At 38.3% G+C, this 144,179-nt stretch overlaps 1 protein-coding gene and 1 long non-coding RNA gene across 11 annotated transcripts; both read right to left on the bottom strand.

Moving 5' to 3' along the window:
• Nucleotides 1-47,948: 47,948 nt before the first annotated feature.
• Nucleotides 47,949-109,496, bottom strand: FLRT2 (fibronectin leucine rich transmembrane protein 2). Of its 10 annotated transcripts, none has more exons than XM_068946728.1 (5): nucleotides 106,124-106,554; nucleotides 102,551-102,616; nucleotides 96,095-96,220; nucleotides 94,056-94,167; nucleotides 47,949-52,494 (listed from the first exon to the last, which is right to left on the bottom strand). In XM_068946728.1, exon 5 carries the CDS (start codon nucleotides 52,072-52,074, stop codon nucleotides 50,086-50,088), a length of 1,989 nt encoding a protein of 662 aa, XP_068802829.1. In that variant the 5' UTR covers nucleotides 52,075-52,494; nucleotides 94,056-94,167; nucleotides 96,095-96,220; nucleotides 102,551-102,616; nucleotides 106,124-106,554; the 3' UTR covers nucleotides 47,949-50,085. The 10 variants fall into 10 exon arrangements, 8 of the variants coding, with proteins under 8 accessions (XP_068802829.1, XP_068802828.1, XP_068802830.1 ...); XR_011141601.1 differs by lacking the exon at nucleotides 47,949-52,494 and adding an exon at nucleotides 92,717-93,103 and having other exon boundaries at nucleotides 106,124-106,485; XM_068946727.1 differs by lacking the exons at nucleotides 102,551-102,616; nucleotides 106,124-106,554 and adding an exon at nucleotides 109,039-109,496.
• A 2,928-nt stretch (nucleotides 109,497-112,424) lies between these two features.
• On the bottom strand, nucleotides 112,425-142,743 carry LOC138067508 (uncharacterized). Its single transcript, XR_011141602.1, has 4 exons — nucleotides 142,397-142,743; nucleotides 138,942-139,044; nucleotides 114,281-114,399; nucleotides 112,425-112,630 (listed from the first exon to the last, which is right to left on the bottom strand). It is a non-coding gene; the product is annotated as an uncharacterized lncRNA (long non-coding RNA).
• Nucleotides 142,744-144,179: the final 1,436 nt, after the last annotated feature.

Raw genomic sequence — 144,179 nt, 5'->3', positions numbered from 1 at the left:
CTCCAATCAGTGTTTAACAAGGCTACTTGCGTCTAAATTAATTTCCATGCACCCTATAATCAATTATTTTGTTTTTCTATAGAATCATACAAACATCTTTATGTCAAGGGGAGCTGTACTTTATATATATTTATTTAACTATCTATCCATCTATTTACCTAATTCATTAGTTCTCACTGTTTACTAGTGCTAAACTGTGAATATCTCTCTGTCATGGTAATACTGTGGTTCCAGTTTCATCGCATTAGATACGTATGCTATTGTTTTAGGGCTTTGACAGTCAGACACAACTTTATGATTGCTATTCAGAAGTGCTTTTCCAGGTGTCATTTTTTATTAATAGAGTGACATTATTCTTACAAAATATTGTAGGAGGGTCTACAACATATTATCTCTCTGGAAGAAGTTCTAGGTTTCCAATTTTATTTGGCCTCCACATAATGTTAGAAGATAGTACTAATCTGTAGTCCTGTCTCCATTACCTAGATCTCTTTAGGCTTTGCTGCTTGCCAAATTTCACTCCTATATTGAATATTTAAGTTTTATCTCATTTCTCTGTAAGTGTATTACACTGCATTTTTCCAGGGTGAGTTAAGTAGTCCCACTGAGGTCAATGATCATATTTTCAAAAGAGCTCAGGTGGCACATAGGTATCAATACAAATTGTCTTGATTTTCCAAAGTACTCCTTGTGCCAATGTCTACAAAGATCTTAATGGAACTCGAGGCTTTTTGATAACCAAGTCTCTTCTCTGCCCTGACCAACTTTATTCCAGAGATCTTTCTGTCCCCTAAATTCTGACTTAATATGTATGTGCAATGCCACAAAATTAGTTTTGAATCATGTGCTTTGCCATATAATTTACTCCCTTTTCAAATATGAAATTAATGTACTAAATAATTCTGACTCCAAATTAGTGCTTTAGTCTCTCTTTTTAGCTTGATGCTCTACCACTCGCTCTCTATTTCTGTCCATGGAGTTGTGGCTCATTTTCAGTCCAAGGCTAGAGCTGCTCTATCAAGGTGGCTGTAAGCCCTTTTTAACTTCAGTCCTTCTAATGTCAACTGCTGCTACGGTTTCCTAAATATCCCAGTCTTTCCTTAATGCTGAGCATATCTTAAATTAGTATTTATACCAGTCACCCAAATGTAAGCATTGAGAACTAGCAGAGACAGAACCCATCTCAGTCTGCACCTGCTCCTAATGATGTTATTTTATATCAAATAAAGGAATTTGATAAGACTAGATCCAGACCCTGGAATATGTCACTTGATTCACATGATTATTTGCAAAACATTTCTTTCTCCATTTTAAAAATCAGGTAGGGCCAGTTACAGTTAAGGAAGCAGAAGCAGTTGCTTTTAGGTTGTTAAGAAATAAAGCACTCAGAAGGCTGTAAAATTTCAGTGACTGCTCACTGCGAACCTTGTGTTGTTCTGCCAATATATTATTCCGGGGGCTGTTCCTTAAGTCATATCAAAGAAGTTTTATGTGACAGTAAACCAAAAATCTAAACAGCTCTGGAAAAGTGTGGGTCATCGAAAACCTTGGGTTCAGCTAGTTCTGCCTCAGCTAAGCCAAATATTTTCTGTCATGTTACACTGCCACAAAGCACAGAAAATTCATGACACAGATGGCACTAAGTAGCTACAAGGAATGTCAGTTGCTTTCCTGAAGCTGAAATCAAAATGCCCTTTGACCCTAGAGACAAAGGACTTAGTATTCATGTATTGCCAGATCTTCTCTGGAGCATGGAAGCCAAAACAGGGGTGTATTGGGCAAAATGCCGGGGAGAAAGAAGTTTGCAGGTTTACAGATCCAGAATCTTCAGAACTATGTTCATCCAAAATTTTCAGGACAGATTCTGTAAGCCACTGTATTTGGGAGAGAGAAGATCAGTGTAATTTACCACGGTTCACTTCATCCAAAGTCCTTTCACTTTCAAACTGGGAAAAATAATTATACTAGCATCTTGTATAACACTGTAGTGGAATATCAACTTGTATTACAGCTCAGGTGACTTAAATTACCTTTTTACAGCCTGGTCATGTGAGAACAGCCGTTCACTTGAGCTTAAGCCTTGGTCTATACCTTATTACAACCCATGTCCAGTTTACTCGGCTATAAATAGATTTCTTGTTATTTGGGCTGGAGAGTCAAAGATGGTCAGAATATGAAGTAAGCCACAACGCTCCCTTGGGTTCTGTTGTTACAGAACCTGGGATGCTTTATGGCTTTCTAAACACAAATGAACTTTGACCGTATGCATTGTAGCCATCAGTATCTTCAAAGGACTGAAGGTGTATTAGCTGTCATTCCTATCCTATGAACTAATTAAGGAACACTATCCTCAATTTTTTTAACTGAGGAAACCGAGAGAGAGATAAGGAGTGTATAGGTTCATGGTTTTCTGTAAAAAGTCATGGAGTTCAAATTGTGGAGAAGCTGGATCTTGTACCCACCTTCATGTTTAGCAGATGGGGGATAGGTTCTTCCATCATTTATAGCTTCTCCCTACTTTGCTGTGTGTGAAACCAAACAAGGTCTCAAAAATTAGTATTCCAAAGTGCCTGCGAGAGGCAGAAAGCATCTGACAACTGAATTCTACTTCAATACTTATTTGACGTTGGTAAGAACTCTTGCCATTACAACGGCTGAAACTTCAAGACAATAGTAATATGCTTTGATTGGTTTCAGCTGTGGACATATAAAGGGTTAACTTAGAAATGCAGTAAATGGTATCAATCCTTCATTATACAGTGGACAAGAATCAATACATATCAATACATTCTAATGCATTTTTATAGTGAAATCATTTATTTTATTTCTAACAGGGGAAATTTCATTTTGGCAAGACAGCCAAGAATCTTCAGAAGAATACCTGCAGAGGATAACCAGTCGAGGCAATGACACTTTATTATCCACCCTCTTCATCTAACCCACAGTGTATCTGAATGCAAGATGTATCTATATCATTTAGGATTGCTCAAAGCCCTGGAAATTGTGTGTGGTGACTCTGAATGGAGATACCCTCTAGCGGTTATATTTTCAACATAGAATGGAAATCATTTGCTCCTCAGAATGGAGTATTTACCTAAGAAATAGAGAGACAAAAAAGAGCATTCCCTCTTTTGCTTTGCCTCTGTATCATCAAAGGGAAATAACCTTGGGTTTCTCTGATATCTCACAAGTTAATTGCATTCCTTCCTTTATCACTTCAAGTACAACACTTGGAGGCTTTCTAGTCTCTTGGCCCTGTTCTGGATAGATATGACAAAATTTAATCTCCTGAAATAGATACAAAATCATCTTTTGGCCTGTTTTCTGTGAAAGTATTTTTGACTTCATTTTCTTTGATGTCAATGCAGAGTGGATTTGATATAAATTATTGCAGAAATGTTTTCCATAGCTGGAGCAAAAGGCTCACATATGGGGCAATGGATCTTACTCTTGGGTCTATCACTGAATTTAGTCTTTGACTAGACATTTAAACATGCCATGCCTCAGTTTGCAAGTAAAAATACTTGCTTCATTCATAGCATTTTGACGAACATTACTTACGTAGTTGTTAAATCTGTTAGGCTTCAGTAGAATGTCAATTTCGTAAGTAATGTTCATCAAATGCTGTGAATGAATCAAGCCTTATTGCACTTATTTAAAAATACAAATATAAAAAAAAAGAAAAAAGAAAAAGAAAACAGCAGTTGACACTGTTGCCTGTTCAGAGATGAGGCTCTGTGATAAAATGTAGCCAAGGATCTTCCTTGCCTTTTTCAGAATGTGCATGTTCCTGAGATTGTCAGAGGATGTAATCTATCTCTATCACATACACAGGCAACTTGTTCCTTTTTTACCTTGAGCTACCAGAAGTTATTTCAGCTTCCAGCAACTACTGAGAGAGAGAAAAAAGTAGCCACAATCCTCTATCTTTCAATACAACATTAAAAAGTTATCACAGGATAGCAAATATCCACAGGTCATTGGAGTGGTCTATGCACCACTTCAGTGCCCTGTAGGCACTGAAGGTAGCGTAGGGTAATGAAACAATTTTCATTTACTTCAGTGTGCTACAAGTTCTGTAGACACGTTTCATTTACATGTAACAACTACTGCCAGTTGCTTCTTGTTCATGTGCGAAAATCATGCAAAACTCCTAACCTACTCTTATGGGTGATTCAGAGATATCATCAGGGGAGACTTCTACAGGGACAGGCTGCAGCCCCCAGTGTAAAGACAGCTTTGGGAGAGTGTCTACAGCAGCCCTCACTTTGCTTTGGCAACCTCTTCTCAGCCCTGCTCTTCCTGGGGGTTTCAAGTCTCTTACTCTCCTAATTCAAATCTAACCTTTTTGTCTGGGTAAATTTTGGGGGACCATGTTTAAGGCTCAGTCTTCAGTTAGGTGTAGGCTTAGGGTTAGTGTTTAGGTAAGGGTTAAGAGACGGAAAGTGATGATCTCCATCTGGAATAGGTCTTGAGATGGGTTGCCAAAGGATAGGTCACTTTGCAGCCTACCTTTCCTTTCACAGAATCACAGAATGGCTAAGGTTGGAAGGGGCTTCTGGAGATCATCTAGTCCAACCACCCTGCTCAAGCAGGATAATCTAGAGCACATTGCACAGGATCATGTTCAGGCTGGTTTTGAATATCTCCGGGGAAGAAGACTTTGGTATACCCTTTGCAGCTCCAATCCAGCTGGAGCTCTTTCTATTGCTCTCAGCCTTAACCCTACCATAAACCCTAACTCTAACCTCAGCTTCGAGGACACTGAATTTCGCTGCAGTCCTTGGGCAAAAATTACTCATTAAGCTATGCTGTGTATTGTGATAGTATCAGCTGCCTCTGCTTTGATAGCTCTGTTTTTATGTTGAGATCCACAATCAATCCTCTCAGAGAGAGAGATGTTGATACCTGTTCTAGGGCAAAAATCTGTGTTCTGGGTCTTATGAAAACAGAGGTTTCCTGTTGCTCCTGGACTAGATCTAGCATTTTTTATTGACTATCTTTAGGCTTTTCCCATGTTGTGCATGTGAAGGGAGAAGGTGACTGAGGAGGGCAGTTTGCACTGTGACTCAAAGGTAAATGTCTCCCTGCAGGCACTATAAAGAAAGCCAAGGTCCGTCATTTGGGATTTGGGATTGTGTTCCAGGTTCTGTACAGCCAGGGATTTGATTGTGTAGTTTGCAGGTGGATAAGTGCAAACGTCATTGGAACGTGGTTATCCAGGGCCTTTGTGAATTCATTCCTTGACGAGACTGCACAATTCATTTCAGACAGGTGATCTGAATCACCTTCTGGTAATCGCTGCTGGCACTACTGTAACTGAAAATCATGGCTGAGAGTCAGCAGTGTGACTTTAGCGATGAAAGATTCCCGGCCTCATTATGTAATCCCAAGTACCCAGTCACTAATAACTTATTTAATATATTAAGACTGTCACTCTGCCATGCATTATTCTGAGCTACGTTTCCCCATTTTTGGTCTACTTTTTCATATAAGAGCAATATATTTGTCTAATATCATAATTAATCCAAATTTTTGACAAAATTGTCCCTTGAAAAAAGTTAATACGTTCTTACATTAGCCTTTTAAGCATGATTCATTTAACAACTGTGGTATTAAAGCTCTGATGGCATAGTTCAGTGTTTCTGTTGCGTAAGAAACATGCACACTCATTTTATTACTAAGACGTGCCTGGAAAAGAAAACTTTATAAAAATGTAATTAATTGCACACTTTAAAGGTCACGATTAATAAAAATGAACATGTAGATTATTAAACCCATAGAGAGAATCATTAGTGATAGTTTTGGGTATTGTTAAAATCAAATATCCTAAAATCCAAGTATAATGCCTTTTATCTGAAAGATACAGCAGATTTCTTGTCCCCTGTTACAGAGGAAAGACCTTCATAACTTAATGTGGCTACCTCACTATTTGAATTATGAGGTGTTAGAGAGAAGTTGCTTCATAAATTTTAGTCATTTTAGTTGCTCATAATGTATCTTTCAATGTTTCATCAAAATAGTCCATTTTCCATGGTTATTATGAAGCTTCTTTTATTCCCAGAAAGAATTATGTCTTTTGGGAAATTTTTCAGTTTTTTCCATGTCTCTTTTTTCATCATGAAAGTGTCACCAAAGAACATTAATATGGTAATAGTGCAAGAAATGACAGAAACATCATTAAGAAGGAACTCAGAATCACTAATTATTCCCAATCAAAATTGTTAATAAAATTAATCTACTTGGTTTCCCACTGTCTTGAAAATTTCAGTTCCACCCACCCAGTCTTTCTCCTTTTCTTTTATTCCATAATGGAAATAAGCTGTTGGATATGTATGGCTGATTTCATTTATTGTTGATTCAGAGTAAGAATCTGGTACACTTAATTTGTAAGTAGTCCCAGAAGTCAAAATATAGGGAGTTAATGTATAGTAAAGATTTCCAAAGAAACATAATCCCAAAATACATTGGCCCTGATTCTTATTTACATAAAGGCCCCTTTACACATTCTGGCAGCAAAAAGGAACCCTAAAGTGTTTTTAAATGTAATTTATGCCCACTCTAAGACTTTTTATGCTGCCAGAACTGTGTAAACGAAAATCAGGTCCATTATGTCTAAGGTTTTTTTTTTTTTTCTTTCAACTGTTGCACGGTATATATCTACAAAAGCATTTCTTTATATCTCTGTGACTCCTACACTATCCTTTCCAAAGTCATTAATCAATGCCAACAAAATAAATCTAGGGTTTAAAAGCCAAATAATTTTTGGAGTTAAAATAGGGAAGAAAAGATTATTGTGTCTTGTGTATAATAAAAACTCGGTACATTTTATGAAATACAATCAATTTAAAATGCCGCCTTTAATTTTTCTTATAGTCTTCTGAGAAGCTATGATGGGGCATGTTAAATATCAAGGAGATTGCTTTTGGGCGGGGAGAAAAGAGAGACTGGCTGAAAGATGGCTGGCAAAAAACCAAACTTGTGACTATTCTTAACTGCAGAGCAGTTATGGCTGTTTCACAATGAAAAATGAAAATCATAGAATAAGTCATGCTAAGTAACATGTAGGATGGGTATTCATTTCTCTTGAAGAAGAGAAATTTATGGGGGTAAATTTTTAAGGACTCTTAGATTTGCTTTAGATAGCACACGCTTTGAGCTGCTGAACAGAGAATCCAGAGAATTGCTTCCAAAATGTAATACCTTTGGCCATTAGAGTTAATTGCAGATAAATAGTGACATTTCTATTTGACTACAGCCCAGTTTTTGGGCAAGCTGCACATAGCTTGAGTTCAAGGATATGTCCTGTCTCCCCGAAAGTCCTTTCTCCAGACCCTCACTTACCTGCAGTTCTGGGCCTTGGCCTTACCCCATTTTTAATTTGTTTTTCCTTACTTTTATGCCAAGATTCCAATGGATTCCAGCCTTTCCCTCTGCAGTAAAATCCTCTTGTTTTCATTCCGAGTGGAATCTAAAGCCATAGAAAACAGAAGAGAGTTTAATTATTTAAAGAGAAACTTTTTTTTTTAAATTAATTTGTCACTGAATATATTAGGTTCCAAGCCTGTGATGTCCTGAAATTCCTCTGTTACTATCTGAAACCTATAGAAACTGAAAGCATTCAGCACTCTTTGGCAGTGTGCTCATGCTTTGAGACCACTTCCAACAACTCCGTAAGTGCTGAAAGTAAAGCAGTGTGTCCTGTTGGTAACCTTGATTTGTATCCCTGTTGCAAAGAGCACAAAATTCTGGCTCCGCTTCCTCTTCTTCTTTTATCCACTATTCCTGTCTTAACTTTTGCTTACCCCCTAATTGCCCATTATTGCTAAGATGCCTATGGATGTACTACATAGCTAATGAACTCTCTGTTCTGGCAAGGACTCTTTCGGAATGGCTAACTGCCACCAGCCAGATTTGAACAAAAAGGAAAATTTTTTGCAGCCACTGAAGTGGACAATAAAGTTTCCTGGACTCAAGTATAAGGAAAATAAGCACCTTGGCTGTTTAAACTGCTGGTGGTTTGTGCTCATGTGTTTGACCAGCAAAGGATAAAGTAAAACTTAGATTCTTAATGCCATTATCCTACTTGGATTTTCTTCTGACATTGTTAGAGATCTCAGAGCAGTGAGTCAAAAATTGATGCTGTCAACTATCACGAAAAGAATGGAAACTTTGCCTCTAAATACAAATGATTTGTATCTTCACAAAGTCTTACAGAAAAAAAATGTTGAAATGCCTTGCAGAAAATCCAAATGGGAGTGTAAAGCAGAGGAGAATGGTAAACCGTCAGCCCAAGAATAAAATATTCAGACATAGTTTTGAAAAAAAAGTAGTTTCATTTGTAAATCAGAAACATCTAAAATATAGGTTCTTCTTCTTCTATCACATGAAGACTTTAGTATGTTTTATGTAATATGAGTCCATTCTTTTTTCTTTTCTCTCCATCTCTCTCTGATCATTTACCCAAAAGTGTTCTTTACTGCTTTCGAAATTTCTATTTCAATCGCATTTTAAGTATGTGGATTCCAAAAGTATTTGGCTATCAGTAATGGTTGCTATCACTACTGGTCTTTAATCCTCAGAGATAAGCATATAAACATGACTGGACATGAATTATTTTTTTCAGTATGGACCCAGCATTCAGCTGACTGGTTTCAGTAATACTTTCAGTTAAGCTTGCAAGACACTGACTTTCAAACAAAGTGATTTATTTATCTATATTTCAACCTTATAATAGTTTGTATAAGGTTTATGTTATTTAAGTACAATACATTACAAGTACTTAAATACGGACTTTTAAGACTTAAGTGTAGTTGGCTTGAACGTTATTCCATTTCAATTACGAAGTTGATTCAGATCCACAATGAAAGCTATTTAACATGTGATACAGTTGTCAGAACAGTTCTCAGTTGTTTTGAATGGCCAACAGTTCACAATCCCTAATCACCATTACAGTTCTTACTTTATCTGACAGTATTAGTTCTATATGACAATGAATGGCTGAGGAGACTAGATTTCTATGCTGCTTTAAGATGGCTCACAAAGTTTCTGAAACTTAGATAGTGAAGTGGTTTAGATAAGCTGATACTGCTCTTATTGTATTGTTTCCACCAAGAAAAACGTCCCAGATAGATTTCCTTATACTTTATTTTTGGTCTTTCTGGAAAGCATTCAGCAAAATATTTGTCCGGTTTATTAAATATTACATAAGTAGGGTCTATGTACATAAGAATTTTGACTGACTAATGGAAATAGGATTGTTCTCATGGATCAGGTCAAGAATTGTCCCTAAGGATACCTGACTCTTTTATCAGTGAACCTTATAAAGCTTTTAGAATGATATTGCAATTATCCTCATTTTTGCATGGCAAAACTGAAGTACAAATAAGGTACTGCTATCTGAGAGTTTCAAATTTCTGCTCATAGATATGCTGTTGTGCTAAACACAGCACACCACAACCGAGAGACCCAGCCACAGAGGCAATTAATAGATTCAGCCAGACTAAGGAGCAAAAAGAAACAGTGAAATTATTGATTAACATAATGGTGGATGCTACCATCCCAGCAGCCTGAGCTTTAACGGTTCCTTGTAGGTGCCACAGTGCAAAAGGTTTTCAAGTGGAGTATAGGTGGGAGAAAAAACATTGATTTTGTGAATCTTTATAGAGAACGCTTCCTAAATATGAAGATTGAGCAAGGACAAAAGAAGAAAGCACCTAGCTGAAATCTGAGAAGTGGACACTAAGTGTCACCCAGAGGAACAGAAGCAAATCCAGAAGCTGTCAGGTCTTTAGATCTCATCCTTGCTTCAAATCCATTAAGGCACATTGCAGAACAATCTCTGGACCTTCACACAGGAAAAACAGAAATAACCAACAGACCTACCAGGGCAATGCCTTTGCTGATGAAGGATTTCTTCTGTTTCAGTGACGTAATATACATCACAGCTAATACAGAAGGAACTACGAAAGGCTGGAAATATCATCAGAGTGAGAATCAGGATGTTTAAGACCGAGGGTGAACCCAAAACAGCCTGTTTATTGCTCAGTATTACTTATTATCAGTAACTTTCTAGACACATATTCACAAACAGATAACATTGTACTGCACCTAGTGTAGAATTACAGGACTGCAAGCACAGATAATATGATCTTACGAAAAAATAAATAAACAAAAACGACAAAACCGAACAATATCTTCTTTCCCAGGCACAAAAGTAATTGATACAGCAGTTCTAGTGCTTTAAAAGGGAACTTACCTTCTTAGCAGGACAGGTGAACTCAGCCCAAACCGTACTACAGTTTTGTCAGATTACACTGTTCACAGTGTGTTTGTTCTGATGCTAAAACTGAATGTTGTCACTTTACGCCAGTAGATAATATTCCTTTGAAGCACGCATACGTTCCAGGAGAACAAGGTTTCTTCCTCACCGTTAAGAGAAAAATAAAGATAGGATCTAAATATTTAAGAGCACAACCTTTTACAAGTCAAGCTAAGATAATACAGATCTTATTTAAACGAAACCGAAGCAGGTAGGTTACCTAACAGTTTAGACCCTAAGTCCCTCTCTGCTCTGGCAACTGTACCTGGCTAGCTTTCTGCAAGCCAGACCCATGCAAAGAGGGAGCCGTTGCAGAGAGGAGGGTCTGTGAACCAGTACTGCGGCCAGGAGGCGGACAGGGGAAACTGCTGCGTGGAGGAGCAAGTCCGCTAATCTTTTGGCTCGCTGTTCCAAGCCAATGAAAGGCTTTGAAGGATCTGAGTTCACTCAGCATTGCTTTGGAGAGCTGAAGACTCATTACCTCCAACTACAAATGCATCTTTTTATCAGGGCAAAGATCCTTTGCGATATTGAAAAGAACCAGAAATCAGGTCTGTTAAAATAATGTTTATATATTTCCTACAAGACTCATTTGCCCTTGTAAAATGCATATCTCATTTTCCCTGACGCATGACATCATGGACCTTCACAAACATCTTTATTTTACTATCATCCAGGTGTCAGTGTTCTCTTGAGTCAATGTATCTAACACAATTAATTGAAATAAATCTATAAATTTTGAACAGCTGCAGTTTTTTGGAAAAAAAATGCTTTATGGATTCAGATCTATTGTCACCCCCCCACCCTTGCACAGTCACATTTTCACCTGCACACATAAACACACAGGCACTCATCATACACAGCTCTGTAGCCTTTCTCGATAGCCTTCATTCCACTTTAAACCACCTGTCAAAACAGTCATTTAATTAGGTTAAGCTGTCTGGCTTTGTGAAAAGGTTTTGCTATGCTATGTTGTCCTTGCTCTAAAATTAATAGTTTGACCAGCTTCTAAGGGGGATATTTTTTTTTTGCACTTGTGAAAGTCAAATTAAAGCCACCTTTGCCAAACAGGATTAAAAAAAAAAAAGAAAATAAGATCTTGATGTTTGAAACTTTCAAAGCAGCACTTCATTTATTATAATCTTTTTCTAGTGCCAAAATACAAATTATGTAAAGAAATGAAACTGCAGCTGCAAGGAAGCCAACACTGTAACATGTAGCACATGTCACTTTTACAGTTGGTAGGGCAGTTGCAAGATAATGAAGAGATCAAAGGACTCACACTTTACTCTGCACAACCTATTTAGTGGCCACCTCATTAAGAAGGACAGGGAGCCTCTGTGCTTTACTGTGATCTCATTCAAACTTAGGCAAAATGAGAGACCTGATTCCTGTGACTGTCAGGGTAACTTTGTGCTGGCCTTGTGAGTCACAAGCTCCCCGAATACTAGCTTAGCTGGAAATTGAAAATACTCTAGCGATACAGAACCATCAGGGCAGCCCTTTCGTCAAGAAACAGCACTCACAACGAGGCTACCTGGGAAGAAGGGAGTGGTGTTAGGCTGTGATTACATCCTGGTAACTTCTAAGGAATATAGAGTACCACCTCCACAGATAGGCTTATCTCAGTGGGAGCAAAAATGCCAAACTTCCCACTTTATTGATTCTAGCTTGATCTATGTGGATTTCCTCCAGGTTTGTGAGGATTTTTAGCAGAATTGCAGAAAAGCTTCCATTTATTATGGTAGTTAATACCGATGTCACTTGCTAATATTTTTATTACAGTACTATGCTGAAGGTCTACTTAGAATGTGGGCCAGAATCTACGAGATCATTAAAAAATTAACATGATCACTGAGGATCCTACAATCTAATTAAGAAATAAGTGGGAAAGGAAGGGAAAGAGACAATCAAGTAAAGCTTAACTAACTATGCACATGCATGTTTTAAAATTTTATTTTAGTTTTGCACTAACTGATTACTTATATGCACTGACTGGTCAGATTTTGGCTATTTTATTTAATTTTATAGTAACTCTGTGGTCATAAATTTGTTTTATATGAATGATAGCACCTACAGTGCCTTGGTGGTTAGGCTCGTCTAAACTTATCTTCAAAAAAAAAAAAAAAAATTGCCTATCAATTCATTTTCTATTAGTTACCCATGTTTTTTTCTTGAAAAAAATCCTATTTTTATAATTCTACTTAGCTGATATCGCTTTTCTGAATTCAAGTGGACTTTTATTGCAGCTAAGTTGACCTCACTGCTACTAGGCATTTACTTGCTTGTTTTTTTTGTTTGGAGAATGGCTGAATCCTTTCTGCTTTGCAAAGGATTGTTTACAGACAACTATGCTAGGACTTCTTGATTTTTTTTTTGTTTTATCTGATCTTATTAACATGATAAAACACTACACTTTGATACAATATCTAAGAATGGCCTTGTAGAAAGAGAATTTCATACACACACACTATGCTCCTAGGCATATGCTACTGCACTTTGTTTTAGGTCTGGTATTTGAGTCAGGCCTGATGACAGCACAGCTACCGGGTAAGTTGGTCTAGAGCGCTGATTTGATGGACAGACACATCCCAAAAATGAATAATTCTGGTGTGGCCGTGGAGAAGAGTGCCCTCAAATTTGACTTTGATTCCTGCAAATCTTTCTAAAATTGCGGAAAAATGCGTATGATATCTCTTGCGCGGAAGACATAGGCCTTTCCCTGCAGCATCATTTCCTAAAGGGACAGTGAAAGTACCAACCGTTGCTCTCCTTGACCTGACCTGCCAGCATGTTGTACATCGAACACACTAGCCACAGAGGAGAGGTCCTTCAGCTGGCCACAATCCTGCCCTGTACTTTTATATCCATGTGCACAACATCCAAGGTCAGCAAGTTTAAATTCCAGAGCCTCAAGCTGCTATCCTGAATTCTGCAGGCAGTCAGCTTTTTGTCCTTTTTTCTCTGGTCATGTACCTGGCTTTACTGTTATATGTCAGGAAGTATAGTGACACCAGCTCTGTTATTTCCTCACTACTGCATTGCAGCACTCTGATATCAAAGTAAGCAGCATATTTCTAACATTATCTTACATGAGAGGCTTAATAAGTTCATCTTACTTTCAGACAGAGGTTGGATTTTGGTTTAGTTTCCCTTCAGAAATTGAGAACTGTGCTGGAGAGAATAAATAAGACAGGGATTTGTTAAAATGCTTTTCTAGTGTTCTCCATTCTCAGCAGCTCAGCTCATCACACTGAGAGTGACCGAGAACCTGTGCCCTAGAGGTATTTTCTTTTCTGGATTCTGATAGGAACAATGCACTACTTACCTAACGGTGCATGAATATAAAATAGCAATTAGATTTAATATAGCTGAATTTATAAGAGCAAGCAATCCAGTCTGTGCCTGAGCTGCAGATTGAACCTCAATTTTCTTGTATCCCCCCTTCACTTGCCCAAACAATCAGCCCAGTGGTGCATAACCTCATTCATTTAGTAAAAATTCTGTGCCGTGTGGTATGATGACTCAATATCTTATTCTTGCTATTTTCTTATATCCTGGCAGCTGTTGCACTACTGCTAAAGTTTTAATTTTGTACTCTTCATGGTGTGATTGTTAATGCTTGTTCTTCATCAAAGGCGTAATGGATGATGTGAACAATAATTGCAGAGAGTTAAAATGGGTTAATTGGGTACACAGGCTTCTCTGCAGGTCATCTACTTGGCTACAAAATCCAGTGACATTGCAAAAAGCATCTTCCCAGTAAAAATACAAAGCCTTTATATAACATACAAAGCATATTGACATCATTGTGAGAGACAGAGTACAATGCTCAGCCATTATTATTGCCATGCAGAATTTTTTATAAATATCTATAGAGCACTCAATTCACTTTGTTAGTGGTCATTTTTATGACAGTGAAAGATAGAGGGAGAAAAATTTCTCCCCATAAACTCCTCACTTTTACGTATGGTATGCATTTTGTAATTCAGTGAATGTAATGCAAACAGACTGTGTGCTTGCATGTGCATGTGACAAAAAGAAATAGGGGAAAGACAGAGAGAAAAAGAAGTTTCTATGGATTTGTTGGATTATCTTAGATTCTTTTCTGTGTCACACTTCATCCATCTCATTTTCACCTCATAGCTTTGCAGGAAAACAGTGATCAGTGCCTGAAAATCATAATGCGCTGAACAAGTGCTTGGACAGTGCTCTATATATTGCACCTGTAGCTGCTGCTACATGAGAAGTTGCCTGGGCATTCAGTCTATAAAGGCTCCGTGTCTTGACAACCTTCAACTACTGTGACTGATGGCAAAGGGGCAGGTGCCGACACTCCTCCTCTGAGTGTGAAAGGCCTCATGCTACACGTAGGACTGACATTAATGAACTTTCAGTGGCACCCCTGTGAGTAAAGTACAAAGGAACGAGAGTCGAATATTCAGATTCTGGTCCATGTTATAAACTAAAATGAAGTTCCACCCTTTAGCCTTCTGCAGATCTCCGAAAAAAAGGGTATAGTATGTAACAATACTTAAGAGTTGGAGTGACTTTGCACAATACAAACATGGCTGCAGGGATCTCCACGTTAAAGGCATAATAATACTTGCACTCCTTAGTTGTACAAGAAATATCTCTAAATTATTATGTTTATAAATAATGCAACTTATGATTCTTGCGGGGGGAGGGAGCTGATTTCTGAATGCATATGGGTAAATAGCTGCAGTGTGTTTGTTTAGTCACACTTTCATTTTCCCACCTGACAGCCAACCAGATGAAGAAGGTACAAACCACATCCACATCCACAATATCTGAAGATAAAATGTGAGTGAAGTCAGTGGATATAAGTATAAACATAGGAGTCAGGACCACACTCTATAACTCTATATACACACTGGAAAGGATTGTAATACAGTTATAGGAGCTCTGCCTTTATTAAAGAATTTCACACTAGAGTAATTACCTGCTGCAAACTTCTGCCATTAGTGCACTTCAGCAGGATGAAACAAGTTGATGCTGCTGCTTTTAATACATTTTCTCATGTATTCTCATTCAAGCACCCCTCTCTGTTTTGATACAAAACATCTGGAGTAGGGATTTGAACCAGAATATTGACATTGACAAAGTTTTGTTGATACAAATTTTCTTAACATACACAAGGCCTTAGTAACTTAGAACATTTAGTTCCATCCAAGGTAAAATCAGTCAATGTGCTCTTCACGAAATAATGTAAAATATTATGAAACAAAAAAATTGCCAGGCATTTTAACATTATCCACTTGTACGCTGTATATATTTTTTGCTAGAGTAAATCATGGAATAAATAGTAAGTCACTGGAGGAAGCCCTGCTTGTTTTACCGTATGCTAGAATTTATGTTGGCAGGATTTGGTATATGCCTCAGCAGGGAGATACAACTCATAGTCGCAGCCACTGTCATTTTACTCGCTTTCTTTAAGCCAGCACTCCCTGAGTATTTTACAAATGATGATTAAAGCTCACATCCTCATTGGGCTAATAATAAAGTATTACCTACCTATCACACAGATGAAGAGAATTTACATTTAAGATAAAAGTGCAGTCCGGTCCTCTCAGTTCCCTGCTGTAAAAAAGGTATGCCAAAATAGCTATGAATGAATGTTTTAATAACGCTCCTGGGTATAGCTCCTATTGTATTAGAAGTGCAAGCCAATGGTTAATAAAGTAGTTCATGAATGTGCAATGTCTTATTTGGCTGTAAAAATGATGCAGGTCCTTAAATGTACATAGACTGTGATTGTACTGAAATGAAAGTAAAGGGACGCGGTCAACCTGACATCTAACCAATTACTAAATATGATCTAAAACTGTTTCCACAGACATTTACAGGAGGCTGACTGCTTCTTCAAAATTGTGTGGAGACTGCTTATAGCTAAATCAGATATTTCTTAATATCTGATTTATATGATTTATATGATAAATTTATATTTTTTATTTCATTTTATATGAAATAAATTTCATAAATCAGATAAATCAGGCATATACCTGGTAGACCGCAATCCCCAATTTTTTTATGCTCTGACCATTTTGAGGTTCAAAGAGTTTAGATACAGAATCATTCTTTCCCTACAGAGAATAGCTGTTCTATCTGGATTTGTACATGCATTAAAAAGGTACAAAAATCCTTCTGTTCTCATCCCATACACCATGCCCACACAAAGAACAAACCCTGTCTGACTGCAGGTAAATATTGTGCCTGGAAGAATAGGGAACGACCAGAGGGAAAGTAAAAAAATATATATTTTTTCTGTTCTGTTCACCTGTTGGAAAAAACGTTAGGCCTCTGTGGATCTGATCCCCTGACACTGTAAATAGGTAGGATTGTGCATATATAGACACGTTACATCCATCTGATTGTGGAGGCTGAACTTGTACTGTGCATGCAAAGCATGTTTCTTAGCAACTTCTGAATAACAGATATTTGTTGGGTGGTACTGTGAGAAAAATAAAAGATTCTAGGACTCTCCCCTTGAAGTAAAGTTATTTTTATGAATATGATAACTACCTTGCATTGTTTTCTAATGTTTTTAATGCTCAAGACATAACAACAGAGAAAATTTAATTCTCTCTAGTGTCTGCAATATGCTGGACTTCCTCTGGCACCTTCAGTTCAAGTCCTTAAAAGGTCTGTCCTACATAAATGGAAAATTGTAACAAACACTGTTATTCAGTGTAACAGTCCTAGAGGTAAGCATGGATTAACTGTTAAGATATTCTGGAGACTAAATCTTGGAGATTGTTTTTATTTATTTATTTTTTTTTTGGTACCAGGTACAAATTCAGAAAAAAATATGGAGAGAGGCTGAAATAAGTAAATAGAGAAGATGGAGTTTCTTTTTAGATACAGTCATCTTTAAGCAAGTATGGCCGGAGTGACTGCGTCATGCCAAGCAGTCAGAGAGGCCTCCCAGGGTATCCAGAGCAGAATAACACAGAAAAGCCTGCCCTAACATATGCTGAGACAAATCACTCTTTCCTTGGGCAGTGCTATGATGAGTAGGGGTGAGGAAGTGGAGCTACTGCTCCCTTAAAATCTCTGGAACATCCGTACCTGAATATATATTTTTAAATGGTGAACTCCCAGTGGATTTACATAGTCCTGTCTGAGTTATCTGTGCAGTGATGTTGACTCGGGCTGCTGACACAGTTAGGTATACAGTGAAACTTATCTGGAGTTCTGCCCTGGAGCACGGGAAGATGCGCTGCTTTGCAGAGATGGTCTTTAGGTAAAGGTCAGATAAAACCGTACAAGAAACCTTGGGGATGCTTTAAAGTAGTTCCTTAAGAGAGGGAACTGTTTACTGGACATGAGATTCTTCATGAAACTTTCACTGCTTTTCATAAAAGTCAGGGTTTAGGTGAGGTGAGCTTCCAGCTGAGGGAACGCAGACTTCTCCGAGTGGTTATTCCACCTCCACAGGTGCCTTGAGCCAGTGAGTCCTCAGTGTTATGGGCCAGGGAAGAAAAGGCATTACGCTCCAACACAAGATTACTTGCAGATTTAAATAAGCAGAAGGTCTGTACAAAAGTAAAATTAAAGCTCTTGTCATCAATACAAGAGCAGGGGCATAAGATAATAATATGACAATCCCTCTAGCTATTTCCTTTGTAATATGCAGAAATAATTGGTGTCAGCAGAAGAATGCTGTCACCAGTGCATAAAGGTCCACCTCATGCTCTTCCTGAGCTTCTGGCTGCACGGTGTCTCAGCTGGCAGTGTGTCTGTGCGACATCCTCCTGTAAAGCAGGAATAGCATCCTAATAAATGTTCTCATCTGGCCTTAAATGTGAGCATCTTCCTTTGTATCTTATGTGAGCCTTACTTCCAAGCTCCAGTGGAGTTACAGAGCTCTTCAGAACCAGAGATAACAACTCAGTGTGACATTTAAGCAAATTCTGTACTGTGCTTGCTTGTACCCTGAGTGGCCAGAGACTAGCCTTTATGCCATTTGTACATTCTGAGTCACTTTCGTCTGCCTTTGAAACTAGTGTCCATAAAATGAAAGATTAATGATATCGTCTGCAGCCATCCATTGCACAAATAACATTCATCCCCTCATCATGCTGCCTCTACAGCAGTGACATTTAGCCCGCTTCACACAATGCTGTCTGATATTAGAAATTGTGCAGGGTCACTTCTCCCAGGCTCCCTCTCCTAAAACTCTTGCGCCTGCACAAAAGTAAGTGTGATTCAGAACTAGCAGAGATTTTTGAAAATTCATCCCACTGCATAAAGTACTGAGGCCAAATGCTTACTCAGCGGAAAAGTCGGAAACAATTGTTCTGCTAAAGCTCAGCTCTTACCCCTGAAAGAGTTAATTTCTTCTTGGCTGATAATGAAGCTATTAGAACACTCTTTAACAAGCCACAGCAGACCAACAAAATAATTATTCTAAATAGACTAACTTTCCAAAATTATTTCCTGATTTTTTTACTCCTTATTTTGAATTTTTTTCCTGAAAACTGATACTAAATATAACTTCTGCACCTGGCATAGAGGGAGGTTTTGTAGAAGAAAGAGAGAGAAAGGGAGAAATGGAGAAAGAGAGAAAGAGAGAAAGAAAAAGAAAGAAAAGAAAGAGACAGAGATAGAGAAAGGAAGAAAGGAAGAAAGAAAGAAAAGGAAAGAAAAAGAGAGAGAAGGTAAAGGCAGGAAGAAGGAAGAAAGGAGGCGGGGTGGGGAGAAGAGAAACTGCACCACTCTACTTACCCAGCAAACTCTTGTATTAAGAGATTTATAGTAAAGATAAAGTTGCAACCAGCTAAATGTCCACAAAGAGTTGTCTGTTTTGATTACGAAGGAAATTACAACTCTGCAACTCATAACTCATATAGTTCCTTTTTTCTTAATTAACTATTTACCTAAAAAATATCTGGTAACCTGCCATATGCAGTCAGCTCACTCTTCAGTTGTCCACTGCAAATACCTTGTCATTGTGTTATCCAAAAGGCCCTTGTTAAAGGAGGAAGGAAGTTAATCTGTGTCCCATTGCTCCTCCTTGCATAAAACTCTAAGTCCTATGCTTCTTCATCCCTCATCTGGGAATTTCTGTGGTGCAAGACAGAACATGCATTAAAGCAGAGATTTTTTAATGGATCATTAGCTTTCTTACTGGAGGCTTCAGTAAAGGAAATATTTTGCTGTGGTCACTAGTGAACATGATATGTATTAACGGATATGACACAGATGTTTTTACATCCAAGTTATTCTGTGCTCCTACAAAATCCAGTGCTTTAACTGAGAAGCTGAGAAGAGACTAATTTTAGGGCCTACTATTTAGGGCATTTGCTTTGGTTAAAGAACAACAGGAAGTTCAAATTCTAGCCTTAATTCAGATTGTGAAAGGGAATTAGGGTCTCCATATGCTCTCTAGTTGCCAGTAGTTTTTCTATGGTAACTGTCCTCAGTTTTGGGGGATGTGCACACTTTCTCTCTCTCTCTCTCCCTCTCTCTCTCTCTCTCTGTCTTTCCATTTGGAAACAAAGCAAATAAAAAAGTGTTTGTCCCAAAGAAGAATAGGAAGTATTCCAAAACAATTATCATCACACAACAGTAAAACCATATCTCACCCACCACTACTTATATTACTCATACCAGCAGAAGGACTGAGGTAGGAAAATACCATTGTTAACGCTAGAGATAAGGATAGATGATGCAACTTGTCTTTAAGTATTTAGGAAGCCTGCCATTCCAGTAGAAATCAAAAGTACCTTGAATCAATAGCTGGAGAACTAATCAGCAGGGATGTTCTTGGCAAGTGATAACTCTCGTTAAAACAAAGTAGAGGATGAAAATAATCCTATATTTTGTTTCCAAAGGGAACTTTTACCTGTTTTTTACACTGAATGCATGGACTGAATGCTCTGTGGCTCCTGGTGAATCTGAAAAGCTGTGTTTTCACTCTTCCACATTTATGTACCTACGTTTATTTATGTTATGTGAAGGAAGCAGTTTGACACACTAAATTAAATAAGAAATCCATAGATAGCCATTCTGGGCAAAATAGGTCAATAAGAGAAGGGATGAAGGGAAACCAAAATAGACAAAAACAACATAAATCCAAGACTATCTGGATCTGAAATGCTATTTCTTTCTGCACGTGTGTGTAACAGACAATAAAGCAAATGTAAAGGAGGGACAGTAGCAAGAAAATAAACTGCAAATCTGAAAATCAGAAGACTGGATATTAGGGTAAATAGAAAACAATGATAAAGCTTTGGGTGGGGATAGTCTCATGATTAGAGACTCCTTTCTCTTTGATCTCAGCTCTTGTTATAAAATACAGTGAAATGGATCTTTGTAATTGTAAAGCTGACTGCTGCATTGGTTTGGGGAAAATGAATACTATTATTACTGCTGCTCACTCTCTCTCTCTCATACTCTGTCTTGCTCACTCACTAAGTCCACGGATGGAATGCAGGAAAAATATTTCTTAGCTAGCATGAGATTATATTTTTTATTAGTTTTTGACATTTCCGTGGCCTTTGGTCACGGTGGAATTTTCCTCATAAGTGGTACTATCTCCACATGAAAAAAGCAGAACTGAAAATCAGGCTCAGCAAGAAAACATGCTAAACGTTGCTGACCACAAACCTTACACCAGGAGGGGAGGTGAATTAAGACAGCCAAACAAGGGGAACAGGTGGAAGGCGAAGAGACCCTAACCAGAGTATAAATGGTCTGGTTCGTATTCTTGTAAATAGCTTGTGTAACCTCTAGTGGCCTTTGCTCCCTCCTGGGTCCCTGTGTCGTCATCACCTGAATCTGTGGATGAAGCATCTTATTTACATGGATGTTAGCTTTTTTGTTGCAGAACTCCAGTTCAGCCAGAAGTTTGGGGTAGATCTGACTATATTTCTTTTCTTAAGACAAACACAGTAAAAGCATATTTTTATTAAAATAAACATAATAGCCTCAACCACAAGACAGAATCACAGAATAGTTGAGGTTCGCAGGGATCCCTGGGGTCCAGCCCCCTGCTCAGGTTGCTCAGGGTTGTGTCCAGTTAGGTTTTGAATATTTTCTGGGATGAAGACACGGCAACCTCTCCAGGAAACCTGTTCCAATGTTTGACCACCCTCATAGTATTTTTTTTTAATGTTTAAACAGAATTTCTTGTATTTCAGTTTGCCCCCATTGCCCCCATTCATTTGCCCCTGGCTACTACTGACAACATCTAATGAAAGCTTTTATTAGTAGATAGAAGATAACATGCACAGTAGAGACACACCAAAATAAAAGGTTTAAAAATTCACCTCCCCAACATATTTTTGCAAGGTAAATCTTTCCTCTGCTCTTTCTCTCAATCCAGCAGCTTTCAGGGCCTCTTTGAGCTGTAACGAACTCTACACAGCCCTCACTCTGTGTTTGCTTGACTTGGCTATGTGTTTGCTTCCTACTCCTCTCAGGAGCTTCCTCATCTCTGCTTCTCTTGGATGCTCCCAGCTCGCCCCTTCTCTCAATCTCTGCTGACCCTTCATGCCCTCTGTAGCCTTCCTCACTTCCACATGTACCATTGCTCTCAAAGAGGCATAATCTTACCCTCCATCTCCAAGGGGATCCAAAATTTAGCAGCTTGAAAGGTCAGACATGTGGTCATCTTCCCTGCTGTTCAGCTACAAGTTTTTTAATGGAACATAATATCCATAACATACTGCAGAAAATGGACAAACAAACCAGACACTATCCATTACAACTGTATGTGGTGAATACTAGGTAAGGTTGATAAACATTACTGCTAGGTTTTCAGTATACTGATGTGCTTAGATTAGGCTGGGAAATTTTCCAAAACTCCCTGTGAAAAAGTTGTATTAATCCAAACCAGAATGGTTTCTGTTATGAAGTTAGTATTGCATTACACTGCAAGCAGAGAGTGGGACTACTGTACAGAGAGATATACCCTGACAACTGACATATAGAAGGTATAACCCTCTATTGCTTTTATTAGAATAGTTGTATATATTCAAATGGTCTATCAAAAAAAAATCAGATGTTCAGACTTAGCTTTATAGCTCTTTTACACTGGATATTACTCTATCGTCCTATTTTACATAGACAGGGAATTTAAGTCAAAGATAATGATAATCATTACAGAGCTATCATATGCACTAATCCTAGAGTTAAAGTTACAGTGAAAGTTTGAGTGACTTGCTAAAGCAACACAGGAAACATGTAAGAGAAACAGGATGATATTCCAGCATTATTATATTCCAGCACTATTTTTTTTTTTACTTTTCATATTTTTTTTAACTACAAGGTTTCCCTCTGCTAATGAAAAAATGAAAGATTTAATTCCATCGGTACATCCCTATGTCACCAACTTTGGTTAGTTTTAAACAACAAGGATGAGCAAAGGATCTGATTGAAATACCATCAGAAAAGCTTAGGTGAAACTGGTCTTCCTGTATGTATGAGCAGCAGCATTTCCTATACATGATAGTATTTCTGAAAGTAGGAACTCTTTTGCCATCACAGAAAAGTTACATTAAAAGAAAAAAAAAAAGAAAAACCCACCCAAAATTCATCCCAATCATTAAAATATATTTCAAACCGCCAGCGACTGAGCTAGTATGGATGGTTTTCAGCCTCAAGGGATATTAGCTTTGACCCTTTGGGCCTTTTGATTTAATAATTTTGCAGTGTGATTGAATTCCAATATTCAGGTGTCTGGGAAGACATGGCTGATGCTGAGCTGGTAGTGCTCAGGCTTGTTAGATATCTTTACACTGTGTTGCAATTAAATAAGTGCAGTAAAAATATACACCTCATCTTTTGTTTGTTTGGTTTTTTTTAAGAAAGAGTAGATTCCTCATCTGTTTGTGAGAGATAAGCTATAATGTATTTTCAAAGTACAGTTTTTATCTCTGCTCAGTAATAAAGATGGTTTATAAACGATATCCCTACCATAAGGTAAGTAAATATAATAGACCTGATTTGTAGGCAGCATATGGGCCCTTGCATTCAATTTATTTCCTTTTTTATTTCTTAAGGCCTCTGTTCTGTTTGTTTGGGGTTTATTCCAAAAATGAATCTTAAAGACACCTCTTCAGATTGTGTATTGCTTCTACTATAAACAAAATGTGATTCAGACATCAGTTAAATTGTTCCCAACACAGTCTTAAGAGAGGTGAAACTAACATAGCTCTAGCCAATTATTGTGTTAATTCTACAATCATTAATGGAAGTATCACACGGTTGAAAAATAGCTTCTGAAATTTAATCATTTATCTAGAGGAGTAGCAGGTTTTTTTTTTTTTTTTTAGTTGATGTATAAGCATTAAGCATACCTTTTGGATCATGTCTCTTTTTCACACAGCATTATTCTTTAAGACAGAAGAATAAAGCTAAGTTACTACAGTTCAAAGAAATCTACAAAACAGCTTTGTGGGTCTACTTTCTGCCTGATTGCTGTGAGAGACGCCAGCCTCCAAACCTGTGATTCTGAGATCTTCACTAAGCTGTTTCTAGACCAAAACTAAGCTGTTTCTAGAACCAAAATTCTCTCTCGGTGAGGACCACTACCTGTTTACAAGTTTTGTCTGCTTATCAGATAGCGGTTCTTTAAAGAAATGAATTAGCGCTTTCTTAGCTTTTATAACAAAGAACTTTGCCACTTTGATCCACATTTGCTAATGGATTCAGTGGTCTCTTAGATGTAATTTAAGTCTTAATCCTAACACAATCAGCAAAAGCTCAGTCTTCTCTCTTATATGCCATTGCATCCATCATCACCAGAACATTTTTAGATGTCACAGTCGCTGCCCTGAGTTGTTGCCTGATATTAAGTCTCCAATGGAAGTTAAAACTGAATCACGGTAACAGATGACGTGTTCGCTTGAATCTGTTCTTAGATTAAAACAGGTTAAATTAGCTTATACTACTTTCAATGATTATTTTGATTAAAGTAGCTTTGCTCTGAAATGGACAAAATAAATTCATACAGTCTATGAGAGCAGCTCAGTTCCAGAAAAAAATAACTGCATTTTTGCTTTTCTTATGAAATCTTAGTTCCACTCAAGTCCATTAGGACTTCATAGAAAATCTCTTTGTATGAAATTCTCTCTGATTTCCAAGGTACGAGAATTTCATCCCATCTTTTTACATTGTCAGATTTTACCAGACAAACAAAAAATTATATTATTTTCCTTTTTCCTCAGTGCAAAATAAACCAATAATCTGCTTGCACACATCCTATCTGGAAATTTCCCAGTAACTGAAGCCTGACTGCAGACTATGATTCATAGCGCTCGCCGCAAACAAGGCAAAAAATTCCCCAAACTGTGATTTTTCCCCCTCAGATTAGCAGATCCTGAATATAGAAATGCTAAACGTCCATAGCTTCCAGGTCTTTAGAATAATCAGACAGGCCTTACCTAATACACCAAGGAGGTTAGGGACCTGTTTTGGTACTTTGCCTAAGGGAGAGGTTTTGTACTTCCATTTTTATGTACCAGGTGACTGAATGAAATAAGAACCAGAGCTGGACTCTGCAGGAAAAGAAATCTATACCCAGAGGCTTTTAAATTTTCATTGATCCTACTTCAGGAGAACAGTGACCAAACAACAGGTCATTGTCTCACAAGTCCATTGCTAATGAGTGTTATGATGACGCTAAGTTCTGCTAGTCAGTAGAAGATTTACTGCTGAAGGTTCGATGGAGAATTAAGTGCCTACATCCCATCTGGGTCTCTAGAAAGTTTCCTTTGTGAAGAAGGATTCCCCTCTAAATGAAAATTGGCACTGATAACTGTAAAGCAAGATATGAGGAAAAAAAAATCAAGTAATTAAGCACAATGAAAAATTCAACTACTAAGTACTCATGGCAGAGCTCTTATGGTCATTACGAATTTTGCTCTGAGGACTTCAGTTCAATATTCACTCATAGTCCAATGCAAGTTTGGGAACTAACACAAGGAGAACTGAGAAATGATCAGTGCACAATTTTTTGAAGCTAAAGTGCTCCAGCATTCTGAGTAAGCTTCAAAAATTACATCATAAAATACTTGAAAAGCATCAAGAATGATAACAAATATAGTTAGAGAAAAAAAGCATCTAAGGAGTGCCCTAAGTCGATTAGTTCTCTTTAATGTAAAAAGAGAAGGTGGGGATGGGAGACAAGGAATATAATAATGGCTTGTATTATCATGAATAACAACATAGTTCAATAGGAACTGATTACTTGCTGTTTTCCTAACATAATAAGAAAGGGACACCCAAATAACTTATCAGATAGTAGGTTAACAAATAAACAAATAAAAGAAAATATTTCTTTCACAGAATGAACAATTAATTTACAGAACTTGTTGTTACAAGCAGCTGCAGACGCCAAAACAAGAAGCAGGTTCCAAAAAGAACGGGACAAATTTGTAGACAGTAAGTCGGTCAAGGATAGCTAAATACAGTAGTTTACATGTAACCTTCAGTGCAGAAAGTTTCTGAACTGCTGATTGCTGAAAGCTAGGCAGCATAGAAAGGAAAGAACATGCTATAGTTTCCTTGTTTCTTATACCCCAAGCATCTGCTATTAGATGCTATTTGAGAAAGGATACATGTCTTCATATGGTGACAGCTATAAGAAGTAGTATGTAAAACATAGATGCAGTTCCAAACAGGCAAGTGCAAGTTGACCAAGAATAAATCTTTGCTAAAATTTAGAGAACAGAAGAAGGTTTCATTCTGGAGGAGAGGATGTGATCATAAGCGGAACATGAATCAACAGTGTAATGCTGCTGTGAAAAGAAAAATGCCAAGCTGGAGCAACACCTATAAAAATGATATAATTTTATGATTTCCTTAGCATTGCTAGTATTTCAATAAATATTTTATGTCATTTTATTGTGATGCACTTGAAGAAATAAATGAACTACTGGGGCAGAGTCACAAGGAAAGAAAAGAATGATTAAAGATATTAGAAATATGAACTACAAGAAATGATTGAAAGATCTGGCCTTGCTTAGTCATGACAGAGGCTAAATATACTAATAATTTTTAAAATGTAAGAGGTCTTGCAGAGCAAATAATAAATTTTGTTTTGTTCTCCAGGTCCAGAGCGAGTAGGATAAGAAACAGTGAACTTAAGTTTCAGCAAGAATTTAGATTGGGTGTTGGAAAGTTTAAATAGCAGTAGATGCTTTTCCTTGGGACATTACATGTTGTACTAAGGATCAAACAGACTTCTATCTGGAATGTTATGAAAGTAAGGGAGAGGGAAGAATTACAGGGCTTAGAGCATCCTCTCCAGCCTTATTTTCAATAATTACATCTGTATATGTTTCAAGTTCTGTTTCAGGAATTTTAATCTCAGCACCAAATCTCAGTAGTTGTGCAATGGTTCAGTTATGACTTTAATTATAACATTTCAACAAAATAGCTTTGTTTGTTTTCTCATTGGAAAGTGTCAGTTCAAGGCTTGTTGGGAATTGTTCCAGTATTCCTCAAAGACTAGTTTGGGGAACATTTATCCCAGGCCATTATCATTCCAAAGAGCTGATTAATGTCATGTCTGGTCTCAGTTAAGAGCTGGTAATGAATGGCAGGCATTTTTTCCATCTATAGGCTCGAATTAAGTATGTTTATTGGTTTACAGGTTGATATCATATATGAGGTTTTGTACCTGGACACACTTTACTTTGGCATGTACACCTTTAGTCATCAAATGAGAAGAAAGCACCTTACTCCTTTAAGAATTCAAGAGATGTTAATACACAAATCAAGTAGAGGTAATTTGCATTTCCAAAGAATTGAAAAACTAGTCTATAGTTTAATAGTAATAATGTCAAAAATACATCCTAGATCATTACAGATGAAAAAGCTTTAGAGTGGAGAAAATTATTCTGGAGGTGAAGCATTCCAAGAAATGGCTAGCTTGAAAAGCTTCCAGGAAAATATTCACACTGACAAAAACAAAACAAACAAGAAAACTTCAGCATTCCTTAGAAAGAACTTTTGATTGTGTGGTAGAAAGCTCTCAGAAAGTAGCTATGCAGAAAGACAAAGACCCATTTGGGTGAGAGAGGACCTCCAGGGAAATATAGGAAATGGATAGAAAAGATATTAATGTAACTAAATTAACTGTATTTTCTTTTTGTCTCCTGGCTTTTATAAAAATCTATGACATTGTTGTACATTTTAGAGGTTTAAATGCCTTTTCTTTGCATTGTGCCGTAATCTGGTTCAGATTGTGGCCATTAAAATACACATGGTTAACAGCAAGCCATTCGATATTAACAGATGGAGTAATCCTTAAAACCGGGGTCCTAGCAAGTTCGTAGCTCCCTTAAATAATGATGCAAGAAATTCAAAAGGAAAAAAGAGTTCTTCCGTGTAATCTGCATGGATAAGAGACTATATCACAAGAATGAGAGAGAAGAAAAAACATTTTTCAGCAATAACTGTGTGGCAATGTAGTAAGGAGGACACCTGAAACCTGAAGATCCCGAGGGAATTGTGCAAGAGTGCTATAGTCAAGGCAGTTTGTGTTCCTATTGCCCAGCCTCTTGAATCACAGTCTATTAAACATGCAATAAAAAGTGTTTTGAAGGTATAGCCAGGGAGACGCATTCGGGCATTACTGAATGCATAAGAGAAAAAAAGAAAGTGTTAGCAGAAGGTTTCTATTGGAGAATAAAAAATTGGATGTCACAAGGAATTTGCAAAATAAAACGATTATTTACCTGACTAAGGACGTCTTCACCTAAGACAACAGTTACAGCTCTGGCTGTAACTGCAGAGAAACAACCTGTTGCTCTTGAGAACAGTTAAGTTTACAGTCCTGGAAAAGGCCTTGAAGAATGAGAATGCTGTTAAGATAGTATGCTTGGAGGAATCTGGTGGGGCAGAGTAGAATGTATCCTTCAGTGCAAAGGTGTAGAGGGCCTCTCGCTGGTGGGAATTCTGCACTATTTATTTACAAGCATGCTGCCTGGAAATGATGACTCTTCTGCCGTCATTAGCATAGAATGGCTAAAAACAGACAAGTTGCAGACATAGCTGCCGCTGTCAGCAGGCCGAAGGTACCTAAGGACTAGGATCTGCTCACTGGCACAAATATTGGGAAGTGTGAGGAGGTACGGCATGAGGATCAGCCCTGCTGAATGAGACCTCCCTCAAAATAGAAATTACACAGTGATTTTAAATGCCAGGAAATGAACTTTTCTGTGTAGAAAACTTTACTAATGCACCATTGCAGGCAGAAAATCAGAGAAATTCCTCCTGGAAAGTTGTATCTATGCAGAGAAGTACCACAGTGATGTGGGGGATCATCAGGGAGAAACCTGTAGTCCTTTATAAGTACACACTACTTATACAGCCACCACATTACTGTTCTCATTTAAAAACAAGAGTGCTTCTGAAATGTTCAAGAAATGATTCTTCTTCATCCTAGCTGGCCGGGTAAAGTACAGACTGCTGCAGTTCTTGGGACCAGACCACAAAAGCTGATAAGGATATTAGCTTCCTGGGAACCCCCACTAACTTTCTCTGTCAGATGGTCAAAAAGCCACTTTAAATGGTCCTCATGGTCATTGTGAGTGCACTTCCAAATCAGACTAGATAGAGAAAAATACCCTGCCTGTAATCCTAGCAAGAAATTCTGCTACCTAACGTCTAAAAGCAACTGCTTTTTGTAGTATGGAACCTGAATTCTTAACACAAGGCCTTTTGGATCAATCTCCCAAAAGAAACCTTTTCAAATGCACTGACAACTTTTATGATCCGTATTTTTAAGTTAAATTGCAAATATATATATAAAACCAAAAAGATTGTGATGGCAGCATAGTGTTGCTTTTTTTATTGTCTGCCTACCACAAGTTGCTTTAGGACTTTACATTGTTTATCAGTTTAAGCACCTTTACAAAAAGAAATATCAGAAGTCTTCAGAACTCAGTGGAGCTTTTTTTTGTGAAAATAACACTAGATTGAAAGAAGAAATTCATAAATTCAGAGGATTATGCGGTGATTTAAAATCCACACTAGACCTGATGCAACAAAATATGATCCAAGTCTGAAGGAGTGGTACGGGCAGAATAGTTGCAAGAATTCTTTTGAAGTGGAAGACTTGCTGTTAGTCTTAATCCTTGCAAACTTCTTTAAGATGTAAAATTCTTGGGAGGGGAGGGAGCCTTTAAGGAAATGAGCGGGTTAATGAATAGACCTATAATGTCAGGAAATGACACAGTCAGCCTGTACCACAAACTGTGCACATTAATAGTTGAAAACCTATTACAGATGGAAAGAGGTTATAAACATGGCATGCAGGAAAGAGTAGGGGTCCCAAACTCCTCTTCTGCCAGATTTACTCACCAGTAAAAGAGAAACTCATTTTAGAACATAAATCTGTTCTGGCGGCTGAACATTCAATAGAAAGAAATAGTTTTGATAAAATATCAGGCTTTAATGAAGATATCCTATCAGACAAAGTTGCAGCCAGGAATAAGAGAGCATGGAAGTTTGGAAAGCAGCTCTTTGAGCATTGCAGTTAAAGATAGGCACAATATTAAACAGCCTTGGTAATACTGTAAGAACAATTTGGAAAATTGGTTTTCATATGATTTGCCAAAGGCTCAACACAATAACAATTTTTGATTTATTTCTTTTTTTCAGGGTAGTTAATTTACGAGAAATTTAGAACAGCTTCAGCCATCTCAGCCAAATTTCTACTGGATTTGACCAGCTTAAATCAGCACATTCTGCTCAAACTATTCAAATCTGTGTCCATCATAGATAATTTGGGAGATCAAGAGAGTGCCTCCTGGACTGATCCATGCAGAATTTACATTTCAGAAACTAATCAAACAAGAATTGGAAGGACTACATTATTCTACCTGTAATTATTTTGGTGACAATTGTTCACAGAAGCAGCTGCAAAGAACACACACAACACGCTGGATTTGTCTTTGAAAAATTATGTTCTGGTTATTAGAAGAACATCTGAAGCAGACACAGTTAGGCGCTTGGGCCAACAGCCTGAGGAAAGGAAAAGGGAAGGGAATTATTCCCTTGTGCCAGATACTGTGGATTGGCTTAGTGAAAGCCAAAAATCAATGACAAAGAAAATTCTTTGGATAGTGGAACCGTGGTGAGGAGTGTGAATCTCAGAGGTGTCAAATAGGAACCAATTATTCTTATCCAGTTTTTACAGAAAGTTATCTCAGCTATATTTTCAGCAGAAATAAATGTGGAATTCACTTCATTAACTGTAAGAGTGAATGAATCTTTGAAAGTAGGACACTGCAATAAGGTCAAATTGAAAATGTGTTGTTGCTTTGGGTTATTTTTTTTTTTTTATTATTTTCCTTTCTTGGATATTTGTTGGAAAGTGCTGGAAAATATGAAGATAACAGCTTCTCCTCTTCATTTAAGATGCAGCAAAATTTTGAAATTTAACTACGTCCTTTGAGACTAGAGTTTATTTTTTCTTCACAGTTCTAGGCTTGACTTCAATGGAATGACTTCCGATTTAGCAATATAGCAATGAAATCAGTATTATATTATCCTTTTGGAAATTATTTGTTTTGATATCTCTTATGATTTCTTCATCAGGGGCACAACTAATAGTTTTGGCATTTTTTCATTTTTTTAAAATAGAATCAAACAAAAATATGTAAACGAGAGTTTATTTTTTTGTTTCACATTTTGAAAGTATATATGTAAAAAGGCTTGAAAATTGTTCCTGATTACCCTCCCGAACGTTCAGTAGCAAAAGTAAAACAAAGACCTGACAGAATACTTTTCAAAAAATCATAATCTTTATACTTAATTTGAATACTTGATGGCTTAGCTCATAGTTTTGCAACCTACGGACTTGGTAGCATTTTCATTAAATCAGTTCATTCCATCCTGGATCAAGACATTTCCTTCCCCAGTTTCCTGATCCAGTAGGGCAGAGTTAAACTGCATTTTTGTTTCTTAGATGATATGTGAAGTTTTAAAAATTATTTAACATAATGATCTGTTTGTGTTTCTCTAGAAGTATTGTTATTAGTTTGAAGTTTAAATAAATTCAAAACCAGAAGTGTAAACATATTCCGAAATACTGGAAATGGCCTTGTGTTCAAGACTGTATTATACAATATTAGGTAGTACATAGCTTTCAACAAAGCTTCTGCTGAGAGGCCCTTCAAACCGTGGGTTAATTACAAACTACATTTAAACCTTAACATCTTGGCCCTGCTGCTTTTGCTTAACTTATGTCAGATTATAATGTTTCTTTGTGCAGAAATGTCTCTAAATGCTAAAAGGCTGTCATAAATGTTATCCAGCCCTTAATATTTTAATAAGAGAAGCACGTGATGAGCCATGGAGTGAACTACATCCCCTATTACTATTTCCTCCTTTTTATTTCTCTTATTCCCTTCTGGTTTTACAATTTTCAGTCTTCATGCCTAAGTGAGGCTTATGCAATCACTCTACTTTTATAATACGCAGCACTGCTGTTAATATAACTCCAAGTGGAATTCGTTTGGTTTTCTTGCTGCTTTCTTATGGCAATGTACTAAGTAATTCTGCATGGTCTACCATTATTTCTCAGATGGTTTTCTTGCAGCATCACTTCACCATTTTCTTTAGAAAATGAATATTTTATGTCATCTATCTGCCTGTTTGATCGTCACCTGTAATTTTTTTTTGGATTCATTGGTCATTTTAAAAAAGTGTGAGATTATAAGGTCTCAGAGACAAACAGAAGCTCGTGTGTGTATCAATTGATGACCAGGTAGAGTATAAAGACTCGGTAAAGGGATATCCTGGAAATGGGAGGGAAAAAGGGGGGGAGAGAAGAATGGAGAAAGATGTGGGTGTATAAAACAAAATCATAGAATTTCAGGTTCATTAATTGTCCATAAAACACTTTTTTATGGAGGGAGAAGCCTGGATGGGAATTTGGACTTTACAACAGCTTGGAGTACCTTTAGGGGAATAATTCTGTGATATCGTCACTTAAAGATTCTACAAAATTAGAGTTAAATCAAGGAAGTAACAGGGAACGAGGAGGAAGAAGAAAGAACAGGAAGATGCATGAAGAGAAACCGATACAGACTTGCAATACTTCTTTATACTTGGAATACCACATCTTCTGCATTCCAACTGCGTGAACACCAGGCAGAAGGAAAATTACTGAAGTATCAAAACTAAAAAGTTGCTAATAAATAAAAATTTTCTTTGACAAAGGTAAAACATTTAAAATAGCTAACATTTAGATTGAGTAGCATAGTAGAGAGATATTCTAAGTCAAACTGAGCACAGCTTTGGAGAATAAACTTTAAAGAACCCTTACCAGATTAATTGACAAAATGATCTAATGAGGTTTATAGACATATGTACACAGATCAGAAGGTCACAGAGGTGTGACTAGAATATACTCTTCCACTAGCTAAAAACCTAATTGCCTAAGCTTAAAAAAAAGTGATTTTGCTTCATTTCTGAACTACAAAAAAACCTCATGTTCAAGAATAAAAATGAAAAGGAATATGGGGGATATCTAAATGAGCAGTCATCAGAAGCAAAGCAGCATCTTCTGGAGTTTATTTTTGCTGTGTTAAAAGTCTATTTTGAAAACAAATTCAAATCATTTCAACTTCAAATCATTTGATCATTGAACAAATGAAAGCAACAGTGGTAGGCTTTTCTATCGAATTCTATTGACATTTTCTTCAAGTTTTTAAAACTCCAATTTCTGGAATTTTAGAGGTGAGGTATATATAACTAGTCAAATATATTAGCTATTTGAAAATTCAACAGAATTAGATTTCAATAATTTAAAATATTTATTATGAAGGTTTACTTATTTCAGTACTATCTATTGAGGAATATGTTTTCTTTAAAAGTAGAAAGCCTGTGAACTGTAAATAGAAGTAATAATATAAAGAAATGCTTTCTTTTTGTCTATGGGTTTTTCTCCCTTAAAAGAGGAAACATTTTCTTTGCTGTGAAAGCTAGTTGCTTTTAATAACCTAAAGTCACTTAATTAGATGAAAATAAAGCCCATTAACCCACTATAATTCTACAAATACACCAAGTGGCCATACCTAATACTGCGAGTGAGACAAGATATAACTAGACATCCACACCAAAAAAGAAAAGAGAGAGAAAGAGAGGGGAAAGACTGCCTTTCAAAAAAAGAAAAATAAAAAAAAAAGGAGCAAACTTTTTGTCTTTGAGGATGTCCTTGATTTAATTAATGAGCGCTAGGCTATAGCATTTTAGCAAACCCAATAAGGATTCTATTTAAGTAATAAAAATGTGGAAGGTGCCCTATGGAATAAAGATGCACTAAAGCATCACATTTAAATATGATTCAACTTCCTTTAATATGTATTTTCTATTACATTTGCCCTTCAGCTGGATTTAAGATTCCTATGCCTTTAATGTGATTGATGAATTGGCATATAAAATATACCTACATGAGACAACATGCTTCTTAGAGAAGTATTGAGTTATCTAGAGTATCTACCATCTTAAGAATGAGCAATGGTTCGCCAAATTTTTCACTTAGAGGGCAACATCTCAATACAAGACTTAATTAGTCAATTACTTCAAATGTTGGTAAAGTTAACGATTCAGAACCTGTTCAGAAAAAAATAAGCCAGAGCATAAGAACAAGACTTCAGCAAAGTCTTATGAGAAATGCAATCTCTTTAGGGAAGCCAGTCACCACACCAATAAGGATAGTATCTTCTAAAGTGGAATTGACCAGATGTAAACATTTCTCAAAAACAGATTTTCCCTATCTGAGTTAAGGTTGCTGAATCACTGTAGAAGCTATTACCTACTTCAGCCTTGATTTCCACCACACACTTCTCTTTCAGGAGGCTTTATTTAGACTAAATCATATATTCCTTTAATTGGAGAGCGGTAGTAATAGAAAACTAAAATAATAAATTTTAAAATACATTTTTAATTGCATTTAGGAAGCATGTATAGGAAGTCTTTTATAGCATTTTGAATACACATACACTATCTGTTCCAGCCCCATAGCCCAGTTATACAGTATTATCATTGCTAGTAACAGACCACAGAGTTTGTACTGAGTTTGTGAGGCCTCAGGTCTGAGGCTTGTCAGTCTTACTAGCTCTGCACTTACTTACCTGCAGCTTTGCTTTCACTTGGTTTATCTGTAGCAATATTATTTTTAATGACCAAGTAACCATGTCTAATTTGTTTTATTTTTGATTATCCTCCCATGGTATAGTTGAAGTTTAATATGTACAGTTGTAACAAGAAGTTATTCTGAAAAGAATGAGATATTTGTGACTCTAATGCAATGAAACAGCATAGAGAAATACAGGCCTGGCACAACAGCAGAGTCGGGAGACAGTATCTCAGTTGGGAGACTGAGAATCGGGACACAGTATGCAACGTAGGGGAGTCTAGGAATGGGGTGAGAAGAGACGGGGCGCAGGCTGGCCCCAGAGACTCTGTGGCTATCAACAACTCACCAGCGGTTGGTTAAAGAAACATAAATGTGGGCAAAACCAGTTTTAGGGGTAACAAAGACAACAAAGAACAAGTATCTAACATACACAAAATGCACCATATGCAGTAAATTTAGATGTAATGTAGACATGCAGACCAATGAAGAAAAAGGAAAAGGAAAGTATAAAATACATTGGCAAAGATATAAAAATGACCCTAGAAGATTCTGAAGTGAGGAAGAATATACCATCAATTTCAGCACCATACTCTCACCAGTGAAGGATTCAGGATGCTGCTGTTTCGCTGTGTCCTATACCACCAAAGAGAAGGCTCTTGAGGGGCAGTGGAAAGGTGAGCATACCAGAAAAAGGAGTAGAAACTAGAAAGCATGTGTGCAACAATTTAAACTATATTATTATTGTTGAGGGTTTTTTTTTCTATATTTTTATCCTCTTCTTTATTGTCTTTATTTTCATCTTTTTCTGTAACAGATCTCAATTAACTCTTTGACTGGACTGTTAAGATTTTGCTTTTCCTAATAATGAATTCTTGTCTTTACATGCAAACTTCATTTTCTTTTCACCTATAATGATTTTAAGCAAAAATGTGGATATTATGACAATATTCCACCAAAGTTTGCATATGTTTATTGAAATCCTGTGGAGTCCATGTATGAGGTAAAAGAAATCTCTCTGCTAAAATGGTAAGCTAGAGTCTTACCTCCTTCTAACATGCGCCTAGGTGAATTTAATGTTTTTCAGTAGAGGGGATATAGTAAAGATATCTCACTTTTACATGGTGCTTAATCCAAATAGGTCAGTTAAGAATGCATCATTTGTCCCATTATAAGTGAGAATCAGCAGGTTTGCAGATTCTGGATCATTAGTACTCTGATGTCAGAATTTCTGTTTTCTGTACACTAGATCACACTGAAGGGTAGAGTCCAGCGAGGATGTTGCATGTAGATTTACAGAAGAAACCCTAACTGACTAGATGATGGCCTTCCAGAGATGTTATTCTAATCCAGCAGTGGATTTAGCGTGTTTTTGGCTAAAGGTATGCCTCTGCACTCAGGATTCAGTCCAGAACTTGTTGAAGCTGTTAGAATAATTCACTCTGGAGAAGGCTGTAACAGTATCCACAGACTACTCCAGACTTTTCAAACTCCCATGCAAACTCCATGCAGTTTGATAATATCTTAAAAAGAAAGAGATGCATTCACATATTCTTAAAGGATAATAATTCAAAAAAAAATATATAAATAAATTATATAATATAACATATAAAAGCTAGAGCCTTTAGCACTGAATTCCCCTAAGAGTTCCAAAAGCTTTTATTTTTGTCAGTTTAAAACTTAAAGCCCTAACAAATTTGAAGAAGATGGCGCATGCAGTAAAGTGACTAGGAACTGGAGAATATGGAACAAAATTCACACCCTTAGTTTAAGTCTCCTCTGCGCCATTCATGTTGCCCAAAGGGGTAATAAACACCCTGCAGGTCATTCAGCAGTGACCCATTTGCTGATTCGTGTGGGTCAGACTGAGTCACAGAGACACATGTGGCAAGTAGTTTCCCTGTGACCTGGAGACGGTCTGTCACACTGGTCTGATCCTCCCGCTTCATGGCACCCACTAAGACCCTGCTGGAGTTGCCATCAGAGGACTGAAAGGGTCCACCAGAAACTTTTCTCTCCCCACCTTTTCCCCTGAGAAGATCCTACACATGAAAGAACAGGCCATATATTCTGTCTGATCTGCTCCAGCCAGGGCAGCCAAGCAGGAAAAATAAAAGAAAAAAACTTGCCAACAAATCAAAGAGAGAGCATTACCAAAGACCTGTCAGAGCTGGAAGCAGTTTATACACAAAAGGGCTAGAAAACAGCATGATGGATAGACTTTTCTAAAGTGGACAGTTTCTGAAACACATTTTTTAAATAATTAGGAGAAATATCTTATAAATAAAATTGTGAAGGTCATAATGTTCATTAGAAAATACAACTGTATTTTACAGCAAGTAATAAATTCTAACATAAGGAAATTCTTGTTATTTTAGAGATATAGTGCTCTATATCAACAGAGTAATGCTGTTAGTGTTTTTACTCATAACTTCTCTATTTGCTGAGGTTATTTCAATCTCATTCTTCAGCAGCTGTCAAAAGCTAAATCCAAATGAGCGTATGTAATCTTTCAGAATCAATGCAGTTAAGGCCATCATCTGACAGTGCTTTCTGTGCAATTACAAATTAAGATCAGCCTTTGAAACTCACAGATCAATCTTATCTTCTCATCAAACTCTGTTTACTGCATTATGGGGCCATGCAAAAATTTATCTCCAAACAATTTCTCTTTATCTACTATAACAAGCCAGAGGATTGTTTGCTGTGAAATTTTGTTTTGTTTTAACAAACAGACATGCAGTTTTCCAGACTTGCTGCAACTTAGCAGACACTGGTATCAGTGGAAGGGAAAAAAAAAACAAAAAGTGATTCAAAAAAAAAAAGAGCAAATATATGTATCAGATATTATTTTTTTTTCTTGATCGAGGCAGAAAATTATCCATGGCCTATTAATTCAGGCACTTAAAATAAGCAACAACCCAAATTAAGTTCAACAGATACAAATCGTTGTTCAGATATAGATCTCTTGTGCATCTTTATCTTTACCTCTATTATATTTAAATATCTCAGACCTGAATGTATTTTTATGTCTGAGTCCATATTTATCTAAAATGTATTTTCTACTAGTACAGTTTCTGTCTTCCAAATCTCTATTCCCTCTGTTTTCTCACAAATAATACATTGCCTTTGGAGTTTAGAGTAAAGTCAGTTACAGAAACTTTAAAAACTAAGAGGAGAACTCGCTTTTCATTTCCAAAGCAAGAATCATCTGTAGCTGGAAAACAATGATGTTTACTAATAAGCTTGTATGTTTTATATGCTTTTGTATTTCTGAATATGAGAGAGATATTCAGCAATATGTATTAAATATTGTAGGTTAAAAACAAACCCTGAAAATCCATATTAAAATATTACCTAAATTGCAAAGTTAGATATCTAAGAGTGGGGAATATCAGGTTCACAGCTAACCATGAAATACCCTGCCCTGCTCTGTTTCTACCACGAAAATTGAATGAGGCAGGAGTCCTATCAAAAAACATGGTATGTAAATAAAAAATTAAAAATTACGGTAAAATGTGTCTGAGCATAGAGGAAAAATCAAGGTTCTCCCACAGGCTGGTATTCTCTACTTTTGAAATAGTTGATTTCACCACCTTTATAGAATTTTAATTCAGGCTTTATTTTCTTATTGCCTGTGGGAAGGCACAGGGATTTGAGGGGAAAGGAAAATACTATTTTAAAAAATCCTTTATATAAAAAGTGTATATTTTGTTCTGTAGCAATTCTTTGTGTATGATACAGAATCTCTGCATCTTCTAAACTACAGTGGAAGCACAGACAGGAAACATTTTAACTACAGAGTTAACATGTTTGGTGTAAGGAGCCTGCTGTTATCTAACAGCTGGGAGGGACTGCAGGGTACAGAGTCTGGTTTGCACAAGGCCACAATGTGTACTCAGTGAAGGAGTTAGTTCTTAGAGCAGTCCATGGATGACATGCCCCTTTTTTGGGGGGCGGGGGGTATAAATAGGTAGAGAGCCTGACTGTTGTCCTTACCTGCTCTTTTATCTGGGAGGAAAAATGCTTTTCTTTCAATTTATGACTTCAGGAAGGGGTGGAATGGCTTTGTGGATGTCAGAGGAAACAATCTTGTTTCTACACGAGAGTTATGACAGGAGGGGAAGTATAGATCACTGGAGCCATATACTGAGCTTAGAGGGCTTGACTGCTAGGCCATCACATGGCCAAACACATTCGTTGACACTACATTGGCAGCTCCTGCTACCAGCACTTGAATTTAACAAGTGATTGTTTATGTCTGTTCATTACGGTCTCAGGACACCTAAATTGTATATGAATGACAAAAGCAAGAGAAACAAAGTGTGTACTTTTGATATTTCATTTTGTCAGCTAAATGTAAGTGGCTCATCAGGCAACGAAGGAAAAGGTGCCATTGCAGAACAGAAGGATGTTCCCCCACGTATTTGTGGCAAATATAAAACTTCTAAAATAGAACACTAGAAGGATGTCTCATAGCAAATGCTTGTAAATTACTAACTCTTCCTCTAACAGTACACTAGCTAGGTGGCTAATCTCAGCAATATCTCTTTTTTGAAACAGTTATGTAAATGAATTGAGCAGGACAGGTGGCAATATAAGGTGAGCAAGTGAGAAGGACGCTGACCATTTCAGGTTGCTACATACAAATAAGTCCCCTCATTCATGAGGGAGGCTGTCGTTTTGGGCATCCATCAACACAGTCGTGTAACAACCAAAAGTTCTTCACGAAGCAGAAGATGAAGAGTGAGTTAGAAGACAGTCTACGCAAGAAGGAAAAACTGACGTATACAAGAAAAGAAAAATTGGTGGCAGAGGAGAAAATGGCATAGAAAAAGTTAATTCTAATATTGATGTTGTAGAAACATCTGAATTTTTCCCTGTTTGTTCATACTGGGCTCTAGTAACATACTGTCTTTACCTACATCCTCTTCTGCATATAATTTAACAGTCACACAGAACAGTCCTGCTATAAACTGACCCCTAAGCTGTGCTTTGTGCACTGGAAAGTGTATTTCAGAATGTGCATAGCATCTGCTTTCATGGGCTGTGTAATCTCTGTATTATTCAAGTTGTAATGCACAGGGTTTCAAAGCACATTCATTATTAAAAATATGCTCTCGCAAATACTGACAATATATTTCTTTAAAAGCAATTAATGACATTCTACACCTGTGCTGTCTTTGTGACGGTTGAGCGGAACCGAAGTGACACACAAATTCAGAGCAGAGGATCTGTATAAGGCTGAACTTATCCGTACTGACATATAATTACATAGCATGTATCTGCATATAAGTTTGTACGCATGTGTGAGTAGATATATATTATAAAAATACAGTGTGCTTGTGTCATTATGTCTTTTGTGTGTGTAAAAATGGGGAAAGATAAATGGTGCAGTAGAAAGAAACAGAGCAAACTACCTCTACAGTAGCCAAAAAATGCAGGCAGTCGGAAAACAGATTTTCTTTTCATGTTTTTGGTCTTAGTTATAACCACTTATGAATGACTTTATCTTGCAGTGGCAGCAAGCAGAACCTGTTCTCTAAGTCAATCATGCTAGAGAAGGTTGATGTGGTGTAGTAGAAATGATGTAAATGCAAGGTAAAATTGTGAGATCTGTGCCTCTGGATTCTCATGCTCTGGATATGAATTGAATTGATACCACAACAAGAAATTGTTACCCTATGACAAATGGTTCACGATACTGACAGCATCTCTCTAGCTTTGCTGAGTAACCTTTATCAGGGTTTCAGGTATAAAGGCCCCGTAGAAACTTTTTCCTTGTGTTGTATACAATGTAACTGTAATAACTGTATAAACAACAGTTGTCTAGTTGTTTAGTTTCAAATGTTAAGAAAAGGATTAATTGCACAATAATGGAGATTAATAGAGAGTAATAGTAATCATTTAAATTGAAGGTAGGAGAGTCCCTCAGTAGGTCTCCAATCTTACCTCTAACCTGCTGATCGCATCTGCTGTGGTTTAGAATTTAGTTTGTCAGGTAGCCATTGCATCGCTAAAAGGATAATCATTGAAAATTTGACCTTCCAAACTTGCCTAGTTATATACTCTGTCTTGAATATAGTACTAGGCCTAGAATTCCAGAACTTCTAGGAAATGGCTATTAAAGGTCCACAAAATAAAATAAAATTCAGGTCCTCATCTGCTTTTATAGGACTAGGTTGTGCTTTTTGGTATGGACCTCCAAGAGGACATACACTACTGAAGGTACCTAAATGGGGTCCCGTACAAACCAAAGGTCCCACATTACGCTGCAGAGGACCTGTAATTTCTTGAGTCTCCTTTTGAAATGCTCCAGCTCTACAGTTTCCAACTTTCTTGCCAGCAAAGAGAAGTACTGTAACTCCAGTTATTTCCCTTCTGTTCTAGCCACCTTGCTTTTTTAGGGAAGTCTCTGTGTAGCTGTTTTCCTCCTCGGTTGTTACAGAAGCCAGTCTAACATGCATGAGAGAAGAAGAAGAAACCATTTCTCCCCTTCTCTTTGTGCAGCTACTGATGTTAATCTGTAATAATAGAACCTATAAATATGACATTCCTATAACCACAAATCCCAATTTATTCAGTTTTCCCAGCTCAAGTTACTAGCATGACAACTGTAATTAAATGTTAAGAAATATTGGATTTATCCTAAATTGCATAGGAAGATCCTTTAAAATAACTTCCTTCTTATATCTGCCTTTTTAAATCCTAAGTCTACTGCTAAAGGGCAGGTGCAGTCTAGACCATTGCTATTATTTTAGCAAATACTAATGTAAAATTGCTTTGCTGACTCTATTCCATTTTCCATATGTTCTAAATGTTGAATTACAAAGAGTAAAGTCAAATCAAAAAAATAAGAACATACTGAAATACAGAGAACTATACATTTGTCATGAGGCAAGTAGTATACGTAAAATAGCCTTTCCCTCAAACTTCCCACGGATGACAAAATAAATTGGTGCATGGAGACACGTCCAGATGAGCATCACGACCAATTAGATCAGAAAATACTGTGAACCTAATGCTACTCCATGTACTCAGGCAAAAAGAAATGATTGACTTCAAGAGTAATCTACAATGCAAATGTAAGTGAAAAGCTGCCTAGACACATCACTTGCGAATGGCATATAGTTAGAATATGTGCTTAGTAGGAACCTTTGATATGAGAAGCTTCAATACCTTGTTGAGAATTTTTATTTACTTAAAGTACTCAGCTCTACAATATCAGAATAACTATAAGCATTTGGAATGTCTCCCCTTTTTCAGGTTTCCATATATTTATTTTTTCTAAGATATATATGCTTGTAAAGTCATAAGTGCTTTTTGGCAGCTAGGAATAATATTCAGTACCGATGAGAAAGTTTTTTTTGAAAATGGCTAATATGCATGCATTGCTTCTGCAGTCCCTACAAAGACATGCTACGCCCTGCTCGAATAAATGAAGCTGTTCACATTAACATATACTGCAGTACCTGTCTTCACACCAACTTACAAATTTTCTTAATATTTTTCTTTAATGGGGAAAAATCATCGGCACTGTAAGGCAGAGAGCAATGAACTCCATATTGTGTTCCGAACCATGAATGTACAAACCAGTTTGTGAAGATATACCAGGGCAGGCTTACAGCACTGTCATTTGAATTCTTTGACTTTCAAGTCAAAGCATAGTTTGACATTCAATTGAGTCAGTTAGAAATCTGGAAGGAGTTATCATATAAATACAAAGCTTTTTTAGTTTGCAAGTCTTTTCTTCTTCTTTTTGTTTATTTTATTTTTGTTAACTACTGATAAAGCTTTTCGAAAAAGTACTATGCCTTTTCTGTAATTACACTGTCCTTTTATCACATTTCCTTGACTGTATTTTGAAATTCATTTCTATCTGATAAAAAAGGATTTCATTGTTCTGGAATATTCTGTTTAAGTATCAGAAGTGTATATCATCTGAAGAGTCTGAAAATTTTAAAGAAATTCTAAAAAACTCACAAATGTGTATATATGTGTCTTTTCTCAAGTGTATATCCATTCAGTAAAGGTGAGTGTCTGTATAGTCTGCCCATGATTATTATATTTCACCTTCACAGAACAAAATCTACCTTCTTCATCACAAGCACATAATTTCAAAGAGGAAAAAACACAGCATTCCATTCTTTAGAGAAGAACGCAATCTTCTCCATCATAGATAATTTTTTTTATGCCATGTGATCATCTGCTCAGTGTCTACAGCCGTGGAAATACGATTTTGTTCAAGAAATAGGCCATTTTAATTGAATCATTTTGGCAGTTATGCTTTTCAAGATGAGACGTGTCCACCTTTGTACCCTAAGTATTCACCACTAAATAGTCAATCTTACTTTTGCACAGAGCATGTTAAAGTTGTAAATGCACACGCAGGTTTGAGTTGGATCTTCCATACAGTCTACATACTTTCTTCATTCTTCAAGGCATTCTATACTTAGAAAAATAGGATCACGTAGTCAATATGACTTTTGTTCTCCAAAATCCTTGTGAGAATAAAATCACTTCCTTATGTATATGAAGCCACTTTATACAGCGTAAGGTAAATAATAGGCCCTGTGCACAGAATTAAGATTCTTCTTGCTCTTAATGAGATGTACCAACTATAGTATGACTATACTGTAAACTCTTCATGTTCATATATGCATCTTTGCAATCACTTAGGTCTCAGCTAAGCTATGAAGATATAAGCATACAATGTGTGTGTTTGCGTGTGAAAGTACATTCTTGCTATTCTTAGTGGCCTGCTTGTGGCTTCAAATGCCCATACTTCGTGTGACTTGGACAATGTTGCTCAGTATGTATTTTTCTTACCCATTTTCTGTACAGTGTTTGTGTTTCGCTTCTTCTCTGGCCTTTGAAAAAAAGATATCAAGCTTATAATGTGATATGTAGGCATACTGCCTTATTTAGTAAATTCATTCATTTTATATGGTGATGCAGTGCTACATGTTGGGCAGTGAATCATACTGGATGGTTTACTATCCCTCTGATATATACCTATATATATTTAATATAAATATTCTGATTTATAGATGAGATTAGTGGGGCTAGGATTTCACACTAATAGTGTACTAACTTGTTTTAGGAATGCAAATTGTTAAAAGAGAAATCAAGTGTGTGCGTTTCTACGTGCATAATATAAGTATTCTAGTGACTCTTAATTTGAGTTTCTCTGACAGAGTACTTCAACTAGAACTAAAATTTGTGTTTCATGCTTTAATGATCAAGTGTCTCCATATGGTGCCGTAAGTCTTCCTAGACAGAAGAATACTTTTAAAAGTGAAATATTGAAAATTTTTGGCTAAAAAAATACTGATAAAATACCCCCAAATATGCTTGTTTTGAGGGTTCTCTATACACAGCTCCAGGAACTTTTACACACAGGCACATGTGCATGAATCGCTCCATATAACTGACAGACACACTAATCACCTTAGAACTATAAAAAGTAAATGTATTTTGAAGTTTTATTACTACTAAGATAAATCATTTGGGGCTATTCAAGGTTATCTGATAAAGCAGTCTATTTGTCAACATTTCTTTTGAGAAAGAGAATAAAATCATTGATTTAAAATTATGATGTAAAGATGAGTTTGCAACTATTTTTTGCAAGAAGTATCTAAATGCTTAGCAGCATTTATTGTTTACTTTACTTCTATTCTTCACATTTCCATGGTAAGATAAGAAAGTAACTTAGTTAAAAGGGTCTGAACTGGTTCAGAGGAAAAGACAAGTTCAAAGAAGGGTAAAGGTAGCATAAATGTGAATGAACTGTGCAGCTGTCATCATTAGTTCTACTTCATATTCAGGGTTAAGATAGAGAAAGAGATAATTTATAGAGGAACTGTGACACTCAACAATGTCACATTTCTAAGCTTTGAAATGATACAGCTATTAAGATTCAATATTTCAGGCCCTATTAAAATCCAAAGTTAGTTCTTGTATATATTACCAGAAGGGGGAAATTTTTCTTCTAAGTACCACTTCTTTATATATACTGTATATATTACCATCTATATTAGGTATAAGATATATAAAAATTTATTAAGGCCTATGTCTGGATATTGTGCACTCCTAAAAGTCAAAAACAATTTTGAAAGGAAAATTGGAAAAAAAAATTCACATTTCATTCATGGAAATAGAGTAAATAGATAATAATAGGTAAAAGGCAGGTTTAAGATTGTCAAGGATGAATGTAAATTGCATTTATCAGATAACTATGGAACTTTTTAAGTATAATAATCACAGCTTCCACATATATATATATATATATATATATACATATACATATATATATATATATATATATATATATATATATGGTATAAAGGTATGCAGAGTTCCTTATGTGTACCTATTAATTGCAAATACTTGATTACAATCTTTTCTCCTTTTACAGTGCTTCCTATATGCTTACCAAAATGAAATAATCTTATACAGATAAGATTAAATCTCAGAAACTGAAGTAAAAAATGGTTTAACTCCTTGAATGACAGAAGATGAAAAAATTTGTCTATTAGGTTTGGAAGAGAGGGTGGACAGAACATACAGGACATGTAAATGTGTTTTACATAGAACATGTAAATCACAGAATCACAGAATCACAGAATCACAGAATCGTTTAGGTTGGAAGGGACCTCTGGAGATCATCTAGACCAACCTCCCTGCTCAAGCAGGGTCACCTAGGATATATATCCAAGAACAAAAATATGCGAGTTTGATATTTTTTTTCTTTCCTTTCTCCCTTTCAGATATTAACCTCCTCATTTTAGTTAATTTGCTCATATAAATACAGCAGGATTTTTGTATTTTTTTAAAATAACTCTTTACTGAGTATGTCAACAAGATAATATATAGTGTATAGTGAGGTTTTGAAGTTAACAATGCGTGCAACATGGCAGATTGCAGAAAACAGATAATGTAGACGTCAACCCATCTATTTTTCCATATTAAAGATAGAAAATATACCAAACACAGAACAGAATTAAATGTGCATGTCTCAGTCAAAATTAATTTTATGAAAGATCATCTTCATATATTTGGGACCAAGTGATCATAACAATTTGTTTAGTAGCATATCTGCTTCTGAGAGGATCAGAATTCAGCTCTCGTGAGGCACATTTCCACAGGGCCCCAGTATAATAAAAGCTTGCCATACCTCTTTTGTACTAGTTTTCCAGATGGACTACTAGCCAGTGTCCTTTAGAAAAGAAAGACATTCTATGCTGTACAAAAGTCTAATGCCTAATGGTTCAAAATTGTCTGTAGTATCATCTAGGATGCAAAATGCCCTGTTTAGTAGAGTTCAGGGAAGGAGTGACCATCAGCTTCCTAGGATTATCTCTGTGTTTAAAGGGAACATCAGGCAGGACTTGATGAGGCTCAGAGCCAGTAACTTTTGGTTTTGGCACTCATTTCTGTTTTGTTTTTCCACTCAGCTGGAATGTAAGTCATAAGTAAAACCACTATTTTTATGTTCTAAAAAAAAAATTTAATATCTCCTTGTTATAATTTAAGGTGAAGTACTATAAATGAAGAATTCAATGGGAATTAACCACTTCACTGTCAAAAGCTGAGACTGAACTTTCACTGCAATGTCATTAATAAAGTGTCTTATGCAGACCTTTGAAAATTATACTAATAATAAGAAATGCGTAGTCTTTTTGCTTACAAATTAAAATAAATACATTTCCCAGAGGGAAAAATTTTTTCCTCATGAAAAGAGAAAATGATTGAGAAAAAAAATAGTAGAGCTATTCCAGTTTCAAATAGCATAAACTATTTCATTTTTCTCTTTCACATCACATTCATTTTATTTACTTATTGGCCAACAGGGAAAATGCTTAATATATTTTCAGTCCAAAAAACCCAACCTCTAAATATTCTTATGAAGAAATTCAGTAATAATGTTTCCAGTGAAAACCTTTTAACATAAAGTCCATGCATCCATCAGGTGTTTGTTTCTGCTAATATGCAAGAAACACTTGTTATAGTCCTAGAACCTGTGAAAATGAGGACTTGCTTGCAAATAAGTCTTCAAATGGAACCAAAGCACTGTACATGATATTGTTGTGATATTGGTTTAGCATGATTAAACTCTCTTTTTAGTCCACTCACCAACTCTTCGGCACTTTTATGTCAGCCACTAGCGTTATACAGCGAAACAGCGAAATATGGGTAAAATGTTGTCTGTGAACTACTCATTTGCCCACAGGTCCAACAAATCTGTATAAATCAGGACCTGCAAATGAACATTTTGGAGCTTCTCATCAGTTGTGTTTGCATACATTAGGAAGTCGACTTCTGCTCCATAGTTCCCTTTAGTTAATATCTATACTTGCACTAAGTGAAGATGATCCCATTTTTATGAAGACAAGAAAAAAGCTATTGATATAGCTTTAATTTTGCATCATCGAAAGGTCATTTTCCATAATAATTTTTCCAAGCTTTGTCCAGACTTTTTCCAATATCTTTCTTAGTGCAAATTGCCCATTATCAGCTTACCTAGATGTGTCCTGAAATGAAGCCTCAGCTGTTTGCGTGACTCTGACACTTTGTTTGAAATTTCCCAAACTCTGCTGTAGGCCGAAGTCCATGAACTGTTTTGGATTTGGATAGCAATTAGAATTAGAAGAAACATTCTTTCAGTGTAAAATATGACCTTTTGTTTAACTACAACTATGAATTTGTTTAGCCAGTGCTCCTAGTTTTCTGCAAGAATTTTGGTACAAGTGGTTTAGCATGTTACTTTTTTCCAAAAGTGTATTTATAGAAAAGGAACTCTGTCAGTATCCAATACAAATATATATGTTCTTCTTCATACTGAAAAGAAGCGTAAATTATGCTATCTTTAAAATCACTTTGATTTTTGATCTAGGTAATGCAATAACGCTCCACGTATAGGTATGTACATTTAATCATTCAAGATCAAACCAAATAGTTTGTGAGTGCTTCCTGTTTTCACCTTATTAGGTCACTAACCACATTTGTTGTTATCAGTTTGGGCTTGTGCATCATTCATGCACTGTGCAGCTGAACTTCCTAAATAAGTTACTTGCTACGTGTAGGGCACCTAGCTCATCTGGAAACTATGGTATCCTGAGGCCTAGAACAGATGATGTTCATCAAGGAGGATAAGGATTCCTCCAGCATCAGTCATTGAAGTATGAAATGCTAGTACGTGTGTACATTCAAAGGACGCCTTCTGAAATCAAATGTACAGCTAGTTATTTTTGTGAGATTAAATACTACCTCCACACCCAATGGGAGTCTCTGGCTCTGCTTAATGTCAAACAAACTCTTATGTATCCAGCATGCAATAGAAGCGTGCAAAAGCACAACTATTTGCTGGTTGTCTTATGGGGTTTGAAAGCTAAAATATTATCAAACAAACAAAACAAAAGTATCAACCTTCTCATCATACTCTTGAGTAAATAGGTCACAGAGAAAACACTTTGCATAGACATTTCTACCTAGAATTACACCATGTGAAATCATATGGCAGCCTTTATTCAGCAAAATTTCAGTGACTTTACTATTACAGTAGCCACACGGGTTGCCTAAAATACCTGTTATAGCTGGAGAAAATAGCAAATATACAGAATATAGAGTGGAATTTCAGACTGTGTGATTATAAAAGGTGTTGGGGGAGGATGCAGTTCCTTACATAAAGATTGTACTTTGCCAGCTATCACCAAGTAATTGGATTCATTTTGCCATTGCAGAAAATGAGTGTTCTCATGCGATTTGAGAAACTGCGCACCCATAGACTGCCGGGATTCAAGAATGGATAGAGAGAAATAAGCAAAGGAAAGGATTAAAACCCTCTCTCCCAACATAAGCAACCTCATATAGTGAAAAATCTAAGCATTCCTTAGTAATAGCGCTTCAGCCTTTACTTCCATTCTACTTTTAATGACTTTTCCTTGTCCCTAGCTGGTCACTGTAAAAAATTTTCTCTTTGGTTCCCTACTCTGTCAGGAAAGTTTTGTCTCTTTTTTTTCCTCCTTGTTGTGAACTTTTGCTTTGTCCTCGAGCTCAGGAGAAAGTGAGTGACATTAGAAAATAAACTGAAAAAAAAGAGCTGTCAAGAAATCCAGATCTTTTGGCAGCCACAGAGTCAATGTAGTTGCTGGAACTTTATATAATTTTGAAAGCAGCTTCATGGTTTTAATACAAGTATGATGTTTTGCATAGTGCATATAAAGCTCAAGGACTCAGAAGACATTCCAGCTGAAGAATTTGAGGGAATAAAAGAGAAAATTCTAAGCCCACCTACTGCTTTTAAAGTACAGATCATTGTGGAAAATTTCCAAAAAGCTTAAGATAAAAGAAGGGTAATTTGGAGGGACAGCGTGTACTTGTGTCCTCAAAATTCCTCAGCTAATCAAATGCTTAGTTAATGTCCATCTCTATACAATTCTTGGGTGGGGGGGAAGAACAGACAGGTTTTATACACAATTTCCCTTGCTGAATATATTTCAGTTCATAATAGGCCTGGAAGCCTTTCCAGTAATAAAAAAAGAATATCTTTCTTGTTTGTTTTCTCCGTTTGTTCGTTTCTTTGTTTTTCTTACTTCTCTATACTTAACATAACTCAGATCCCTAAATCAAATAGAGCTTGAATCATAAAAGTCAAAATCAACCTTTCCCTTAACATCATATTTTGTGTCACGTTTTCAGTAATTTGCACTTTTAGACTGCAGATTCTAAAAGGATTCTACAGAGCTGAGAATTTCCCTCATTCAGGCCTTACCTGAACATGCTGTGTCAACAAATGCTGCTCTATTAAAGAGAGGTGCAACTTAATGACAGCTATCTGTTACATACTGATAACCTTCCTCTCCCACTGAGAACGGTCAGAGAATGCCTAAAGCTTCTTAATCATAATGAAAAGCAGAAATAGATTCAAATATAAAAGTATATACTTCAGGGGAAAATTTTCAGAGTAGCTTTTGCAAATAGGAATCAAGGTCACTTTGACACTGAGTTCTGCCTACCTTTCCTCTATTCCAGGTATATTGGGTAAAAATTAATCAAATCAAAAATAGTCTTTCTGGTAGCACTCAGAACTCCAACTTTTACTTGGAGGTAGGAATAGAGAACCGATAAGGAGGAACAGAATTATTTCAAATTGTTTGAAGCTCAACACCAACTTATGTGTTTATATCAATAGAGTTGTACCCATTTTATCTGAATTGCCGTTATCTATTCCTAGTGATCCTGTTTTAATATGCACTTATTTTCCTGTACTATAGGACCGCTAGGAACTTAGATCCCTCAGACAGCTTCGACAGCAAAGTGGTTAATGTTTGAAGAATGAGTCATTCTTTCCTTTGCCATGACATTGGGTTCTTATTGTACAACCCTGTACAGTACTTAGCAATATTTTTTAAAGATTTAAAAAGCAAAGAGTTACAAAACCATTTGCATTTAACTTGAAATAGAAAAGATAGCACTTTTTTAAATCCTATTATATAGTACACCGTATAAATTACAGAGTATTCAAATGCATAAATGCATCTGTGTAACATTTATCAAATGTAATTTTTTCGTTGTTATTGGAGGGTTTACTTTTTCCAGAGTTTTTGCTCTTTGTCCTAGGTACCCCCATCTCCCCTCACTATCACGTATGACAGTGCTCCAGATCTGAGACATTGCTGTTGCAGTATCGCATGTTGTTGGGGATGTGGCAGTCTGTGTAGTTAATGCCCCCATTTGGGGTATAAATGGGCTGCAGTCTGAAATCTCCTTTAAGGAGCTGATCATTATTTAAGGAGACAATCTGGAAGCTGGTTTCCGTCATCTCCAGGATGGAGTTGTCCTTCTTGGTCCCTGCCTCGCAGTAGTCATCTTTCCGACGGCCTCGGTTATATTTCCACTTCTGGGAGGTGTAACGCCCCTTTTTGTGCATGTGCCAGCAAAAAATGCTGAGCAGGACCACAAGGACAAATATCACTGCACCCCCAATCAACCCTGCCAGCAGAAATGGTGAGCCCAGGTTCTGAGAAGTCGTCTGCTCATGGCTAGAGGGGATGTTGCTGCCATTGTTTAAATAGGAAGCCTTAGTTGTGGCTTCTGAACAGACAGTGTCTTCTCCAGTTCGGTAATTGTTATAAGCATCCAGTGGAACCAAACAAATCCGATATGTGGATTTAGGCTCCAGATTTACCAAGCTTAAGTGTTTCTTCTCACCACTAACTATTCGCTCCTGAACAATTCCTCCTACCAGACTATGGCCCATTTTTACCCATGTGAGTTTATATGCCATCACGGTAAAAAGAGACATCCAGTTAACTTGGATGCAAGTGTCATTCACAAAATGGATGGAGAGTTGAATTCGTTCAGATATGGGAGGTGTCATCTCTTCTCGGTCCTCCCTGTCAGGCACAGTGGGGAGTGTGGCTATGGCGGGAGTGAGAGGATTATATTTGCTACTTGGGGGAGGAATTGATGAGGTGGGAACCAATGTAGTTGGCATGGTTGTAGCTGAGGCGGGGGTGATGACGAGTGGCAGACCAGGGGTAGTGGTAGGACATGACAACATATTCATATTGAGCTCCCTGACTGCCATACCTCGGACCTGTTCTGGTCCCTGGCACATAAAACCCCGTACATTGATGGAAGCAGGAATAAATTTGAGCCATTCAGTGACCCATTTAATACTGCAGTCACACAACCAGGGATTATTCCTCACAGTGAGTTGCCTTAGGTTGTGGAGATTATCAAATACCCCTTTTACCAGCATCCGAAGCTGATTGTTGGAAATATCAAGACGCTCCAGCTTGTGGAGGTTTGAAAAGGCTGTAAGTGGTATATGGGTTATCTGGTTGTCCTGCAAGTAGAGCCTTAGTAGATGTGTACCTGGAAGATCAGGAGGAGGGTAGGTTAGTGAATTCCGTACTATTGAGAATTCCTTGAGCTTGGAGAGGTGGCTAAAGGTGCCTTCAGCTATGCCTTTATTAGTAAGGAGATTGCCATCCACAATCAGACGTTCCAAACTGGTAAGATTCTGGAAGGCCAGGTCAGAAATGACAGCAATTCGGTTTTCATCTACTCGAAGTTCCTGTAAGTCCACTGGAAGGCCTACTGGTACACTGCTTAGGTGATTCTTGGATAAGAACAGAAGCTTGAGGCTGACAGCTTCCCGAAATGCACCATCTTCAACACCAACAGTAGAGATGGAGTTGTCATCCAGATGCAGCTCTTCCAGCTTCAAGAGCTGAGCTAGGGCAGCCCGAGAAATGGTTTGAATGTTGTTTTCCTGCAGGTGGAGAACCCTAACGTTCTTGGGTAGGTTCATGGGGAATTCATCCAATTGGTTGCCATATAGGTAGACCGTGTGCACAGACTGGACATTGTGCAGCTCTGCAGGAAATCCAGCATTATTAATTTGGTTATTATGGAGGTAGAGGACGGTTACACCCTCCGGTATCCCAAGAGGCACTGAGGTCAAGCTTCGCTCATTACAGTAGACAAAGTTTCGGTCACAGCGGCACACTTTTGGACAGGCCAAAGTTTTGGAGACCTGCATGTAGAGCCCCAGGGAAAAGATAAGCCATGATTTCATGAGAACAGTCCAATCTGTGGGCCACATTCTAGTCCACGAGCCCATTTCTAATTTAAAGAAATAAAGTACCAAAGTATTAAAGAATTGATAACAATAATAAAGCACAGGTAGCAAAATCTCAGGTCATTAGAATTGACTTTAGTTTATGTCCAGCGTTCAGGCAAGAGATAAAGTCCCAGAGGCTAAGTATAAAATAATCCTTGCCTACCTCCCACTTCTGATAAGAAAGCCACAGTCCTATTAGCCAGGGTTACAAACTTTGTTGTCTTCCTCCATGTATGTTGAAAGAAACAATAGCTGTGTCTTTGCAGGTGAGCAACAAGTAATTTAAAGCTACCAAAAGGCGTCTGTATGTGAATTGCTTGGTGGGATAATACTTTCTTTCACTGAAGTCTGTTGGCGTTACAATCAGCTTTCTTCAGTCGGCAAAGTCCTCATATCAGCTATCTGCCGGATGCAGCCAACCTGTTAAAGAAGTGAAAAAGAAAAAGTTGAATAACATGAAATGTTTAATAAGGGAGGTCTAGCCCACTGGAGGACTATTCTAAGGCTGTACGCTTTATAGCATTCTGGAAAAAAGGTACTAATATTAAACATTGGCTTAGTATTACTATTAAGTAGTCTTGAAATAGATTGATTCAAAGTCAGTGCCATGATTGAAGGACTTGTAGTGACATCACTGCAGATTACATCAATCACTCGTTTTTGCATATTGTATCTCCAATCTTTGTCTCAATCATAATCTGTTTCAAATTCTAAAACTTAAGTGTTTCACTGGAAATTTATGCTTCAGTACTTTTTTTCTTTGCAGAAACACTGCCTTTAATGAAAGCTATGTCACTGATGCCTGACAGAGGAGATCTAGGCTGTTACTATGTAATCACATTCTATGTTTTTTTATTTCCTACCATACTCCGGAGTGTTCTGCTTCTGTTCTGCATGCTATTATGTATATTCTCCTCCAACTTAATGCATACTGCCAGAGTATTGCACCTCACTACACTGAATTAGCAGCTTATGAGGGGAGTCTTTTAAATAAGTATGGTAATCTATAAGTACAAGATATCCTGCTGTAAGGCATATGTTTGCTGAAACTATCATCAGGATTTTGTTAATGATGTGAACCATGTTGTCAATAGACTTCAGAAGCAGCATTCCACTAAATGAAAGTGGCTCACATCTGTTAAGATACTGTTTTAAGATATCAGCACAGAGTCAGGCAAAACTATAGCAGTTTTGCTGGAGAGCATTTCCTTTCCAACCATAAAGGTTAGGTACTTTTTTAAATTCTCCTAAGAAGTTATCTGTGAATAGCTTAATAAACAAATTTATTAGCTCTAGTACAGACAAGTTTTTAGTTATTTATTTTCTGCTTTAAAGTGTATTTTTTAACTTTCACCTTCCCTGATACTATTCATTATTCAGATTTAGATCAAACAATTCAAATTTCTAAAACATGCGATGAAAGATACCGTACTGTATGTTATTTTGCCTTGTTAAATGTTGTTTCAAATGACTATAAAAAGTTGCTGTGTTTTATGTATTCAAATCTAAAATGAAGGTTATAAACCTTGAAAAGTCCTAAGCATTTGTAGACCTCAGTGTCTTTGACTAAAGTTACATAAGCACAGTATTTTTCCACTTTGTTGGCCCAAATCAAAACTCATTGGTTGGGGCTTCAGGAAAACAGAGTTTCAGGAACCAGCTTTAAAAATCTCTTTTCCTTTATTTAAGCCACGTAAGCCCTGTCTGTCCTTTCCAGAAGTATAAGAAATGTAATTAAGGAGTGTATGTCATCTGAAGCCTTGTTTTTCTGCTACAGCTGTGCAGTTTATATGTCCCAAATGCTGCTTATGTGCAAGAAATGTAATTCGGTAGTACATGACATCTGAAAGCTCACTCTTCTGCTACAGCTGTGCAGTTTATAGTATGTCCCAAATGCTGCTTATGGAAACCCCACGGATAGAGAGTGTAGAAACTCTCTTTAGGAGTCAAACTCTTGCAACCTCTTAATAGGAATCTTTGCACTTGCAGATAACTATATTTATTTAGAAGCCTCACCAGGTATCACCCGCAAGGCTGGAACAGTTGGTGATAAAAAGTGAAACCCAGAAAGTCCTGTAGTCTATTATTATGCATCCAAAATGGTAAATGTGCCATATGCTTGCTTTGTATGCTGTCATCTTCCAGAAACAGTAAGATTAGCTCCTCTACCGCTCGAGGCCTTCCCTCTCACAGGCATATTTCAGTCAGGAGTGGTTTTGTTTCAATTATGTGAGATGACGTGATATTGTAGAGAAACTCTAACAGGATTACATCCTAACAAGAGCCTAAGTGTGACAGTTTATCTGCCTTTAATATGGCCTGGCTCCCATCTAGATCATACCGCTCTGATCTGTTATGACATTGTCTTTTTAAAATAAGAAAGGACGTGTAGAACCTCTTTTGAGATGCTTGGGACCATACAGAACATTAGTGGTTCTCCCACTCCTTTTCTGTAATCAGAGGGAAGTCATCTGTACCTCCTAATAGGCTAAATATCCTGCACCGAGTTCTGTTTTGATTATAAATTTGGTTGCTGTTTGGGCTTACTTTGACACCTGAATACGACAGAAAGCCCAGCTGAAGATGTGTAGCCACAGACCACAGCTTCTGATTCTCTCAGGAGGCAATATCATATTACAAGTGGCTTAAAGAGGTCCAATCACCTTACTTGAGGCCTCCGCCTAGAGTACCCCTCACCTATGTAAACTTGGCATCTGAATAAAATATTTCATTCCTATCTAGTGAAATGAGTGAAAACATATCATTCATTAGCTATTAGAATACCTTTGACTGGACAGTTACTTAAACTTAGCAGTGTTTTGGAAGCTGGCACTCTGGAGTTTCTCTCTTATTTTTTATGGTTATATAGGTTTTGCCCCTAGAAAGCTTTTAAAACTTTCCTATGGAATATTTTCTCCCATTACGCTGCTGAGAAAATGATTCCTTTTATTAATGCCAGTATCCTAAACTACAGCTAACAGAGACTAATAAACTGAGACTATAAAACCCATACTACAGAAAATATGCATTGTCACTCAGGTAACTGCTTCTGATTGTATTAAGGAAGAGTGCAAGGACAAATCTGATAAGATATTTATGACTTCAGTGTTGAGTGTGGTGTGACAGAAGGAAGGAATAAGGAAGCAAAGATAGAAATGAATGTATTTAAATAAATTATTTGGGAAAGGTTTTATCTCACCATTATTTTAAACTGTTTAATAATAACTTATAGTGGTAATATTTATAGCAGTAGTATTTTTCAGCAAGAGTCAGGGACCCTTTTGCCCTCAGGGCAAAGACTTACAGAGTTAAACAACCTGTTTGATTTTTAAAAGTAACACTGTGAGGAAAAAAAAAAAAAAACATGCAAATTCCAGAAGGCTGGAAAATTGAAATAGTTTATTCCTTCACTAATTACCAAGACTGAAGGCAGCTACAGTAATTATGCTTTCTCCCCACCCCTTCCATGCTGGCCTCCTAAAGGGAAACCTATTTTCAATATTCTTCCAAGAAGTGCACTTACCGTCTCCACAAATGAACTGATCATTTGCAGGGGTAAAATTTTGAACGTGGAAGAATTAAGGACACTCAATATCTTTAGCTTTCATGCCTAAATCTTGGGAATTCTGTGAACCTGACTCATAGATGCTAGTGATTTCATTTGATCTGAAGCTGAAAAGTTCTAAAAAATTGTAAAAACTGATCTGTGATGAGAGGATGAGGGCAAGGGAATCTACTGTGTTAACATAAATTACAATAATCAATAACAAATATAGCAGTTATAACGCAATTGTCCATCACCACCTCGGTCATTTTTGCTTCTCCTTCCTTATCCTGTACATTTGATTTATATTATTTCTCACTATATCCTCCTTGGAGAACAAGTTATGCTTTCCAAGTGTCTAGCATGTTTCTTGCATTACTGCAGCTGGAATACTAAGTCCTGGTAAGATTTAGGGAATGATACAATAAGGATGAGAGAAGCAACTGAAATAGATGAGAACATACACATATGTTTTAGGTGGCCAGGTTTGAAAACTTGGCTTAGTGGTCTGAGTTCCTGAAATCAGTGCGAACTATCCCATTCACATCTTATGAGTTTCTGATCATTGTTTCTATCTCATTGTCTCTCTTCAAACCTTCTTTATTTAAATTCCCTTTTGGCTTGACTAGTGCTAGCTGCGGAAGAACAATTCTCATTCCATGTGCTAGGTAAAATTTTTGAATTTGTTTTTGTTCAAATTGAACAACTTCTTTCAAATTTTTTGATTAAAAGCATTTATACTGAAACATCAGGCTGTAAGTTGGGACAGTAAAGTCTCCCCTGCACTTGTTAGAGGTATTCACACAATTTCAAGCTTCAGTCAACCTGCTATGCATAGCCATGAAACAATTTAATTTTAATAAACAAACATATTCCAATAATAAACATATTACTGAAAATGAATATTGAATTTACTCATTCGTATATTTTTGGTATCTAGGAAAAAAAAAGCAGCTACTTCATAGAACTTTTTCTTATCTCATTGCCCAATATTGCCTCAGTGTCTGTGTCTACACCACTTTAAGAAGAAGCCCTGAAGCTTGCCAGGGCCAGCCTCACCACCCTTCATACTGCAGGCCTCTAAACATGCAGTCCTAAGTGTAGCAGTCAAGGTCCCTGAGGGTGCTAAGAACCTATGGATGTTCAATGGAGAAAATGCAGAAGTAGAAATCAAGGGAGGAAAATAGAATATGGAGCACGTTCTGCATATGACTATTTATAACCCCTTGTTACAGACTCAGGAGTTATTTTGCTGGGCTCCTGAGTCAGGTTGTCTGGCTTCACTAATCTTCTCATGTTGTACATTAAGGCTATTAATTTTTAGAGGCAATGAAAATAACAACATCTAGCTATTCAGTCACTCAAGGAATCCTTAAAAGAACTGAGAACAGGACCCAGGAATCCTAGATCCTTTTTCTATGACATTCTAACCACTAAACACCATCAGAACCTGAGCGCCATGCAACAGAAATGGAAAGGCAAGCAAAAATGAGAACAAATGGTCATAGCTACTGTTTTCACTGTTGTCAGTTAATGAATCCTGTTTAGCGCAAAACCATTCAGCATTAATTTACTTGGCTTTACTGCAGACAAAGGTCATAATCAAGCCATAACCTTACTCCATATCATTAGCATATACGGTAAGTACAAGGCTACTACGCATGGAACTGAATGACAACCAGAAAACAAATTCAGTTCCATTCTTTTGGAGCCTAGCACAGACAGCGCTTGAGAAAAATGTCCCTGTATTTCTATCAGCTGCTAACAAAAATAATTATGGAATAATACCTGATATATCCCTCTTTTATTTATAAATAGAGTTTACATCTAAACACGATTGAACATTATGCTTTTTTTTACTGATTAGGTGCCTAAGGTGATGGTTTGTTGTGTATCTTCCTCTGTGAGCTATTTGGTTTTGAACTTAGCACTGAAAATTATTAACGTGATGCTATAATCTCTGCATCAAAGGCATAGAGAAAATGACATTATTTCTCAAGGAGCCAAAGTGCTTTTACAAGAAGCTTGCATGTTTAATGTTGTAGCTGCTGTGTGCTTATGGCTGTTCATTATGTAAGAAGAAGAGGGAAGGAGGAAAAGGAGAGACTGATTTTAAGAGTTCTGTCCTTTGTCTCCTATTCTTCCAAAGTGAATATTGTTGGGAACACAATGAGTAGCTAATACTAAAAGGAAACCTTAAAGTGTCTCTGTATAGTGTTATTTTTGCAAGAAAAGACATTACTGCCTTTGCAATTCTGTTATCAAGATGACTCAGCAAATTTACACAGCGAGCTCTTCTTTCATATTCCCTTCTTTCTTCTCTACGCTGCTCAGGACGTTTCTGGGTTTGCCCCCCAATTTGCACTTATAATTACTCTCAGAAGCTCAGATCAGGCAGCTTGGTGGAGGGAAGGGAGGGTTTGGCTTTGCCTTGGTACAGAAAGAATAAAGTTTACCAGGTGGTAGGTCCTGCAACGATGCGAGTGAAGACTATTCTCCATCCTTCTCCCCCTTGCTTCTCTCTAACCTCTCTGTCCTCCAGTTCTCTTATCTCTTTCCAACTGCATTTCTTCAAATTATGAAGTAGAGATATTTTCCAGAAGCACATAGGTTTCAGGAAATCCCTTTTTTAAAAGGCCTCGTAGCATAATCAACAAAAGCTTTGTCTTTGTAAATTTGGGCCATGTTCAGCTTCCCATCAGGCATCAGGAATCTAACAGAGATCTATTCCTGACTGCCAGGAGGGGGAGCTAAGACAGCAGGAAACTCTCTCCTGTCAATAAACAAACAAGCAAATAAATATGAGACCAGTTTTCCTCCCCCTGTGTTATTCCCTGCATACATATGAACACACATCTCTTTGCTAACAGAAGTCTGGGATCATCAGTGGAGCTATCTTGTTTGGCAATGTCACACTCTGTTTCTGGGAAAATTAATTTTTCTCTATGTAATGACCATTGTTCTCAGCTTGGATTTTTTTTGCTGCTCTCTACCTGTGAATTTTCTACCTGAGAATTCTGAATCTTCAGAGTGTAGTTATCATAGAGTCATGAGGAGGCATGAAAGAGCGAGAAAAAAAAGAGAAATGGAAAAAAGGGAGAGATAGCAATTTGAAAGGGATATAGCTCAGCTATAGCAGAGTTTTCTCCTTTAAAAGGATTAGTAGGAAACAATCGGAGGTCAAAAGAGAGAACAAACTAGACTATAACTACCTGACATGACTACTAGAGTGACCACCGTATTTCAGGACGCAGCACTGAAGTAGCTACAAGTCCTATGGTATAAACACTTGAGGTGAAGGCAGAAATTTGGCCTGCCAGATGCTGTGCTGTGCAAAACTTCCTACTCCGTTTTGCAAGCTTGTCCATAACCGGCTGTAGATGTTCAGATGAGGAAAATACAGCCTATCTGGACTAAAGTATCATTGTTGCAGTGCTTACTTTAACAGTTAGTTATTTATGATAGAAGGAAGTTATTCATAAAACTTGATGTTGTATGACTTCGTACAAACTGTACCACCTGTGGTAATTAATAAAATACCAGCTACTGCAACCTCTGAGCTCAAGAACATCTGTGTTTCCACTCTGTGAAAAAAGATTCGTTCCTGCTCATGCCTGCTCATGCATTCTCTGTATGTCAATACAACTTTTTTCATTGTCCATGTATGTCAGGGGATACCACATTTAAGTAATAAAAACAGTTTACGCCTTTTGATTTCAGAAATGAAAGTCTGTTGAACACCTAATGGCAAACATCAAAGAAATAGCACATTTCATACTGTAAGCTGCATTAATAGACATTCCTGTGTTACCCACCCAAACTTATCTTTTATGTTGTAACACCATTTATTCCAAGCTGAATGCCCATCTACCTAGAATAATGTTGCACAAACCTTTGCTATGACCTTTTTAACTTCTGGCAGTACCCCACGGGGGTTTCCAGAAATGGAAGACAGCCGCTAAGGACTCCCTGCCTATGGAGTCCTGAATTCTAATGTAGGAATTATCTCAAACAACTATTTCAGCTACTTGCAGTTGTCAGACTGAAAGGTAATGAGGACACAAATGGCAAATTACAAAACAAAATCTGTAATTGCGTTCATAAGCAGATAGGACTTCCTGGGAGAAGAAAGCATGAAGAACTCCAGGTTTTTAACTAACTTGAGCTTCCGACTTGTCTAGCATTTCACGGCAGCCCAAAGTCTGTGATAGCCTAAGCATCTGTTTTTAAGAAAATATCTGTATTTTCATTATCAAATTGCTGATTGTTGCAAGTCATAATCCAGATGGTGACCATCATGATATTTTCGCTCCAGCAGGCAAACAGGAACAGATGATCACCTCCAGGAATGATATTAAATGGAGTTTTGCATCTTGTAGCAAAGAGTTATTGGTGTCTCTATTAACCTTCCCCCAAGGCCTAGTCTGAACTTTCACCAGTCTAATGCTGTACTATTCAAAACTTAACTAATATGTTAAAAAGCCAGAAAGATCAATTTAGTATGCCGGTGAATCAATTCCATAGTCCTTCATCCCTGAAGAGATGATTTCATATCTTAGGTGAAATAGCTTTGATGGAGCTCATCTAGAACTCCATAAACTCAGCAATGTGCTATGTGATGATGTAAAGCTGGACTGAGAAAGCTGAAAATGGTAGATGAAAAGAATCTTACACGAGGAGCTATCTGGAACATTTCAACAAATGCATTTTCATTAAAATATATGGTTTCATTGAAGACAAAATGTTTCATGGAGATTTGTCAGTTTTGATTATGTTTTCAATAGGAAATGTGCCTTAGGTCCAGTGCTTTCTGATCATTTATGACCAGAGGGAGAGAGAGAGAAAAGGAGACAGGAAGAATAAAAACTAGACCATTTTATGGAAAAAAGTAAGTTTTGACACAATTTCATTTCATGAAAGCATGAAATGCTTTCATGCACCTTTTCCAAAGGGCTTACAGCTTTCTCTGACAAAAACTGGACCCATTTGTTTGAAAAAAATAATCATACCAAATTAATTTAAAATAATTTCAGAACACAAATGTTCTGTGCTGTGTTTTGCATAATGCATTTTGTAGTAAGAAAAAATGAAGGCAACCTGCTGTTTCTTAGCAAGCAAACTGGTCTCTACCTATAAATTATTCTGCACTGTAATGCAAACAGTTTGCTTTTATCTAGTGATATGGGGACAGCCAGGCAAAATGTCTGTGGGTAATTTGAAAAAGCTGCTTTTAGTGACCTGAGTGACTAAACATTGCTTCTGTGGAGACAACAACATCTTGACACATTTTGAATGTGTTACATGGTGCTACATCATTGATGAGATTCTGCATGGTGTCATATTACTTTGTGGGATATCATTTATTTAGGGTCTTAGGAAAATGAGTACGGGCTGCCACTTTCGTATCGTCCTTGTTCGTGGCACATGGCCCAGGGAGAAAATATGTCACTAGCTGCCCCCTAGCCTCTGAGGTACCTTGATATAAATAAAGCTGTGTCATCATATGTATATCCTTCCAATAAAGCCAGATGGAAATAACTCCTTCCCCTTTTCACAGAACCACAGAATCACAGAATGGTTGAGGTTGGAAGGGACCTCTGGAGATCATCTAGTCCAACCTCCCTGCTCAAGCAGGGTCACCTAGAGCATATTGCCCAGGATCACATCCAGACGGGTTTTGAATATCTCCAAGGATGGAGACTCCACTACCTCTCTGGGCAACCTCTTCCAATGCTCTGTCACCCTCACAGGGAAGAAGTTTTTCCTCAGGTTCAGACGGAACTTCCTGTGGTTCAGTTTCTGCCCGTTGCCTCTTGTCCTGTTGCTGGGCACCACAGAGAAGAGACTAGCCTCATCCTCTTGACACCCTCCCTTCAGATACTTATACACGTTGATGAGATCGCCTCTCAGCCTTCTTTTAATATTACTCAACATGCTGCTCTTTCACAATGATAAGAACTACTCTACAAACACTGCCAACGCATTCTTAAGAAAGATTAAGAAAGTTTCTTATACCCTAGTTGCCTCTCAACGTTGAAAAGAACCCATCATCTAGGCTATAGGCATTATGGGACTGCTGAACAGGAGATGTTTCCCAGCTTGAGACCAAATCTCATTCTTATGACACAGCATCCGTGACAGGCAAATGTAAGGTTACCAAAAGAATTTTTAAATCATTTCCATCAGATAACCAATTAACAGGAAAGGGGAAGGATATTAAAAGGATGGATAAAGAATATACAGCTATGCCTCTGAAATCCCTACTCAGCTGAATAGCTCAATTATTTATCAGCTGTACAATATCTGAGCATCAATGGTGTCTGACAAAGGTCTAGATCTTTTATCTTTTTCCAACAATGCAATTCTTTTCTCCATGCATAGGTGGAGAAAAGCGCAATATTCTCACTGCTCCAAGAATGATACTAGAGCACTCTTTACAGGAAACACCTTGTGATCCAACATAACATCAGAATCAAAAATAATAAAATACAAACCTCCTAGACCTATTTTATAGCAGTACAAAAACATCCAGCATGCTGTGGCATTCTCATAAAATCCACTGTTTATCTGGACACCAGTGAAAGTAGTGATTTCCATTAGAGTCCCACGAGAAAAAAAATATCAGAGAGTCGGTAAGGGAGAACAGTTTACCAACGATGTGGACCATTTACAGTTTATTCTTTTTTCAGTTAATTTTATTTGGGCTTGCCATTTATTTTTTGCTCATTTTCATTTGCCAGAGAAATTTTCCCATTTCAGCTAAGTACAAAAATATTTTGAAAGCATTTTCTGTAACTCTGTATGATAGTCCCAGTTTTCAGTGAGATGTTGGGTTTCCAAAAGCTGCATATGGGCTGCTGCAGCCAGTTGTTTTTCTGTCTCATGTTGCCTGCTGTAGGGTAGAGTATTCTGCGTGGATAGTCTTGCATGCTATGCAGTATAGTAAGGGTTCTGACTAGCATCATAGAAAAGGATACAGTATTGGCGAAAGGAAATATCTAATTTCCTTCACAAGGCACTGAGGGAGAGGAAATACTTCACCACACATGTGTGTTCATGCAGAAGCAGCTCACAGCATACTAAATGCCTGGCATTCAGTCGTAAAGTTTCTAAATGTCATATTTTCCCAATAACTGCTCTAAAACTTTTTTTAAAGAGCTCTACTAGACTTTTTTCACTTTGGAAGTTCAAAGCTTTCACATTGAATGAATCCTGACAGAGAGAGAATAGAAAGTAATTCAGCTTTGTTTTTCCACTTCTCCGTTTTACCTTTCAGGTCTGTGTGTGGTTGCATTAGTAAGATCAAAATTGCCAGCAAGCCCACAAACGACACCTAGCAGCAGTAGAGTGAGAAAAAGAGTCCTCTACTGTTAATGCTTCACAGTGGGTTATCTTTAGCCCTGTGCAGACAGCTGACAAGAGACTTGTGCACCACTTAAACTCTCTTAATAGCTTTTAAGTGGGTTCTAAGAGGTACAGAAGCCTTGCATTGGCCTTCAGCCCAAGAGCAAATTCCATCTGACTTTTGCTAAGGCATTGCAGGCAAAGAGACTGTTTGTCAATATGTTGTCTTGCACTACTTTTCAGCATAGTCATTATTGCAAGGTATCACAGTAGTACTCTCATTAGCATTTTGTGCTTATACAAAACTAGACATCTCAACTAAGTTCAGGGAGACAGTGTACAATAAAACCTGAGAGAGGGCCAGAGGGACAAATATGAAAAAATATGAGGTAGAGTTTTAAGCTATCCCATGGGCAGCAACATATGCCTGCTCAAAAATCCAATTATTGTTTTATTCTGTCTGCAGAGCAGTGTATCTATTCAGGTCAATGCATGAATCAAATACGACACTCTTCTTCATTTGCTTTGTAGACCTCTGGGTACCTTAAATGGACTTCATCTGAAAATCTGGTGAGGGATTTGGAGGTTTGCTGATGTGTTTTTGGCTGGAAAAAAAAACTGAGGCAGGCCCCTGATCTAAATATCTTCCTAAGGATAAGAGAACTGGGATCCTGATCTATGTATACATTGAAATGTTATATACTGGAGGCATGGGGTCTTTATTTATATTTTATATATACTACCTACTAGTAAGGCATACATTTCTTGTAACCCACTGATGTCGGGTGTAAAACCAGTGTCAACTTTAAATCCAGCCCATGGTATTTTCAACTGTCTTACATCTGCTAGTCTGCTCTGACCTCTACACAGCCCTTTTGTATAAGGGGCTGTAAGGTAAGGGGACTGAAAAGCAAATCAGCTGCAATGGCCAAGGATATATTTCTACAGCATCGAGATGTAACAGCAGGCCTAGACTTGCACCTTCTTATTTCATTTCGTATCAGATACATAGTGGCAGAAGTGGAAGGATACCTATGGAGCAGATGAAGAAGAAATCACTGCATTAGGGATAGATGAATGGCAGCAGAGCCTATCAGCATCCAGGAAAAGGTTTCTGTGAATTGAAGCAGCTGCAGATGTTGCTTAGGAAAGGAAATTTTCTTATGGCACACAAAGGAAATTTTCTTATACCACAAAGGTGTATTTACTTCACTTCTCTCATTGGGCTACTGTGCCTGTGTTGTGTTACTCAGGAGATACAGCCTGGAGAACAGAAGTGGTGCTGAAAATAAGAATAAATATTAAGGGGGTAAAGTCACCTGAGTATTTTCACATACACACAACTTCAATTTGGATTTGTCAGGAATTTATCAGACAAGCCATTTCAGATCTATCTAGACCTCTCTGCCCCGTTATAGCAAATAGCTATCTTGAATTCAAAGAACTGGTATGAAATAATATAGCATAAAAAAATCAAAAAATTGCAGCTACTCTAGAGGGTAACAGATTTACTGACTCCAAAGAGCTTGAACCGGCTCAGTCTAGAGCAGTGGAATCTGTTTACTGTATAATATTATTTTAGAAATCCTTTCCTTGCTAGCTCAATCAAAATGAACTGCATTTCCTAATACCATACTTCCTGAGAGACACTGCCACATGCCCTATCCAAACATAGGCTTAAACTAACCCACCCTGGCAGCAATTATCTTCAAGGCTTTTGAGTCTCTTGAGAGATGTTGCCCTCCTCTTTTCCAGTGAAGCAGAAAACCATCTTGTATCCAAGAGGAAAAAAAAATCTGTTTTCACATTCTATGCAAATATTTTAAGCATTACTCTCCCCTCCAAACGTATTTTACTCAAATCTTCTGTACAGGAATTACATGAAGGGGAAAGACTTGTCAATGCAATACAATTCATTAGTATTATTATTAATAACCAAATATTTTTGAAGCATGGATAAGGACTGACTAAGCATCCAATGTTTAAACACATTCACTGTGGTTGTGCTAGTCACTTTTTGAATTTCCTTCCTGCAAATTACTGAGCTATGGCTATGATGAAAGTAAATTTAAAATGACCTCTGTAGGCACCTGTAGCAAATTAACCATAAATTCACAGACAGCAGTCTTCACCCAGGGAGTGCCTTCCTCACATTGTCCCACAATAAGGACTGAATTAGGAAAAATCCTGTATGCAAATCATACCCTTTTTTATACCAAGAGCCAATGAGATTCATTAAAATTAGTAAGATATCAGTTTAAAGCAGATAAAAGAATGTACTTCTTTACACAGCAGACAGTGAACTGAAATTTGCTGCGACAGGAGTCTATGGAGGCAAACAGTATCAGCAAGGTCAAAAAAGGATTCCACAGTCTCATGGATAACAGGTCCTTAAACATATTCCCTTAAAGAGAGGAGGCAGGGATGCATCCTCTGCGCTTCCTAGTTTCACAGTTTGGTGGCGCTATGGGGGACATACAAGGGGAGTGGATGGCAAAATGCAACTCCAGCACTCTTATTGTCAGTGTCGGGGATAATACAGGAGTGCTGAACCAGATGGACCACTGGGCTGTCTCATTTGGGATCTTCTTATGCTTTTGGTGAGTCACACTTTACGGTCAGAAGTATGGATTGAGCACAACAGTAGAAATGTTGCACACGCTGGCCTGTCCATTATACTTGCAGAGCATTCCAGTTAGAAATTAAATACAGTGCCATCCTGCAATGTATCTGATAGCTTAAAAGTCACTATCACAGCTCAAATTCTGCATTTTGAAGCTTCAGATAACTGCTAATAACCATAAATAAAAAAATTGAACTAAAACTGATCAAATAATGTACATCTAAAGCAATTGTTATTTACTCCTGGGCATTCCAGATGCAGGGAAAAAGGAAGAGGGGCAGCTCATTGCTTTCTGCTGCTTTTGAGGCCATGAGTTTTTAAAGTGAGAACAAAAATAAAATGGTGAAAAGATGAGGCAAAAACGTCACAGATGCTTCCAGCGCTACAGTAAGCTCTAGTTTCCTAAATAGCAATGTCTTGCTTTAGCTTTAGAGGACTGGAAACCTTACAGAATGAAGTACTGACCACTGAAGGAACTGAAATGTATCATCATGGTTTGGACTCATGTCTTCAGTGACCTCTGAACCTCTTCTGTAGAGAATAACCCAAGCCACAATGTCTGTATATAGAATTGTACTGCCTTGAAGCTCTGAATGTTTTGAATCTAAGGTTTCAGTTTGAACATATCTCTAATTTTTATTTCTCTAAGCTTTGCAGAAACATCATTAAATTCTTTTTTGAATTCCTTTTCTATTCTTTGTGTGATGTAGGTGGGATCTTTCTTCTCAGTTTCCTGCCCAGACTTTGGAGAAAGAGGTCATTGGACCAACAACTATATAAAGTCTATATAAAGTCTGTGAACTTGCTAGGTTATGTCTTTTTCTTTTTGACTGCTGGGAAGATTGTCAAACAGAGCCCTTTGTGAAAACGGCCACTTGCTCACTTCACCTTCTTTGAGTTGTAATATCTTGAAAAAGCCTCTCTTTCACTAGCCAAGGGAACCCATACCTTCAGTTGAGCTTCAATTTTAGCAAAAATGCTTTTTCTAAATTTGATATTTTCAATAAATAGAACTTCATGTAAATACAATGATAAGAAGAAACAAAGCCAGAGGAAATTCACACCCTTGCTTCTTTTGATCCTGCACTCAATTTCATCCCATCACTATTAGTAATATCTCAAGGACCACCCTAATGAATTCCTCTCCCTTTTTGGTGGATAAACATTTCAAAAACTTCCACTCCTCTCTGCCACTGTAAACCTAATTGATAATAATTGCATTAGATCACTATTTTTCTGCTGTTGAATGACCTAAACTAAATAAAATAAATTCCAGAGATGGTCTCCTGACACCTACGATGATGGCAGTCAGTAACTGCTTGCTAACAGGAAATGAGATCTGTTTATTTTCTCCTTCCCTAAAATGTGCACTTACAAATATGTGGTCACAAATGAGAATTTCCCCTCCATGCTATATTTGCAATATCTGTCTGTAATAGTCAGCTCAGCTTTTGTGTCAGCTACTGCAGGATACAGTGAGCATGATCTTATAATGTGAGCATAGCCAGGAAGGTTCAAACCCTGCACTATCACTAAAAGATAATTGTATCCTGAGACCTGGTGGCCATGGTAATACTTGTCATTGTATATATCATTATTCACCTCCTGATCACCCTTTTTAATTCAGACTAGGTCAGTAGCATTCAGTCATTAGTCACTCAAATGGGTGATGAGTATAATGAAAAATGAGGTAGTAAATTAAGGCTATTTCTTAGAGGAAATAGAGTCTGAAACAAGATGAAGAGGAGATAGCTGCATGTAAGGCAGTCATACTTCTCTTTCCCACCTCTGGCACTGAACTGTGACTGATACTGAGCCAGTAGCAGTGGGGCAGACCTCTAAAAGGGCTGCTTAGAGAGACCACTGTATCAACATTCGTAGACAGCTCTACTCTTTAAGCTTTCTTCTTTTTAGAGATTATCTTTTCCTCGCCAAGCTCTTGCAATGACAGTCACTTTACTGTCAGAAGTAGAAGAAGATGAGATGAAGAATCAATGTGAGACCAGCCTTCTAATGGATGGCAAGTAAAATTCCCTTGCACACAGAGAAGCTCTAAATGGTGCTGTTTATTTGCTGAATTCATTTATTTTCTGAGAAATGCTGTGGTGGCCTGGAAAACCTTTAGTAATCACATTTGCAAGTATTATTCACATCTCTATAATCACAAAGTCTTGAATCTTCTGTAAAACAGAAAAGCTCAAGTTCTTCCAGACTCACAAGATTCCAGGAGAAGAAGCCGTAATAAAAATGCCAAGTATCTTTAGATTCATAATAAATTCAGGAGAACTGGCAATATTGCAAGGCGGAACGTACAAACCATAAGGTGCAAAACCTGTAGATGTGTTTCTTAAGCCTAATGTGACCATTAAGTAAATATGATTGATTAATCTAATTATCCCACTTGGCTTTCTACTTGAATATTTATGATAACTTTATCTCTCCTGAGCATAATAGAAGGTAAAATGAAGCCAAGCACCTAAAAACAGCATTCTCCATCAAGCTGCATGGATAGATTGTCCCAGATATCTCACTACAGAGGTGATAAAAACAAATAAGATAAAGTATCCTCTGCTGGCTTGTGTTCAACAGGCAAGGAACCAGGTTTATGGCAGTGCCACAGGCTTCATCAAGCCAGTGTCACAGTAGAAACAAAGAAATTTTGTTTTCCTGATATTTTTTAAACTTTCAGATTTTGGATTCAGGTGATCAAAACAAGGAGTCGAAAGGTCAGGCCTCAAATGTTCATGTGCTGGTTTTGTAAGGGTGTTTTCTGACAATACAATAGATAGTTAATTATATTCATCCCACTGTTCATTTGCATGTGTAAGTTTGGGATTTGAGAGCTCCACATTTGGAACTGCAACACTAACTGTGTTTCCGACCAGATGGCTGCCAGCAGGCAACTAACTAATTCCCTGGTTCATTTGTGTGTTATGGGAACACAGGACTGGAAGTGACCTCCTAGGTCACTGAGTCCAGACTCCTGCTATCACAGGCAATGGTGCCACTAAAAGGTAATGCATTAGCTAGGAGCTGATGCATAGTTTGTTCTTCCTGCTGTGAATCCTTTAGTGGCCCTTCCCACTTTCTCCTGGGAAACAAGGCCTTGTGCTTCAGCTGCTTTTGTTCTGAGGGTTAACTAACAATCCTTCACAAAATCACTGCATGACAAGCATTACTAGCCTCCTTCTGGAATTCAAAAAGTATTTTTATATCTCAGTTTAGATTTAGAAACTGAGACTCTGCGGCTGTGTACTTTGCATTTGGCTGCAGACTGCATACAGTGTCACTCTGCGGCTGTGTATTTTGCATTTGGCTGCAGACTGCATACAGTGTCACGGCAACGGATAGGAGCTACACAAACCCCTCAGTCTCCCTGGACAAAACTGCTCTGGCATAGACAATATTAGAAGCAGCTCACACTTTTCTAAGACATGTAGGATAAGACCCAGTAGATGGGATATAAGGCCTAGGGCTTTAGGATCTTATGTAACTACGCTTCATTGGGAGGTTATTCTAAGCTTCCTTCAGGAAGCCTTCTTGCATCTGTGGAGCAGCCCAGAATGAGGACAACTCAAAGTGTGTCTTAAATTTCCCTTGGCTTTTGGGATTGGTACTGTAACGCTAAAAAGGGCAACACCAAATCTTCCTCAGAGAGTTAAATTAAGTTGCTTAAGGGTTGCAAAGTGAGACGGGAGCGCAAGTAAAATTAAAAGTTACAAGTTCCTGTCTCCGAGTCTGCATCCAATCAATGAAACCACATGTTCTCTCTGCTTAGACATCCACCTTTGAAGACGTGGCCCTTAATGGCCTGAGGTTTGACTGTTCCAGCTTTGTTATTTTGGTTTGGTTTTTTTCCCTTCAGTCTTTACTGCCAACCTCAGACAGACACATTCAATGCAAGTGTAGGGAAGAAGATTGGTGTCACAGTGGGGAATTCAATTTAATGAAAGCACTTGCAGAAATTCTTTTGTTTATTGAAAGCATGTAAATGGACAGTATGATTTACAAGGTTACAAGGAAACAAGTACACAGCTTCCCCTGACGCTGTGGCTAAGACAGCTTGGAAACTATTGTGCTGTGTGACAGAACAGCACAAACACAGCCTGCCGAAAGCCACAGTAGCTATTCAAATCCATCTTTGCTTTAAGTACCAACTATTAAAGTGACCATGCTGGTTTTACCTTGTTGTCTCTGACAGTGGGTGACAAAACTCCTTTTAAAGGCTGAAAAGTTGCAAGTCTGCCTTTTCTGAATTGCAGAGGAAATTTGTCCTCATGGGTTTTGAATGGCACTGTGAAGCTGAAGCCAAAGCCAAAAAGACAACTTCTAGGTACTGTATCACTATGCAATGTAGAAGGCAAATATAGACCTGAAATATTGCAGCTCACATGATATCAAAGTGCCTAGGTTTTACTGCAGCCAGATTTTAATGTAGCCTGAAACGAGAGGTGTTTGAACCCATGATAGTTACTTTACCTTACCAGCAAAAAATGTACCTCATGTCGGTAATACCAGGACACTCCAGGCAGGCAAATTACCCCATCTCGATTCAACAAAATCACGCTGACAACTCTGTGCCAAGAATAAGTAGTCTTTTTGTCTCTTAATACTGCTTGAACTTCTATAGCCATAAATATCAAATGAGCCATCTTACTCTTCAAACTGAAATTAAAAAAATGAGAATAGCTAACGGATAGCTAATATCACCTCTTATTCTGCTCCTGGGGTGCTCTTGACTCAAATATCGTGATACTCTAAAATGTATCCTTTCTTCAGAAATAGGCAAAGAAACATTCTGCTAATTACAGCGATGAGATGGCTTGTTATTGAAAATTTCCTTCCTATTATTGAAAATTTCCAATTTTCGATTGGTCACATTAGTCATATGGAGGAGTTTCTATTCTCAAGGATCATCATTCTTACGATCAATTTTCTGGTGTGCATGTTTGCAGAAAAATATTTAGGATGAAATCCACACAGCAGCTTACAGTTCTCTTTTCAAAGCCCATTCAAAACTCAGTCACACAAATGTGCCCAAACACCGAGGCAAAAAGGAATGCAAATGGCATTTCCCATTTTCAGGAATTCCTCTTTTCCAGGGCCAAAATCTCTGCTTTTGAAAACAAGCTGTTTTATTGTGTTTTGATTGACCAGCAGAGATCATATGTAGCCTGACATTAATCTGACAACTTTTTCACATTTCTAACCAAAGTCTGACCAAGAGATCAGACAGATATTTTAAAAAATGAGGAAAAAGGAAATGCATATTTTTTTAGCACCTTCAGTTCAGTTCCATGCTAGAATTATCTAACATTTGTGGAGAAATATTTATTTTTTAAAACTGATGCCACAATCTAGTAGTGAAATTCAAGAATGTGAAAGCTCTTCCTCTCTTAAAAAAGAAAAACAATTTCAATTTTCACTACAGTGTTATATGGTGATATGTTAGAATATCACCTAGTCCTGTAGGCTTTCTTAACAAAATTAGAATTATAAGAATATAAAACAGACTTTGCTGTGTATGCTAGTTATTTTATGGCTTAATTTTAAGTATTTGAGTTTGATATTTATTTCTGATATTTATTTTATATTAGGGCAGATTTATTTGTGCTAGGCTGTAAGAATATCTGCTTCTTTGCAGGAGAAACCAGAAGTGATTAAAGTGGTAAAAGAATGTGCTCTATAATAAAACTACAATTTTGAGAAACTAGTACAAAATCATAGTCATGGACTTCTTTTTCATATATGAAGCTCCATGACTCTGATTGTACTCTACTGCCTTTGAAGTCAATGGAAAATTTCCCATTAATTTCAGCTGGCCCTTTGTTTTATTTTCAAAAGTACTTTTTAAAGTTTTCCATTTCCAAGTTCCCATGATTTAACCTTGGGCGTGATCTTGAAAGAACTGTTAAGCACATGAGTAGGCAGGCTTACTGCAGTCAATGAACTTGGAGGATGGGACCCAACATCACCACTCATATTGTTATATTCTGTTAACTGCATGGAAGGCCAATCACATTACTTGATTTCTCCATTCCAGAATTAAATTCAGGGTATACGTCTCTGCAGTTTATGTAACAATTATATTATTAACAATGGCAGCTCACAAAAAACACAGTTTATACTTTGTGGAATGACAAGAAGATAAAACTGCAACAGAGTACTTTCAGCACAGTAGGAAACAAGCAAACAGTCAATTTTCTCCAACTTTCTTGGGACTGTTCTGAGTGACATTAAGTGTAATAGGCTTGAGAACAATATTTTGAGAAAGCATCTGAAACGTTAATTTCCATAAAGTTGGTTGATTGTGGCAGGCAATTATTGCTATATCAAGGGATTCTTTAAAGACCTGAATAACAAACAAGATAATGCGCTCCATCAGTTTCGTAGGATATTTAAGTGTTTAATTCACTACTCAAAATGAAAATTTAGCCTGAAGTTTCATCTGGTGATGCAATGCACCATCATGCACCGTGTAAAATCTAACAGCCATGATTTGATTTAATTTGAAGGAATGATAAAAACACGGCTACCTGTTACAGCAGGTTTGCTAATGTTTGTCAGCCAAAACTTTAACTTATTCCAGGGATTTTTCTTTTTACTTTTACCCTCATATCTTTCCACAAATCAATGTCTCTTTATTTGTTGTCAGTTAAATTTTCTCAATAAAGCATTTTTTTTCTTTTCTTTTCTTTGCTTTTCATTTCTTTTCTTTTCTCATTTTCTTCCCTAAAGAAGAGATCATTGTTAACAGTGAACTAGCCACGATAAAAACAACTGAAACAAGGTATTGAATATTCTTTCCTCTGTTCTGTAAAAAGAAGCTAAGAGGTTTCCCTTCTACACACCTTTACATTTCCGTCATTCCTTTCCCTTTCTCTCTTCAGGGCATTCTTCATTCTTTCTCCCTTATCCCCCCAGTCCCTAAGCTGAATCAGAGTCTAGTCCAGAAGAAGACTTTTGCGGGTTTCAGTGAGGGGTGGACTGGTGCTTTTGAATGTTGTTCTCTCTCTCTCCCGTGACTGATATGAATTAAATGGCGTCCACATTTTTGAAAGGACTGTATGTGGTTAGAAACTGAATACTTCTTCAGTTCCTAATGGTTCAAAACAGAATTTCTAAGGGTTGTTTTTTTTCCTCTTGAATATCAAAGAAATTGAGTCTTCAGCAGCTTTAACTAATTCCCCTTAGATTTGTGAACTGAACTTTTTGTTCAGTGTGCTGATATTTTTCTAAAATGGCATCAATGAAAATACATAGAAAATAAATTTATTTTTCTTTTAAGAGATTCTCTGTGCTAAATAGATGGACTTAAGGATGTCCGGGCTCTCCTCAGAGAAGATAATGAGAACATTTAGCACTTAAAGTAAATTTACTTTTCAAGTATAGTAGAAATATTGAGTAATGAAGCTCCAGTCCAATAGAAAAACAGCAAATGGATAATTAAGAAAACAGTGAACATTAGAAAAACCTATAAAAAGACAGACATGCAGTTAGGCCAGTTCATTAAGTTTAGTCTAACTTGATTTCTGCTGTAACCATTATAAACTCCAGCAGACACCCCCCTGCTGGGAGCTGAATGTGCAAAGAATCTCTTGGCTTACTGATTTTAATAAAACACTTTTTTAAAAAGGTTTCTTTCTAATTAAAGGTCTGGGCTTCAGGATGCTAGGTACCCAAGAAGTAGTACCGGATAGCCAGGAAGTAGGCAGTACATACCTGAATAGGTGTATAATAAATAGAACAAAGAAATAATGAGGATGACTATTAAACATCAATAAGTGATAATTTGCTGGTAAAAGACTGGAGAAAGGGAGTTCAGGAATAAAAAAAATATCAAAGACTCAAAAACTATGGAAAGAGAACATCATAAAACAGTTCTTATGGTTAAAAGTAAAATGGCATCAAGTAGACTTTCGCACGTGATCATGACTGAGACCACTGCAAAAATATGTAAAACAGAGAAAATGAATTGTATATAAATAAAGTCCTTTAACCAGAAGAGAAGAATTCTGGACATAAACAGCATAAGCTTGTGATATGGGTCCTGGATTACCTAATATGTTGCACATGTACCTTGCCCTGTATCCCCTGGCATTGTTCCCCACTGTTCTTAGCAGCGCTACAATCTTTCCAGGACACATTTGATTATGTCTTAAAAACATACTTTGAATTAAATTGATTGTCAAGTTTGGGTTCAATACAAATGTTTTCCTACTCCCAATTGTTTTTGGAGATAGGGCATTATTTGTCCTGCTGTCTAGTGTGGGTAGTATTCCCTTTCTGAGGCTCATATGGGAGTTCCTTTTAATAAATCCACTGCATTTACAGAGGCTGCTAGTACTCTTGAATCCTATATTCTTCCTACCATAGGAATTGTTTTGACTTGTGATCTTAAGTGGGGCTTTGATAAATATTTTCTGGCCTGTAACATATGACAGCAGGCAAAGAAAATAATGTGAACTAAATACTTGTTGTATGATTGCCAGGCTCTTTCCAATATATTTTTAATTAATACTAAGGATACCGGTGCAAAATCAGTGTTCCCCTCACATCTCTACTGAACTTACCAGGAGTATAATGCTGCCACAAAGGGTTTGCATATCCCGGGTTCTAAGCCCTGTTCTGTGTATGATACTGCCTGCCCTGTTGCTTTAAGGTAGCTCTGGTACTTGCAAAATTTAGAGGCACTTCAGACTGCTCTAAACTCTTCTGGCTGGTAGCGGCCACTGCACAGCCATTCACCATCTGAGAACAATTTTTAGCAGATGCCAGACGGTTGCCTCTGGTAAATGGTTGGCTCTGGCCCATCTGACCCCTAGGGTAACCAATTTTCTGTGGCCAGGCTGCTGATGGAATTGTCAATTGGGAATATGCAGTACATTTCCTACTACTTTATTCTACCAGAACAAGACAAGTTCTGAACATTTCTCTGTAGTGCAACCAGTATATACAACAGAAATTATTGTTTTACCTACAAATAACTGCTCAAAGGATGCTCAACAGACAGCTGGAAATTAAGCTTGATGACCATGCAGACTGTTCACTCCTGGGCAAAGCACAGAGAGCTTGCTTCTTCCCCACCTCTCTCCATAACAACAGGTATGGGGAATCAGGGTGGGATGAGGGTACCTGGGCTCTGTTTCATGTGAGTCCCTTAGAAGGGAAGCTGTTTTACTCGCAGCTTATGCCTAGCACGTGAAGCTTGCCCAGTGAGACTTACTGTAGCCTCTGGCTGCTGAGACTCACCACCTGTTCAGTTCTTGGGCAGGAGCTCTTCTCACACGTCATCACCAACAGTGTTGGGAGGACAGGATGAGGCCATATGTCAGATGCAAGGTTTTATGAGTAAGGCTCAAGCATGTCACCAGCCTCAGTGATGGGGCGCTGAGCATGCATGCTTTGTCTTGGGCTAAAGGGGAGGGAAGGGCATATGTATGTGTGTGAAGACTGTGGCCTTCATCCCCACCCTATTATGATCACTCTAAAAAATGAAGGATATCCTCACAGCATTACCAGCAGTTTCTGAGCGTCTGGAAAAGGTGCAGTTTGTACTTTGTCTGAGAATACTAATTACATGCTCAGAAACAAGAAAATAGAAATGACGAAGCTTAACAGTTTGCATTACGAGCAAATCAGAACTTCAATTACATGGGATAAAGCCTTGGGGCTATCTCTCAGCTAATATCAGATACCTACTGTAAATAACAGAGATGTGAAAGTTGGTGAAGGAAGAGGTCACAATAATCCTTTGCAAAGAAATTGCTAGCCAACCTGAATATAGAATTTGCAATCAGCTCCCTCTGTAATTATTGAATCAAAACCCAGATGGGAATGATAAGAATGAAAAAAAAATCTCTAATTCTATTTAACAAAAAGTTAGAGGCAGCTAATACTGTGACCGCATTCCAAAAGCAACTGTTTGAATATTTTAACTAAATTCCCTATTTTCAATCATATAATATTAACGATGCTAATGTTTAAGTGTTTTCTAAATGCCAAATTATTATTTGTACCATTTAAAGACTGTGATTATATAAAGAAAATAAGATTCTGATCTCAAGAAGGACTGTCAAAAATTAATGACACTTGGAGGTATGGCAGTCAAGCTCCGAGTGAAATCAGGAAGTTTTTCAGACTGAGAGCTGTTAGCAGGGTATGCACACATAGCAACACTTGATTTATTGCCTTTCTACATCTAAAAGCATGTTGTAAACATTAAAAATTCACCACAAAAATTCTGTAGGGTGGGTAAATATTATAGACAAGCTACCTGAAGCGGAAAACTGATGATGGTGTTTTGGAGATTCTGAACAATCACAGCTAGATTGATTTCTAATGGGAGTGCTGAGGGAGCTAGTGGACAGCATTGCTAGGCCACTCTCAATCATCTTTGAAAGGACAAGGAGAACAGGAGACGTGCCTGAGGACTGGGAAGAAAGCTAATGTCAGTCGAGTCTTCAAAAAGGGCAAGAGGCAGGAGCCAGGAAACTACAGGCCAGGTAGCCTGCCTCAGTCCCTGGAAAGGTGATGGAGTGGCTCATCCTAGACACTATCTCTAAGCATATGGAGGATAAGAAGGTGATCAGGAGTAGTCAGCATGGATTCCCCAAAGGGAAATCATGCTTGACCAACCCAATAGCCTTCTATCCCATCTATGATGGGATGACTGGCTGGGTAGATGAGGGGAGAGCAATGAATGTTGTCTACTGACTTCAGTAAGGCTTTTTGTCTCCCATAATGTCCCTATAGGCAAGCTCAGGAAGTGCAGGCTGGATGAGTTGCTAGTGAGGTGGGTTGAGAACTGACTGGATGGCAGAGCTTGGAGGGTTGTGATCAGTGGCACAGAGTCTAGTTGGAGGCCTGAAGCTAGCAGTGTCCCTGCGGGGTCAGTCCTGGGTCTAGTCTTGTTCAACGTATTCATCAGTGACCTGGAGGAAGGGACAGAGTGCACCCTCAGCAAGTTTGCTGATGATACTAAACTGGGAGGAGTGGCTGATGATACATCAGAGAGTGTGCTGCCATTCCGAGGGACCTGGACAGGCTGGAGAGTTGGGCGGAGAGGAACCTCCTGAAGTTCCACAAAGGCAAGTGCAAGGTCCTGCACCTAGGGAGGAAGAACCCCATGCAGCAGGACAGGCTGGGGGTTGACCTGCTGGGAAGCAGCTCTATGGAGAAGGACCTGGATGTCTTGGTGGACAACAAGTTGAGCATGAGCCAGCAAGGTGCCCTTGAGGCCAAGAAGGCCAGTGGGATCCTGGGGTGCATTAAGCACAGTGTTGCCAGCAGGTCAAGGGAAGTGATCCTGCCCCTCTCCTCAGCCCTAGTGAGGCCATACCTGGAGTACCGTGTCCAGTTCAAGACCGAGTGCAGCAAAAGGCTACTAAGATGATGAGGGGACTGGGGCATCTTTCCTGTGAGGAAAGGCTGAGAGAGCTGGGCCTATTCAGCCTGGAGAAGAGCGGATTTGGGGTATGGGGATCTGATCAATGTATGTAAGTATCTGAAGGGAGGGTGTCAAGAGGATGGGCCCAGACTCTTCTCCATGGTGCCCAGCAACAGAACAAGAAGCAATGAGCAGAAACTGAAACACAGGAAGTTCCTTCCATCTGAACATGAGGAAAAGCTTCTTTCCTGTGAGGGTGACTGAGCACTGAAACAAGTTGCCCAGAGAGGTTGTGGAGTCTCCTTCCTTGGAGATAGTCACAAGCTATCTGGACACAATCCTGTGTAATGTGCTCTAGAGGACCCTGCTTGAGCAGGGGGGTTGGACTAAATGATATCCAGATGTCCCTTCCGACCTCAACCATTCTGTGATTCTGTGGTTCTGTGATTTTAGGCGCTTAGCTCTACACCAGTATTTATTTTCCAGCAGTGCATATTTTCTGTTAGAAAATCCTGAATCAACAACATTTAAAAGTTCTGAAGGACTGTACTGCCCTCATTAGATTTTTTAATTGAAATTGTATTTAGCAGCATGAAGGTATGGTTAATATGTGCATTGTTAATGCAAACCGGCATCTTCCTATTGCTGACCTGGGATCTGACCCAGTCTGAGGGTTGATTCCAATCGGTCTCACACTTTTTCTCAGATGGAATAGATAATCAGCTAATAATACACCTCCTCCTGGCCAGATGTCTATAGCCCTCCCATTGCTCTTTGGGTCCATGCAGGAAGAAATGATGGATCTGGATATATGCAGATGTGGATTCACACTTCCTTCTAGGCATGTACTCTGATAACAAGGTGCCATAGCCATGTTAACATAGCCAGATCTGGGTCTCGCAGTTAGCAATGATGGCCGACCTAATTTGAACTAAAGAATAAAATTGAAACAAATATATTTTAATAAGCCTGAAATTAGATACCTTGGAAAATCCCAGGAGTTCTATTTTTCATCATCATTAAAGAAGAAAATATATTTTCAATTCTAAAATGAAACATATCTATCATTTTCGCGGATTTTTTTTTGGGCTGCAAGCAGAAAATAATCAGGATTTAATATTAGGACAGTGAAAATTTGTCCGAAAGCAGTAGAGGTCAAACACAATTAGCCCTACCTTCCACATTAAAGTTAGGTAGATCTATAAGAGTTTTTGCCTGACTGCTCTTATATTCAGTCTATAAATGTTTAGAATGGAAATACTGGCCTGAAAAGAATAAAGATTGTAGATGTGGTTTCAGAATAATACAATTATGAAGAATTATTTTATTAAAAACCTTAGATATAGGATACAGGGCCCCTCAACCTTCGGCATATTATTTCATGTCTGTCTCAGTTGGATGCAACAATCATTGGCAGCTGATGGCATTTCTGTGTAAAATAAGTAAGTAGAATTCGGCAAAGTTATCATTGGGACAGGTGTGCACAGCACAAAATCACATTTCCCATTTGCAAAAACTGGCCCCTTGTTAGGCCAAAAAAGCAAATAAACATGGAGATGAAATTATTCTCTTATTCACATAATGGTCACTCTAGGCTAAATTGAGGGATAAAGTGAGACAATATGTATGTGTGAAAGGAGGATAAAAGAACGGCCCATGCTTCCACAGTGCTTCTGCTGTATTTCTTTTATAAATAATCACATCTGCACTGTTCTAGGCTTTCAATCTAATAAACCAATACTACAATAATTAACTAATGAAAAAGATGAAAATAAATCTTGCTAGTCAGTAAAATGACAAGATGGGTAAATACAGATTAATGTTTAGGCATCTTAGTATATTTTCTGTTTTACATCAAAATGATAAGTCATTTAAACATATTTATTCTTTTCCTTCTTAATACAATAGCAAAGAAACAACAATCAAACTCGCATGCAAACAAAAAATTGCAGGGAAAGTTTCTCTATGCTGCACACAGATTTATCTACAGCCTCTGTTAACGTTAATAAGAACCCCAATGCTAAATCCCCAAGCCCTGTAGCAAACAACTATCTATATAATCTAGGCAAGAACTGAAATGATGGTGGAATAAAATCTAAAAGTTAGCAAAAAAAATAAAGAGATATCAAATTGTAACTGGTATTGCAATAAGGGACAGCAAAAACTTTGCAGAAGTTTGTACAATTTGAAAAGGAATGCTGTTCTTGGATTCCAACAGAGTTCTCAAAAGGTAAAAATAGAGCTGGTGTGAAAAGGACTGACAGAAGTCCAAGACGCTTAGGAAGGTTCGTAGCCTATCGTCACCTCCAGGAATAGCAGCATACACCTCCATGATGGTGCAGAATGGAAGATACAGTATTATTTTCCTGAATCAAAGTGATACTTTCTGTTTGTGTACTGTGGTATGTTAGTGGATAACTGGCCTCTTGGAATGAAATTTATCTGTCCTTGTTAGAGCAAAGGGAGCACGAAAGAAGATTTATTTGAACGCCTTTCTAGTATCAAGGATTAGCTCAGTTTTGGAATGTGCTTTTTCCAGCAAACAAAAGTCAAAATAATGTTGTAAACCATATGAAATCTAGTTATAACTGGCTGTACATTAAATATCATTCCACAGTGTAAAAGTTCAATCTTTTAGTTTTCCTCTTTTCTTTCACACTGCATGTGCTCTGAAAGAGAATGAGACACATTCAGTGGTGAATATGTCAGTTTTTGCAATCTAAGCTAACTTATCTTATATCAGCTTCTATTCCCTTATCCCACATCTTGTAAGTTACATTCCATATGAAATCGGATGCCCTATATAAGGGTAGAATTTGCTATAAACAAAAAGCAAGATTTAATGGAATTATGCCAAGAATACATTTTACCCAAAGTGTATGGAATAGAATTTCTTCCAGTGAATGGAGGAATAGAAGCTGGAAATCTAATTGACTCTTCTTATTATGTTATCACCTTTGAATTTAACTACAGACAAATAAACTTAAGAAGGTATCATTCCATGCTATATGGCTTCAGAAATAGAGTTATTAAATGAAATAACCATCTGAAAGTCATAAAAGTGCTTAAGTTTAAAACAATCTGACTCAGTGTGGCTGATGACTTCTTTCTTTCCAATACATGGAATGCAAAACTATTTTGTATACCTGGCAGAGCTGTAATGAAGGGTAGGGTGCAGTGCAAAGAAGTGAATGAAAGATTGCATTTATCATGCACTCTAGAAAAAGGCCAGTTTCTTAAGTAATTGAAAAGGAAGAATTAAATTCAAGGATTAAGTTAAGGTAGAAGATTGTTCTCTGAATTAGAGTTGTGAATCTAAGTTAAACTCAGAAATGGTCAACATTTCTGTGGTACATTTTAATGTTTATCTGGGTTGCCTAATGGCAGCAAATGAACCCTTCTCTATTTATCCAAGTCACTAACCACACATTATTTTTCACTCCCCTTTAAGCTGTAGTGAATTTTATAAATTTGCACCTAACTTGTAAATTGACACTCCAAACAGTTTGATCCTCTAACAAGCCAAAAAGCCTCGACTTACTCTGCCTCAATTCTAGCTTTCTTCTTACTTTACATTCGGTCAATTCTAGAGTTAGACATATTTCTTTATGAATCAAGAATCAGTAGAGTTAAATGACTACAGAAATGACAAAGACTGTATTTCACAGTAACAGATGTACCTTAAAGGGATTAGAAAAAGAAGAAGTGAGATTTAGGATCTGTATAGCAAAAGGAGTTACATTCATCAAAATAAGAGAGTAACCTCTCTCCCGGAACAACTAAAGAGTGGTTCTTCCTTTTCCCTATTAAAATCTGCTACTATTAAAATAAAAACATTGATATAGAAAGACATTATCAGGAAACTGTGAAGGATGATCTGCTCTTTAAAGACATGGGATCTAATTTTTCTTTCACTTAAAATGAAAAATAAAGAAAAATCGTGACTAATTACATAATTTTTAAAAAACTGAGGGTTCTAATGAAAATCTGAAATCTATGTTTCTTGCTGTTACGATACAGTAATAAATAAATTTGTGTATGTGTATATTTTTTTCCTTAAAAGCTTTTCCCTTGTTTCTAAATCTGATGCAAGATTACCCAGAAGAATGGTATAGAAGGGGTTAAAGACATAATATTAGTGCTACACCACACTGATGTCAGCAATTTATGACAGGATGGTGGGTTCCAGTGCCAGAAGCTATGGCACAGGAGAGAGAGTGTTATTATAACAGCATGATTCTCTATGAAAGCCTGTCATCTTCTGTTCTTGAACCTTTGCTAATGTACTAAGGCGACGTGCCCAGATAGAAAAGGAATGTTTTTCAGCTGTTATGTGGTGGCTATTAATATAGTTACTATTATACAATAAATATGCTGCTACTGCTTGCTATCATTTTAAATTGACAAAGACAGGAATCTCTTGGGAAATCATTATTTCTAAAGGGCCACATCCTTCCTTATTCAGATGAAACTCTTAATAATTTAGCTCAGTAGAAGTTTTCTTTTTAAGAATTTTAAGTCCTTGAGACCATCCCAGGTACAAGGATCATGCTGTGTCAGACCACGTTCACTTTGACTGGCAGGGCCTAATGTAAGACACAAGTTCCAATTTTTCTCCATTGCTGCTCTCATACTCCTTTCATATTCTTGTAACATATCTGTCAATACCATAGGCAGATCCAGCACATGTGTTCAGCAGAAGGAAGACAGAGAAGAAATTCTCAAAATTATCACTGGATTGTTGCTATGTCTGACTAATAGCCCTCACAACCCATAGTGGGTGAATAAATTATTTAGCATTTATCCCCAGAATTTCCTTTCTTTCTGCTACCACTGATTTACTTTTACGCCAAAGATTTCTGTATTTCTTTCAAAATCAAAATGAAACCAGGCAAACAGAAACTTTCTGTCCATTAAAGGAGACTTGTATACAAGTTGTTTGACCAATCTCACGTAGTGTTATTTTGGCCAATTATTTCTTATAACATTATTCCCAAGGGCTATACAATTAATTCTATGGACAGCTTTATATAGTTGTTCATAGCTTACATATATGTCCTCCTAGCCAAATTATCAACAATGTCAGTTCTTGAAAAGTGAACGCTGTGTCTGCTCCACTCATCAAAAAAGAAATCTGAGTCACCCAAGATGAGCTGATGCACCTTGATCATCCCAGTCACCTGAGCCAGTTAGGTCTCCTGAGGCAATGGGACACTCAGAGGCATCAAGGTCACTCACACAATCAGCTCAGTGAGCTGGGAGAGCAAGAAAATTCTGTGGAATCAGTGGAACTTATACAAAAAATATGTACAGAGAAATATTTACATTATTGTATTTGAAATTCCTATGTGTCTGTAGAAATAAAGTATTTCTTTAATGTTAAATCAAAGAAGCTGTCAATGCTTTTCATACCAAAATTAAAATGTATCATGCATGTATACATTACTGCTTGTATTTGAAGTACTGCTACAGTAGCTGTAAAACTGGTTATTGTTTGTACCTGCCCCTACATAATTCCTGCTCCAAAAGTTTACCACCCACCTTTCATGTACCTTGTTGCTTTCGTTCACCCTGATCTGTTTTTCTGGCAAGGACATAGGAAACAAAACTTGAAAATTCACTGGAAAATGCAGGAGTGTAGTTTTATTTTCCTTCTACATAAAAGAGAAAGAGAGGGAGAGAACCCTGTCTCCCTGACTTCATCACAGCTGCAAATGCAAACAGAAGTGACTTTAGACAATGCTGAACAAGATCTCAGCAGAAGAAGCGACTAAACAGAAATAGATGATGTACCGGTCTGAGCACAGAACTACAACTTGTATAAGCATATGCTGTAGAATCAGAGGAAACATCCTGGGTCAGTGAATCCAATTCCCTGCTATCATAAGTAATCATGTCATTTAATCCCATTCATCTCATTTGAGTTCCATCTTAAAACCCTTTTTATGAATTTGCAGAATAAATACATTCATAACTAGTTTATATCCATTTGTTCTTTTGCAACCTTGTCCTTTAGGAAAAATAGCTCATCACTCCCCCCCACCACCACCACCATTTATTTATAGAAAGCAGTCACATTTTTTCTCAGCTTTTATTTTCCTAGGTCAAATCAAGCTCTTTCAGCCCCCTCATATGAGATAGAGTCTTCATTCCCCTAATTATCCAAGAAACTGGTCTCTCTACCTGCTTCAGTCCAAACTCACCTTTTTTGAATATGGACAAGAACGCTCTCTATGATGTTCTTTATAAAATCTTAACTATTCCTACTATGAAGCATCGAGGTTTCATTATCTATTGGAAACAATTTGCCTCATACATTCTAAGACATTTTCCTTCTTTCATTCTCTCCCTGTCTCTCTTTCTTTTCTTCCTCTTTCTTTCTCTTTCTCTCTCTCTCATGGGCAAGCCATGCAAATAGTTTATAAGTGTTCTGTGGTTAACTCATACACTCAAGTCTCCCTTCCCATTTTGTTAATCAACAATATAAGTTTATTAGTACCTTATATCTCAATTTGTACCACTGAATGTCATCATTCATCTATTACTCCTGTGTCTTATAACTGTCAAACACTTTTCATATATTATTGCAATCCTCTTCTGGAATGAGAATTTCACTCAAATTTGTATCATTGGTTGATTTTATTCCTAACAAACTAAATCTCTAAATGAAAATGTTAAATATGGCCAGCTACAAAGATAGTTCATGAAGAATTCTGCTAATAATACACCTTTAGACAAATGGCTCCTTTTTAGCTCTCTTCCCTTTAGTTGTTTCAGACTTAGAAAGCTAAATATTTCTAAGTCTCCTAAGTCTCTAAGTCTCTTTCTGACACTAAATGAGTAATTTCACCATATTAAATGTTCTCTTTACAGCAAAGGTGCACTACATTCTAGAAAACCATTTACTTTAGTAAATATAGTTATCAGGTTAGTGTAGCATGGCTTCTCCATCTTTAACTAATGCAAATTGCATTCCAATCCATTTTTCATGTATACCTATATTCTTAAATATTTATTTCAAAACGTCTTTAAAATCTTTGCATATGACCAAGGTAAAGCACCAACAACCACCATAACAAAGATCACTCCCTTTCTTCTTCTCCCTCCTTTTCATATATTCTGTGTGTGTTCTTTTCCAATCATAAACAGCTTCAGGAGTTACTGTTTCAAATCTTCTAGGCTTCTAGGGTGAAATTTATGGGTCCGTAAGTCTTGCTCTCTTCTTAGATGAAGAATCTTCAGTTTTTTAATATATTTTCCTATTAGCCACTATGCTTTTGCATTTTGCAGTGTCATCTTTACTGAAAACCCAGTAACTGAGTTTAATTCATGATACCGAGACTAATTTAAATTGCTTCACGGGAATCATAAAAACCTCTCTTCATCTATTTCCCAACAATAGGGATAACATTCAAAGCAGGGTCAGGAGGTTTAATTTGTTTATACTTATGCTGTGCTTTGGAAATGAAAAGCGCTATCTATGGCATCATCATATTGTCAGTAAATGACACTGTAATCTCAAAAAATAAGTGTCAAAATACTGACCCTGTTCACTCTCTCACAGGTTCTACGGGATGAAAAGCTGTCATAGATTTAGATATTTTTTAGGAATATCACTAGCTGAAATCATTAGAGTCTTTCTTTTTGCTGTTGTACTATGATAATAAAATATTATAGTGTTACTCACGTTACAGGCTAATCCTCCAATGCCAAAACTGCTACAATTTTATTACTCTAGTGCCATCATTCATGAAAGCAAATGAGAAACCAAAACTACGATATAGGATAAAAATGCTAAAAAAAATGTATATGGCATATAATAATATTTATATATGTATATAGAGAGATATATGCATGTATATATATGAGAAATCTTTATAAGACATAGCTCAGTAATATAGAATAGCAGCAGATAAAGGAGCTTTAATCAGTGCTAAACCTGGTAAGCAGACACTGAAAAGGTTACATGGTATTAGACAGAATGAAAGGATTAGTGCTAAAAATATATGAAAAGGAGGATAATACGAAGTTTTAATCAATTCGGTAGCTGCAAGATCTGGACCACACAAATCAATTGTTGATGTTGAAAACGTATGCCAGGCATGAGGAAGGGAGAATAAGGGCAATTAAGTTCAATCAAAGGCAGTTGCCATCACCAGAGGCTTCAAGAAATCTTAAGAACAAAAAGACTAAAGAGAGCCTAAAGTCTAGCTGTCCACCTGCTTGTACAGAAGTTTCTATCTAGCTCTGCCTAAATGATTAACAACTGTCTTACTCATGCTTGCAAGGGCACATATCCTCATACCTGTAAAATATTTTGCCTTTTGTAACATCTCATTATGCATGGAGGTATCTGATTCCTGTTCAAATCAGAACTTTTTTGGCTTTATGGATATCTTATGGCACTGAATTCAGTAGGATAATTCTTAACAGCAGAGAATACAATAATTTTAATAAATATTTGTCTACTTTATAGTATTCTTTGTATAGATCCTTGTTTTGATAAAATTAAGAGTACTTTGGAATATTTAATTTCTTTGCATAATAGCCTATGTATTTCAGTATCACCTCCTTTTAGTCATCTCCCTTCTCAGTTAAATATTTGTAATTTGTCTCCTTATAATATTAACAACTTTTTTGTGAACAAAAATACAGGTTTCCTTTAAAAAACACTGGAAACTGTCTTTTGCTGTTGGCTTAAATTTTGAAGAATTTGAAGTGTCTAGATTTTTAAGTGACGTTTCATACAAAGATCATCTTTCACTGAAGTATCTTAAAGTGTTTTACAGACAGTAGATAATTCATCAAAGAGGCTTTTGGAGGAAATTCTGGGATAGGTCGTGTTTTTAACCAGAGAAGACCACAGGTTAAATGACAAGACCAAGTAAGCTCAGTGAGTCAGCAGCAGGGTCAAAAGGAATAAGACCCAGGAGTGAAATCTCAGCTGTTAGAAGACAACATTTTTCTGCAGAGCCAGAATTTCAGTTCAGTCTCCATAATATACTAATCTCTTCTCTACTCACTAAAGCACAATGGTGGTAAGTGGCTCTTCAGTTACTAAACTTTAAAGGTTGTTGTGCTGTTAGTGTTAGTGATAATTTTTGTCCACTAAGGTACTTCTACATGATTTTACAAAATCATCATGCATTATTAATTATGTGTATTCCATGCATTACTTCAATCATATAAGCTTAGGCAAGTAGCATGATTTAAAATTTACCTACACTATAATCCCTTTAAATCGTTCCAGCATAATATCAACTTATTATAGGGAAAGAAAATGGCAGTATAAAACCAAAATTGGATCAAATGCGCTATAAATAAAATCTGTGTAGAAAGCCAGATCTCATTTCAGGCTATTTGCACCACAGAGCATGATGATAATGTCCATTATTTGTGTATCCGACCTAGAAATGCATTAACAACTTTTGTTTATTTGTAAGAGATTCGTACTAATAAGCAATGATAACATTTTCTATCCTAAATCCTGGAAAACTATAAAACAAAGTAAATATGGAATGGAACCATTCCCTTTTTGCTCAGTCTAGAGAAATTCAAATCCTTCAGCAGATTTAAATCTTTCAGCCTTTGACAGCAAAAAAGCTGTTCTGATATTCTCTTAAAACAACTTTTTTCATTCTTTCTTTTTTCCTTTTATTATACTTGATAAGTTAATCAGAAAGATTTGCAGGCACCAAAACTCTTTTAATGTTTTTGCAACAATGCTTAAAAATCAGTGAAATCTTAGCCTGGACATCTTTAATACCTTCTTGATAATCTTAACGCTTTTGGCTTTTTTGCAACTCTCCTGAATTTTACTCAAAGTACTGGGCAACTATTTGAAATGGAAGGAGTGATGCTTTGATTTAATACTTATATTTTTAACCAATACAGATGGGCATATTTTCCAATGCAGTTTTATCACTGACATTCAATCTGGACAGCTACAGTCCTCATATTACTAAGATAATGTTATTGCTAATAATCTTAAAGAACCTCTGAGTTTGAAGGCACTGCATAGAGCCGCAGATGGTTGCACGAAGGTCATTATTTTTAAAGATATAACATTAAAAGTACTGGAAACTCCATACATATGACTTTGTACTGCTGTATGCTTACCTTCAAAGAGCCAGAAATGAATTTGACAGGAAGTGTACTTGTAAGAAACATAACACTATATAAATGACACTCTAGTGCAAGCTAAGCTTATGGCAATATAAATATTGAAGTTATTAATGCCACCTAAAGTATGCAAGTGCAAAATATGCCTCCCTGTGTTACGTGCAATGTAGCAGTTTATGTCTGTGAGGTACTACTTCTTTTGCAAAAATATTTATTTTAAAATGATTTGTGGCATTTAAGTCCATCAACAGGGAAAAGGAGCTTGAGGACATGCACAACAGTAGTTAGAGTGTAATCAGACAAGAAAAGCACATTGGACGCATGCAGAATTCAATAGCATAAGTGATCACAGTATCTTCTCAGAGGTTTCTACAGTACATGATTTTACGTGTTGGCTGCAGCATGTGTACATGTCATGTGTGAACATGGCTTCCTGAAGTGAATGGAAATTTGGGCATTTGTAAGGGTTTAGCTAATTGAGCCTATGGATATTAGATCTGGAATAAATACAAAACAAATCTTCTGAATAGGCGTCTGGACAAAAGCTCTGTCAACAGTCAATAGGCTCCTGCTGCTATTTCACTGCCATGTGTCCTCATTACCTTCTCAATTACTCACCCACACTCCAATTGAAGACAGTGATATTGTAGTTCAAACATTCTTTTTCAATGGATAAGATATGAATCCTATTCTAAGGTTCAGTTCTGGTCATTTCTTTTCTGCTATGCCAAATGACCAAACTCAGTTAATTAATTAATCTTCAGAGTCAGGAAAGTTCCCTTATGCCAGCTGTACCAGCCCTTATCACCGCAGGCATCTTTCCAACATTAATCCATCAGTATTTTGCCAAAGCTGATTTTATCTGTGCCTAGAGTGAGACTGTGTAATAGTTCTCGCTCTTAGGAAAATGCCCTGATGTTTTGCTTAGTTGAAACAATGACCAAAAGAGGAAAAATGCCATTCCAAAAGGTGAGACAAATAATACAATCATTTTCAGTTTCTCAAAGAATACTCAGCATGTCTCTCTGATATCTATATGACTATCCAGAAGCAAACACTTATAAAAATAAATACTTTTGATAGGGACTGTGAGTAATTCAAGATTGAAATTTACATTACATCTATATGGCAAAATATACATATAAGTCTTGGCACCTAGTTTTATAAACTCTTTTTTTAGATCATTTGAATTCAAGGTTATTTTTACATGTTATTTGCTGACAGATGCTAACATCCAGTATTGACACTGATTTATACGAAAACCCCATATGTGCTACCTGAGATTCCAAGTGACTTTGATTGATAATATTTTCTGTCTGACTTTAGGGTGTATGCTTCCCTCAGTATGCATGTTCCATCAGTACACTGAGCAGGAAGAATATACCTTTGCCAGGTGGCTTGCAGGACTTTGCAGTAGACTTAAAACTAGTAAGCAGATCCTAAGTTTAGGGTTTATGTGTGGTCTTCTGTTGGATGGATGCTCCTTTGCTTGAGAAAAAGGTATTAAGAGTTCATAAATATATTAAAACTTTAATAGCTGTCCAATGATGTGCTGAAGTGAAGTCTTAGTAAGGAACACAAGATATAAGTCTTGGACACACAGTCCAAAAGGAACACAGGAAGGGTACTTAAAAGATGTAAACCTGCTCTTTTTGTGTCAGTGGGAAATATATCTATTGATTTTATGCTGAGGGTCAAAGCACTAGCTAAGGATCCAGGAACTTCAGCCACTTACATCAAATAGAGAATTACATGGTTGCTCTCAGCTGTTTTGGTGCTATTAGCCATACAAGTGTCTAAAGGTGGACTCTATTCAGATGAATCAATTGCATATAACAATAGGCTAGTATTAAATTTCTCTTTTCCATTCCAATCAAAATGTTTTTGGGAAGAAAATAAGTAATTCTGTACCATTTTAGATATCTTGTTTCACCGAATCACATTTGTTTTGATTTAAGTTTTTTATTTAAATTACTCCAGAATTTTCAACCAACCATACTCATACTGTCAAAGAGAATATTCATGACCTTGTGGTAAGTCTAAGAGGAATGGCTTTATCATTAATATCTGACACTGTCTTTAACCTTTGCTAATCTAGAAAGCTAATCTAGAAATCAGCTAGTCTAGCTGACCATTTGTTCCTTGGTTCAAATCTTAAGCTAGTATAACTCATCATTACTTTATTGAAGCCAAGAAAATTATCTCAGTACGGACCAACTGAGGAGCAGACCTATGTATTCAAATTACAGAGCATATATTCTAGCATCAAACTGAATTACACTGGGCTCCTGGATTACCCATTTCTCCTCTGTATGCTCAATAAACTAATGATCAGATCATCTAATTAAATGACATAGTTTCAGGCCACTGGTGTCACACCCACTACTATTTTCTCACTAGGAATTGCTTCTGAAGTGGAAAGTCAGACCTCAGACTTTCTAAAGAAGATATATAAAAGAAATTGCTTAGAAGAGCCCCAGATTGCCAAAATTATTCCAATGAGCATTCTTCATTTGGGAAATTAATTTGGGAAGTTTTAGTACAGAAAGATACAAGTTATGTAATTCAAGGAAACCAAAACATTGAAGACACATAAAAAGGCAATCCTTTGAAAATAAATTTTAATTCCTCCTATGTCTCTAGAAGGAAAGTGCTTTTGACAGTCTATATATTCCTACTGTTGCGTTTAATAATTCATATCAACATTTACTGAGGGAGATTGGTCTCTGCTTTAATTCTCGTTGTATGCCAGCCAACATCCCACCCATTCTTGTGACTTTTATTACTTGCTGTTGTCATTTTGTAGACTGTGCAGGTGATACTGTTACAATTTAAAAAAAGTTGGTATGAGAAAATTTGATCTTCAGAAGGAGCTTGTATTTCAGACTGACTCAAATTTATACTTTAGGACATACTATATTTTTTAAATGAAATTTTTATCATTGAAAAAAATAGCAATATAATGGATGTCACTTCTTGTCTGTTTAAATATATGTGGAGACCCTGCAAAATGGTTATCATGTTCAATACCAATTGACTTTGACTAGAATCAAAAATTTGCAAAGTTCTGCAGAACTGGCCCTCAGCTGCAGAAAGGGGACTATTTCCTAAACTTACTTTTGCTTTTCTATTTGCTTTGGAAATAGAAAGAGCCAATGTCTTATATAGCATACAATGTTGGCCTATGTTTCATAAGAATTGTATGTCCTCCACCTAGTTACTAGCGGTGGAGTAAGTGAAAAATCAAAGGAACTTCTACTGTTTTGGTATGGAATGACTGCAAAATAAGTATAGCTTCTCAATCTTAAACTTTGGAGAAAAAATATTGGTCTTACATATTGGTAAATTCAAGTCCTATGGCGTAAATTCTGCTTAGGAGCAGTAGTCTATACCCACTGAAATCATCATGAGAAAATATTCCTGATTTACATTGCTACCATGGAGAGCAAAACCCTGAGAAAAGAACCACGGCACCCTCTAGTTTACTAAAAATTATGTAAGATCTACTGATTACGTGCATATAGCTCTTTCTGTGGAAAGTATATGTATATAAATACAAGATGCAATAGAAATAATAATAGTTCCTTTGTTACAGTACTCTTTAGATTGTTGCTATGCCTTCTGAACAGTCTCACAATATCCTGCTGCTATGCACTCCAAATTTCCCTTTGGTTTGTATGTGGAAAAATCCTAGACAGTGAAGTTCTAGTTTCCTAGACATAGATACTGTATTAGCAATTATCTGATTATTGCAACAATTTTAATGCTTGCACTTGGGATTTTTTCTAGATTTATTTTTATTATTTTCCTGGGGCCCACACACTCAAGTAGCAGAATGACCACATGTCGCGCGCATGTAGGAGTTTCTCTACAGGGTGGCATGCTAACCACAAAAATAAGTCAAGGAAATTGGCTCAGATAATGTGATAATTTTTGCTGCAAGACACTAATTTTTTTCACCTTTTATATCAAAAAGTAGAGGAATTTTTAATTTCTCTATTATTCAGTATTTTAATGAAACTTAAAAATCGAATTTTTGGACATTCCTTTTAGACTAAATGTTCTAGTTTTGATTCTATTTCCAAAAAAGTTTTGAATTTCTGCACTTTCTGTTTAAGTTCAATTGTGGATGTGGAAAGGGTGTGGAAATAAGTAGCTCTTTATAGTTTGCAATTTATTTTACCAATGTGTTGATATCCGTGCATTGATGCATAAACCATCAGCACCCTCCACTTCAGGCTTTTCATACAGTTTTGCAAATGCACTGCATTTCTAATTTTTTATACTCCTAACTATGTTTTGCAGTGAGACTGTTTGATGTAAAGATATTCATCTTCTTTCTTCTTTACCCCACAGATGAATATTTGAAATGAGAGGAAGGCACTTTATTTTTAGTTGTGTAGATCTAAAATAATCTTCCCATTTTCAGAAGAATAAATACTGATTTATACTGGAGAAAATCTGTAGTGGAACTGTGACCACTCACACATTATTTTCTCACTGTTTGAGCTCTTGTTATTCCATTTCCCTTATTGGAAGTGATGCTTCATGAAAAGATTTAAATAGTACAAAGTTGTCAAAAAGTTCTTCTATTACAGGAAGGTATATAGGAGATAAGGAGATAGGCATTTAGTTTACGTGATTTTATTTCTAAGGTTGCAATGCAAGAGAAAGAAATAAGGATCTCTGTGCATGACTGTCAGCAATTACACAGCACACACACACTTATAACAAGTGCAATCCTCCTACTGGAAATTGCCTGAAAACAAAGCGATATACCAGGCTGATGAATTCAATTTTTATAATTACCTGGGAGAAAGGAGCGAGAGTAAACGGAAGGGGCGATTTGGTTCTTGTCAGATCAGCTCTAATCTCATTTCAACACAGTGTGAAAAGATGGCTTTGTACCTATATCTATTAGTGAACCTGTAGACTCCTTCCTAAAGTAGCTCTCTCAGGTAAGAGATATTGAAAAAGATAGAATCATAGGTCTATGAAAGTACAACCCTTTAATGTTGATAGGAAGACCTCAGTTTCAGCGTATCTACGGTTTTAAATGTTAGATGTTAAGATACTAGTTGGAAAGAGAGCAAGCCAGGCAGAGAGAGAGATACTGTATGTTACATTATAAAGGAACAATCCATTGGGAGTTCCTTTTGCAACATTGTTATTTGCTGTTGGAAAATGCAGTACAATTGATGTCATTTTGCTAATTACTTATCTAGATTGTTCATGCACATAAAATCAGTGGCGTTATAAATATGATCTATACAGTTATAAATAATCATGGGTGCAAAACTCTGCTCTGTATTTCTCCTTCAAAGGAGAATTTTAAGCTTTGTAATTCTGACTGACCAGGTCTCTTGTTGCATATATTAATAATTCTCTGCATGAAATAAAATCCTTTGATATAATCAAACACTGCAGAATTCTATTGTAAAGATATCTTTCACTAAAGTTTTATAAATTGACAGTAGGCAACTATAGTGATGAGCAGAATATAAGATCAAATAGAATATAATAGAGCAGAACAGAACAGAATGTGGCCCATTATTACTCAGATTGTTTTCTATCCAGCTGCAAAACAGCATACTAGTTTCTATAAAGGAAACAATGACTTCAGAATTGATACATTTATTCTTAGACACTAACAGTTTCTAGGGCACCACTGAAACTTGCACCGGAAAAAACAATCAAATCACGTATTAAAACAGACCACTAGTTAGTTAACAGTCAGCAATGCTACTCATACTTTGCTTCCCATTTCTGTTTTGAGACAACAGTATAAAGTCTCACTGCATATTCGAGAAGTAAATATTCTCCAGCAAAGCTGCAATACTCAATTATCTCCAGTAACATTGCAGCAATTTGCTCACATTGTTCATATCTTACTTAGACAACACCAGCATTAGAATATGAACACCTATGGGCTTAATTGAACTAAGAAAGTGGCAAATTGATAGAGGCCATCTGTCATTATTCTCCCCACTCCTGTAGTAGAGAGTTCCTGTAGGAAGAGAAAGTATTTAATTCACTAAAACTGATCAGTTAAAATTTAATGCTTTGGCACTTGCTCTAGAGTTGCATCAACAAAAATGTTATGCAGTTGGTCTTCTGACACAAGCAGAGGAAGGTTAGGCTGGTAAATTTTTCAGAGACTTATTATATGCCCATACTAATCACATGCATATGAAAAGTAAGATTCATTAGGTATAGCAATGATAGAAAGCCTGAGAAATGTCATGGAAAATGTGTCAGTTGAAAAGTATGTAGCAATTGCTATGAGATGGATATAAAAAATATGAATTGAAATGTAAATAGATGCCTCCGTAAATTATATAACCCCCACTCCACATATGCACTTGAAACTCCAAACTATCCAGTAACTAAAGTAGTGCTGTAAACTTGACCTTGACAATCTTATGCACAAACGTATGATTATACCACCTGTTAAATTGAGAAAATAATATTCACTTCATGTAAGAGACTTAAGAGTAGGGTTCTTTATTAATTCAGAGGGAACTAGGGCACGGAAAGCCCAGTATCAGCTTCCAGATTACAATCCCTTCCCCTTACTGCTGAAGATGGAAGGCTGGCCTTACAGTTATGGCACAAGCAAGGAACTTTAAATAGAGAAGTTTTTTGTCCTATGTCATTCAGGTGCTGTAGGCTGGTCTAGCCCTGATTTACACAAGCACTTCACATCTAATATCAAGCAGCTCTCCAAATCTGCATGTGTGTCAGTGCTCTCGAACCAGTGCTGTTATTAACTCATTGTTCTTTCTACCTCTTCTTTGCTTTATCTCTTTTTATGTCAAAAAACTAGTGCAGAGGTTGTCTCTGACTATATTTTTTACAAGGACTTGTACAATGTGACTTAGGCTCAGTTCTGTCTTATAAGAAATAAGAAGAGATGAAGAAGAGAGTGTGGAGGTAAGAGAGTTGTTCATCCTCCTTACCTAATAAATCTTTTTCACTTCTGATAAGGACTGGAGAAAATGAGGCTCAGTTAATAGTGGTGCATTTACTCGGGTCCACCATTCATTTCATGCAGAGCAGCGAAGACTATGTCTGGATATCAAATAGAAATAGAAGGTTTTTTTATTTAGTGGGAGAAACCCTGTGTCATCCTGTCCCCTCTTAAAGCTTTAAAAATATTGCACTTTTTTTTTTTTTTAATTTGTCTTAGAGTGTGTAAGGGAAGATGGATCAGAAGCTGTAATACCCTTCCTGAGAACAGAGAAGAAACAATGACAAGTAAGAAATAATTCAGGGTTTTCTTTTAGTTTTCCTGTGCACTTCATTTCTTTGGAATATCTAACAGGAGACTTGCAAATCTGTAAAAATATAAGTTTCTTCCAAATCCTTTACTTAAAAGATGTGTTCAGGTGAATTTCAGCACTTGTGAAAATGGAGGAAGACAGATAACAATGAGTGAAACACAGTACACAAGTTCCCTGGGGCAGTTCTGTCAATACAGTTCAGTCCCACACCTGTCCTGAAACTATTCACAGAGCTAATCTATGCGGTAGTTATTCCCTTGTGGGCAACTATCCATGAGAAGCTTGACTGAGACCAGCCAAATTCATTTGACTTGTGTTTTATTACTCACAGGAAGTTTGATCTGAAAGAACGAAGGGCTAACATGTTAACTCTTACAGTGCCATCTTCTCTTTGGGTTTTTTCTTCTCTTTTCTAGTTATGGTAAGTGGATTCTAGTCAGATACTTTGCCAGACTTTCTGCAAGATTATCTTGCAGCAAGAGTATCATGTAGAGTTCCATATTGTTCCAATATACGTATTGTTATCACTACCACAACACTTGTGGAGAATGAAGAAATCATACAAAAATTGCACAGTCTCTGAGAAAGCAAGGACACTTATCCTTAGTATAACCTTCACCATGAAGGATCAGTTTCCTTCATTTTCGGTGCCTGTACTTGCTGATGATGATGATCACGGGCATTTAGCGTGCCTGGGAGAAGGGAAATGTGGACCCTCCCCTATGCACACACACACAAACACACACAGAGTTTGTGTGTCTTCTGCCAATTCAGTCCTTTGCTGTGCACTGCTTGTTGTCACCCCGTTGTTTTTAGAATTCAGTGTTGAATTCTGTCCTGCCTTCAGCTGCAAGGAGAAAGATTACACTGCAAGCTCAAACCGTAATGTAGAATTTGATCAATGTCTGACCTACCCAGTGATTTAATCAACAGGACAGCATGAATGCTCTAACGACACAGGAACAACATCGCAATTCTATGTGTTGCAGTGCATGATGATCATTTCCTGCAGCATGCTACTTAAAAGCAGGAAAATAATAATGACACTTCAGTGCCATTTGCCCCCACTGTATTGTCCCCTGTTTTCCTCTAATTCACTCTTTTGTTATATAGTGGAACTCTAAGTTCTTTCAAATGCGAGGACTAACAGCAACAGAAATCTAAGCAACATAAAAGCTGTCAGGACCTATATTTTAAATAACAAATAATATTCATTATACCCCTGTGATTTACCTTTGTAAAGTGGACTTTCTCTGTATATGCCCATGCCTGAGAGGAACATTTGAGACTTGCTATTGCGGCAATAGATATCTCCATCTCATCTTTACTCTGCATCCTAATTTTTTCTTAAGGTTAATGTGCACAGTTTCTAAGGTCACAAAAATGAGGACCTGGAATAATACTATAAGGGAATGCAAATTCAATGAACCTGTCTCACCAAACCAGTAAGGACTCTACTCTGGAGTTAATACACTCTGAGACAGCATTAACTCTGCCTAATAATTCCCATGTGCTTTTTCCACAACAGAAAAAACTGGGGGAACTTCACAGATCTTTTTCTCCCCTCCCAGCTCTTCCTGGGTTTTAAATACCCCTACTTCTCCCTCTCGTGGCAGTCAACAGTCTCCCTCTCTGATTAACAATAGTTTAGACGATTAAAACTACGATCATTAGGAAATTCTGATTTCCTGTTGCACTACAAGTTAATTATTTACCTTCACATTTCATTCAGTCTGGAGAATTTTGATTGCTCATTTTCATCCTGTTTTCTCCAGTTATTTTTTAGTCACTTTCTCTTTCCTGCTTTTATCCTACCTCTGCACAATGTTGCAATACTTGATCTGAAAAAAAAATATAGGAAATATTTAAATGAAAATAAAAGCTTCTACCAGAATTATTGCTTATCTCAGTTTTGATAATATCTTTCGGATACTTGGTGTCCTAAATGTATCTGGCGTTGTAGTCATAACAAAATGAACTTCAGCTTTAAAAGAGAAATCCTCTTAGCTGAAGAACTAACTAAAAATTCTGATTTAACTTGTGCTACTATATGTTTTTAAAAAATAAAGAGAGAGATAGAGAGAGAGAAGTATATTACTACCTGAATATAAATATATGTCAATAAAAGTACCCTAGATGGTGGAAGGAGTATAAATTTCATAGTAAGGCTACTACTCCTTGAATTTTTTCACTTCTACTTGCAGGAGATACTCTTTTAGTATAGCACTGAAGGAGTTAAAAAGAATGCCTTTCTGCTGAGCATGGTTATCATTCAACACAAGACAATATATAGGTCTATACTCAAGTACCCCTCCCCAAGATCTCCAAATATTTCCTCACAAGACCTAAGTAGCCTGTGAACTGAAACTGATGTTATCTGAAATATAAAGATGTTTATTCTCTTAGTGCTTAAAGAGGTACATCTTTCGGCAGTGAGTTGGCTAGACTGTAGGATGTCTTCTCTTGATCAGCACATGTATAACCAGACAATCATTGGGCAGCTTGCAAAATATGATTGCATACAAGATAGTAATGGCCTAAGGGAAGTTCTGAATATCAGAGGCTCATAATTAGAATACCAATGCATTTGATACAATAGAGTTTCCATCAATGTCACAGAGATGAGTGGTTATGAATTTCAGAGTCATCTCTGCCCATACAGACTGATTTATGCACTTTCAACTTTGGACAAATGAAGGGCAAAGAACTAAAGTCAAACTGTTCTACCTAGAGAACTCCTTTTCCTTAAATGGACTTCTGAAATTTATAATCCTCCCCCCCATCACAGTTCAAGATCAAGCTCTTCAGCTGATCACTCGTGACCTCTTTATGCTTATTCCATCCATCCACTTTCAGTCATCTCGTCCTCTTATCTGTAAATCCAGTCACGACACGTAGGATGTGCTGATAACAAATTTTTACAGGAAAGAGAATCTGGGTAGATCAACAGTTCTACTGCCAGAGCTGCTGGCAGCAACTCTAACATCTCATTTATTCCAGATTTATAAAGGTCCACTGTGCTGATCTCAGGATAGAGCTGAGTGTTTGACTTGTGTGATAATAGAGTATCTAGCTGAAAACTGTATTACGTACTAAATATTAAGTTAGACAGATACTGATCAGATTACCCACTTTGGGGTAGAAAATAGCCATCTTGTTGGCACTGAGATCTCAATAGTTCCTGTTTTGGGCTATTTTTTATATAACTAAACTTTAGTGCACTAGTGTGGAGACACAGATCCAGCATCTTATAACCAGCACTCAGAAAAGGTAGAAACCCAGTTGTATCATTCTTTTCAAAACACTGTTGAACACAGTACTGCTTGTGAAAACAGTACTCGGTTAACTGTGAGGGAAAAGAAGTAGAGGAGAAAAGCAAACAGACTAAAAAGGGCTAATATACTATTTACATTTCAAAATTCTACAGTATCATTTTAGAATTGTCCTGCCATCTAGTTAAATTTTAAAAAAAAAGGAAGGTATTAAATAATTAAGCTGAAAAATCAGAAGGAAATAGTTTCCTAAGTGATCCTTTGCCACTCAAATTCTCTCAGAAAGCTCTCTTTTAGATTTTACTTGCGAATTGTGTCCTTGCACGTGTGTATGTGCATGTTCAGCATTCTGAATACACAATACCAAATGCATATATAAGAAATTTTGGTAGGGCACAACATGGATAAAGCAATGAAAGTGACCTTACTGTCAGATGCTCTACTACAGAGGCTTAGGCATCTCTAGGCAATGATAGGGGACTTGGCTCTGCCTGTGGCATTCAAAGTAAACATTTTAAAAAGAGAGATGTCCATTGTGCTGCTTTATTGCCTAAGCATTTTCAAAGCTATAATAGTAGACACTTTTTCTCTCTGAGTAAAGATTGTTATTCTGTTGCACAACACTGCAAAAGAAAAAGCTTGTGAAATTAATTTTGTCAAACAGTGAAAGTAATTTCTCAAATGAAAAAAGACTTCTACTGGCAAGATGCATTTTACAATTTACGGCTAAACTGCAGCAAGAAGAAGCTCTTCGCTGAGCAGTATGGCAGAGGGCCAGAATGAGCTATTTCAGAAATCACTGTTGGGCTTATACCAATTTGATACACAGAATTTAGCAACAGTCCGGAATGACGCTGTGTGTATGTACATATATGTTCATGTTCTGCTAAATTTTAACAGTCTCTAACTGTATACTCATCTTCAGCATGAGGCAACTTGCTTTTAGATTGCTAAATTTGTTTTAAAGAGAGAGAAATGTATCAGACTGGATAACAGAACATTTTATTTCTTTTCATTTACTTACTATTTTGTGTTTGAAATTAATTTTCTATAGTTGTTCAAATTACAAAATGTCTCAGATGAAATCTCTGAAAACATTAAAGCAAGAATGAAAATTTTATGAGGAATATACTGGAGAGGTAATGGTGAGCCTTATTTTATTTTCCACTTCTAGATTCTCTGGTTTAATGAATAACGTGGGGGCTAACAGTAGTGCATCAGTACAGCACAATGCAATATGTATGTAGAATATTAACATATCAAATTGGAGTCCTCCAACCTTCTGATTCACAGTAAATGTTTCAGATATTGAAGTCATAAAGCTTCAGATTTTTTTAAGATACTTACAATTTATTATGAAACAAACAGCAACTTTTCAACTGATATGGCTTAAGAAAGAATGTTTAGTCTAAGAGAGTTTGCAGCTAACTCCAAACCTAAGTGGTTAAAGATAGGAGTAAGACAAATCTAGATCAGTCACTGGGGTGGCCCATGAAACAAGACAAACAAGCTTGCTAAATGGGGTACGTTCAGCTTGATGCAAATCTTTCAATGACACTGGAAGCACCACCTAGGAGAAAAGCTTCCTAGGTCACAAATAAAATTATAAGGTAATACAAAGAATATTTCTTCATTTAGAGACATTTCACATCATTTCAACTAAGATTTCAGGCATAAAACAGCTCACTAAAACCATCTCACCAAAATTCATAAAGTGTTACCCAAATCTGATGCCTAGTCTACACATAGGTTTTATAACAATATAACTATGTAAACTGTGTCCATGACAAACACCTATGCTGCTACAACCTAATGTGGATGTAGTTCTAATCATTTAAATATGACTTCTATCTGTATAGCTTGTTTTCACATACACACAGGAAGAAACTACTAATGTAAGCATATATACGTTAGTATAACTAGAGACACACTAACAGGGTTGTATCACCTTCAGTTACAGCTAAATGACATCACTTTGGGGTATTCAAATTATTACATAAGAGGAGTTCCTGTGAAATTAGCTTGTCAGTAAGAGAGAAAAGGACTGAGTCTAGAATCAAATGAATTTAGAAAGTAGTCTTTCATCTGTGAAGTTCTGTGTAGTAAGCACAGGTAGATTTGCTACAGATGCTTTCTATCAACTTTGGGAGAAATCCCTCTTGGGAGCACCTCAGTTTTTTGCTCAATTTAGAAACTTCCAATAGAATGAAGAAAAATATATGTTTTTCTTCTGGTTTTCTTCTACCAAAAAAAAAAAAAAAACAGATAATTCTTTAATGAAAATTAATGACACAATAGCACAGCATGCTTTGAAGGACCTGAAGGAGAATTTCGTGGTTACATATAAATTCATAATTAGCTGTATACGTAACACATACATAGATTATATATACTATACATAAGGAATGCATTTCTTCAGAACTGTGTATAAAAACTCTTGTTCAGTTAGTAAAGTTTCTGTTGGTTTAAAGGAATATATATTTCTTCTTGTGCTCCTTAACAGTGGCATTGTGAATGCCATACACATTTGAGAACAGTTCTATTACTATTTTTCTTTTTCTTTGCAGGAAAAGTATATAGCAAATCTCAGGAGAAAGAAATGTTTGTAATTCTGAACAAACAAGCCTGTCGCTGGTGATTCTACGACTGCAGTTTGACCACAGTTTAGTCCTTTATGACCTCTCTGCAGACCGCGATGTGGACATTGCTGATGGCTCCCAGAAGCGCTCGGCCACGCACAGCGAGTGCTGTGTCCTTTCTCCTTTTCCCCGTTACACACCTTGGCCAACTCTTACAGAACTGTTCAGTGTGGTGACAGCTACTTACATGACTATGTGGTGTAGGACAGAACCTACTGTTAAGAAAAGATTTTCTTATTAGTTTAACTTTCCCTATTAGTTTCGATCAAGCAGTAGCAAGAGCTGCCAGTAGGAACTGGAGGTGACACTGCTGTAGAGCTCACACTGATTCCAGTTCTGAAAAGGTGCTGATGATGCCTTCCCTTCACAGCTCTGGCCTTTCCAGCTTTCAATGGGCCATGTAGTATCTCTGTACAGTTTATAATATTTACTGTGAGAGAAGAGTCTACCATCAGCCTGCCTAGATGGTGCCGAACATGGAAGCGACCGTACCTGATGGTTAATGGCTAATGAATCAGCAGGATGAAAGTATGAACTCTTTTGCCCTATTCCTGTAATTATCCCTCAAGATCCCTGATGTTAAACAAATTTTGTCTGAATAGAATATTTTGGGATGAACTCAGTCACAGTGAGCATGTTTTCAGGAATTGACTGATTTAATATCTATATGATTTTGTATTTTGCAGATAATTAAATTACACATGACAACTCAGAGACAATAAGGTACTCAAACCAAAGAGCAGAACTCCTTCCCCTCCATTCAAATGGTTTCACTGATACTTTCACAAATAAATGACAATAAAAGGAACTAAATGTCCTCTTCTATAATCTCTGGCTTAAGATCTGTCCGAGTTTGTAAAATCATACTGCAGAGCGTGACAAGAATGTCTATAGATTATTGTCCCAGCTACATTTCAAACTTATTCTTTCTCTTTGATTTTTTGTGACTGCAGTCATTAACCTATATCTGTCACAGAAAATTACAATGTTAATTTACCAGGTGAATAGCTAGCCAGTGATTAATAATGATGAAAGTGGCCTTCTGACTTGAAAGTCATACCAGAATATTTTTGATGACCTTTAATACTCTGCTTCATGAGGGCTAGATCCTGCAAAACAACGATCAGCTCGTGTCAGAGGCAAGTCACCTTTCACTTGGGGCCAAAATAAGATCATCACTTTGCAAGACCCAACCTACAAATGATCTGATCCTGTACATCAAAAGCTTATTAAGTTTTGTTAACAAGGACCAAGGAATCAGTTTCAGTGATGGCATACCTTTGAATAATCAACAATTCTAGTGGCTGCGTGATTTTATAAATGCACCCTCACTTTAAGTTAGGCTAGAGAAGGTTTCTTTTAAAATAAATATATTCATTAATAAAGCAGTCACAGCTTAAAGTAAAATATATAGGACATTGTTCCTAGGTAGAGCTGAGAGCCTAAGATTTGTTTTTTAAAAGAGATATTTTACAGATCTCTTTATGCATCATTAAGTTTTCAGGAATGCTGAACAGAACATGATGGATTTGTTTTAAAATGTTGCTCGTATTTAGTTTTGATTCAGTTCAAAGGGATATGCCAGAAGAGGGAATCGAAAAGGAAAAAAAGACTGTTAGCTGTGCAAACCACCAGTAAGAAAGGAAAGGTATAATCAGGTTCTAACAATGTACACAAGTGGCTGAAAATATCAGATTAAATTGTACTATTCCTGGGACACATTGTTTGATGTGACTAGAATATAATTTGTTAAGCAGAGAATAGTTTTTATTTCAAATGCTTGTTTCCTGGGTATTACCTATGGATTAAGGTTTGGTCTTACTTTGAATAAATGAATAAAACATCTTTGTCAATAAATATATGTTAATGACTATTTTTGTGGTTATTTTTCTTTTTAAAAAAAGTCAGTTACTTGAAAGGAGTAGGTTATACATAACTCCAGGGAACTAAAGCTCGTATCTTTAGTGTATGTTAAACTAGCCTTCTTCGCAATAATAACTGTATAATATACTTTTCTATTTTTTTAAAGACAAAATACAAATATTTATTTTATAAGAAGAAAAGAAAATGCAATTTTTAAACCTTTGGGTTAAGTTCCAGTTTGTTTGGTTTCTTGAGGAAATAAATAAATTACATTGACAGAAGGGCTCCTGAAAAGATTGCCGGGGGAGGGGGAGGAAACACCTAAAAACGTCATATTACCAAGCGCTAAGGTAATCAACTACAATCTGGGAAATGTCAAACAATGGTATTCACCTACCCAAAAATATTGCTGATCAAGTCCTCAGCTGCCATTTACAATCACTAACTAAAACATAGAGTATAGCTGTGGATATAAACAAGAGACAAATTAGTATTGGGAAGCTGGGTTTAATAATCCCCTAAAAGAGACCATCTGTTTATAGAGACCCCCTTCTCCTTGATCTCTGACATGTATTCCTAATACAGACACAGCTGGATTTTTTTTTCTACATTTTTTAAACACCCTGCTACTATAAAGTCTACTTATAGTGTATCTGGTCTGAGTGTTTGTCTCAAGTTTCAGTTATTATGTAAGCACTCAGGGGCAATAAAATTCCACATACAGTCAGCCAGCTTTAGAGTAAGTATTAAACCATCAGACAAACATAAATGCACTTCTTTTATTGTTGATGTTCAATAGCACTGGATAATGTATATTTTTCTGTTTTTTGCAAATATTAATCATATTGTCAGTGTTTCCTGGAATAGCTATCTGCAACTAGAGTTCAAGTTCTCAATGCACATCTGGACTACAGTTCATTTTTCTTGTTTTCCTGTTTAAATTGCTTAGGAATCGCATTGTCTGTAATGGACATGACATTGACAACCTGGTGAGCCAGGTCATTCGCAGGTATAAAAAAGCAAAGCAATTCATAGCCTCTGTTTCCAATCTATTATGGTTAAGAAAAGGGGAAAAAAATCACAAACGACTATACGCTTCTCACAGATAGAGGTCACTACTGGACTGGATTTGAATCAGTCTGGTAGAAGCCTCAGAGTTGTATACGAAAGTAATCTAGTGAAAAATGAACTCATTTTAAGATTAAAGAGGTAAGAGAAATGACTAAGAAATAAAGCTCTCACCTTCCTGGAAACAATATTATCTTAAGTATGCCTTCTTTCTAGCCCTTTAAATAGAAACTGCAGTACAGGAAAAGCTTGATAGTGATGCTTGTTTGAACTCCCTTTTGTTTTCTTGACTTGGTAAAACTATGACTATCCTTCATTTCTTCGGGAAGAGTAGGGAAGTCAATCCTAATGACATCCTACACTTTAGATACTGCTATTTTAAGCAGTTAAAGACAAGCACATTCTTGATTCTCGATGGAAACCATCGCCTGTGTAATGCAGATTCCAACTGGGAGAGTGTAAGGTTGTGTAAAGGAGATATGTTCATGTCCTAAATCAAACTATCCAGCAGGCCAAGATATCAGTGACTTGCAACAGTGGCTCAAATTAGATCCAGACTCTCAAAGCCAAACGCAGATAACATCACCTTATACAAAATATAGAGTGCATGTATGTATGAGGAGCGAATATTTTAAGAATGCTGGGTGCATTCCAGCACCATGTCTTCTTGTTACAACCTTGGACTTTGGAAAACACCAATGACTAGTCTAGTCACAGGTAGTTTTACAGACACATTATTTACACAGTGATTTGACTTGCTTCACATACAGTATTCCAGGCCTGCACTTCCTTACTTTTAACTGCTTAGCTACCATATCAGGATAGAGAACAGCAGTTTAAATACCATATCTCCTACAAATGATAATGATGTTTGAAATTTTTCCTCTTGCACCATTTTCAGGAACAATATCATCTTTACATTTTAACATCACTTTTCACTCTTAGGAATGGTGACTTTCAAATAACATCAGCTACATCTTTTTGGTGATGCAAAGATTATGTCTCAGTGCTTACACTGTATACATTGACTCTTAAGGAAGAAAGGAAAGATAGGTAGGTAGAGGTATAAGCACAGTACCTTTAAAATGATTTGAAAAAATGCCAGGATGGATTTTCCCCTTTCCAAATATATGTATTTTTGAGCCAATGGATTTCCTCTGAAACTGCAATTATATAAGAGTGCTCTTGGAGAAAGACCACGTCAGTGAATGAAGCAATGAATGAACTCCAGGGAAGGGGTTTATTTTTATTTATTTATTTATTTTTTACCTGAGTAGGGATCGACCTCAACCTCTAATTTGGTTTTATTTTCCTTGTTAGCACTGAGAAGTTAGATGCAGTAAATAAACCTCTTTTTAACACATACCCTCTCTTTCTGTGTGCCTGTGTGCATGTCTGTGTGTGAGAGAGAGGTTTGACTTGTTCTGCTATGTTTTTCTGCTTCTCATGCACAGAACCTCTCCCTTTCTGTTCAGCTGAGCTCTGCATTGCAAGAAGCAGCATCTTAAGAAATCTAATCAGTACAGTCCACACACAGTATAGGAATTTACACGGATTTCTGCCTTGGATTTATTAGCTATTGTAAGCCTTAAAACAGATTTCGTCCATTAAAATTAATTAAAAGCTCCTGTTGACTGATACCCACTCCGAAAAGAAGGTAACAGCTTCTCTCTTACTTTGCTGCTGATCTTCTTTTTAACTGTTATGGGGTTTTATCTCCTGCTGTAGAGGGGTCTTTTCAGCTGTTTGACTTCTTTTTCGGGTTTTTTTTTTTTTTTTGGCTCCTTCTTCCCCTCCCCCTCTCTCCGTTATTTATTATTTTTTTACCAAGGACCACTATCTAATTCTGCAGGTCTATGAGGGGCTCCTTTGTATTCAGAAGTCCTGAACCAATTCCCTTTACCTCGCCCCCACCCATTCTCCGACCAGCCCCCGCTCCTGAGGCTGCCGATCAGATCTGATGAATTCTGTCGTTCACACTTCCCTGCTCTCCCCTGCCTTTAGATTTCTTAACGCACGCCAGCGCGGGGCCAAACCTACTTTCTCTTTCGAGCAAGGCTCATCTTTTAAAGTTCCTGTTTCTCAAAATCACTGCCCCGAAAATAGTAATAATACTGAGGGTAAGGCTAGCGCACGCACTCTGCCGAGACTGCCGCTGCAGGAGCAGTGCCCGGCTCTCCCTGGCGAGCCCGGCGCCCAGCGCCCCGCCACGGGCTCGGGCGCCCCGCGGGGGGGCCGGTGTCGGCACCCGCCTCTCGGCCCTGGGCTTGCGGCGACCGGGGCCCCCTGTGCCCCGCTGCAGCTGCCAGCTCTCCCAGCATCCAGGCTGGCGTAAAATAACAGGGAGACCCTCTTAACACTTGCCGCCGACCATTCATAAATCCGTGCGTGTGTGTGCCTGGTGCCCCACACCCGCTGACACAGGTCTCTAATGAGGCGGGTGCGATATTTCTGACACAGAACCTGATCCTGGCTGGTCAACTTTGCCTTCTCGCAGAAGGCAAAGGCCGCTGGGGCTTTAAACCGCCCGGGGACTAGAATTACCAGGAAGGAAAAGAGAAAGAAATGAAATCCCGACTGTACCTGGCGGTGTCTGGGAATCCCTCGCCGGCACCGATCATAATCCCCCTCCGCGCCTCTTGCCCCCCACACCAAAACTTTTCCGCCGCCGCCGCTCCTCGGTGGTGGCCGCCGCCCGCCGCGCAGCGCGGGCGCCCAGCGCCGCTCCCGGCCGGCCCCGCGGGCCCGCTCCCCGCCGGCCGCCGCCGGCCGCCGCCGCCGCTGCCGCTCCGGAGCGACCCCCGCGCCTCCCTCCCTTACGAGGCAGCGGCATCGTCCTCCCCCCTTCTCCGCCACCTCCTCCTCCGGCGCGCAGCCCGCGACTCTGGCATCCCCAACGCACTTTCTCTCCTCGATCCGCTCGCTCTCTTCCCCCCGCCGCTCCTCCTTCTCCAGTAAAAAATAAATGAGAAGGGACGGCGGGTATGCCTGGTCTTTTTTTCTCTTTCTTTCTTTTTTTTTTTTCTCTCTCTGTCCTCTGGAGTTGGTGAGAGGATCACATGAGGAGCAGGCACAGAGAACCAGGACCCTCAGAAGTCGGAGGAGGCATCGGACACATATATGTGAGTATATATGTGTGAGCGTGTGTCAGTCTCTTCAAGTCCTGCGCCTGCCTTCAGCCGGGATTGCAGGCTGATCTTAGCAGTAATGATGCCTCAGATCTGACTATTCCCTGCTAATGTAAGTCGTGCCTTTTTTTTCTCCCTGCCTGACACCCCAGGGAGATGTTTACAGTAATGAATTCAGTTGATAGCCATCTCTCTCCCTCTCTGTCCTGGAGTCCCTCCCACATTTCTAGTTTAAAGAATGCTTGGAAGGCAGGGCTGCAACCTAAGGCTTTCCAAGAGGCAAAGTCAGGCTAGGCTTTCTTTTTTTCTTTCTGCCCCCTCGCTTAACCCATTCCTTGCTGAGAGAGTTTAGTGAGCTCCGTCTCCCTGGACTCGCCCCTTGCGTCCCCGCTCGCGGCGAGGGCGCCTGTGCGGGGCGGCGCCCGGGATACCCCCCCCCCCCCCGCCGTGGGGGTGCGCAGCCCGGGATACCCCCCCCCGGCCGTGGGGGTGCGCAGCCCAAGTCACCCGCGCCTGGCCGGGGCTGCGCAGCGCGGACACCAGCCCGCGACGCCGCCGAGCCCCTCTGGCCGGGGCTGCGCGAAGGGAGGGCACAGGGCTGCGGCCGGGGCGCGCTCTCGCCGCCCTTCACGGCGGGCTACGTCGGCCCCACTGCTCCGGGGGCTCTCGGGGGTGTCAGAAGGGAAGGCGAAGAGCGAGCTGAAAGGGCAGCAAGTCCCCGAGCTGCGGTCCAAGGCGGGAGATGCCCCTGCCTGCAAGAATTACAGCCGCGCTCTCCACCAACATGGCGTTATTTCATGGGCAGCCACCGACGCGCCCGCCCCCCCCCCCCCGCTCCTCCCCCCCTTCTCCCTCTTTCTCTCCTGCGAACTTTTAGGTAGGCGGTAGCAGCACGAAATAAATGTAACATAGAATAAAAGAAAGTCTAACCCTCAAGGAAGAGACGGACCTCCTTTAATATTCTATCTGGTTTCCATGATCAGACAGAAAGACTTTAAAACTGCTGGAAAAGCCACCTTTTTGCCCCAGAGCGCTAACAAGTCATCCTCCCCCCTCCTCATGCTCCCCCTCCTGCAGCACCTTCTGTTTGTGTGTGTGCATCCTGGGTTGTCTGCGCTTGTTTCGGGGTAACCCTTCCCCCGCCGACCAGCTCCCTCGTAAGCTCTTGCCTTGTCCTGACAAGTCCCGGTAAAGACAGGACTACTTAATTCCGAGGATCAGTTGAGTGATAGGACAGAGTCGTCAAGCTAGGACGTGGGGTGTGCAGAGATGAAAAAACTCCTCTATTATTAAAGAAAATGCACAATACGGCTTTTGCTTCAAGTTAAGAGAGGGGATGGGGAGGGATGGAGGAGAGAAGAGGCGAGCTGATCAATGCCATGTGTCGAGGAACTAGAAAAGGCAACTGAAATGCCTCGGGGTTTGCTTCCCCCTCACCCTTGGCTGCACACTAGCTTGGATTTTCTGCTCAGCAAAAGCTGAATCACTCGCCATTGTCCCGCACCTCCTTCGCCATTCACTTGGGGAGGGCTAAATTATTCACGACTTCAAAGGCTAAGCCGTGCCGAGGAACCTAGGCGCGGAGCCCGGTGCGAGGGTCAGCCCGGCGGTGTGTGTGCCCGGCGCAGGCTCTCTGCGCTCCTGCGGCCGCCCGGCGGGCCCCGGCCGCCCCCCCCCCCCCCCCCCCGCGGCCGTGTCCTCCAAGGGGGCTTAGGAGAGAGTCGGGTTATTTATAGCTCACTCAAATACCCAGAGCCGAGCCGCGCTGCCTGCCCGCTAGGAGCAGAGGCTGCCCCGGCTCGGTGCCGCGCAGCACCTTTCGCCTACGCGGATGCGCGAAGCAACGGCAGGGGAGCGCAAGTAGCCTGGCGTTTCTCGGGGGACTTGGCGAGGAGATGACGGTGAGACCGACCCTCCGCTCTCCCCCGAGACTGTTGCCTCGCGGGGCCGGGGTCTGCTCCAACAGCCCCGGGACGGAGGGGAGGCCGTCGCGCTCCGCGCGCTCGGCCGGCCCGGGGAGGAGCGGGTCTGGACGGCGCCGGCCCTCGGGGGCAGCCAGCCGCCCCGGCGGGGACGGGGCACCTCCGAGTGCGACTCTCCGCCCGCAGATCCCAGCCGGTCCCGAGGCAGGAAAGGGGCAGGAGTCTTGTAGGGTCCAAAGGCTGCTTTGTGTGTGCGTGTATGTTTAAAGATCTGTCTTCTTCTGTTGTTTCTCTTTTTCTATTTTTTTCCCTGGAATACTTTTCAAAGCACCTCCTTGCACATGATTTATCTCTCTTTCCTGAAACTGATGGACAACCGGTGCATTTTCTCCTGACAAATTCCCCCTTCTAAACCTTCATCATCCTCTCTCCACTCATCCCTTTTTTCTCCTCGTTGCCGGTATTAGTAACCTGTCGAAAACACATAAGATAAAGCAGATCGTGGCCGATCACAGACTTTTCTGCCCCCCCCCCCCCCGCCCCTCCCAAGTCGCTGAGTAAAGTGGGAACGGGTAAAAACTTCTGCAAGGCTGCAGGCTGTTGCCATGCCCCATAGCCTCAGAGAGGTTAGGGGGACTTTGGTCGGTTCTGCTCTCTGCCTGTGACCCTTTATTCAGCCAGCGCATCAAATTAGAGAAAGAGGCTTAGGATATGCTTTTGGTCAAATAAGATCGTGCCAATCGAACAGTGACTTAACTAGCCATTACCTGCTTCTGCTGAGGTAGGTCCTCCTTGGTAGATCACCCAAAGCCCACCGGGTCAGGCAGGTTGAAAGGGGAGAAGGTAGCAGAACAGCTGGGCTCCGGCATGGTATTGTTTTAAGGCTCACCAGCAAGGTCTCTTTTTTCCATAGCTGCCAATGGTCACCATCACCCAAGGTTTCTCTCAAGGAAAAGAGGAAGGAAATTTACTTTCCAAGCTGCTGTCCAGCTGCTCATTTAGCCCTGACAACCCACTGAAGACACTGAAGAACGCCCAGCTAAAGTGGTTAAACGTCTGGTAATTTCCTTTCTTCTCTTCCCCTGGCGACTCCGGCGCAATGCCACAGAGCGATCTTATCGATGTGTGATCGTTATTCACTGGTGACAACCAGAGATGCAGAGCTCCTGAGTGAGGGTGACAGATTTCAAACGTGTGGCTGCAGCGCACTCAGCCTTAGACATATTCTTCCTCAAACTTTGCCTAGCAAGCAAGTCAGCGGCTTAACCCTTTGCAGTCCTTTCTGTTGCACGAATGGACACTGATACCTCAGCTTGTGTGGGAGTGCTCATCTGAGAGCAACCACAACGTGCAGGGTTGTTTGGCTGAGGACTTTTTATTGCCTCTCAATTTCTATTCTTGGCTATTTTCAATTGAAACAAATCAGAAGCATGAACTCTGGGGAACAGTTGGAGAAGTGAATATTTCTTCTCTGTAGTTAGTGCCTGGAAAAATCCCCACGGCAAGGGAAATCTCTTGGGACTCACCTGTGGTCCCTACTTTGTCACAGAGTCTGGTATGCAAGCTGTCATACCCAGCGCATGAGTATCTATCGCACATGCATATACAGAGCTTCTGCACTTTCCTCAGTGTGATGCAGCTGAAAGTACAGCTCTGAAAGTGTTATTTCACTCAGACCTTCAAATTCAACTCGTTTAGGGGTTATTAATAACAACAGAGAAAGGAGCAAGCGAGAAAGAAATGTACTGCCCTGGGGGAAAAAAAAAAAAAGGAAGTATTTTTCACAGATGCACTTCATAGTCAAAAGAAATACTTACCACCAGCAAACTCCAGCATGTCAGAACATGTTTCCTCCAAAGCAGAAAAGAGCCTTAAAATGAGAAAGCAAGCATGTGCAATTCAAAAATGAAATGAAGTGCACGAAACCTTTCCGAACTCAATACCACCTCTCGGAGTCTGATGGCAAGACAATGCTGTCAGCACTTGTAACACGAAGATGTAGAGAGGGAAACAACGATATTAACAAACTCCATTGGTTTTCTATTATTCATTTACATATATTTTCCAGTAAATTATGGTATTTCTGGTCCATTCTCTGCACCCATGAAGGAGGGAGGACCTCTAACCGCAGGCCTGGACGTGGGCTGGTCTGCAGGGAGTTCCTTCCAGAGCCCCAGCCTTGTAATGGTCACACAACAGAAAGGACAGAGGTAGCTCAGTGCATATGAAGGGGATCTGATTTCTCTCCACATTAAAGGTGTAAGATAAGACTGGACAAAGAAGAAGAATCATATAATAAGCAAATGGTCAGAAAACATTACTTGCCTCCCTCTTACTTTTCTAAGTTTCTGAACTGAAACAGATAAACCTCTGAGGAACCCTCCTCCCCCTTCCCCCCCTCCCCCCCCCAAAAAAAAGGGAACCCTTTATGTGTCACATATATTCTTGTCCTATTTATAGTAACCGGTGACGTAAGTGGAGAGGGTGATTAGGCCTGATCGATTTAGGTTGCGCAGTCATGATTACGGTTTCCATTGCCCGGCTTGCGAGCAAAGTGGAAGCCTTGTCAACTGGAAGCTGCCGCAGCTGGCTGCCCGCGGAGCCGCCGGCGGGCCGCGGGGCGGGCGGGCGGCGCGCCGGCTGCCTGCACGTCCCCCCGCTCGGCCAAGGGGGCAGCAGAGCACAGCGCTCGGCTCCGCCGCCCGGCAGCCGCCGCAGCCCTGCTGCAGCCTGGCCGAGGGCTGCTAAAACAACAGCTTCTTAAAACTTCCCCCATTTTCTCCCTCGACGACATGGTGTTTAAGCTGCCCCCCACCCCCACCCCTCTTCTTTCTGTTATTAATCTTCGCTCTGGTCTGATTATTTGGAGTTTAAACATTTTTTCCCTACTATAAATGTGTAAAGCATTTTTTTTTAACAAACTGCTTTGCATGGTTGAAAGACTGTAAACTGAAAGGAGAATACAGAAATATATTCTCTTTAAACTGTCTGTGATAATAAAAGATGGCTAGCCTGCAGTGATGGTCCAGTGATCCATAATACCACCTAAATTATTGTAAGAGAATGTGAAATAGTATAATATTAAAAAGATTAGAAAAATAAAAGTGATTTTTCATCACAAATGTCTTTTTTCAGCTATATTGTTAGAATGATATCTGCAGCTTGCAAGAGACAGGGTAAAAGGATCTGGAAGTATTTCTGTAACTGGGAGGCTGATCTAAAAACATTCTGAATAATTTCTATTTGTGTCAACAGACTTTGGATTGGTCTTAAATTCACACAGCAGACAGAATGAAAAATTACAGTGTGAATTCTTCAGCAAATTTGGGTAAAATCAAGGAAAAGGAAAGGGAAGGGAAGGGAAGGGAAGGGAAGGGAAAAGGGAAAAGGGAAAAGGGAAAAGGGAAAAGGGAAAAGGGAAAGATAGGGTGAGGGAGCTTTAGAAAATTTTGACCTCAGAATGCTGTTGTCTAGCTTATTTCCTGGCTGATTTTAAAGGACACAAAAGCACATGTGATGACAAACCAATAGTTTTTAAATCATCATTATATTCTGTTTTGAATTCTAGACAAGATAAAGGGATAAATGTGTTCTATTGTAACTTAAAACAAATGAAGTACTTTAACTAGAACTAAATTAGACTGAGGAAAAAACACCCAACGTGAACATCTATTCATCACTTCTTTTGTGAGCTTAAAATGAAAATACCGTATTGGTTCTACAACTGAGACTTTGACACAATTTGTGACACAACTTTCAAACGGTAATTTTCTAAGATTTTGGAGTGTAGAGATTTAATTTTATTTGGAAATAAAATCCAACGGTAACAAAACAAAAGTATACCATTAGCCTATCCTTGTTTCCTGAGTCTCTCACAGCTCTTCTCCCACCCCCTTCCCCTCAGCCCACAATTACCTTCTAGTTTTTGACTTGTATGTGTTGTTAGGTATCACCTTGTAATAGTATGCACAATGCCTTGGGGTGCTGCACTTCATAGCCTTGCCCTGCTAGAGGTTCTCCCTTCTTTTCTCCAAGGGATTTCTGCATTTAGCTTTTGACGGTATCATGACAAACCGTTTCTAAGAGTTGCCTTTGGCCATCCTTCACAGATATGTCCCAGGAGACAGAGGAATCTGGGAGTCTTGTACATCTCTTTTTGTCTTCAAGCCTGAGGAGGATATTTCAAGGTTTTCTGTTTGCAGCCTCTTTGTAAAGTTGATTTCCAATGAAACCAGGAAATAAGCTGACCAAAATTTGCTGAAAAATCTATCTTTTCCTTTCCTTATGAACGTCTTAAAGACTCAGGTCGAATATTGTTCAAATCAGTAGGTCCATCTAGATGCCATCTGATGGTAGACACTTTGGAAACAGACAAACAGGTAGGACAGGAATGCTTGACTATAACATTTTATTGTACTTGAAAAGGTAAAAAAACATCTTTTTCTGACCATGCTTTGTGACCAAAGTAAACTATAACAAATCATATTGCATATTGTGCTTTCTCATTGCAAATAAAGAGACTGTAGAGAAGACAAAATTCTACAGATAGATAAATTGTTGGTTGCCCATCTTAATTTTTATGCTGAAAGCAGTTGCACAAATAGAGAACAACCCAGCCAACAATTAACTGCCTTCCCTCAAATTCAGGTCATTTAAATGGCTAAATCATAAGGGACATAGCATCTGGTGGTAATTTAACATTGCTATGCATTATTTTTTTGTTTTTTCAAGTATGCAAAATACAAGGCAAAAAATGGAAGGACAAGAAAAGCATCTGGCTGAAATAAATACACCTGAGAAAAAAAGAAAGCTTATTTATTAGAGTCTAACTACTCACCATGGTGGGAGTGGAAAGAGTAAGTAAAACTTTGTGAATAGCATAAAAATGCTCAGGTAAGCTGTTTCTTTAACAGACTCTAAACAAAACCGTTAAGGTCCTTTTCACCATCATAGCCAGACTTTGAAATAATAGAAAATTTTCCATCCCTGGCTCTGTGACTGAACCTTTACCCTTTTGGAAAACAATCCACACACTTCGATCAGACACATACTCTAGCTGCACTTTATAGAGCTGAAAAACCACCTCAGTGAAAGTCACACAGCATTCATTTATGCATTCATCTCTCTTCTTTCATTTTAAGGGGAGAAAGCTAGAAGGCAGACTATCAATCTACTCCAGAAACAGCATCACTTGCTGATCACAAGGCCATCTGCCCCATCTGCCCAGGGACCTAAGAGCTTACTCATTGTAATTTTCTACCGATTAAAAAACAGATTCATTTATACTTCTTATCCACAGATTCAGTAGGCTGAACTCATTCTTTCACTTTTGTCACTGTTCAGCTCTTTCTTGCAACTTTTTGTGCTTTCAAGGGGACTGTAATAGTTATGGAAAGGTCATTCTAAACGGTCTAACAGGATTCAGTATTCTTTCAGCTCAACAAACACCAAAGGACAGATTTTATAAGTACGAGGATTTATGGAAGTCAGAAAGGAGAAAATTATAACAATTAGTGTGGTCAAAGTTTCTCTGGTAATATTGTTTAAAGTGACAACATGAAAAAAATGCTAAAATGCTGTATTATTATAGACCCCAGGTCTCCCAGCCTAACTCTTAAAATTTTGTTGACTTCAATGCAGAACCTCACATAAGACTAGCAAATTGTGTTCTACATGTTTTAAAAAACCTTGAGCTCTATCTAGTAACAGTTGTTAACCCTCCTTCAATTCCAGTATAAGCTAATTATGTGTAGCAGGATACAAACAGGAATGTAGTTTTTCCATTGAAATCTACTGATTTTTGCTTTTTCTGGATTAATTCCTTAATTATGACAAAGAGGTCATGCCATTTTGCCAAGCCTTTTCTAACCTATCGTGTTTGTTTTAGAACATGTTGCTGCAAAAAGGGACAGGTAAAAAGGAAAATTAGGTTCGATATCATTCAAAAGAAGATATAAATATATTATCTTGACAATTAAGGATCAAGAATCAGGGGCTACATTATCATACCTCCAAACCTGGAAATAAATGAGCAAGAACCTCTGCATGCTGCTCTGCCAGAAGGTCCTAGTTCCAATGGCTATTACTTGACGGCAGAGAAGCTAGGCACCATGGTACAGATTGATCACCTGAAAGGAAAGCAAAAAAAAAATCCAGGCAGAATGACTAGGCAGATGGTATCTGTTTTGCACCCTGATAAATTTGGACTAAGCTTTCAGGTCTTTGAGAGGATTTTGAGGCAGTGAAAATATCTTGTGAAACCATTTGTCTTGCTCTTCAGTAGTACAAAGCACCCACATCACAGATTTGTGGACTGAGAGGGACAGAAAGGTTGTCAGAGCAGTCAACAACTCTTCAAGCAGTTTCAAAATATAGGGCACTAGCTTCATTTTGTAGTCCTAAACTTATCCTTAACATCTAGTAATTAAATCTAGAGATTATGCCACTTTAATTGTAAACAGGAAGGTCTTGCCTTTTAGTCTTAGAGGAACTGTTGGTAGAAGGAACAAGGATCTCTGACTACATCTACCAAACCAGTGAAACATTCATCACCCACACAGGTAAATATTGCCTGCTGGCAAAGAAACAGAAGGCATGCGCTTCCATGTGTGTGTACTACATGGAAGCAGAAATACCCTGCTGAAAGGTATGAGGCTACTTACTGCACTGAGGCTATGAAGAATATTTTATCAGTAGTACTAGCCAAATTTGTCTTACTTTTATTCCTATACTGCAAAGGAACTTGGAAAGGTTCTGAATTTTATTACACCAATGGAATACTGAAGGAACCAGTCTGATGAGAAAACCCATTTGCAAAACTGCACCGGGATTACAAATGTAGGATGAGTTTAATTCAGATAGAGATAGTTGTTAGAAAATAATAATTCCACTTCTCTTGGTTTCTCATTTTGCTGTCTCTACAGTTCTCAAGATCTTGAACAGTCTCTGGGGAATGACCTTTATCAGCTTTACATGTACTATATTTTACTGTGAGAGTGCTGATCATTTTATACAAAAACTGCTGTCCACATGTAGTACATGAGAAGGTTTTTGTGGATCATACTCCAATATTTTTCATACTAACTTGCTGTATTAATAACAACACTTGTTTCAGTCTGCTTCTTTGTTTTTAATTCAAATGGAGTCTTCCTAAAGTCAAAACGAATTTTGTCTTCAGTTAACTCTGCTTTCTTGGTGGTGATACATTTCACCTGGAATCAAGTATGGACTTATCTGGTTAAACACACCGCACACACAATGTCCTCTGCAGAGTAGTTATTAAGAATAGTCAGGAATACACCCCCAGGATAAACTGAAACTTTTACTTACATCATAAAATGATCTTCCTTTCTGTGCTTCAGGCAAAAAGAATACTAAGAAGTTATAGATATTCTTGTTGGTATAGTTAAAGGAGGGCAGCAAGTTGTCCCTGAAGAGAATCAAGAAGCTTGAGAGTAATGGTTTATTGGTAACTTTTAGCAAGTCCATACAAAATGAGTTTTCAGGAGAGAGTTTTCAGGAATTGACTCATCCATTTTATTTTTGAAGTATATGCATCACTGTCAGCATTCATTCAGCAGAGGGAGGGGCTTCTACAAGCTAAAAGCCATGTTGGGTTTTCACCATAGGAACATCTTTGGAGTTTGCTTTAAGCATTTGCTCAACACAGTTAAACTCAACCATGATTGAACAAACAGGCTAATTATACAGTTCCACTGTTGTCATACTTGGATTTCTCTCGTCTCTGACTTGTTGGCTACTGCATTTTGTTATGGCCAGTCTTGGCTTCTTCATGATTACTGGCTTACTGTCCGACTTATTGTCAAGGAGCAGTAGATCAGGGCTGCTCCACAAGGGAGGACAAGATATGAGCCAAGGGTGACTGCAGAAAGAGGCAGTGCCAGTATCAGGGTAGGGTGGGCAGGGTGCTAGTAACAAGTCCATTAACAGACCCAGACAAGGCAAAGTGTCCAGTCAGGCTGAGGATCCATCCAGAGAGCTTAGTTAGGAGTAGGAGCACGAGACAGGGCTAGAGACAAGGCTGTCACGCATGTCCTGCTGTACTGGGCATAAACAGCAGGGCTGTGGCTGTATGGCCACCCTGCACGGGAGATGGCAATGAACTGCCCCGGGCCAGTTCTGTAACAGACGGACACAGCCTCCGCGTGCCAAACCTACAACCAGCCAGAGGAGCCTGCAGCACCACCGCTACAGCCTGTTTATGGGAGGGCGACGGCTGCCGTGGGAGGAGGACGGTGCAGGAGGTGGCCCTGGAAGGGGGCGTCCTTGGGGTCAGGGCAGGAGGTTTGGCTCTGAGGGGCTGCAGCTCGTGGGTGAGCTGTGCCGGAGTGGGTACAATGTGCCGGAGGGGGCCTGCTTAGCAGAGCTGGAGAGACTGATTTGCCCTCGACAGTAACAGCTGGAGAATGTGGGCAACAAGTGGTCTGGGCATGGCATGGACTAGCTGTGGTGACTGAGGCTCCAGGAGGAACTGGTCTCATTGTGCTGTGGTGCATGGAGGGCTTAGTGTGAACAAGGTGTGATCGGGTGGGAAATGGGGAGTCTGAGGGGAGCCAAGAGACCCCTCGCCAGATGGGAAGGTGATTGGGAAGAGCTAGGACAGGTCCTGCTGGAGTCCCTGCCTTGCTGGCCCGGAGCTGGGGCTGTCTCCGCCTGCGGGATCTGAGAGCCCCAGCCAGGCAGCTGCGGGGGGCGGCGGTGGCTGTGCCCCACTATACACTTCCAACGGGGCTCCAGAGGGGCCCAGCAGCTTCGCTGGAGCTGCAAAGAGCAGCTGGTGGTCTCTGTCTGGCTGATGGCCTGCTAACGGGAGGCCTTGATGGGCGCTCAGCGTGAAAGGCCGCCACTGCCGGTCAGCAGTGCCGGTGGTAGCATGGCGATGGCCACATGGTGGCTAGGTGGGGGGCAGCAGCGGAAGCAGCCAGCCGGCTGGGAGTGACTGCCCTGGAGGGGCCTCGACCCCAGGGGTGGAGGCAGAGGACTTTGCAGGTTAAAAACGGAGCCCTTTCTGGCCAGTGATTAAGCTGACCTGCGGGAACACAGCACCCAAGAGTGTGAGCCCTCAAGTAAAAAAGTACAAAAGCAAGGGGTGAATATGGTAATAGATACGTTCAAACTGCTGTATCTTCCTAGTTTCATGTTTCAAAGGGGCAAGGGGAGGTGAAGTTGGTAGTACGTAGGTGTTCAGTTTGTTACAGTGTTAGCCCCTGCAGCCTGGTATGCAGAGATGAGAGGCGAGTGGAGTTTGTGAGGAGTAATATTCTGCCTATAAGGCAGTTAACCCTGACAATTTGGTTCGCAAGGGCGAACTCTACTGAGTATATGTACACGTTGTAACAATGTCATTCCCTACTGTCTGGGAGAAAGAGTAAAGTTTATAATGTATGTATATTAAGATAGTGATGATGTTAAAAGTAGCGTTTACAGTGGATGTATATTCAAGATTACCTTAAATGTTTCTCAGAGGCAAGGGCTGGAATGTTTTTGGCTTAAAAAGCAGAGTTTTGGTTGCAGGACCAGCCCTGTGTGGAAGAAGGCGATGAACTTTCCTGTGCCAGTCACAGCCATTTCTGATGGGCTCTGCAGTGGATGGGAACAACCTGCTGCATGCCACAACTTACAATTGCAGGAGAATGTGTTGCTACTGTTCATGTATTTAAGAAGTGGCAATTGCTGCTATGGGTGGGAGACACAGGAAGAGAAGCAGGAGGGTGCATGTGAGAGGAGACACCTGAGAAGTGTGGAGGGAGCAGTTTGGAGAAACAAAATAAAGGAGGCAAGTGAAGGCGACATTGTTGGAGACGTGATGAGAGGCACATTCCCGGAAGGAGGCTTTCCATCCTGGAGCAGGTATACCACCGAAAGGGCTGCAGCTTATGAAGGAGTCCATGATGGAGCAGGTAAACCCCTGAAGGGACTGCTCAGCAGAGCTTGAGAGACCGTTTTGCTTGTGACACCAAGGTCTATCCAGACGATAGAGGGCTGGAGATAGGAATGCCAGTGCTGAAATATAACCCCTGGCCTGGGGCAGAGTGTGTGTGTTGCGGGGGCCTGGGGAGTCTGGTCGGGGCAGTCAAGGCCTATGGGCGCTCTCAAGGCCCAGATTCTTTATCATATTAACCATTAGGAGCTGCATACTTGACTTACTACAAACAAGTAGTGTTTTCAGACCAATACGTGAATGATACATCCCACACCATTCAGGAAGGCCCATTTTATAAGCACACCAAACACAAGCTTCCACTGTGATCTCAGACAGTAGATGATTTTATCAATCCATGCTAGCTAGTATATTACAGTTAGTATTTGACATGTTTATTCATCTATGTATGTATGAGAATGTTTTTAAGATCATTAAAGACAGTATCAATGCTTCACTTAGTATCTCATTGCTATTCATGAGATTGAACAGTCTCAGAGCAGATGCAGTATTACCATTTTGAATTATTGTATTTTTTTTTTTTTTCCTATTGATGATAATCTAAGTCACCTCCTTACCCTAGGAATTAGCTAAGACTTTGAGACTGTTGCAGTCCCCTAAACTAAGGTTATTGAAGTGGTTATTGCTCAAAGCTCTCAAATGTGCTTTTGCAGGTACTTCTAGCACAGCAGGTGTTACTGTGATATATTCTTGAACCTCTGCAGTTAACAGCAAAATACATTGATATTGACCAGGGTCAACTTTTCAGCTTCCCTTTCTCTGCTAGGCTGTAAACTGGGGACTACCAGGAGTTACTGCATGTCTCAAAGCGCTTCCTGATAAGGGAAAATAAGAAGAGATGTGTGGACAGCTGGGGGAGGTAGCAACTTCAACTAGCCCTCTTTTAATCTGCAACTGCAAATGACTCAAGAGTCACAGCTTTCATTTAAAAAAAGCCTCTAACTTTCAAAAATACAAATTCTCAAATTGGAAAACAACAACAAATCAACCAGCTAACCAACCAATACAAAGTAAGTGAATAAGATGATTACTGGAAAAAAGAAACTTTAAATCAATATTACTTTAGACATTTCATTCTGTTTTTCCATTGGAAATGTAGTTTTGAGTCTCATAATTCTCAAGTGTGCGACTTGTAAATGATCAGAGCTCCAAGTTCTGTTTTTTGCCTCAGCTCTTGTTACTGCAAAGGTTGCATTCAGATGCATTTTTTTCATTCAAACTGGACAGAAACGCTGAATCATGTTTGTGCCGTGCTGTGCTTGAGGCTTGCAGTTCCTGAGCACTCTCCATTGTCTACATCCTCATGGCCCAGTTCTGCTGTCACTTACCTTGTGCTCTGCTAGGATTGATTTGACTTAATTAAGCTTATTCTGGGTTAAGCAGGTGGTAATATTAAGAAGTTTATCAGATCATAAGAAATCTAATCCTCACAGACATGGGGATAGATTGTTTGGGAATCTCTTTCCTGTAGTTGTTGTAAAGGATGGAGCATGATGTTGCTTGCTATGGACTTGATTATCATTGCAGATCTGGACTTTTATACCTTTGAGAGAAATGGGTGAAAAAAGTCTGCTTTTAGTAAGGAAAACTCTACCGAATCAGCGGAGTCAGATCACATTGCTTTTGCTGCAAGGAACCCAGGAATTGGTATAGCTATGCCAAAACTGTTACTTTTGGCCATGCCACTGTATAACAGTTTACAGAAACGAGCAATTGGCCAGGTGGTCTATGGATTTTTTGCACAAGTTATGTATCTTTATTAAAAATTGTGGATGAAGATGCAGAATTTGAGGAAAACGATCTTTATCTGAGCGCTCAGCAAGACACCTTGCATTTAACAGCACATGAGGAAGAAACTTGTTTCTCACTATTTTTTCTTAACGCTCATATTTTATGAAGCATGTGCATTCTAATCCAGACATACATGATTGAAGTATTAAGACTCATTAAATGCATTGATTGTTGCCTTTGTTTCTTATCAGTCATTGATGATGCACAAGGACTTGTCTCCCAATTTTTCATCTGTTTTCATCTCTGTTCCTCATATTTTATTGTGAACAAAATAGTCTTGTGCCATGAAGGCTTATCAAAGTCATAATTGCATTTCATTTGTCTCCACTGAACTGTCTGTCATCTGTTAGCATTTTGAATACTCTGTATGTCTGTCTGCATTTGTCTGCATTCTTCCTTGTTATTTACGGTTCTTCAGCTATCCATTACTGATTGCTAACTGCTTACTGCACTTTCTGCTTTTAATTTTGTCAGCTGTGTTTGTAACCTAGCAGTCCCAACCTAGAAATATTGGTAACGCTTTAACATTTAATATTTTAAACAACAGTGTTTATACTCTTAACACTGATGTGTTTATCTACATAACCAGTCTGCCAAAACATGGGAGGATAAATCTCAGGACCAGAGATCTGTTATCCTACATCTGGCTACACACACTTTCTTATTCAATCTCTTATGCTTTGGACACTGTCCCTGAACTAACCTAAAATTCAAAAGCACTCCATATTCCTGTAAGTGATTTCTTCTGTGATGTTGTCATCTGATAATGACTAGATTGGTGGCCAGTAGGAGGTAGCGGCTGTTGCTGAAATTCTTCATGCTTGATTGTTTTTATATATGTATCATGACTTTTAGTGTTACTTAATTAAAATATTTTGAATTTTTCTTCTTGTACTTAGTGCTTGTCTTCAGAAACCTTTTGTCTTCCTAAGTACCAGTTACATTTGTTGCATTAAATTTTAAAAAGTATGTTATCAGTAAGGCTATCTTTTTGCATATATGCAATTCCTGGCTCAGCTTGGTCCAAAAAAGGTGATTTGTGCCCACGTGAAGAACCCAAAGATTAAAGACCTGCTTTGAAAGAAGTAGATGTCAAAAACATATTAATTATGGCCTGTGCAAATATTTTATTCTTTACAATGGGACAAATGAACATGACTTTCTTCACAATATGAGTAGGTAGAGGTTATCAGGCAGAAGGCTACTGTAGGAGGATAAAATAGTATATAAGCTTTATGGTTTAGATTCTTAAGTGATGTGCACTGGTGTAACTTAAACAGTCAATGAAGCTATGATGGTACAAAAGGAAAACATGTCTGTGCATGGATTTGTTTTTGCTTTTAATACAGATTCAGGCAGATCTAACTATGATACTGTTACACTATACAGGATGGTTTCAGAGGCCTAGGAGTTTCATCTAGTTGAGTTCAGAAGAACAAAGCACTTCTAGTAATTCTCTTAACTAGAAATGGTGATAGGCAGCAAGCAATCTCAGTGGCTCAGTTTGGTTTCATATCTACTTGTAATTGTCTTCTACTTTCATTAAAACAAGTTTCTAATAGTATGTGCAAACAAATACCACAAGAAAAAGCAGAAGCAGTCACAAAAATGAGAAATACCTCAGAAGCCTTACTTCAGGTACTAGTTTAATTTCAATACTTTGTTTTTTGTATACCCTGTATCTTGAAATTAAACAATCTTTAACAGGTTCTACATTTTAAAACAGGCTGTGGAACTATCTAAGGGGCCTGTCTCAAATAGCTAGAGAATGCTCAATTTCCTTTAAAAGTGTTAAGCCTAGTAACTTTTAGCTGAGAGAGAACATAGTTAAGGATAAACAAACTCTTGTTAATCCATGGTAGTGGGTAACTGTTTTCAATGCTAAGTACATATTTGAGTTTGTCTATCTTGAATTTTCAATCATTGGGTCCTGTTGCTTCTTCCTTTGAGTAAAGACGACTTTCTTTATGTACCAACATACAAATGACGATCAAATGGCCTCTTAATCTTCATTTCACAAGCAAAATCTGACTGCAGCAGTCGAGAGGACTTCCTTTCTTCTGGCCCTCAGAGCTGCAGCTGGCATTGAGCTCTGATTTCCTGTGCTCTCTGCTGCTGTGTCTCACGCTTTGTCTGTTCTTCATCCAGCCATTGCATAGCCTGCTTGTTTCTTCTATCTAATTATCCTGGCCAGTGCTATAAGACATTCAAGCCTTTTGACTGGCCGTTCTTGCTGCTATTTAAATACCTTTTCCAGCTTTCACTGCTTTTCTGCCAATGGATTGACTACTCCATTGATGCCACTTAGGTTATTGAGCCTATTTTATTCATCTGTGCTGCAGATTACTTCCTTCTTACTATTAACTCTTAATTTTGTTTTTTTTTATTGATTCAGAGGACTGAACTTTTATGTTATCTGCTTTTCATCCCTTGATAGGAGGCTTCTCCTCCCAATCCTTTCATTTCTCAGTTTCCCTTTATCTTACACCTGAATCTCCAACCATAACTAAATCACTGAGTGCGATGTAATAAGCACAAGTGACTGCTGCTATAACTTGCAAAAGAAAATGAAAAAAAGTTAGGGAAAAATGCCTCAATTACTCTTTGCTCCTCTAATTTATACAGCCATTTTCATACCTGCAGAACAGCTGGCAAATGCTGCCCTATCAGCAGCAACTTTTAACTTTATCCTTCCTTGTCCAGAGGCAAAGATAGTGTGAAGTGGAAGAGAGGGAAAGGTGAAGCCCCATAGATGTGCATATCTTCCAGAAATGCCGTATTTTCGTTTTTTTTCCCATGACCTATATCTTCCCCTAAAGTTTCCTTTCCTTGTGTTACCGCTAGTACTTTGTTGTATCTAAATACAAAGCCTCTCGTAGAAGTCTTAATTCATGGTTCTGCTTAGTGATGGCAGTTGAAAGTGAAAGCCCTGTTCCAGCTTATAGAGCTGACAGCATAGTTTAGAGCAACTATTTGCTTGACTGGTTATTGCTACTGTTTTCTAGCTAACAGCAATTGCTCAAATTCGATGTGCTTTGGCATCTCCTATTCATGGCACAGTCCTGCCAGAGAAGTTTATGAGAGGAAATGGCTATAGCAGTATGTTAAAGGGATATTGAATTAGAGGCAGAATTTGACCATATTTTGGACTCTTGTGGCACAATTTCTGTGCAAAGGGGCTGCAAAGGAGCAGGGAAAGATGATCTTTTGCTCTCTGTGGAGTGACACAGACAGGTCTGTTCATAAATTTTATCAAGGAAGAAGTTTTATCTGGAGTGGATCCAACAGTCTCTTAGGAGGTCAGTGAAGGGCCCCATGTTTCAAATTCTTTGTCATTTTCTGATAATGAGTCTATGCTAGGATTAAAACTTAATAGATACCTTCTAGTCATGCACCAGAACACAACAGCATTGTAGAATGACCTGTTACACATTTTGGGAACACAGCAGACATATTTTGGTTGTGTGTTCTGGGAGGATTGTAAGGGTCTCCTTAAAGAAGCCCTCAATGTTCTCATCAAAATAGTTGAGGCTCTGTGTTTTCTTCATGTGCCTGTGGCCCTTCTCTGCTCATCAGCTTCTCCCTCCGGGGTGCAAGAGCAGCAAGAAGGCAGAAGGTTCCACATGTGATTTTAAAGGTATTAACAAATTAAATCCCTTAAAGAAAAAAATGCAGAGAACTGAGTATAGCTTAAACTATTTGCACAGCCTTCAGTAGAAGTGTAAGAAAGTTGAAAAGAAGCTTCAAAATATGAAAACTAGAAAGGCAGAGTGAGGGAAGGAGGAGAGTTTGGGAGCACTGGATAGCCCAAAAGCTGTTTCATACTCATTTTGATCCAGTATATTGTTATCAGCAGCCTGTCATTTTTTTTCCCTTGGGAAGTACTTATGAAACCATGAAACAACAGGACAAACCAATCACTTTTCAGTGTTAAATGCAAGTCAAGGTTGTTTGTTGTATTACCTGTTCTAAAGCAGTACTTTGAAATAGTTTTTCATTTTTCCTTTCTAGCTCAGGCAGGGGTCTTTCTTCATTCGTGCATATGTGAAGAAAGAAATATCTTGTATGGTTAGGACTCTGCCTGTACTGGAGCAACCTTAAAGCCCGATTCAACATTTATAAATCTTGTCTCATTGTGTTATGCTAGTGTAATCAATAAATGTCTTGATTAAGTGAGTAAGGTCTGCAGCTTTCCAATCAGATGTTATCCCTTTCCACTCTACACAGCCTTTACCTCTGGGGACGTGATTTTGGAATTGCTGTGGAGAGGAAAGATCGCTTCCTGGAGGGTGTCTTACTTCAGCTAAACATGGCAGCAGGCACTTTCCAATTGCTGAATTGGTGACTGTGCCCTCTGAAGGGGTTCCCTCACCATAGGGCTGTCTCTCGCTCAGTTTTATGGAGATTCCTGAATTACGGAATTAACAATTTCAAATCCAGGTGGATGGTGGTGAAGGAGTGATGCTCTCCTGGAGACTGTGTGGATCACAGAGCATCTGCTCTGGTTGTCTTGCTCAGTGAATACTTGGTGGGAAAGAAGTCTTTGGTTATTGTCTGGGTGGAAAATCTCACTTTCCTGTCTTCTCAGAAGGTAGCTGAAGGTTTAGCTGAAGGTAAATATTCATGGATTCCATACTTTTAAAAATAACCCAGACAGGTCACAAGCCATCTTGGCTAGCAGTTGCCTTGTTGTGTTGAAACCTTGAAAACCTCAAGTTTTCTTGCAGGCCGTGAACTGTCAAGTCATTAAAATGACATCAATCTAATTACCAGCTTGATTTTCCCCCGTATTTTGTTTCTAACTTAAGAGCAGTAATTATTATTACAGCAATCAATGATAATCAGCTCTTAAAACTGGAAAAGAGTTACACATGCTGTCTCATTTCTTCTCAGGGATGGTCAAACTTGTGCCATTTCCTTGACTCTCCTGTTCTGTATTTCTGTAAAGCAGATAGGAGTTGTTCTTACTTGTTTAACCCTTAGTCTCAATATCTGTTACAAAGTAAGTAGATGGTGGATGTTCTACATCCTTCACCTCTCAGGAAAAGGTTTATATTGATAGCAACTGCCTTTATTATTAGACCCGAAAAAACATGCAAACGAGTGCAGCATACGAGTACTTTTGGCATTGGAAAGCACAGTTGCATTGTGAACAAGTTGTTGCTGTGATCTCAGCAGATTCAGTCACAGTCTGTTTAATTGTGTACCTACTGGAGCTGTGCAGTAATATTCAGGTTCAGCATTATTTTTCATGAGCCTATTTGAATTGCAGCTGAATGAGTTAATAGAATTGAAAAAAACCCAAAGGTATAAAATATATAGTATATGCAGATAAAGGAAAGCTATTATGTGACATATAGTCTATGTAGAATACGTGGAATATTGTATTCTACACAATGAAGAATAATGGCTCCAGAGAAACTGTTCTAGCCTATTGGGCAAATAAAATACATTTGATAAAGCACTCAAATAATATTTTCACAGCATTATGGGGAAAATGGGCTAATTGCTACCAAGGTTGCTTAAATTAGTTTCCTGTGTGTATTTACCTGGGATGCTCAGACTGCTTGATATGAATTTTCAGCAATTATTACCTAACCTTCTAAATAGCATCCCCTTTAATTCTGATGAAACAGAAATAGACTGGAAAGTCATAAACAGGACTTTAATTTAATTTACCTACTTAATTACACAGAAAATGTTAAGATAGTTAACGCTCACAAAACAAACGGAAGAAACCCAAAGAGAAAGAGGTACATTAAAAAGACATTCACTGAGCCAGAACTCTAAACATTTGTGAAATGTGACTCTGATGGGCAGGGGTATTAAGAAGTGAAATGTATGGCCAGTATGTATGGCTTGGCTGGCACAAACCCTTTGGTCATTCCAAAATATGCTATGGCTGAAATAAATAACTTATTTAATTTGGTGTGAAGTTAGAATGAGCTGGGAGATGAAAGGTGAAGCTTATGTGGAATCACCTGGAATAACTCTAGCAGCACCTTGCCTGCAGCACTGGAGAGGCATGTGGGCATTCAGGACAAAATCTGCTGTGAAATAGTTTGACATCCAAGTTATATCTGCTTTCCAGGGACCTCCTTCCAGTTGTTCTTACTACAGTGCTGCTTCATGCCAGTTTGTAGATCTACAGCCCATTCTTCCATTAGGCAAAAACAGCATCATCATGAGCTAATAATGCTCTAGGACATTTGTGCCTATTTGATGGCCTTCTTCCTCTGCCTTTGCTGCAACATTGACTCTGACATTTTATTATCCTGGCTTACAAAAACTGGATTATGTGTGCATGACTTCCAGGAGAGCAGAATTCTATACACGGAGTAACAGAATGATGACACTGGGTTTCTATGCCAGTCTTTGACACTGTTTCTGATGAAATTATTTGCCTGTTTTTAGTTTCTTTTTCACTGTGTACAAGTATAGGTCTTGACGAGGGGAGAAGGAGAGATTTTTTGTAAGTTGTTCTTATACTGTGTGACATGGACCCTTTTTTTTTTATTATTATTATTCTGGACTACCTTGAAAGAGGAGACTTGCAGCCCCAGAGATATTGTCTCTGATTCCTGTGAGTTCATTACACGTTATAAATAGTGTGAATTCCCACTGAATGAGGTTCTCTGTCATGTCCTTTTTCAGGAAATGCAAGTGGAGGAGAAGTTCCTCCCCTCCATTTTCATTACTTGCAGCAGATGACGTCAGTCTTCTACGACCTGTGCTATGCAGGTGAGCTAAGTAACTAATATGTAATAATCCAAAGCTATTCAGCCTCACATTGATTAATCAGGTAGAAATCATTTGGGGTTTACAGTATCACAACTACGTATCTTTCTAAATAAGGATCACATGTATATCCTAATGGCTCAAACAGAATCATAAGATCATGGGATAATTCAGGCTGGACAGGATCTCATGAGGTCACTAGTCCAAACCCTTGCTCAAAGCAAGGTTGGCTGTGAGGTCAGACCTGGCTGCCCAGGGTTCTTGTTGGGTCTTGGAAACCTCCAAGGATGGAAACTGCGCAGCCCAGCCCCTGTTGGCAACCTGTTGCAGTTCATGAGTCCTCATGGGGAAAAAGTTTTTCCCTATGTCCTGTGTGAACTGCTCTTGTTGTAGCTTATGCCCACTGTCTCTCATCCTTGCACTGTGCACCACTGTGAAGAGCTTGGCTCCATCCTCTCAGTACCCACTGTGTAGGTGTTAGGTCCCTCTGAAGCCATCTCTTCTCCAGGCTGAACAAGCCCCTGTCCTGCAGCCTCTTCCCACAGGGCAGGCGCTCCAGCCCCTGACCATCTTGGTGGCCCTCTACTCAACTCGCTGCAGTATATCATCATCTTGTACTGGGGGGTGGGACAGGAGACAACACTGGACACGGTTGTCTTGATGTCGTCTAATGAGTGCCAAGTACAGGGGGATAATCACTTCTGTTTGTCTGCTGTCTGTAATACAGTTCAAACAGCCCAGAATGATGTTGGCCTTCATTACTGCCAGGACATGCTGCTGGCTTATGCTCAGCTTGCTGCCCACTAGGGCCCCCAGGGCCTTCCAAACAGAGCTGCTCCGCAACCTGTTAGTCCCTAGCCAGTAAACACTGCAAGGGGCTCTGCCTTCACAGGTGCAGGACTTTGCATTTGTCTTTGTTGCATTTCATTACATTCCTGTTGAACTCATTCCTCCAGCCTATCTAGGTCCTTCTGGATGACAGTCCTGCACTCGAGTATTTCGACTGGTCCCTCCAGTTTAGTGTCCCCTGCAAACTTGATGAGAGTGCTTCATCACCTCCTCAAGTTTATTGTTAGAGATGTTGAACAGGACAAATATAGGTGCAACTTACATGCTTCAAGTATTTTTAACAGTTTATTCTGCCTTTCTGGTTCTGAAACTCACAAAATCTCTCTCATAACTGTTCAGCTCTAACCAGTTAAACAGATATGATCTAAGGGCAAAGTGATAGATTGGTTTCACTGAAGATGTTGTCTAAGTGAAGGCTGGAAGAGTCTGTCCAATATGTGGTTCATAATATCAGGCAGGGTTTCAACAAAGGGATTTCAAGAAAAGCTCTGGTTCAGCAAATGCAAAAAAGTAAGGCTTTTGATTTTCCTAGCTTTACAGTGTGGTGCTGGCAGGGTGAGCTTGGCGTGTAATTATCATTTCTAAGAATGAATTCTATTAAAATTGAAAAAATCTCTGTGAGCTCTGAATTGTGAATGTTACACTCCAAGGATTGCCATTATTTTGAAGTATTAAAATAAATATTTTCAGAAGGAAACATAGGCTATTCAGATGCCAAACTCTTTTGTTTTCGTAAGTGTCCCTTTGAATACACTGAATCCAGTATTTAGCACTTGGCATCTAATTAATTTGTTATCGGGGAGGAAGTCACAGAGCAATGCAATTCTCCTTTCTCGTAAGTACCAGAGTCTGTTTTTAAAACTGTGGGGGCAGAGCACTAACAATAACAGGTTTCTGAGCTTAAATAGTATTTCCTTTCCAGTTCCACAGCATCCTCTAAAGAAGCCCTCCTCCAAGCATAGAAAACAACAAAAATTAAAAATTAAAACTCCTAAGCAAAATATTACCCTCATTTTTTCCCAGTATTAAAGTAAATCATATTGTTCTTAGTTAATGGAGATAATATTCTGGGGAAGATGAACCAGGAAGTTTGCATATTTTCTAAAACTAGACTTCTGAGAGACCAATTAATTTTAACTGAAATGATGGAGAGACAGTTCTGTTATTCACCTTTTCAAAGTGTAGAACAGTGCTTGCTTTTACTGAGTAGGCTCATCAAATTTACATCCCCATTTAATTAAATGTTTGTAGCAATAATTGACCTTATGAGTAAGTCATCTGGTAATAAATAGTTTCCATTGTTTCTAAATAGATGTTTACTAGCTCTGAAAAACTATTTATAGCCTGGTAGCTCTGCCACAAACCTTATTAACAATTTACTTAAATTCATATTCCATTGTAAAACTGACAGCAAAACAGAATGAAATTCAACAAGAGAGATTTCAGCATGTGGCCCAAACCAGAAAATGACATAGGGTTCCCTGAAGCTCTTTTCTTTTCAGTGACAGATCAAAACTGAGATGGGGGAAAAAAAAAAAACAATCTATTTAATCTTGTCACTTTTTTCTGGCTTTTTAACCTGCTTAAATAATTTTGTGCATATCTCAATTTGAGTTAAATAATGTTTTGAGTAAAAGGCCAGAGGATTTTATTAGTTTTGATGAAATACAATGATAACCCTGAGAAGCCAAAATGGATATACATTTCATATCCTCCCTCCTCCAAAACATCGATTTATTACTCTGCTTTTGTTTAAAACCTATGAGCTGAGTTCAGAGGTGGTGTGTAAAGTGTGTAATTTATGCTCAGTTAGACACCTTAAGACCTACTTACACTCACTTACTAGAGTATAAGTCAACGAAATGGAGTGTAAATTGATGTGATTTACATGTGGAGGAGCTGGAAGATTGAGAAGGTATTACTTATAGGAGGGAACAGACTTTTTATGAGAATTTTCTAACATTCAGCTACTTTTCTTGCTACATCTCCATCCATCTGAGTAAATATGTAAGCATTCACCTACTTACACTCTTGTATCTTCAGTGGGGCTCTCTGTGCCAAAATCACTGATGAGACTTAGGAAGCATGATAGAACTTGTATGCTGAGGAATTGGCATGAATTTAATAAATAAATGAAGGATGTGGTTCACATTCCATTTTGTAGTTAGCTGCAAAACCAGCAGTTTTGCAGTTACCTGCACAATTGAAAATTTTATCACTTGAGATGCCTGTTTCTGCATTTTAGCTGGATTTCTTCCAACCAGTGCACACTGCATGTTCTGCCCTGGTGCCTTGTTTCACAAGCTGGCAGGTAAGAGGTAAGCTCCTTCGTGTTTTCTGTGGGATAAGAATATGCACCTGGCAGCTACCACATTGCTGTAATTTCACACTCTAACTTACCCTGTGGTAACTTGTTCTTTTGCCAAGTGAGCAATGTAAAGCCTTGTCAGCTCCCAGAGCTCTACTGCTTGAAACATGTCTGCTATAGCAGTACCAGTAAGAAAGAAATTCTTTCAGGATAAAGAATCATAAATCTGTAAGTCTCAACTTCCATCTCCTTAATAAGTTATATACTGATAATATACTAATTTAATTATTTTGGAAAAAAAATTAAATTCTCAGCCAAAATACTTACACCGGTAACATGATTTTACCTAAGTGAGATTCAAGTTTGAGATGAGTCTGAGGCATAATGAACATATGTGGAATGAGAAGAGGAGTAGAAGAGTTGTAAACTATCCTACTTAAGACTCTGAAAACTTTGGCCTGAACTGCTCCGAAAAGTTTTGCAGCATTGTCAGCTAAAGCGCGAAAGACAAACCAAAACAGTTTGTCTAATGTCGGCAAAATTAGACACACTTGTTCTGGCCAGAAATATTTTAGCTAGTGTATTTCATTTTGCTCAGAGAACTAGAATAGGCTTTTTTTTTTGGCAATGCTTCATTTTTATAGGAAGAGTTTACTAATTCGTTCTAGTGATATAATTATCCATTTTAATAAAATGTATATACAGGATGATAAAGACGCTCATATAGGTATGGTTCATATGTGAAACTTGCACTCTATTGATGCAATATACCAGTACAGTTAAATTATATAAAAAGGAAGAGGTAAACCTTCATATGAACTCTTGTTTTCCTACAGGATAGACTTTTTTTTTTCAGTTTTCCCACAAACCTACTCTGATATTTCAATTTGCGTTCAAATCTTGGTTTATACCAGGACATTTTTCTAGTGTAATCAAAAGCTTTTTCTGAGTAGGACTTTTAATCCAACTAATGCTTTCTGAAACAGTAGTCAAGATAAGACAAGTTGTTCTTTGTTACGTTAGAATGATTCTATCCTATATTTTAACTTAACCTACCTTTTGTACAATTTGTTCTGTCTTGATTATGGTTTTTGAATGAGTTAATTTGTTCCTGATAGCAGATACGATCTAACATTTTTCATGCTTTCTCTTTTTTTAATTCTTTCCTGAACAAAATCTTAGAATTGCCCCTGAATTTTTTCCAGGTAATTATTTTGATTTTAAAATAATATACTTTAGTATCCCCCACCTCATCTGCTAAGCTCCTTTTTCAGTAACAAAGACATGAAGCCAACAACAAATTTTACCGAATTGGTGATTGCAGTTAGAGTCTATTCTCAGCTCATTGTCACCACTATATTATGCTTAATAAATAAGCAAATACTTCATCCTATCTGATTCTATATCAAAATAACAAGCATTATATTTTGAAAGAAATGTTTAAAAAGGAAAATAAATGTATAACCATTTATCCTGATTCTAGGATGAGAAAGAAAAGAGTTTGGAGACCTCGTATCTAAACTGACAATGGAGATTTTCCATGTTGCTCATTATTAAAAAAAAAAAAAAAAGACAAGAAAATGAAACTAAATTTGGAAGAAAGAGGAAATATGCTTGCTAGTTTACATAGAACATCTGCAAAGAGGATAACTAATGTGAGATGACTAGGAGGCACTGCTGATGTTCATGTGACCAAATCTTTACTTTAAAGGAAAGTGACTCAGCAGCTAACTGTAAGTTACAGTGAATGTCAGTGGGACAATGATCTATGAACCAGCAAGACATTAGAAAGAGTTCAGATATGTAAGTGCGGATGAGGATCCAGCAAGCGACCCCCATAGGATCTTTGTCATCAGCTGTGGTCAGAAAGACCTCTTCTGGGACGTGAATGAGATCAGGGCCACCTCAGGGTAGCTCTTGCTGACGTGGTAGCACAGAACTTTGTCATATGTGGAAACACTGATTTGCCAGCATCACTTTGACATTTGAAAAGCCTTACTATGCCTGTGGTCTCGTGCACAGATATATTGGAATTAACTAAGGGGAATATAATTATCTATTATATTTATGTGACTCCAGTTACTGTACAGCTGTCCAGTTACTGTTTGTGTCAGCTATAAAGGTAGTGTAACAGCTTTGGCCCAAGAAGATACTTCTCTTGCCATAGTTCTACTGATTGTGCCAAGAGAAGCTTTTTTTGCCCCTCGCCTTTTTCCATCTTTGCTTTTTATGGGACACTTAGGGGCAGCAGTTTGTTAAGACTCAGAATTCACATGCCAAAGACAGAAAATGAATGAGGATGCAGATGATGGATTTTTTGAATGCATTCAGTGGTGATAGAAATTCGCCTAGGCACAGCCTAAGGTAGGAGTGAAGGAATTCAGATTCAGACTGTGAACTCTTGTGAGAGGAAGCCCAAATAAATCCTTAGTAAAGTACATCTCTTTTGTTACCTAGATTTGGTCATTCTTTTTTGTCTTTCACCTTTTGCACTTGATCAATTTTCTTGGGACATTTTGAGCTGAAGTTAAAGTGTAGATTCTTAATTTCTATGTGGCTGACTTTGGATAACTGGTCAGGCCGGATGGTTAAATTTGAGGATTCCAGAATTCATACAACAAAATTAGAAGCTATTCACCAGCCCCTTCATCTGCCTGTTTTCTTATTTCACCAAATTCACCACTATTGGTGTCAGGCATGGGAAGAAAGGTAAACTTGCATAAGTGCCTTTAAACAGTTACCAGTGAGCAGTAATTTAAGGCAACACGATCTGGAATTTTCAAATTCATTTTCTGCTTTGTAGGAGCCTTAATAGCCTTTGCATGAGTAAATGAAGCATTTTCTTCAAGCATTACCCTTATATCTAAGCAGTTCCTATATGCTACTGACTATCTATCTTGAGAAGTATATTGCATAAAATTTGAAACAGTAGTCAAATTCATCTGCTTGTTCAAGCTAGGATTTTTTTTTTTTTTTTAGGGACTATGTAGCAATGTATGTTAAAATTATGTTGTTCCTTACTGAATATGATAATGGCTTAATCGGGGATAGTTTTTCTGAGACGTATTGTTGTCTTAAAAAGCAGACAGGTATTTAGTGGGATTTTCAAAGGTATCTCATCTGTTTGGATAGTTTTGCATATTTAAGAATCAAAATATGTTACAAAATCTGACCCCTGAGGTTTATGCAGTGACATAATCCCAACCTTTTATCTACGCTCATCTATTGTGATGGGAGGATTGGTGTGCAAAGTTTTTTGTTCATAGGACCCGTGTTTGGGGTGAAGAAAAGTATGCCTTCAGTAGTTCACAAAGCCACGCTAAAGTCAAGGACCCACATTCTGCTATGATTTAATGACTATCTTCACTGAAGTAGGAGGAGGTGCTTCAGATTGTCAGAAGTGTGAAATGAGAACAGAATCTTTCCCTAGCATGCATCACTGTGAATTTTAACACCACGCATATGTCTAAAATCTAAAGCAATTCATATCTATATTTGGCTTTGGAAACATATGACAGTTGAGTGAGCAGTTTTCTCAACGAGAGTTAAAAATAGAGCATAAAGGTGTCTAATGCAGAGTAAAATCAGATGTAAATAGCGTATGAGTGAATCAGTGAAAAACTCAGGCTATGACCTCTTTGATTGATTCATGAGTAATGTATGTCCTCTTGATCTTTTTATTAAGCATAGTTATTCCTGATTTTATGATCCTACCTGCACTGAAAATAGCACAGTCCCTAAACACTGACAGATTTCTGATGGGTCAAGTTTATGCTACTGTGCTCTTCAAACAAATTCCCATCTGATGTTACAGAATGAGAAAAAGCAATCCACAGCAGTAATATTAATGTTACACCTCACCACCTCTATTTCAGCTTCAGCTATAAAGATAGCTATTGGTATTATTGTAGAGAGAAGTATGTTGAAGTAGAGACATGGTGAGTGTCTAGATCAAAGTCACAGTAAGACAGGAAAAGAAGTCTTTCCACGGCCTGATCTAATCAGTCATGATCAACCCTTCCCACACAAAAGGAGAGTTCATGAACGTTTCTTGGACTGGAAATCCTCATTAAAATCTTTAATGGATGGCAAGAAGAGTTTGTGTTTCGGTGGAAGTGAAGCAACAGATCTGTCATATTCTGAGCTTCCTCTTCCCCCTTTTCTTCCTGTATAAGGTTTTGACAGTTATATTTGAGGCTTGGCCCCATGCCATTCATAATCCTGCTGAAACTTCTTTTTTGTATCACTCATATGTCAAAAAACAAAGGAAGACCAGGTTCTATTAAGGAGAAGAGCATAGTTCCTAGATAAATTCCTAGAGTGTTCTTCGGTTCCTTTTCCCCTTTCACCTGTAATATCAGCTTGAAAGATGTGACATGGTACTTAGGAAAGATGCATGTTCTATATGCATTAACAAAGCCCGTTAAAATCTCTGTGGAGTGTTTTTCACTTCGTCGTGCATGAGAGCAATTTTTCATTGTTTAGAGTGCTCCATCTGCATTGTTTTATTAAACAAAATGAAAAGAAACATTGAAGCTCCACCAAACTGCTTTTGGCAGATGATCACAGGCAAAAATGGAATCATAATCAAATCACTCAATCCATCAGTCACCTGCTTCCTGCTAGGTTTTACAGCAAGCAGAAAATGCTGATGTTCGACCTTTTCTCGGTGAGGAGTAGCTGCTCTTTAGCTAAATGCTTTAGTAGATATGACTGGATAGGACTCTGAGCAACCCAGTGTAATTTCAGAGCTGAATCTAACTTGGACATTGGCCATGCTTTGGACAGAGACTAGACTAAAGACCTCTGTACATCATTTCTATCCTAAATAACTCCATGATTCTATAATAGTATTTGTTTTACTTAGGTCCAGGTTGTGGCACTTAGGGTGGAAGCATGGACTTATCTATTTCCACAAGAAAAAATTAACTGTAGCCTTCCTTAAGCTAATCCAATAAGCAGCATCCTCTGGAAGGACTGAGTTGGCCAGTGAAAGAGGTGACACCAATCTGTAAAATACTGCATTATATTTCTCCATCACAAATCATCTCCTTATCTTTGGAATCGGCAGACTAGCCAAGCAAATCAGATCTCAAGCCATGGTTCAGAGCCCTAAAATTCAGAAGAAAGGAAAGCACAGCCGCCTGTTGAAATAGCCTTGTGTCTCAGAGGTTCCCTGTTGTCCATAGGGTAGGCTCTGCCCTGACGGAGTGTTCCATGGAAATGCTGCAAACTAGCCATTTGATACGCTGTCAGTGTGTTTTGAGAGTGTGTCCTGGACATCCTGGTCTAGAAGCGGCAAGTTTCTCTTTCCCTCCTTAACTGCTTCAACATGCAGACAGGGTAAGGCGAAGGACAGTAGTTGACATATTTTTCTTCTTTGGAATTAAACTGATTATTGCCTCTTAGTGTTTTATGAGCTGCCTGAAAAAGGTGAAAGGATAAAGCTCTCCCACTAAGGACTATGCTAATAGAAGGCATACAACGTGGCAGCAACAGCTGCCCTGAAAGCCTTCCCTGTGTGTGGTGGACCTAATGGGAAGTAACTCCAAAATGGAAGGATGAAAAGCTGGGGAGGTACTACACTTACAGCATTGCTTTTCCAGCTATATTTTAAAGGCCAGATTGCACTAGTTATTTTACCAGTGCTTGCATCTGGGAAAAACTGAGAAATAATGTACACGTTCTAGGAAGAATTTAGAAATATATTTATAAATGTATTAGTATTATTCTACGAAGAATTTCTAAATCAATGTTTAAGGCTAACACATATTTAATACTCCTAACAGGGTCATCTGTGCCCATTTTATTTCAGATGTAATTTTTGCCTTCTGAGTAAGTTTACCTTTATTTATCTGGTAAATAAACTGGCTGTGAATTCAGATTTCTCTTTTGTCAGGGTGTCTTTGAGCAACGGTTAGCATCATTACATGTGGTAATGATGAGCAGAGCAATATCAGTGCTTGGGTTTGGAGACCATTAAAATCACAGCTGTAAGAAACATGAACTATAGATAAATGGAAATAGTTATAAGGAATATCCAGAGAGTCATCTCTGCAGTGTCTTCTTCTCAAGAGAAAACTTTCTATTTTGTGCTGATGTGGAAACAGATAGGATCTGAACATTACTTTTTAAAAAAGCTTGGGAATCAACCACTCTGCTTATCTGCCTACCCCTGGCTATACCCGGAAGCACGAAAGAGTCCTTACTTAAATATTTTAGAAGGTATTGCTATAAGACACTAATAATGCTCCTTTTTTCCCAAAGACATAGATAAGAGGAAACACAAAGACAGACAGCAAATATCAATCTATTAGGGACCTCAGCAGAGAGAAATACCTATATAAAACACATTTATATAAATCATTTCACCTTCTTGCTTCAATTTTCCTCTCTCTTAAATAGTTCTAATTAGCCTTACCTATCTGAAAGGGTCGTTTAAGGACCATCCTTGTGCATTGCACTAACATGCATTCAAAATTAGCTCAGATATTTAGTAACTAATGTCACTGTAATTTCACCATGATTGCAAAAATGAGGTGAATTATATTTCAAAAAGTTCCAATAGAGATAATTTTTTACAGTTATTCTAAAGTAAGCTTCTGAAAGTTATCTGCTTCTTCACTGCTCTTCACTCATTACAGTGATGTGGACTTAATAGGAAAATCTCTGTTGCTCAGAGAAAAGATGATGTAATCTCACACTACAAATCTCCTATAAGCTAAGAAATTTTGACCCACTTGCAACTCATATCACTTATACTCAGGACAGCTGATTCAGTGGAGATGTGTTAGTATGAAGTTGTCTCAAGTGAGTTTACTTTTGCCTGAAGGTTCCCTTCCTTGGGATAACTCATTAATGGAGCAGCGGACAAAAACTCATGTTTCAACACTGATCACATTATTCTTAACTGAGTACAATTGAAAGTCAGGGTTGATATATTTGAAATAAATGGTTATATAAAATTGATTGGACGGCAGGATAAGGTTCCAAGCATTTTACAGCATAATTCTATTGGATTAATGACTTTATTGACAGCAAGATCAAGATGAGGCCTTTTGTATCTTATTAAGGGAAATTCTGCATAGTCTTAATATATATTTGAGGAAATGTGTGTTCATTCATCATAACTTTGCCTTTTCTTACTTTAGTTCTGTTACAAAACTAGAAAAAAGTGATGTTTGATAGTATCAGAGCTTACTAAGGTCAGGGGAGGAAAATTACTGCAAAATGTCTCATAGCTAAATCACTGGTATAAGACATCTAACACTGTGGTGTGTTGGGCCTGTGCAACTGAAACAAGAGGTTCCACTGGTTATTAATGAGACTTCATGACTAATTTTTTGCCTGAATATCAAGGCTATAAGTACAGTCTTAGGACCTTACTGACTTGATAAATTAAGGTGCCTCAGCTACCCCTTCATAGTTTTTTGCATAGCCTTTCTGACAATTTACAGGCATGTAATCTTCTGGACCTGCATGTCATTGTGTAAGCAATGTAAAATATGTCCAGTTAAACAGAAAATGTGAAAGATTCCACTGCAGAGTTTCAGTTACTCTTGCTTCCTGTTTCCAACATCCAGATTTACAACCTTCCTTGACAGGGCAATCAAGATTTTTTTTCTCCTAAGCAAATAAAATTATACATATCAGATTTCCTTTAACAGTGAAGTTTCTAAATAACATCACATTTCTTTTTACATAACTAGTACTCCGGGAGTGGCTTTCTTTTGTGTTCTTTGATATTGCATACTGGCTTCACTGGATTATCTTTTTTTTTTTTTTTCTGATTTCAAGGAGAAGAATTTCAGGTCTGTTGTGCTGATGATTTGCATGAGCAAGTCTTCATTCCATATTCAATACTGTGATTTAACTTTTGATGGGAAAATAGAATTCACTGTGTCTGACCTTTTTATTGCTTTTTTGTTCCAGTTTCATACATATGAATCACAGACAGTAGACTATGCGTGTTTGCTTACTGTGTCACTTTTGGTAAATCAAATACAAAAATCTTCTGTAGTCAGTTAATCTTTAACTTAATAATACTTTCGAGAAATTGCTTGTATATGATAGATTATCAAACCCAGACATTAAGGGCTTCAATTGGACACTGCATGAATGAATCATACAGACACAAAAGGACGAATTTACAGTCCTTTATCTAGAGTAAAGAAAAAAATAATAACAGTTTCAAGACTTGCATTAATAACTGAATGCAGAATTTTAGATCTGGCCTAAGGAAGTTATAGAAATAGCTGTTCTGTGACTTATTGTATGGCACCATCAGGAAAGTCTTCCTTATATTTATTCTATTTTTTTATTTTCCTGTTTTAACCTCATTTCTTGTACCTCTTTGGCTTTCTACTATGTTTCCCCATTCCTGCTGCTGGAGTCACACAACTTCTTTATATATATGAATGACAACAGATTCGACAGCCTTTGGGGTTGTGAAGTATCCAGTGGGAGCAAACCTTTCTAGCATGTTTGTAAGGTTAGTGGGGATGCTGTTGTGGATAGCAGTATCATGTATTCTTGTGAGCCAAAAGTAGCTGAATGTAAAGTTATTGCAGCCAAACCTGTCCTCACAACAAAAAGAGGAAAGATTGAAGAAACGTTTGCTAGATAGCGAGTTGAAAGATTATAATGCTTTCCAATTTATAAAACAAGGCTCCTTTCAAAGTACTTTGCAAACATTAGGGCTGCTTCTCATTTCTGCCACTTTCACAGTGTAAAGAGGCCTTACAGAGGCTGTAAATATAATTTATTTGAACTTTATGATCCTTTATGTTGCTAGAAATTTGTGCTTAGTGTAACTAAGAATTAAGAGCTAACGTGTCTCATGAAGTCCTCCTTTGGCCTAATTTAGAAATTCACCTCTCAGAAAGAGATCAAGGAGGCAAAACAACTTTACAGGGCAACCCTGACTGCAGAAGGGAAATGTCTCCTTCAGTCTGCCCCAGGAATCAAGCAGGCCTTCTCTTCAGCAGGTATGTGGGTGTGTGCACACGCATGTGTAAGCCTACCTGCTTTCTGTTCCATTTTAGGTGGCCAGCAACTGCAGGGGCACAAGCATAGAGGGCACCTCTCTTGAGAAGACGATAGTAAAGAAGGTATCTGGCACATGTGCTGGAAAAAAAAAAGAGGGATGCAGGTTGTAATTAGGTGGTAAGCTTAGTGAAGACGGCTGAGATAGCTGTCTCAAAGACAGCACTTGAGTAGCAGGAATCTATCAATGATTTCAGCTTATGCTAATATGTCAAAACAAATAGACACAGTATCCCATTTAAGTTGCCTTAAAATATGCTCCATTTTCCCTGCTGCAGAGGTAATAGTCATAATAATCATTGGCAGATGATCAGGAGTATAGTGAGTATAGTGAACATTTGCCATGGTTGCCATCCCTATTATACCACGTCACCAAATACGAGTAAACATCCTGAGATTTTGAGAAAAGATAGTGTAGCTTCTCTCCCATTGCATACCCTTATAATATCCAGGTAGAGCATGGTTTACATAAGCTCCTTTTGATACTGGTAAAGATAATTGTAGACTGTTTACAATTGGTAAGTGGAAAACTCAAAGGTGAAATGACATTTTCCGGGTCAGAAGTAGAATCAGTGTCCATATTTGAAATGAAGTGCGGGAGCCCTGGCTTGAATCCTCTGCTCCCACTGTTAATTCGTATCTCATAGGACTGAACAATGGTGATGAATGTGCTGTGGAATTTGCACTGCAGAACAAATATTTACCTTTCTACAGATCTTGAAGACCTGGTAAAACTCTCAAGTGTCACCTAACAAATTTCCCTTTTTAATCAAATGATCTTTTTTTTCTTCCATACAAATGTATGGTTCAAATACAATTGGAAAGATCATTTATAATTATCTTCAACTATCATTCATGTGAATAGGCTTTACAAATTCATGGAATTCAGAACAAGACTTTGAAAGAAAAATCCCCACAAAAATATTGCTTATTTCCAAAATAAGAATTACATTTGCTATTAGTCAAGAGGGCCAATGCTTCCTTCTTGCTTTCAGGTGTGGAGAGGTGAACAAACGCCAAATGTGAATGCCCAGTAAGAATATATGACGTGAGCAGCCTTGGCACTGCTCCAGAGCGCACAGGTTTGTGGTGGAAATTCCATAGCAGGGAAGGGCAGACCTGGAGCCAAACAGGCACTCGAGAAAGCAAGATAGGGAGATAGACAGCTCCTTCCCCAGCATGGGAATGCCTGCATGAGCTAATAATTCACCTGGCTCCGATCTCCAGAACAGGAGATTGAAGATCACAAGAGACATTCAGCATGTGACAGGGCTTTTTGTTTTCTTGTTTAACCTAGCTTTTGAGAATTAAAGGCTTTCCTCTGTTTGGGTAGAAAAGCAAAGACATTGCAGATGCCGAAAGATGTATCCAAATATTAGGTCAGTAGGAAAAGCTGGTCTGAAAACGCAGTTTGAAGGAAGGCTCCTGTGCAGGGGAGTTTATGCAGTTGTTTTTCAGCTGTTGTCGTTAAATTAACAAAAGATATTGCCTACAACATTTATTATGACTATTCACTTGCATCACACTAAATCTGTAACAAGATTCCAATTTGCCAAAATTATTTTTCAGCTTAAGATCTTACTGGTTCAAATGTGAAATCTTTTATGTCAAACTTTATTCCTCGTTTACTCTCTATAAGAAGCAAAGGAGATCTTTTTAAAGGGTTGAAATAGTTAATTTTAACAAGCTTTTAGATTAAAAAAAAAGCCTAAAAAAAGCAATTTAGGCTTAGGAATTATTTGGAAAGGGACTGAACATGAAATGGAAAACATCATTATGTTCACAGAATCACAGAATGTTCCAGCATATGTTGGTGGAGTGCCCACAGATTCAATATTACAGGTAATCCTGGTCTTCCTATCCTAAAATGGGATGCAGTAAAACAAGCAACTGTACAGAGAAAGGAGAGAAGACTGATTAAAGAAACAGATTGCTTCTGTATTGAACCTACAAATAGATAAGGATTATACATTACAAAAAAGGCACAATACAAGGCAAAAGTTATAGCGATCGAAAGAAGCATTATTTGCCTGGAGAAGGCATACTTACATGCAATGACTATTCACTGCTTTTCTGAATACAGAAAGTAATGGAAATCAAATTAATTTTTCATATGATAGTTTCAAACAAAAAAAAAAAGATTATTTTTCCACACAACAAAGTATTAGTCAGTGGAACTTGTTGCAGTATGTTGCAGATGCAAAAAATGTACATAAATTAAAAAACTCACTAAGTAAACTCAGAGTGTATCTATCAAAGTCTAATAAATGTAAGATATAAACTGTTACTCAGGAAGATCTTGAACTTCAGGTCAGAGGTCTATAGAAGAAGAACACCTTTTTAATAAAATCTGTTGTGTTTCTATACTTTTCCCTGACATCTGTCTTGGTCAGCACTGAAGACAAGAAATAGCACTTTGTGGATCTTTCACTCCACCTACTTAAGCTACTCTTTTTAAAAAAAAAAAAATCCATAATTTAGCAGAGCATAATATTTTGATTGTCATAAAAAAGTTTTCCAGGTGTTTTTCCTCAAATTTTAGCTTGCTGTCTGGGCTTGAGGTAAAAAAGTAGTATAAAAAGACAAGTACTGCCTGTTTACAAGACAAAAAATCTATTTTCCTCCCACATCTATTCATACGTACTTGCAGTCATTAAAGGTACAAATATACTGCTAGGAAGGATACTTAAACATATAATTACGTTGAAGATATAGCTAGTAAAGTAGTAAAACAGGCAGAATCACATAACACAAAAGTAAAGCTTATTTTACATTGGACTGCATTTGCAATGACATTTTATTACTATTTTTTGAGCAGATCTATTGAGGAGATTAAGAATCCCTTCCTATCTTTTTGTGATGGTTTACCTTGGGACTAGTTTCCTTTGCTGTTTTCCTAAGTTAGTTTGCCTGACTATCACCATCTAATCCCCTAAAAGAGTAAAGGAGCTATATTTTAACAAAACAAAGTAAGTGCATTTTTTATTATGCTCTACCCTGCAGTGAAATGAATTCTACTGCTCTTGCTTTGCAGCTAATTATACATCCTCTTTCAAATTCTTACTAAGCATGGATCTCTCTCTTCTGGTGACTGTTACAAAGCTACCCTGATTTATGTGAGTAGAGGACACCTAATCCTGACAGAACGTACCAAAAAAAAATTGAATAAGAAAACAAAATGAAAAAGAAGAATCTTTCAAAGAATTAGCAACAAATCTGGTATTATCTCCTCTAAATGCAGTATACTAGGTGTGCAAATTAGCTTTTACATCATTACATTAGGACAGTCTTAGTTCGTATTTATCAGTTATGCTACTACTTTTAATTCGAGGAATCCTGATATTGTAAAGGGAGAAGTAGGTTTATAGGGAGAGGTAATACTTCTTTGTTAAACTGGTGTAGCTGGAAAAAAAACAGACAATCTTTTACTTACAGAGATCTTTCTTTGGGCCTGAAAAGCAAGCCTTTTTCTTTCGGTGCCAGAAATCCAGCCTAATTTTTTCAGCTGTATCACTTGTTTTAATGAAAAATATTTCCTCTTCCTACAAAACTTGCCTCTTCCATAGCCTTAAGCAGTCATGTCTATGACAACACTACTGAAATAAAGAGATCTTGAAAGACTGGCAGATTGAAAGGTGACTTAAGAGGAGGTCAGAGCAACTATTATTTGTTTAGGAATAGATATCCTTCTGTAGCTGGTATGGAGAGGCAGTGACGATCTAGCCAGGTCAGAACTGGATCTGCTTGCTCTGAACGGCTGGGAGAACAAAGGTTAAACAGGTGCTATCTAGTGTTAGAGAAATCCAGAGCATCATGGGAGTGATGCATAACTTTGGTTAGTCAAACTGGTACAGATTATGTCTGAGTCTGTCTGAGTTTACTCAGGGTTTGAGATAACGAAATACTTTGAATCTAAAATCTCTTAAGAAACCAGACACCTGGGCTGCAAACAGATGACATAAGCAACAGTGGTCAATAATTTAGAAGTTTATCTCTCTTCTGTAAAAGTCAGTGGGTGTTTAAACATTGATTTTCTTGAAATCAGGATCAGGCTCTTGGCTTCTAAATTAATTTTTAATTAATGCACAAAAAGAAATAATTAAATTGCTGCTATTTAGCCTGTAGCTAGTGGTGTCCCCCAGCGGTCAGTACTGGCTCTAGTCTTGTTCAATATATTCATCAATGACCTGGAGGAAGAGACGGAGTGCAGTCACACCAAGTTTGCTGATGATACTAAACTGGGAGGAGTGGCTGACACACCAGAAGACTGTGCTGCTATTCAGAGGGACCTGGACAGGCTGGAGAGCTGGGCGGAGAGGAACCTCATGAAGTTCCACAAAGGCAAGGGCAGGGTCCTGCACCTAGGGAGGAAGAACCCCATGCAGCAGGACAGGCTGGGGGTTGACCTGCTGGGAAGCAGCTCTGCAGAGAAGGACCTGGGAGTGCTGGTGGACAGCAAGTTAAACATGAGCCAGCAGTGTGCCCTTGTGGCCAAGAAGGCCAATGGTCTCCTGGGGTGCACTAGGCAGAGTGTTGCCAGCAGGTGGAGGGAGGTGATCCTGCCCCTCTCCTCAGCCCTGGGGAGGCCTCACCTGGAGTCCTGTGTCCAGTTCTGGGCTCCCCAGTCCAAGAGAGACATGACATCAACTGGAGAGAGTCCAGCGGAGGGCTACCAAGATGATTAGAGGGCTGGAGCACCTCTCCTATGAAGAAAGACTGCAAGAGCTGGGCCTCTTCAGCCTGGAGAAGAGAAGATTGAGAGGCGATCTCAAAAACGTGTACAAGTATCTGAAGGGGGAGTGTCAAGAGGATGAGTCCAGCCTCTTCTCCGTGGTGCCCAGCGACAGGACAAGAGGCAATGGGCAGAAACTGAACCACAGGAAGTTCCATCTGAACCTGAGAAAAAACTTCTTCCCTGTGAGGGTGACAGAGCATTGGAACAGGTTGCCCAGAGAGGTAGTGGAGTCTCCTTCCCTGGAGATATTCAAAACCCGTCTGGATGTGATCCTGGGCAATATGCTCTAGGTGACGCTGCTTGAGCAGGGAGGTTGGACTAGATGATCTCCAGAGGTCCCTTCCAACCTAAACGATTCTGTGATTCTGTGATTCTGTGATTTAACGCAACACCAGCACCAGCAGCACTTTTTTCTTTTGCAGAAGCCTCAGTTCAGCATCACTTCATCCTCTAGCTCCTTGAAATCCACAGCGCCATCCTC

This window comes from Struthio camelus, chromosome 5 (genome assembly GCF_040807025.1).
Source record: "Struthio camelus isolate bStrCam1 chromosome 5, bStrCam1.hap1, whole genome shotgun sequence".
NCBI lineage: Eukaryota > Metazoa > Chordata > Aves > Struthioniformes > Struthionidae > Struthio > Struthio camelus.
This window is presented reverse-complemented; position numbering and strand designations above follow the sequence as displayed.

What these genes read in the sequence shown, in the direction of transcription:
- FLRT2 (XM_068946727.1), bottom strand. Translation starts at nt 52,074, where the DNA reads ATGGGCTCGTGGACTAGAATGTGGCCCACAGATTGGACTGTTCTCATG.